The following is a 136,685-nucleotide window of genomic DNA, read 5'->3' on the forward strand; positions in this document are numbered from 1 at the left end:
GACTTTCCGGGGCAACGGACGCCCGTGGTCACATTTCTCATTCTCACAATTGCCAGGTCAGGGACCGTGGCCCAACCATTTCCTCTCCAGGTCAGTGCAGAATCATAGCGTCTCTGTGGTTCCCATTTCTGGTCATTACGCTTCCAGGCTCTGTGATTGCTGAACTCCCATTGAATTTTATCAGAGCATGTTGAAATCAGCACTTCTCTCCCAGAGGCTGCTCAAGACAGTTTTCCAGCTTAGAGGCCTAGGGTGGCAGATTCTGCCCAGTCACTCCAACATCGTAAAGGAAAGGGCGGCAGTGCCAAATTCCAGTGAGTGGCAGTGTGGTATTGCATAACTGGGGGGCAGCCAGGCTAAATTTACAACTTTAGGCAGCTGTTCAGCAGTCTGCCTCCGTAGACAGCTGCCTATATTGCATGTACCTAGAGCAGCCTCTGCAAACACCTCACCTGATAGGGTCCTGTACTATTCCTGGACACACTAGATAGGATGGTAGGTGGGGTTAGCAGAAGGCTTCATGGCCAGAAAAATGTCAGTTTCTCACCAATAACTGGAGTCAGAATCACTCTTCCAACTGGAAGCTTGTCGCATTTGCATCTTGATCCCACAACGGCAAATGAACACTTAGATTCTTATCTAGATTCATAGATTCTAGGACTGGAAGGGACCTCGAGAGGTCATCGAGTCCAGTCCCCTGCCCGCATGGCAGGACCAAATACTGTCTAGACCGTCCCGGATAGACATTTATCTAACCTACTCTTAAATATCTCCAGAGATGGAGATTCCACAACCTCCCTGGGCAGTTTATTCCAGTGTTTAACCACCCTGACAGTTAGGAACTTCTTCTTAATGTCCAATCTAAACCTCCCTTGCTGCAGGTTAAGCCCATTGCTTCTTGTTCTATCCTTAGAGGCTAAGGTGAACAAGTTTTCTCCCTCCTACTTAGGACACCCTTTTAGATACCTGAAAACTGCTATCATGTCCCCTCTCAGTCTTCTCTTTTCCAAACGAAACAAACCCAATTCTTTCAGCCTTCCTTCATAGGTCATGTTCTCAAGACCTTTAATCATTCTTGTTGCTCTTCTCTGGACCCTTTCCAATTTCTCCACTTGAAGAACTAAGGGGACATTCTACACCAACCTGGACACCCCAGGGTCTGCTGGATCTGATAATCTCCTGTGGACTTCTCAGGGTATGTGGTAACATGTGCTAGCGACTGCAGGGCAGTGGAGCTCGCTACACCAGCTGTAACCCTGCCAGGGGTTCGTCCACACCAGCTAGTTAAGAGTTTAGTAGCAGTGTTCACTCGCTAAACACCGCTTGTCCAGCTGAAGGAAACCAGAGACTGTCCCATGGGTGGAACCAATACCAAGGTACTCTGCTGATGGGCAATTTGAGTGGGCAGGCAGGCTAGCCGTGCAGGGGGATGAAGCCAGAATCCCTTCCTCCCACGTGCAATTCTGAAAGGAGAAGCCCTTGGGTGAAGGATGTGCAATAAGAGCAGAATCCAAAAGCAGGCGTTGCCTCGCAGTGACTCCATGGAGACAGGAGCTCAGCATTTTGCTGATAACTCTACATGCTCATGCTTACGCAGGCACAAAATCCACTAGGTCAGCGATTACATGATCCCAAGGATGGTCATGAGTTTCGCCCTACCAAATTCACGGCCATGAAAAACATGTCACAGACCATGACATCTGGCTATTGCAGAGGGATTGCAGGATTGCCACCCTTACTTCCACACCGCTGCCACCAGCAGCTTCCTCCAGCCAGGGGAGGTTCCTGGAGGTGGGAGCTAGCCCTCAGCTAGGGTGCCCTAAGCCCTGCCCCTCCCTGGCTCCAGGCCGAGCTCTTGGGTTAAAGGGGTTACAGAGACCCTGGCCTGGTTGTGTGTGTGTGTGTGTCAGGTGGCCATGGCACCCCCAGACCACAGCATCCTGGGTGGACACACACCCATACGGACATCCCTCCCCTGCCAAAAAAGTTATGACCCCACCCATACCATGTCACCCTCACTTCAGCAATGCTGTTGGTGGCAACGCTGCCTTCAGAGTTGGGCTCCCAGCCAGCAGCCGACACTCTCCAGCCACCCAGCTCTGAAGGCAATGCCGCCTCCAGCAGCAGTGCAGAAGTAATGGTGGCAATATCACGACCCCCGTACAATAGCCTTGCAATCCCCCAGAAACCCCTTTTAGCTCAGGACCCCCACCGTTTCAACACTGTGAAATTTACACTTTTTGAAATCCTATCACCTTGAAATTGACCAAAACAGACCGAAAATTTGGTAAGGCCCTAGTCATGAGATTTTTGGCAAGTAACAATTCTGAGGCCAATTGTATTTTTTTTTAAAAAAAAATCACCCTGAAGGTTATGTTGGAGGCAAGACAGTGGGGTCTAGTGGCAGCAGGGTTGGACTGGGGGTCAGGAGATGTGGGTTCCAGTCCTGGCTCTGTTGCAGGGTAACCCTCTGGGCATTTGTGTCCCCATCAATAAAATGGATATAATGACATAGACCTACTTTATGAAGCATTTTGAGATCTGCTCATGAAGACCAGGGGACATTATATATATTTGACCTCATTGACTTGAACCACTATCACCACTTCCGTGGAAGGTGTAAGGAGCCCCTAGGTGGACAAGTCTATAACATCACTGATTGGCTATTGGATACATTTGAGGAGGCGGCCATCAGTGGTGTTGAGCTGAACACCATTCTGCTTTGAGATCCTGAATATGCCAATGACATTGTCTTGTTGGCCCAGTTCAGTGAATCGATGCAGCTGAAGGTGAGCTGGTCAGGTGAGAAGCCACATGGATCGTTCTGGCTATTAACCCAGATAAAATGAAGTCCCTGGCCATTAGCATCTAACAGACTCCAGCTCCAAATTAGAAAGAGCTCAATGTTCACCTGTCTGGACTGTTAAATATTTGGGCAGCATCATAGACAGTCCTGGAAGATGCTTCAAAGATGTGAGTGCCCATAGCTCGTATAGCAGCAGCAGCTGCCACATTTCAGATCCTTCAGGAGTCTCTGTGGGACCATCATGACATCAGGCTTGCTATGAAGCTGTGGACATATAGAACCACAGTTACACTGACTGTAATCTGGAAGGACTGGTTTGAGATCAGCAGCTTTCCTGGTAGGGAAGTATTATAAGATTGAAAGACCAACAAATTCCAAAGCATGTGTAAAAAGAAATGCTGCTAAACAGCCCACAATCATCTGGCAGTCAAAAGCTTATGATTGGTAGTAATGGACATAAAAGGAGTTTGCAATCAGACCACCCTAAGTATCTTGCCAGAGATTAACCTGGGTGGCGCTCACTTTGCAGGGGCCATGTCCCTTTGGGATTAGACATTAATTCAAATCAAATAGAATTAAGATGGACAATTCTGAAATATGGGGACATTTCTGACTCCTGCAATTAGTGATTCATTTGTGCCCTGAAGCAGAAGGGCGCAGGGGTAGAGCACTTATGTTAATTTTTTTTATCCTATCTAATGTAACTGGTTCTTTTTATGCTTAATATAAATACGGCCTGATTCTTAGGTACACAATGGTCCCATTATATCTGTGCAAAGGGCCCTGTTTGGAAATCAAAATCAGGCCCTTCACCCTCGGCCCCACTGACATCCAGCGGCAGTGAGTTCCCATGGTTAATTCTCTGATGAGTAAATTTTGGAGACATGTTTGTGGCAGTGCCTGCAATGTACCGGGTGCTTTCCAAAGGGACATACCTTGCCCTGAGGAACTCACAGGCTCAGGATGTACAGAGAGACAGGGAGGGGCCAGGGAAGGGGAACAGCCAAACAGCCAAATGCCGATCAGATAGATTCACTAGAGACAGCCCAGCAGAGAGGGACTGAATTGCACACAGGGTTGGAGCCTGTGGGATTGGCTGTGGAAGGTCGTACCATGCATAGGCGCCTGCCTGGAGGAGGGCACAGTGGTGGGTGTACCAACTGCAGACAAAGCTGGGACAGGGGCCAAGCAGGAGGCCTGGGGCAATTGTACAAGGGGCAGATAAGACTGAGGACATGGGTGGGGTGGGGATTGCAGAAAACTGTACGAAGGGGAGATTAGGCTGGTACATAGAAGGAGGGGCGGAGTTATTGGACAAGGGCAGACAAGGCCGGGGATGTGGGTGGCGTGAGAGGCACGGATGACTGTACCAGGGCAAACAAAACCAGGAGCATGGACAGCGCAGGGGCTGTGGCAACTGGGGGTTATGAAGCTCAGCCGGGGATAAGCAGGGAGCCTCACTGTGCCTGGGTGTCTGGGCTTTGCCTCCTGTGGGGCTCCATGGTTTGGTTCCAGCCGCCTCTGCACAGAGTTTCCTCCATTTCAACATTAGGGTCATTTCTGATGAGCTTCCTCATTCTAGTTAATTTCCCTCTTCCTAGTCCCAGAGCTAGTTCTGGGCACAGTTCCATTCTTCAGGGTGTAGAATTTTATTACATAGGGCCAGATCCTTAGCTGGTGTAAATGGGTGTATTGACCCCAATGGAGTGATGCTGATTTTCACAGCTGGGGATCTGGCCCCATTGACTCCAATGGAAAGATGCTGTTTTACATCAGTGGGAGCTCTGGCCCCCTTTTGGTCACTCTTAGGCTTTTTCTACGTTATACTGGTATCAACTAAACTGTGAATTTAACTTGACTTTCTTATCCTAGGTTAACCCCTCCTGTGGATTCTCTTTGTCCAGCATAAGAATGACCTTTATTCAATTCATTTCATGTCACTTTAGAAGGGGTTTAGGCTAAACAGAATAAATTTGTCACCATATAGGCTTAGATGGGGATAACAAGACTTGTATTGCTGCATTGGCATAAGTGGTAACACTTTCCCATATAGAGAAGTCAGGGGCTCATCTACAGTTACTTCTTCAACCAACTCCCATCCTGGGTTTTGCTCCCCACAAATGTCTTTGTTTGGGTGGAGTGTTCTGCTGTGCCCTGCAAGGGGTGTTTTGCATGACTGAGTTCAGTGCCAGGGGAGGGGAGGGATACTTACATGTCTATATATCTTGAGGCTGAAGGGCCAGAAACTTTCCTGGTATAAAGCAGTGTAACTCCATATACTTTCATGGTGCTTCATGGACTTACAGCAGCTGAATACCACACCGATGATTTTTACAGGCTATCAGAATATATGGGTCAGGGAATAAGTGTATTACAACACTGATAACTTGCGATCATGAACCTAACCCTCTTCGACCGTCATGACATTTATTCAGAACAGCTCATGCAGGGACTGGGGAGTTTACGCTTCTCTCCAAGCAGCCACTCAAATGAGGAAGATCTGTATCCAATATAGTATAAAGAGAACAAAGACTTTGTTGACCCCCCTCTGATTAATGCCACCCACATACACAACGCCAGCATCACTCCACCGGCTCCTGGCAAACTGAAAGTCAAAGAAATGTGTGTAGCCACTGGGAATGTGTTGTTCATTTGCTTTATTTCCTCCTTTGGCACCTCTTGAACAATTCCCCACCGCTCACCACAATCCAGATGGAACAGCCACCAGGAAACACCTGAGAAAGGGGAATTCGCTGAAAAAAAATTGACTTTATATGGCGGAAGCCCATGAGTGTGTGCATTGTTTTCTGAATACAAGATGGATGCATGACGTGCCAGGTCGTGAATGTGGAAACTTTGGAAGATACCTCACAAGCGAATGGACAGATATACAGAACATTTTTGAATGGCAGTTTGGCGTATGGAGGCCTCTTGTCTGGTTTCACACCAGATAGTCCTCTTATTGTCTGGTTTGTCTCCCATCCGGTAGTGGTAAAAACTGGGGGTGTTTTTTCCCATATCAGACGGAAGATCCCATTTTGGAGAGTGCACTTCTCTGCCCTGCCAGTATGACTTTTGTACACCTGCTACATACATTGTCAGGCCAGTGGGAGCAGGTCGCTCTCAAAAATGGCATCCCTCATGCAGTGTGACCTTGGACACACCATGTGGACTAAGTTACGCTGGCAAGGGGTAGGTAATGCAGGCATGGGTGGGCGCATGCCATTCCGAGAAGTGCCATGATGTTTGGTATTCCAGGAACGTGTGAGTAGCCACCGTTGCTTGGCCCAACCTGTAAGAAAATGAAGCTTGGCTGCACAGAGTTCTCCAACTGTCCAAGGAAGACAGATGATCATTGCTGGAGATTCAATACTCCAAAGAATCGAAAGAACATTCTGCAAGGGATAGGAGGACAACAGGACTGTCCCCGGCCCTCCCAGAGCCAAGACACAAGATATCACACTAAGACTGGACAGGCTTCAGAAGTCAAAATGCAAGGATCTATTGGTGATGGTTCATATTGGCATTAATGTAACCGCACTGTGGGATATCTCACGGATAGTAGATGACTTCTGGAGAAGAATGTCCAAGCCACCTTCGAAAAAATCCCTTCTATCCTACAAGTAAAGGAAGACAGAACGCAGAACATTATGGAAGTGAACTGCTGGCTAAGTGAGTGATGGAGGGTTGTGGTTTTGTAGAACAACGGTCCACTTTCTGTGGGGAGAGGGGGCTGTATAGTGTGTATGGCCTCCACCTCAGTAGAAAGGGGACCACTCTTTTGGGGGATAGGCTGGATAAAGTTGGTTTGAGACGGGGTATATTTGGCCGGCTGGGGGCCCTGTAGTCCTTCTACAACCTACTGCCCCCCAGCCCCAAGAAATAGGGGGCTGAGAGGAGAGGAGCAGTGAAGGTGAGTCCTCCAAGCTTGTCTAGATAGGAGTCTCTGGAGCAGCCATTTTGGAAACCACAAAGACCTAGTCCTCCAAGGTCTAGAAGGATGAGCAACACCCAGTCAGGGACCTGCTGGCCCAGATAAAAGGAGTTCCTGACCTTAGCTGTTCAGATAAAGCACAAGCTGGGGTATTAGTTGGTGTCTGCTACAGACCATCAGATAACAGTAGGGAACAGGATGACAGTCTCCTTATGCACTTATCTGTAATGAGTAGGAAAAAATGCTGTGTGGTCATGGGGAACTTCAGTTTGAGCAACACATGGGAGAAGTCTCATGATGCCCCTGCAGCTGGTGCCGCTGGCTCCACCCACTCAAAGCAGCAGTCCCGGGGGAGGCGAGAGCAGCTCGGCCCAGCCCCCCACCCGAGAAGCAGTGGCCCCCTGGGGTGTCCCACCCACCAGTGCCCCCCATCCCCAAGATTTAATCAGGGGTATAAGACAAACAACCAAACTCTGCCCTCGGAGACAGACAAGCAATTCCACTGCCTTCAATGGGAGCCGAGTGCGTGGTCTAATGGCAGAACAGCGCCCTAAAGATGCAGATAGGTGACTTGGGAGAATTTACAGGAGCAGCTATCGGCCCCATCTGAGATCACAGCCCCATTGTGCCGGGTGTGGCGCTGACACATAATGAGACACGCCCTGCCCCACAGGGCTCACAGGCTCAATAGACAAGAGAGACACGGGAAGGGTTATTATCTCCATTTTAAAGAGAAGGAAACTGAGGCCCAGACAGGTGAAGGAGTCAGTGGCAGAGCTGGAACTGAACCCAGGTCCCAGTCCTGTGCCTTACACATCAGATCATCCTTCCTCTCAGCGGAGACACCCGGGAGCAGAGTGAGGAGCAATGGGATGAAATTACGAAAAGGACGTTTGAGGGCGAATGGCCCCGATTCTGATCTCACTCACATCGATGTCAGTTCGGGGTGAGTCCCCTGAAGCCAGTACAGCCGCTGCATTTACAGCAGCGCAGCTGAGATCAGACTCTGGCCCAGTGTCAGGAAGAACAGCCTGGCAATGAGATCGACCAGGCTGGGGAATTGCAACCTCTTGGGGGAAGGGCGGGAGCCACATTTAATGCTAGAGCCCTGAGGGGAACAACCCCGCCCTGGGCCCCTGTATGGGAGGGAAACGGATTAGACGGTCCAATGCCAGTCACCTTCTCCACCTCTGCTTTCCATGATCCTGTCCCATAGCTCCACTCGCTGCAATAGCCGCCCAGCATGTAGAGCAGTGATACTCGGACCTCAGCATTTCAGGAGTCAAATTAGCCATCACCGTTACGCAAAAGAGCCACAGTAGGGTGAATTCATTGTTTCATTGACTATAGTACTATTCATATTTTAACAGTGTGATGGGAAATATGTAGTTTTATATCTATATCTCTTATTCTCACAGCAAATAAGTTAGTAGCTTAGTGCAGGCTGATAACTTAATGGGTTAATAACATAGTAAAAGCATCCAGATTGGTTAATAACTCAGATTGGTTAATAATTAAACCACAGTGTTTTAATAGCATGAACTGCAAAGAGCTGCATGAGAGACATTAAAAAGCCTCTTGCAGCTCACGAGCGGCAGTCTGAGAATCACTGATTCAGAGAGATGAAAGCTCCGGAGCAGTCCCACGTGGGGCAGGCTGTGTGAGACCTCCCCTCCCTGCTGTGGATTCAGGGACTGAGCTAGCACTGCCGTTCATTCGCAGATCCAGTTCTCAGTGAAGGAGCAGATGGCATCGTTCCACTTCCCGTCAAAGCGGAGGCTGCCACAGTCCTCCCCTTGCTGCCCAACATTGTTGGGTTCTCCGGGCCCCCAGAACCTGAGAAGGAAACCAAAGCCCCATGGTATTAGAGGTGGGTATGGAAGTTCTAAAAGGGAGGTGCGGGAACCAATAACTTTGGATGGAAGGACCCTGGTGGATGCCAGCTGCTTCACACAGCTCTAGCTGCCTTTAAATGTCACCATCCAAACAGCAGGGGTTGGCAGGCCAGGTGGTGCAGTAGGTGGGTAAGAGGAAGATGGATGGATGGAAGAAGGCAGAGGATGTGTGGCTGCTCATCACAGCACAGAGGGCAGTCAGGGCACAAAGAGACCTATGCTTGACTGTGCCTGCACTGCAGAAACATGATTTGAATGGCTGTGATCCTAGAGCAACTCCCACTTGTAGTTGCTGTGTATCCCAGCACCCCTGCAAATGCTCCACTTGCTCCTGGCTTCCACAGGCTGCCCCTCCTGAAAATCATCTCCCATCCCATCCCCAGTGTGGCTGTGGGTCTTAGTAACAGAACAGAGTCCACATGCGTACAGCGTCTCTGGTTCGAAAACCTCCTCCATGCAGGTGCTGTGAAATGTGCCAGCTCCTAGGGGACAGGTCTCCATGTCACTGACGCCAATGGGCCCTGACTGGTCTGATAGTTTTAGCAGAGATAGTCAAGGTGGGCATGGACTGATCTGCCTACTCACTCCTTGAGGTGGTGCCTGGAGATCAGGGCCATGGCAGATTGATGCTAGCCACTGAATAGGGGAAGCTGGCTCAGCCACTGCTCAAGCCAGAGCTGTTCTCATCTTGGAGGACATCAGTTTCCAGTGCATTTTACGGGTGAGGAAACTGAGGCATAGAGCAGGGAGAGACGTGCCTCACAGTCTGCCACCTGAGGATACTTATGGGGCTGGGACTAGAATCCATGAGTGCTGTCTCCTTCTTCATGGCCCTGTCCACTAGGCCATGTTGCTGTTCTCCCCAGCACCGTTCCTTAGCAGGACATTCAGAATGCCCCATGGTAAAGCAGCTTTCTGCTCCCCAGGAACATCCCAGGTTCAGTCCCTGCTCTGTGCTGACCCTGGATGACATTAGCATGGAGGCAGTAGCAGACTCATAACCTTCTTTACATGCTTTAGCCACTAAAGGGGACCAGAGACCCTTCTAGTATCAATTGCTTTGGTATCAATGCGGGACAGGAGATAAAGCATAAACAGCTGATTGTAAGGGACAGTTCTTTCTCCAAAGAGGCCGAACAAAGAGGGACTTGCCTGACAGACAGGGGGCTGCCATCCAGCCAGCGCCACTCCCCTTCCTTCGCTGAGTCGCTGAGGCCGAGCCAGTACACGTGGGGCTCAGTGATGTGGTTTGACAAAAATGTCTATGTGGGAAAACAGGTGAAGAAGACAATCATGATCCCAAGCAGGAGGTGAGGAGGTTTCAGGGGGCCTGTGTTTGGGGCCAGCAGAGTTTGTAGCTGTAGATTCTCACTCCTTCCCCTGTTTTTCCAACCCTTTACATTAAGTGTGCCACCCTACATTTCCCATGATGCACCAGGCACTCCCATGATGCATCACTTCCTCTCTTCAAGAGGAATGAGTGTTGTACATCATGGGAGATGTAGACTGAGTGGGTAGCTCGACCTCTAAAGAATGGGGGCCTGAAGCATCCAAACTACAGCTCCCATGAGGCACTGCAGCAGCATTTCCAAATTGAAATGTTTCAGATTTCAGTTGAAAATTTGCAGTATATATATTTTTAGCTCAAATAAATGAAATTTTCCACACAAAAAAGCTCATTTTCTGACCAGCTGTACTTCAAATGCCTCATCTCTGCCCTTTGCCCTGCAAATCTCCCCTTCAGAATGGGAGGGGAACACTGGCCTGTAAGGTGTTTGGGGCTGGGACTGGCTTTTTGTGACGTGTGCACAGCACCTAGCACAATGGGGCTCTGATTGGTACTTCTACGTGCTCTCACAATACCGATAATTGACAATAATAAGGCTAAATATTACACTGCTGTTCCCTGAGGACTGCACGTAATTTTCAATCCTCCTACAGCTGCTGAAGGCCTGCTTTTGGGGCTTGTCAATCCCATGGCCATAGGTCCCCTCCATGAAGAGGGACCAAGGAACCATCTTGCAGTCCCTGTTGAGTCCCATGCTGCAACCTTGTTACTGTGGGTGCCTTAAATCCTGGCCCAAGGACAGGATAGCGAAATACACATGCTATGAGCTGTACTGCTCATGAGTCAGATTTTGGTTCTGGTGACTCCAGATTCACACCAGTACCTTGCCCACCTCTGTACTACATGGGCATCCTCCCAGCACCAACTAGTCTCCCAAATCCTGTTCCCAGCAGGCTCCGGGCTCAATTTAAAACTTAAGGTGGATCCTCCGTCAGGGCAGGATTCCTTCTGCAAAGTCCCGATGAGGAATCTGGAGTGGGGTCTTCCATAGAATATCAAAAAGCCTTTCGTAGTGTAGTAGTGAGCTGCTCTGAAAAGCATTTCACCTATGGGTCAGCAGCTGAATTCCTGCCCAGGTCGGTAGCAATCAAATATTATTTTTAGGTCCCTATGGGACTCTGTGATTTGTATTCACAGGGGATTAGAACTGCCCCCCCCCCCACAGATGAATTTTGATTCATATCGAATCATCCACATCTGACACTGAGATTTCTTTTTACAAAGCTCACTCGACAATTGGTGTCATAAGGAGGAGGGAGAAAACTTGTTCACCTTAGCCTCTAAGGATAGAACAAGAAGCAATGGGCTTAAACTGCAGCAAGGGAGGTCTAGGTTGGACATTAGGAAAAAGTTCCTAACTGTCAGGGTGGTTAAACACTGGAATAAATTGCCTAGGGAGGTTGTGGAATCTCCATCTCTGGAGATATTTAAGAGTAGGTTAGATAAATGTCTATCAGGGATGGTCTAGACAGTATTTGGTCCTGCCATGCGGGCAGGGGACTGGACTCGATGACCTCTCGAGGTCCCTTCCAGTCCTAGAATCTATGAATCTATGAATTTTCAAATGACTCTATGTATCCAGGTTCCCTCAATTCTTCTTGAACAGAAAGTTACATCCAAAGATATTGCTAAATTCCTGGAAAACTTGGGCCAGTCTGTGATCTCAGTTACGCTAGGGTAAATCTAGAGTAACTCCATATTCACCCTGGTGTAGCAGAACAGAATCTGGTCCCTTGTGCTTAATCCCTTCCATTCTGCGTGATCCACAATAGGAATCTGAGTGGATGGCTTACCTGTTCCTTTTTGGTGTTAACAATAACCAGGTGAGACCCTTCATTGGTACAGAACTGCTTAGCGTCCAACCAGGATTTAGTCGATGTTGAAAAGAAGTAGCAACTTTTCTCTAAATTCTGCCAGCCAGGTGGACATTTTGTGCAGATGACTTCTGTGAGAAGTAAAATTATGGGACAAGCCTGCATCAGAGAGTCAAATGCAGTCTAACTGAAGTGTAAAAACATCCGTGTCCCCATACTTATTTACTTCTGACATTCTCACTGGCTTCAAGCAAATAATTTGCAGTGAATTTGCGTACTCCCGGAAATTGGATTCTTTTTCCTTCCACCAGGTGCTCATTCATCCTCTGTGGGATGGTTTTATAAGTTACATGGCATTGTCACCCCTCTGATATGTGGTAGCAGATGGCAGGGCCTGCTAGATCGGTTTCCCATTGAAAAATGAATCACTGAGTTAATATTTTCCTAATATAACTTGTTGATTTCTGCTGGGTGCACTTTTCCTGGAAAAGAGACGCCCATAAATAAAATGCAGGCCAATCTCTGATCTCAGCCCAGACACCGATGCCCAGTTTCCTGGGCACAACTCTGCCCCAAGAACTGAGCCTATTTAGAGAGTCAGGCAGGGAGCAAACTCCCTTGCTAATTGCAACAGCTCCCCTCCAAAAAAAACACAGCCTGAAACCAACAACACAGCATGTCTTCGAAGACTGAATACCGCTGACATGCTTGGAAAGAGAACTTGCAAGCTGATGTACAACAGCACCATCTGGTGGCTTCTGCCATACAGTATTGTATCCATCCCATGTTAGGCTTCATTATCTATTTAGCCAAATTATCAGCTGTGTCCATTTCCATTGCACGTAGATGTGGTCAGTTTCAGTGCAGAGGGAACTGCGCAGGCCATAGGCCTATTGGGAACCTGAAAGTCAAATGCCCTGTTCCCTGTTGGCTTTCACTGACGCTGGGCATTTGTGGTTAACTCTGTCACTGGTTTCAAGCCCTGTCTGGTGCCCCCTTACCTGTGATGTTCCGTAACTCCTCCTGCACCCTGCTCAAGACCTCCTGGAGTCTGTCATGGTCCCTTCTCACCTCAGCCAGCTCCTTCGACATACTGTGCGTTAGGTTCCTTATCTCTGTCAGGGGAGGCAGGGGGTAGAAAAATGCCACCGGAATCAACAGGTTGTTATTTCTGGGCTGGCTCAGACCTTCCTTTACAGCAGCTGGAAATGTGTCCATCTATCTGCAAATACACTGTCTGTCCCCTTTCACAGCCTTCGACCTATCTATGCTCTGATACTGCAGTCCACCATTGTATTATCAAAGCACCTGTGCTATCCTGGGCTGATTGATTTTCCTTCAAGCTAACTGTTGGATTCAGTAAGGGAATTTTTACCTCAGTAGGCTCACAATAAGGTAGCCCAGGCTCCACGTCTGTATCATGGGCCTCTTCTATGGAAGTCTAAATCCCTAGTCACAGCCCTGACACCAGCATAACTAAGATCAGAACCCGGCTCATGTTTTTACTGGATGGGCCTGAAACAACACGGGATGAGCATTCCCAAATTCCTTCTGCAGGCCATGGGAGCTGTGAGCTCTCAGCAGCACTGAGCGAACCAGAGCACCTCACCACCACCACCACCACTCCCACGTATCTACAGGGTACTGAGACCACAATGCAGCAAAGCACTTAAACACAAAGCCAGTGATTTTCAACGTATTTTCATTTTTGGACCCCTGAACTTTAGAATGGAGGTGAGGACCCCTTTGGAAATCTTAGGCATAGTCTGCGGACCTCCACGGGTCTATGGACCACAGGCAGAAAACCACTGCTCTGAGATGTGTTACACCACAAAGTAATCACGAGGGTAGAGTTGTTTGACAGCCGCTATTGTGGGTAACAACTTGGGGATTGAACTGGGGCCCTCCAGGGCTAAAAGCAGGAACTACTTCAGCGTGAGATAAAGCTGCCGAACCATCTCCTAGAGCAGCACAGAGGCGTTACCTGTCACACTGCTCACCAGTGGGTTACACATGCCTAAGTGCCTTTGCTGGATCAGGGTCTGAGTTCCAAAGTTCTGCTGCAGCATGAACGGGGCTCAGGATAAAACCTGGGGTGGCCCTTGGGAGCAGGATGCAGCTGATTCCAAACCAAAATGGGATTATCCATGTAGGGCTCCCTGCTCCAGCCTCACACTCCCCCTTTCTCATCCTCCTTCTCTACTTCCATTTCAGCTTGCCCTCCACACGGGAAGATCAGACCCAGGAGTCCCTCTACAAGGAAGTAGCAGTGATCAGGCATTGGAAGGAAAAGGATGTTTCTCACCTATGGCGTCCTGGAGATGTGATGGGTCTTTCACGTGATCAGCTTGGATCTCCTCGATCCCCAGCCTAACCCCAGCCAGCTCCTTGGACACTGCAAACAGCAGAGGGCAGAAAAGAACTGCTGTACATGGGCGTGTCGAAGGGAGATACCCCACCCATGTGCAACCCCTATGATTTTATTGCACCCCTTGTGACAAGGGAACTGTTTATGCCCAACCTCTTGAGAAACATCAGCAGAACATACCATTAAGAAGTCGACTATTAAACACGTTGAATTCTTTAAAAATAACAGGAGTACTTGTGGCACCTTAGAGACTAACAAATTTATTAGAGCATAAGCTTTCGTGGGCTACAACCCACTTCTTCGGATGCATATAGAGTGAACCATATATATATGGTTCACTCTATATGCATCCGAAGAAGTGGGTTGTAGCCCACGAAAGCTTATGCTCTAATAAATTTGTTAGTCTCTAAGGTGCCACAAGTACTCCTGTTATTTTTGCGGATACAGACTAACACGGCTGCTACTCTGAAACCTGTTGAATTCTTTGGACATCTTCAACTCTAAAAGGAAAATGAGAGAATGGGGAGTTTCCATTTTAAATAACAACACAGAACCTCATGCTGCCCCACGCACAAGCTCGACCACTGAGGAGCGCTGGATAAGTACCATTCATCCAGGAGTCTGTGAAATTTATGGAGCAAGCACAGCCATTTGCAAGGATGTAAATGGGTTTCACTTATAGCTATTACTGATTTAAATTACCGTGCTACCTACAAGCCCCACCTGAGATTAGGGCCCCTTTGTGCCAGGTGCTGCACAAACCGGAACTGAGATTGGGTACCCTTGCTCTGGCACTGCATAGACACTGAGCGAGAGAGTTCCAATACAAATAGACAAGAAATGTTACCCATTTCAAAGATAGTGAAACTGAGGCACGGAGAAATGAAGGGCCATTTGCTGGGTGTTTGGGGACACACTATCACACTCTGCTGGGCAGACTGTGGCGTCCACTGACCCATATTCCTGCTTCCTTTTTTCAGATGGTCAGGGGAGTGTCCTGGACAAGACGGGTCTCAGTTCCCACTCACCCAAGCAGTAGTTGTCTTTATGGGGGCCCCAGGCATGTGCCTACTCCTGGTACAGACAAATTCCACTCATGCCCATGGCTTCCCCAGCAGGATAACACTCTCAGCCAATGAGACACTGGTAGAAACGTGACCTCATCACAACAAAATTTCATTGGATAATCAGTGACCCTAGGAACAGGACAATGTTGTCCAACAACTTCTAAGAGCTGCTTCCACCTCCTATGTTTCTCCCACACCCCACAATAATCTGGAGTCCTGTCTGAGCTGGGGTCAGATCCCCAGCTGATGTATGTCTGCTCAGCTCCATTGTAGTCCAAGGAGCTACATCAACTTCACCAGCCCTGCACCTGACCCCGTGGGCCCAACTCTCCCCTCCCTTGAGGTGTAAGGACCTAAAAAGTTCTGCAAAGTCCAACAAGGAATAAAAACATTTCCTTTATCCTCTCACCTAGATAGTCCTGGTGATGTGTCAGATTTCTCTTGGCATCTCTTCTTATAGTATCTCGATCCTCCTGGGCTTCAGCAAGACCCTTGGACACTGTAGACATGACACTTTTGATAGCAGAGTAAAATTTATCAGCAGGGGAAACCCATATCTTTGGGGACATCCGTGCTGCTGTAAAATGCACTTTCCTCCCAGTTACTACCCAAGACTTCTGATGTCCATTCCCTCATGTTAGCTGTGATCCTCCACTACAGGCGCACTGTGCTCAACACCAGGATTCATTATTCTGGACACCAGCTCGGTCCTCGGTACAATGTAGAGCTGCGTTGGGGCTGCTCTATGTTACACTGAGCTGCCAGTGGCACCAGGGTGTGCGGTGCAGCTGCTACTGCTACACACAGGTGAGGAATGTGGCTGGACAGCTCAAAGGGGCATAGCAAAGCTGAGAGTGAAAAGGCTCAGCCTTCCCAGAGCAATGCAGGGCTCTCACTGCTGTGCAGAGCAGAAATCTGCTTGCTGCCACAAGGAGCCTGTCTCGGTTTGTGTGTGATTAGCTGGTTGCAAAGTTAAAAAGGGAAGGAATGCATTTGTCGGGCCCAAGCTCTCCTTGTGTTAATGTGGAAGAGGCAATTGTGGCAGCGCACTGTGCCATGCCCCCGTTACATTGTTGTCACTCCCAGACATTCCCTCTCCGCTAGCATGATCGGCCGACAGCCCTTTGCACTGGCCACAGAACACGATTGAAAAAAGAACATTTTTGTATGAATATTTCACAACCTTCAAAATGTCACCACAAACATGGCCGGTTACTGATTTAGGGTGGGATTTTTCTGAGATTTACGAGCACAAGTCCCCTGGAAAGCTAGCGGGAGTTATGCTAAGGACAAATCCCACCCCTTTGAAAATCCGGTCACCTTAACTCAGAGGTGAGTGAAAGTTACCTAGCAATGGCAACTGCTCCATAATTAAGGTCACAACTGAGCCTCCAGTCTCAACCCAATTTTGTGCCCCACTGCTAAAATCCACCCCAAACTAGTCAGAGTAGCCTCATTCTTGGCAGGTGAGATGTGAGGGCGAGGTAGAAACGAACAGGAGACTTACATTTCCCAAGGTTCACTACGATGAGAGCTGTGGCCACTGCAATTGAAATCACCAGCAGGACATACAGGATCGCATTGGCCTTCCCTTGGGTGGAGTTGGAAAGGCAAAGAGCTGTGGGGAGCAGCACTGGTTAGATCTCTCAATGCAGGATCAACCCCACCTAACATTTACTTTGGGGAGAGACTCCAGGCACTGAACATGGTTTCCTACAGGAGATGATAACTGGACAAGGGGAAGGGAGGGATTCACCATAGGGTAAATACCTTGAGATAGTTCTCAATCTTCCCTGTGTTCCATTTTCCATGTTGGGAATCGCTCTCTCTTTTGGCAATATGGGGAGGGCAGGGTGAGTGTTACCTCCAGATTGAGAAGCCCCTGCCTTAAAGGCAAAATGAGAACCCCCTCAGGCTCTAGTGGGAAGATATGGGCAGGCTCACAGGACCAGTTTTGTCCCTGGAATAGTAACACTGAAAGCACTGGAGTGACCCAGGGATGAGTTTGCCCCATGATAAAAAATGATTTTATGTGGATGATGGGAATATCCAGACTCAATCCAGACACTAATTTGGGGGAGAGAGAAACTATCCTGATTGTGGGCACCGGCCAAACTCAAATAAGCAAAGCCAGGAATCGGACACAGGCCTCCTGACTCCCAGGGTAGCTCCTTAATCACAAGACCACCCTTCCTCAGGCCAGCTCACCTTTACCACCTCTCCCAGGTGCGCGGCTTCCTCCCTGCACTGCCAGTTCCACCTGCTCTGAGCTGTCCCATTTGTGGTAGGAGCTGTCCGGGTGCATGGCTGCGGATGTCTATGTTCTGCTCCTGGCCGTCGGTGCAGTTTATATTGATAGGAGCCGTCATCATGCCTTTCCAGGGGAACGGACGCCTGTGGTCACACGGGTCAGGGACTCTGACCCAACCATTTCCTCTCCAGGTCAGTGCAGAATCATAGCGTCTCTGTGGTTCCAGTTTCTGGTCCTTAGACTTCCAGGCTCTGAGATTGCTCAACTCCCATTGACTTTTATCAGAATATGTTGAAATCAGCACTTCTCTCCCAGAGGCTGCTCAAGTCAATCTGCCGCCCTAGGCAAAACTTCAGTGTACCATCCCCCTCCTCAGAAGCCTAGGGTGGGAGATTTGGCTCAGTCACTCCTATATCATGAAGGAAAGGGCGGCAGTGCCAAATTCCAGTGAGTGGCAGTGTGGTCTTGCATGACATGGGGGCAGCCAGGCTAAATTTAGCAAAGAGTTCTGTTGCCCCTTATAGACTAACAGATGTATTGGAGCATGAGCTTTCGTGGGTGAATACCCACTTCGTCGGATGCATGTAGTGGAAATTTCCAAGGCAGGTATAAATATGCAAGCAAGAGTGAGTCAGGCTAGAGATAACGAGGTTAGTTCAATCAGGGAGGATGAGGCCCTCTTCTAGCAGTTGAGGTGTGAACACCAAGGGAGGAGAAACTGCTTTTGTAGTTGGCTGATATGCCTACCTTCATGCCTCCAGCTTCCATCCCGGACACACCACACGATCCATTGTCTACAGCCAAGCACTGAGGTACAACCGCATCTGCTCCAACCCCTCAGACAGAGACCAACACCTACAAAATCTTCACCAAGCATTCTCAAAACTACGATACCCGCACGAGGAAATAAGGAAACAGATCAACAGAGCCAGACGTGTACCCAGAAGCCTCCTGTTGCAAGACAAGCCCAGGGAACAAACCAACAGAACTCCACTGACCATCACATACAGTCCCCAGCTAAAACCTCTCCAACGCATCATCAGTGATCTACAATCCATCCTGGACAACGATCCCTCACTTTCACAGGCCTTGGGTGGCAGGCCAGTCCTCACCCACAGACAACCCACCAACCTAAAGCATATTCTCACCAGTAACTACACACCGCACCATAGTAACTCTAACTCAGGAACCAATCCATGCAACAAACCTTGATGCCAACTCTGCCCACATATCTACACCAGCGACACCATCACAGGACCTGACCAGATCAGCCACACCATCACCGGTTCATTCACCTGCACGTCCACCCATGTAATATACGCCATCATGTGCCAGCAATGCCCCTCTGCTATGTACATCAGCCAAACTGGACAGTCCCTACGTAAAAGGATAAATGGACACAAATCAGATATTAGGAATGGCAATATACAAAAACCTGTAGGAGAACACTTCAATCTCCCTGGACACACAATAGCAGATTTAAAGGTAGCCATCCTGCAGCAAAAAAACTTCAGGACGACTTCAAAGAGCAACTTCTGAGCTTCAGTTCATCTGCAAATTTGACACCATCAGCTCAGGATTAAACAAAGACTGTGTATGGCTAGCCAACTACAAAAGCAGTTTCAGATCCAGACTAACACGGCTACCCCTCTGATACTTGACAGGCTAAATTTGCCACTGTAGGCAACTGTTCAGAAGTCTGACACCATAGACAGCTGCCTACATTGCATGTACATAGAGCAGCCTCTGCCAGCACCTCAACTGATGGGGTCCTGTACTATTCCTTGAGACACACTAGACAAGATAGCAGGTGTCATTAGCAGAAGGTTTCATGATCAGAAAAATGTCAGTTTCTCACCAATAACTGGAGTTACAATCACTCTTCCAACTGGAAGCTTGTTGCATTTGCATCTTGATCCACAAAGGCAAATGAACACTTGAAAAACTAAGGGGACATTCTACACCAACCTGGACACCCCAAGGTCTGCTGGATCAGATAATCTCCTGTGGACTTCTCAGGGTATGTGGGAACATGTGCTAGCGACTGCAGGGCAGTGGAGTTCGCTACACCAGCTGTAACCCTGCCAGGGGCTCGTTCACACCAGCTAGTTAAGAGTTTAGTGGCAGTGTTCACTCTCTGAGCACCGCTTGTCCAGCTGAAGGAAGTCAGAGACTGTCCCATGGGTGGAACCAATGCCAAGGTATTCTGCTGATTGGCAATTTGAGTGGGCAGGCAGGCTAGCCGTGCAGGGGGATGTAGCCAGAATCCCTTCCTTCCACTTGTAATCCAAGAGCGGCCGTTGCCTTGTAGTGACTCCATGGGGACAGCAGCTCAGCATTTCACTGATAACTCTACACGCTCTCGCTCACGCCAGCACAAAATCCACTAGGTCAGTGATTACACGATCCCAAGGATGATCATGAGTACGGCCCTTCCAAATTCATGGCCAGGAAAAACATGTCACGGACCATGACATCTGGCTATTGCAGAGGGGTTGCAGGATTGCCACCCTTACGTCTGCACCACCACCAGCCACCAGCAGCTTCCTCCAGCCAGGGGAGGTTCCTGGAGGTGGGAGCGAGCCCTCAACTGGGGTGCCCTAAGCCCGGCCCCTCCCTGGCTCCAGGCCGAACGCTTGGGTTGAAGGGGGATAAAGAGGCCTTGGGTGGCTGTGGGTGGGCTTGCGGGGGGTGACCATGGCACCCCTTGGACAACAGCATCCTGGGTGGTCACCCCCCCATAATGCCGGCCCTGATCCCCCCAATAAAGTTATGACCCCACCCATGTCACCCTCACTTCTGCACTGCTGCTAGTGGCAACGCTGCCTTCAGAGTTGGGATTCCAGCCAGCAGCCGCCACTCTCCAGCCACCCAGCTTTGAAGGCAATGCCACCGCCAGCAGCAGTGCAGAAGTAATGGTGGCAATATCACGACCCCCGTACAGTAGCCTTTCAATCCCCCACCACCCATTTTTGGGTCAGGACACCCACAGTTTCAACACCATGAAATTTCAGATTTAAATAACTGAAACTGCAAAATTTACACTTTTTGAAATCCTTTGACTGTAAAATTGATCAAAACAGACCATGAATTTGGTAAGGCCCCAATCATGAGATTTTTTGGCAAGTAACAATTCTGAGGCTAACTGTATTTTTTTTTAAAGCACCTTGAAGGTTACGTTGGAGGCAAGACAGTGGGGTCTGGTGGCAGTGGGGTTGGACTGAGGGTCAGAAGATCTGGGTTCCTGTCCCGGCTCTGTTGCAGGGTAACCCTCTGGGCATTTGTGTCCCCATCAGTAAAATGGGTATAATGACATTGACCTCCTTTATGAAGCATTTTGAGATCTGCTGATGAAGACCAGGGTACATTATATATATTAGACCTCACTGACTTGAACCACTATCACCACTTGAGTGGAAGGTGTAAGGAGCCCCTAGGTGGACACGCCTATGCCAGCACTGATTGGCTATTGGATATATTTGAGGAGGTGGCTATCAGTGGCGTTAAGCTGAACACTATTCTACTTTGAGATCCTGAATATGCCAATGACATTGTCCTGTTGGCCCAGTTCCATGAATCGATGCAGCTGATGGTGAGCTGGTCAGGTGAGAAGCCGCATGCATTGGTCTGGCTATTAACCCAGATAAAATGAAGTCCCTGGCCATTAGCATCTAACAGACTTCAGCTCCAAATTAGAAAGAGCTCAATGTTCACCTGTCTGGACTGTTAAATATTTGGGCAGCATCATAGACAGTCCTGGAAGATGCTTGAAAGATGTGGGTGCCCGTAGCTCGTATAGCAGCAGCAGCTGCCGCATTTCAGGTCCTTCAGGAGTCTCTGTGGGATTATCATGACATCAGGCTTGCTATGAAACTGTGGACATATAGAACCACAGTTATACTGACTGTGTAATCTGGAAGTGAAATGTGTGTGGTGCGGAAGGACACCGGACTGATGCTGTCGATTCTCCTGATGTCGTCGTCGTTTCCATCAGCTGTTTCATATCAAACAGCAGGACAAGATCAGAAATGAGGGTATTAGAAACTGACCTCAGCAATCGCCTCCATCAGGACTGGTTTGAGATCAGCAGCTTTCCTGGTAGGGAAGTATTATAAGATCGAAAGACCAACGAATTCCAAAGCATATGTAAAAAGAAATGCTGCTAAACCACCAGCAATTATGTGGGAGCCAAAAGCTTATGATTGCCAGTGATGGACATAAAAGGAGTGAGCAGTCAGACCCCTCGAAGTATCTTGCCAGAGATTGACCTGGGTGGCGCTCACTTTGCAGGGGCCATGTCCCTTTGGGATTAGCCATTAATTCAAATCAAATAGAATTAAGGTGGACACTTCTGCAATATGGGGACATTTCTGACTCCAGGCAATTAGTGATTGGTTTGTGCCATGAAGCAGAAGGGCACAGGGGTAGAGCCCTTATATTTATTTGTTTATCCTGTCTAATGTAACTGGCTCTTTTTATGCTTAATATAAAGATGGCCTGATTCTTAGGTCCCTTTATATCAGTGCAAAGGGCCCTGTTTGGAAATCAGAATCAGGCCCGTCACCCTCGGCCTCACTGACATCCAGCGGCAGTGAGTTCCCCTGGCTAATTCTCTGCTGTGTAAATTTTGGTGACATGTTTATGGCCGTGCCTGCAATGTGCCCAGTGCTTTCCAGAGACGCAAGAAGGGACCGTCCTTGCCCTGAGGAACTCACAGGCTAAGGATGGACATAGAGACAGGGAGGGGCCAGGAAAGGGGAACAGCCAAATAAGCAAATGCCGATCAGCAGATTCACTAGAGACAGCCCAGGAGACAGGGACTGAAGTGTGCACAGGGTTGGAGACTGTGGGATTGGCTGTGGGAGGTCGTACCATGCATAGGCGCCTGCCTGGAGGGGGGCACAGCAGTGTCTATACTACCTGCAGACAAAGCTGGGACATGGGCCGAAAAGGAGGCCTGGGGCAATTGTATAAGGGGCAGATAAGACTGATGACATGGGTGGGGTGGTGGGTGCAGATGACTGCCCCACTCCTGCAGAACAAGGGTAAAAGCTTCCCTAGAGAGGGCTGCAGCTGGGAAAGGCTAGGCTGATTTGGGAAGCAGCCACAGCTGTGGCCATCTTAATCAGGTTCCAGCTGGCCCTTATAGGAGGGCAGTGGGCCTGAAGCTGAAGACAGAGTCTCTCTCTAGCAGTGGAGAGAGAAGGGCCTGGCTTCCTGGGAGCTGAGTGGGGTACCTAGAGTGGAGCAGGGCTGGGGGAAGGCCAGAGGAGCTGGGGAGCTCCGGCCTGGAAAACCCCCAGGCTGCAGGCCTTGCTAAAGTCCGGGAAGGGTACTGGGGTTGCAGAGGTGCCGACAAAGGCAGCAGGTCCAACCCCCCCTTGCCAGTGATGAGTGGTTTACAGACCGCTGTCCGCCCCAGTGAGCGGGGGCTAGATGGTGATTGGCAGTAGCCACTGAGGCAAGGTGGGGATAGAGGGTTGGGGGTTCCCTGGGGGAGGGGAGACCCAAAGTGTGGGGATACTGCCAGAGGGCAGCACCCCAAGGCAAAGGGGCACCTGGGTTCGGGATGGACCCAAGGCCAGCGGCAGGCGAGGCCATCCAGCTGGCAGAGGGCACTCCGGAGCTGGAAAAGAGCTAATTCCCTGGACAACCAGGAGGAGGTGCCGTTCTGGTGAGTCATCACCCCACCACAGGGAGATTAGGCTGGGACATAGAAGGAGGGGCAGAGTATTGGACAAGGGCAGACAAGGCCGGGGACGTGGGCGGGGTGAGGGGCACGGATGACTGTACCAGGGCAAACAAAACCAGGAGCATGGACGGCGCAGGGGCTGTGGCAACCGGGGTTTATGAAGCTCAGCCGGAGATAAGCAGGGAGCCTCACTGTGCCTGGGTGTCTGGGCTTTGCCTCCTGTGGGGCTCCATGGTTTGGTTCCAGCAGCCTCTGCACAGAGTTTCCTCCATTTAAACATTAGGGTCATTTCTGATGCGCTTCCTCATTCTAGTTAATTTCCCTCTTCCTAGTCCCAGAGCTAGTTCTGGGCACAGTTCCATTCTTCAGTGTGTGGAAGCTTATTACATAGGGTCAGATCCTTAGCTGGCATAAATGGGTGTATTGACATCAATGGAGTGATGCCAATTTTCACAGCTGGGATCTGGCCCCGTTGATTCCAATGGAAAGATGCTGTTTTATATCAGTGGGAGATCTGGCCCCCCTGTGGTCACTCTTAGGCCTTTTCTACATTATACTGGTATCAACTAAACTGTGAATTTAAATTGACTTTCTTATCCTAGGTTAAACACCCCTCCTGTGGATTCTCTTTGTCCAGCATAAGAATGACCTTTATTCAGTTTATTTATGTCACTTTAGAAGGGGGTTTAGGCTAAACAGAATGAATTTGTCCACATATTGGGTTAGAAGGGGATAACAAGACCTGTAATGCGGCATGAGCATGAGTGGTAACACTTTCCCATATAGAGAAGCCCTTAGTCAGTGGTTCATCTACAGTTACTACTTAAACCAACTCCCAGCCTGGATTATGCTCCCCACAGATGTCTTTGTTTGGGTGGAGTGTTCTGCTGTGCCCTGCAGGGGGTGTTTTGCATTTCTGGGGGCAGTGCTGGGGGAAGGGAAGGATACACACTCGTCTATATATCTTGAGGCTGAAGGGCCAGAAACGTAGCGGGTATAAAACTGTGTAACTCCGTTTACTTTCATGGAGCTCCATGGACTCATAGCAGCTGAGGACCAAGCCAATGATTTTTACTGGCTATCGGAACATATGGGGAAGGGAATATTGTATTACAACACTGATAACTTAGGTTCATGATCACAATGCCCTTGGACCTTCATGACCTCTATTCTGAACAGTTCTGAGGGCTCTTACTTAGGCAGGGACTGGGGAGTTTACACTTGTCTCCAAGCAGCCACTCAAATGAGGATGTCCTATAGGAAGAGGGGAAGAATCAATGGAGATAACACCAAATATGAGCCCCAGGAGAATACGGGATGGGTTTCACAGGATTGCAAGGGAGAATAGGAATTGAGAGGACTTTCAGCCAGAGGGAACGGGAGATAGACCGGAGAATCGTACCATCACCAGGAAAAGGCAGGTCTACGTGATTGGGGACTCCTTACTGAGAAGAATAGACAGGCCTGTAACCAGAGCTGATCCAGAGAACAAAAGGGTGTGCTGTCTGCCGGGTGCTAAGATACAGGAGGTGGACTTGAGGCTGAAGAGGATCCTAATTTTTTATTGGGGGGAGGGCAGGTATCAGGGAATGGGTTATGGTTCCCTTAGTCTCTGGCTGGTTCTATACCAACTCTGGTGCCCAAGGCATAGAACCAATGAGAGAACCGGGGCCAGACAGGAGGGTGACATAGGAGACATCTGTGTTGGCTCTACAGCCTCTGAGGACTCTCAGCTGGGGAGATGTGGCCAGTTTCAGTCCAGGGGGAGCTGCGCAGGCCATAGGCCTATTGGGAACATGACAGTCGAACACGCTGGTCCCTGTTGGCTTTCACTGACTCTGGGACTTTGAGATTAACGCTGTCACTGGTTTAGAGCCCTGTCTGGTGCCTTCTTACCTGTGATGTTCCGGAACACGTCCTGCACCCTGCTCAAGACCTGCTGGAGTCTATCATGGTCCCTTCTCACCTCAGCCAGCTTCTTCGACATACTGTGCGTTAGGTTCCTTATCTCTGTCAGGGGAGGCAGGGGGTAGAAAAATGCCACCGGAATCAACAGGTTGATATTTCTGGGCTGGCTCAGAACTTCCTTTACAACAGCTGGAAATTTCTCTGTGTCCATCGATCCGCAAACACACTCTCTGTCCCCATTCACAGCCTTCGACCTACCTATGCTCTGATACCGGAGTCGCCCATTGTATTACCTGAGCACCTCTGCTATCCTGGGCTCCTTGATTTTCCTTCAAGCCAACTGTTGTATTCAGTGAGTGAATTTTTACCTCAGTAGGCTCACAATCACATAGCCCACACTCCACTTCTGCATCACAGGCCTCTTCTATGGAAGTCTAATTCCACAGTCACGGCACTGACACCAGCATAACTAAACTAAAATGGGATTATCCATACAGGGTTACCTGCTCCATCCTCATACTTCCCCTTTCTCATCCTCCTTTTCTCCTTCCATTTCAGCTTGCCCTCCACACGGGAAGATCACACCCTGGAGTCCCTCTACAAGGAAGTAGCAGTGATCAGGCGTTGGAACGAAAAGGATGTTTCTTACCTATGGCGTCCTGGAGATGTGATGGGTCTTTCACGTAATCAGCTTGGATCTCCTCGATCCCCAGCCTAATCCCAGCCAGCTCCTTGGACACTGCAAAGAACAGGGGCAGAAATCAACTTCTCCATTGAAGGGAGAGACCCCACCCATGTGCAACCCGCACAATTCTATTTCATCTGTTTCTTCAAGTCCCAGCTCCTGGATTTATGCAGTTAGGAGAGAGTCTCTACTTTCATTAAAAAAATTAATTTCTACTCTTCATGGTAGCAGAGAACCGCTTAATAAAGTGATGCAGGCGTGACCCTAAAGGCTCAGAAACCAGAACAGAAATAAATCAAGCCCAACATTTATTGTATTTCAAAAAATTTAATGATTTTTAAGCCAGTCTCATGGGCTTCACTCATGATTTTTGAATGCTGGGGTTGGCAGTACAATGGAACTGTTTATGCCCAACCTCTTGAGAAACATCAGCAGAACATACCATTAAAAAGTCGACTGTTAAATACATTGAATTCTTTGGACATTTTGAACTCTAAAAGGAAGATGAGCGTTTCCATTTTAAATAACAACACAGGACCTCATGCTGCCCCACCCACACACTCCACCCCTGAGGAGTGCTGGATAAGGACCATTCATCCTGGAGTGTGTGAAATTTATGGAGCAAGGGCAGTCGTTTGCAAGGATGTAAATGGGTTTCACTTATAGCTATTACTGATTTATATTACAGTGCTGCCTACAAGCCCCACCTGAGATTAGGGCCCCTTTGTGCCAGGTGCTGCACAAACCCAAACTGAGATTGAGTACTGTTGCTCTGGGCACTGCATAGACACAGAGCAAGAGACGGTTACAATACAAATAGACAAGAAATGTTACCCATTTCACAGATAGTGAAACTGAGGAACAAAGGAATGAAGTGACTCTGTCAAGGTCACACAGGGAGTCAGTGGCAAAACTGGGCACTGAAGCCAGATCTTGTGAGTTCCAGCCCATGCCTTAGCCACAACAGCAGCCAACCTCTGCTCAGCTGGGGCTCAGACCCCTTTTGGAGCAGCGGGGTCTGAGCACTAACCCACTGTAACTGTGATGTTCTCAGTGCCCGTGACGTGCTCCATAGTGACACCCATCCTGTCCAGATGGGTGCAGGCTCGTTACAGTTGTGGAAGCAGAACAAGGCCTGACAGGGATTGGAAGGGAATTTCAAATGCAAACAGTCTTTGTTAGCAAGAGTCAGGCTAACTGTAACCCTAATAACGCGAGACTTTTAGAAGCGAGGATTGTGTGAGGCGAGTGGGAAAGAACTGTGTGAGAAGTTGTTGCGACCTTGTGTAGATCATGTGTAGATAAGATGGAATGTAGACTAGAGTCTAAATAAGTGAGAAAAATAAGATATCAGGATGACCTATGTATAAACAAAATGCAGCTGTTGCTTATTGTTGTCTGTAACAAAAGGTATAAATGCTTGCTGTAATTGTTTACCTGTAGAGAGACCTGCCTAGGAGGGGGAAACCATGTGTCCTAGTGCACTCTCTCCCTCCACGCAATTGCTTGAGATAATAAAGTATCTGACTTTGCTGCACCCAAAAAAGAGAGTGAGAACTGTGTTTTTCTCCGACACAGTGTTTAGTGTCCCAGAGGAAAATTAGGAAATCAATGTCCTGCGTAGGGGGACTGTGGTAGAAAGAACAGGTCAGACCCAGGACTGCATTGAGGTAATCCGGGGGCATCAGGGACACCCAGCATGGTCATTCCCATTGGCCCTGTCCCTGTAGAATGGTTTCAACTGTAGGTGGGTTGGCAGGGACCATCTGCTGGATGATTGGGGACCCACCACCACTCTTCTCCCCCATCCAGATTACTGCTTCCTTACTTCATTTAAACTGCGATCTGTCCTGGAGGACACAGGTCTCTGTTCCCACTCACCCAAGCAGTGGCTGTTTATGGGAGCCCCAGGCACATGTCTACTCCTGGAACAGACCAATTTCATCTATGCCAAGGCTTCCCCAGCAGGATAACACTCTCAGCCAATGAGACACTGGTAGAAATGTGACTTCATCAGAACAAAATCTCACTGAACAATCAGTGATCCTAGGAGCAGGACAATGTTGTCCAACAACTTCTAAGAGCTGCTTCCACTTCCTGTGGTTGTCCCACTCCTCACAATAATCTACAGTCCTGTTTTAGTGATGGTCAGATCCCCAGCTGATGTATGTCTGCTCAGCTCCACTGAAGTCCAAGGAGCTACATCAACTTTCACCAGCCCAATTCTCCCCTCCCTTGAGGCATAAAACCAAAAAAGAACAGTGAAGTCAGACGAGGAATAGAAACATTTCCTTTATCCTTTTGCCTAGATTGTCATGGCAATCAGATTTCTCTTGGAATCTCTTCTTATCATATCTTGATCCAGCTGGGTTTCGGCGAGACCCCGGGACATCGTAGACATGAGAGTTTTGATTGCAGAGTAAAATTTGTCAGGAGGGGAAACCCATATCTGTGGGGACAGCCGTGCTGCTGTAAAATGCACTTTCCTCCCCGTTACTACCCCAGACTTCTGATGTCCAAATCCCACCACTTTGAAAATCCTGTCACCTTAATTCAGAGGTGACTGAATGTTACCTAGCAACGGCAACTGCTCCATAATTAACATCGCAGCTGAGCCTCCAGTCTCTGCCCAATTTTGTGCCCCACTGCTAAAATCCACCAAAACTAGTCAGAACAGCCTCACTCTTGGCAGGTGAGATCTGAGGCCGAGGTAGAAACGAACAGGAGACTTTCATTTCCCAAGGTTCACTGTGATGAGAGCTGTGGCCACTGCAATGCAAATCGCCAGCAGGAGATACAGGATCACAATGGCCTTCCCTTGGGCGGAGTTGGAGAGGCAAAGAGCTGTAGGAAGCAACACTGGTTAGATCTCTCAATGCAGGATCAACCCCACCTAACATTTACTTTGGGGGGAGACTCCAGGCACTGAACATGGTTTCCTACAGGAGATGATAACTGGACAAGGGGAAGGGAGGGATTCACCATAGGGTAAATATCTTGAGATAGTTCTCAATCTTCCCTGTGTTCCATTTTCCATGTTGGGAATCGCTCTCTCTTTTGGCAATATGGGGAGGGCAGGGTGAGTGTTACCTCCATACTGAGAAGGCCCTGCCTTAAAGGCAAAATGAGAACCCCCTCAGGCTCTAGCGGGAAGATATGGGCAGGCTCACAGGACCAGTTTTGTCCCTGGAATAGTAACACTGAAAGCACTGGAGTGACCCAGGGATGAGTTTGCCCCATGATAAAAAATGATTTTATGTGGATGATGGGACTATCCAGACTCAATCCAGACACTAATTTGGGGGAGAGAGAAACTATCCTGATTGTGGGCACTGGCCAAACTCAAATTAGCAAAGCCAGGAATCGGACACAGGCCTCCTGACTCCCAGGGTAGCTCCTTAATCACAAGCCCACCCTTCCTCGGGCCAGCTCACCTTTACCACCTCTCCCAGGTACGCTGCTCGCTTCCTGCACTGTCAGTTCCACCTGCTCTGAGCTGTCCCATTTGTGGTAGGAGCTGTCCAGGTGCATGGCTGCGGATGTCTATGTTCTGCTCCTGGCCGTCGGTGCAGTTTATATTGATAGGAGCCGTCATCATGCCTTTCCGGGGGAACGGATGCCTGTGGTCACACTTCCCATTGTCACAATTGTCAGGTCAGGGACCTTGGCCCAACCATTTCCTCTCCAGGTCAGTACAGAATCATAGTGTTGTTGGGATATGTATCATTGAGGCCTGGTATGAATGACGCAACTGAAGCACAGACTTAGGTCAAGGACTATTAGAACTCTTTGTGCAAAAACAGTCTTATGTTCCAAGAAAAATATAGAAAATCATCAGACAAGGAAATAACACCAGCTGGACTGATATAAAATTGTATAAGAATTGCAGGAAATGGCATGCCTTGGGTCATGGAGGCCCGCCCAGGATTATTTCTCTGGAATTTTGCGAGTAGAAGGCCTAGTAAACAAAGGCAAAGAACCCATGACGCGACTGAATGGACCATAAATGGATGCCTGTGATTTCTGCAAGTCGGAGTTGTTTATTGATCCAGAGTCCCGTGTGGATATAGATGTGGCTTTGCCGGCTCCCCGCATCTTATGATCTTATCCTGATGGAAGGAAACTAGACTGGCAATTGGGACCATTCTCACCTTTGGACTCTGGTATAGTATGTTTTGGGTGTGAATGTGAAGTGAGCAAGGTTTGTTTTGTAATCCATAAAGAGTATTTAGAGTATTATTCCAACACTGTGTCCAGTATCTGCTTGCTCCCCATCTCGTAGGGAGACCTCTATTGCGAGTCTAACAAGTGGTGGAGAATGCGGAGCGGGGGGATTTATTAAGTAGTGCTGGATTTCGAGATGGGGTCTTACAGTGTTGGGGGAGTCCTTATTTAAGACTAATAAGGGTGACTCCTTTTTGTGAAATTTGTAAGAAATTTGTGAGGGGAAAAAAATGTGTGGGGAGATACCACATGCTGTTAGTGTAATGATGTTTAAAACATTGTTTAAGAAATGAAGTAAAGGGGGGGAAGAGGAAACCCAGTGGACTAAAGTTAAAGTCCCTTCTCTGTTAGAGAAGGAGATTAATGCATCTGGGACATGCACTTGGATGCAAGGTGCAGTGGAACCAGATGTAACATTTGATACCTTAGAAAACAGATTTGAGAAAGATGTACAGATGTACAACCCGAATGCCAGTAAAAAGCAAACTGCCGTAGTATGGCTGTTGTGGCAAGCTGTAAAAAGGCAATTGCATGTAAGGGGGGAATACTTGCAGAGTTACAAACATTACAAGAGAATTTTAACACTTGCCAGGAAAATTTGGAGTGGGAAGTGAGGCAGGCACAGATAATGCAAACTCACTTAGAACAAATGGGGAAACAAAATAGGGAATTGGAGAAAAGAATGATGGATTGGGAAAAGATTAAAGCAGACAAAGATAAATTAGATCATCAAGTGATAGGAATGAAACAGTTATTTTGAGATTTGACTAATGGAAAGGAAGAGGAGATCACAAGCATTTCTCACAGTTGGTGCCAGAAAACTATAGCAGCACTGAAAAATCAAGTGAAAATACAGGAACTGCAAGTTGTGGCTGTGTGTCAAAAAGAGAGAGATTTGGATTCGGATTTGGATTCTAATGATATTTGGTATGCAGAGGATCTGCGAGGGGGTTAAGAGAAAAGGGAATTTGACCAACCTCGAGAGGGGCTTTATACTAAATTGAGGTAAAAGATTAGAGAGGCAGCAGATCAAATGAAAAATGTTTTGGACAGGCAGCCAGAAGCACACCAACTGATACCACGATTTATTATGCTGTTAGGGAAAGATAAAGGTCAAAGACCCATGAAGGTGTTATCCAGTGCAGATCACATGCAGCCTGGAGATTCAGCCAGGGATTACCTGTTAAGGAGAATAACATTGAGATTCTTGGCTGGAGAAATACAACCAGTGACTAATCCCAGGGTGGAGGTCACCAGACATGTCACACCTGATTTTTTGATGGCAGTTGATTTGACTCAGAGGGTCCTTGCTGGAGCTGGAGGAGAGTGGATGGTGCTGGGACTCCACCAGGACAAGGTCCTGAGATGATCAAGCTTGTCCGGTGGCATTGCATGCGCCTCTTCTCCTTGGTCGACTGTGCCACACACCCAGTAAGGAGAAAGAGGCCTGTAGGGGCAGTGTGCTGAGCCCCGAGCCCTGATTAGGGGGCGGAGCCTGGCTGATTAGGGGACCTATAAAAGAGGCCTCCCAGCCAGGCAGCGAGCAGCTAGCAGCGAGCAGCGGTCGGCAAACAGGGCGGCTAACAGGGGAGTTTAAGTGGGAGTGAGTCTCATTGGAGGAGAAGGTACCTGTACTTGCGTCTGTCTTTGTGGTGCTTGTGTGTGTAGAGGCCTGTAGGGGCAGTGTGCTGAGCCCCGAGCCCTGATTAGGGGGCGGAGCCTGGCTGATTAGGGGACCTATAAAAGAGGCCTCCCAGCCAGGCAGCGAGCAGCTAGCAGCTAGCAGCGGTCGGCAAACAGGGCGGCTAACAGGGGAGTTTAAGTGGGAGTTTACAGGGGGAGGTGGAAGGGGAGGCAGGGGGGCGCGGCAGTCGGTGTGCTTTGTTCCCTCAGAGGCTGCAGGCAGAGACCATAGCGGCCATGAGCCAAGCAGCAGGGGACACAATGCAGATGAAAGCATGTAGCAGCTGCGGTATGTATATAGTCCTAGCAGGTGCAACGGATCAGAGGTATGTTTGTATGAAATGCCGCCTACTTGCTCTGTTAGAAGAAAAGGTTCGGGGGTTGGAGATGCAGGTAGAGACCCTGGCAGAGTTTAGAAGGGGGTTTGAACAGCTAATGGAGCAAAGGCAAGGGGTAATTGAAGGGGAATGCTCGGGGGTGCAGGTGGAAGCGGGGGCTATGGTCTGTGAGGGGGGAACGTCAGGAGGACAACAAGAGCAGTGGAAGCATGTGACCGTGAGAAGCAGGCCAAGGAAAAGGAGGGCTAGTGAGGGGGAAATAGAACTCAGGAACAGGTTTGGGTGTTTGGCTAACGAGGAGGGGACGCAGCAGCTGGTAACTGATGGTGGGAGGCACAGGAAGAAAAGAAGGGCAGCTAGTCCAATAGACAGGGGGGAGGAGTTGATGGAGACAGCACCAATACTCGGCCCCGGGAGGATACAGGGTGGCAACAGGGGGACTATAAGGGTAAATGGAGACAGACAGGACTTACGGCCGCAGGGAACAGGGGATAGACTGGTAGATTGCGCTGCCCCTAGGCAAAGGCAGGTGTATGTGATTGGGGACTCCTTACTGAGGAGGTTAGACAGGCCTGTGACCAGGGCGGACCCGGAAAACAGAAGGGTGTGCTGTCTGCCGGGCGCTAAGATACGGGATGTGGACCTGCGGTTGAAAAGGATCCTAAAGGGAGCGGGTAAGAACCCCTTGATCGTCCTTCACGTAGGAACGAATGACACGGCTAGGTTCTCGCTAGAGAGAATCAAGGGAGATTATGCAAGGCTGGGGAGGACACTTAAGGAAGTTGAGGCTCAGATTATCTTCAGTGGGATTCTGCCTGTTCCTAGAGAAGGACAGCAAAGGGCAGACAGAATTGTGAGGATAAATAGCTGGCTGAGGGAGTGGTGCTATAAGGAGGGCTTTGGGATGTATGGCCACTGGGAGGCTTTCGGGGACAGACAGCTGTTCTCGCGGGATGGACTTCACCTGAGTAGGGAAGGAAATAGACTTCTGGGAGGGAGGCTGGCTCATCTCATCAAAAGGGCTTTAAACTAGGAACTTGGGGGAGACGGTTGGGAGATGTCCAGTTAATCTCCACGCCAGATTCCAACACTGAAAATGAGGGCAAAGAGATAAGCGCAAATATAGATAGGGGTAGGGAATTGGACACTAGAAGGAGGGGGCGGATGGACACTAGGGGGTCCGTACCAAAATGCATAACTAAGGAGAAAAAGGACAGACAGCATACGGTAAGATGTTTATACACCAATGCGAGAAGCCTAGGTAACAAAATGGAGGAACTGGAGCTCCTGGTCCAAGAAATGAAACCTGATATCATAGGAATAACCGAAACATGGTGGAACGGTAGTCATGACTGGAGCACAGGTATCGAAGGGTATGTGCTGTTTAGGAATGACCGGAAAAAAGGTAAAGGTGGGGGTGTGGCACTGTATGTGAATAATGAACTAAAATGTAAAGAAATAATAACTGATGGAATGGATAAGACAGAGTCTGTCTGGGCAATGATTACACTGGGTAAAAGAACTACTAGAGCCTCCCCTGAGATACTGCTTGGGGTGTGCTATAGACCGCCGGGATCTAGCCTGGATGCGGACAGAGAACTATTTAATGTTTTTAAGGAAGTAAAAACTAATAAGAGCTGTGTGATCATGGGGGACTTTAACTTCCCAGACATAGATTGGGGAACAAATGCTAGCAACAATAATAGGGCTCAGATGTTCCTAGACGTGCTAGCAGATGAATTCCTTCAGCAAGCAGTAGCTGAACCGACAAGGGGGGATGCCATTTTAGATTTGGTGCTGGTGAGTAGTGAGGACCTAGTTGAGGAAATGATAGTAGGGGACAACCTTGGCTCGAGTGACCATGAGCTAATTCGGTTTAAACTAAATGGAAGGATTAACAGAAATAAAACTGTGACTATGGTCTACGATTTCAAAAAGGCCAACTTTAATAAATTAAGGCAACTACTTAGGGAAATAGATTGGGCTAACATACTTAGAGAGCTAAAGGCAGATGAGGCCTGGGCTTATTTCAAGCTGAAGTTGCACGCGCTGTCCGAGGCCTGTATCCCGAGAAAGGGGAAACGGTTAGTGGGCAGGAGAATTAGACCTAGCTGGATGAGCGGGCGTCTCAAAGGGGCGATTAAGAAAAAACAGAAAGCGTACAAAGAATGGAAGAGGGGGCTGATCGGTAAGGAAACCTACCTTATTGAGGTCAGAGCATGTAGGGATGCGGTGAGAAAGGCCAAAAGCCGTGTAGAGTTGGACCTCGCGAGGGGAATTAAATCCAATAGTAAGAGGTTTTATAGCCATATAAATAGGAAGAAAACAAAGAAAGAGGAAGTGGGACCGCTGAAGCATGTAAATGGAGTGGAGATTAAGGATACTCTAGGCATGGCACAATATCTAAATGAATATTTTGCGTCGGTATTTAATAAGGCTAATGAAGGGCTTAGGAATAGAGGGAGCGGGATAGAGGGGAATAAAGGAGGGGCGATTGACATTACAGTATCAGAGGTGGAAACCAAACTTGACCAGCTAAATGGGACTAAATCAGGGGGACCAGATGATCTCCATCCTAGAATATTGAAGGAGCTGGCGCGAGAAATTGCAAGCCCATTGGCGATAATTTTTAATAAATCTGTAAACTCGGGGGTGGTACCGATGGACTGGAAAATAGCTAATGTGGTTCCTATTTTTAAGAAGGGGAAAAAAAGTGACCCGGGTAACTACAGACCTGTTAGTTTAACTTCTGTAGTATGCAAGGTCTTGGAAAAAATTTTGAAGGAAAAAGTAGTTAAGGACCTTGAGGTGAATGGCAATTGGGACAAATTACAACATGGGTTTACGAAAGGCAGATCGTGCCAGACCAACTTGATCTCCTTCTTTGAGAAAGTAACAGACCTTCTAGATAAAGGAAATGCGGTGGATCTAATTTACCTTGATTTTAGTAAAGCGTTTGATACTGTCCCACACGAGGAATTATTGGTTAAATTGGAAAAGATGGGGATCGATATTAAATTCCAGAGGTGGATAGAAAACTGGTTAAAGGGGAGACTGCAGCGGGTAGTACTGAAAGGGGAACTGTCGGGTTGGACGGAGGTCACCAGTGGGGTTCCTCAAGGTTCGGTTTTGGGTCCGATTTTATTCAATCTATTCGTTACTGACCTCGGAACCGAATGTAGGAGTGGGCTGATAAAGTTTGCGGATGACACGAAGTTGGGAGGTATTGCCAATTCGGAGAAGGATAGGGATATTCTGCAGGGAGACTTGGATGACCTTGTAAATTGGAGTAAAAATAATAGGATGAGATTTAATAGTGAGAAGTGTAAGGTGATGCATTTAGGGATGACTAATAAGAATTTTAGTTATAAGTTAGGGACGCATAGGTTGGAAGTGACGGAGGAGGAGAAGGACCTCGGAGTCCTGGTTGATCGTAGGATGACTATGAGTCGGCAATGCGACGTGGCTGTGAAAAAAGCTAATGCAATTTTGGGATGCGTTAGGCGAGGTATTTCTAGTAGGGACAGGGAGGTGCTGCTTCCGTTATACAAGGCGCTGGTGAGACCTCATTTGGAGTACTGTGTGCAGTTCTGGTCTCCTATGTTTAAAAAGGATGAACTGAAACTGGAACTGGTACAGAGAAGGGCCACTAGGATGATCCGAGGAATGGAAAACCTTTCCTATGAAAGGAGACTCGAGGAGCTCGGTTTGTTTAGCCTAACCAAAAGAAGGCTGAGGGGGGATATGATTGCTCTCTTTAAATATATCAAAGGGATTAATACCAAGGAGGGAGAGGAATTATTTCAGCTGAGTAGTAATGTGGACACGAGAACGAATGGATATAAACTGGCCGTGGGGAAGTTTAGGCTTGAAATTAGAAGAAGGTTTCTAACCGTCAGAGAGGTGAAATTTTGGAACAGCCTTCCGAGGGAAACGGTGGGGGCGAAAGACCTTTCTGGCTTCAAGATTAGGCTTGATAAGTTTATGGAGGGAATGGTTTGAAGGGATTATGTGATTTTAGTCAATTAGTCATTAACGTGCCATCGCGGGTAAAATGAGGGTCCGGCTGTAGACTCTTGCCTGTATGCTCGGGGTACTGCTGATCGCCATATTTGGGGTCGGGAAGGAATTTTCCTCCAGGGTAGATTGGCAGAGGCCCTGGAGGTTTTTCGCCTTCCTCCGCAGCATAGGGCAGGAGTCGCAGGCTGGAAGATTCTGTTGTGGGTGGGTCAGCTTTTGTGGCCTGCATCATGCGGGAGGTCAGACTAGATGACCATATTGGTCCCTTCTGACCTTAAAGTCTATGAGTCTATGAGTCTATGAGTCTATAATTATGGAATGATATGTTTGAAGGATTGGACAGAAATTTATTAGCGATGTCTACTAATTTGGTGAACCAAGCAGCCCAGGATGAGGGGTTAACTGTTAAGGATGCATTGGAGCATTGGATAGTATGCCAACAATTGATGAAAGGTGGAAGCCAGGTCGAAGGATTGAAACCCAGAGTACCTTTTGTTGAAGCAATAACATATTTAGATGAGAGTGTTTATAGATCAAGATACCATGAGAGAGGAAAAGGCCGTGGTAGAGGACAAAACACCCCACCCCAAGAAGGTAGAGGGTGGAATAATTAAATGAGCCCCAGAAGGGAGTAGATGTGATTCAGAATATCGCTTGGAGGTATTGAAATTGAGGGGAGTAGATATGGATAAGTGGGATGGGAGACGTGCTGATGAATTGATGAAAGAAATGCAAAGGATGGAAGAAGAAATGTTTGAGGAGCAGAAAAAGGTTGCAGCTATGCAAACTGAGGGTTCAGAGAACCCTGGTCTATAGGGAAGCCCTGATGATGGGTCCTCAGGAGTGGGAGATGGTAACTAGATTAAGATGGGATTCAAATGGAAGGCCTAGGACAACTGTCATTGTGGAGATAATGGACCCAACGATGCCCTATTGGATCATAGAATCATAGAATATCAGGGTTGGAAGGGACCTCAGGAGGTCATCTAGTCCAACCCCCTGCTCAAAGCAGGACCAATTCCCAATTAAATCATCCCAGCCAGGGCTTTGTCAAGCCTGACCTTAAAAACCTCTAAGGAAGGAGATTCCACCACCTCCCTAGGTAACCCATTCCAGTGCTTCACCACCCTCCTAGTGAAAATTTTTCCCCCTAATATCCAGTAGTGGATAGTGGGGCATGTGTAAATATTGTAAATATAAGTTGTGATTTGACTCAATATGTGTCAGAGATGATTACAGCAGCCTCCTTTATTGGGGAAGGAGTGACAGGAACAATGTATCATTCAGCAGAAATAGCTATACCCAGAGAGAGAGTGGGGGATTTTTGTTGTAAAGAACAAATGCTTCAGACAGATCAGGCAGCTGACCCAGTAGTATTGGGGACTCCTTTTTTGGTTAGTTTTGGATTTAACTAATGGAGTTCTGTGGCGTGTGCCCGGCTGGACGGAAAGTGTCCTGAGAGCAGGATACATTCCAAGAATATGTGCTGCAGAAGCAGTGGAGGAGATTATACTGGATCAACAGGATGTGGGTAAAGGAGTTTCCCAATGTATGGATTAAGAATAAAGCAGAATGTGGTAAAATCGAAGCATGTGTTAAAATCGTGGGGCACAAAGTGCCACCACAGAAACAATATAAATATCCTGTGCAAAGCAACAGAGGGTCCTGTGGCACCTTTAAGACTAACAGAAGTATTGGGAGCATAAGCTTTCGTGGGTAAGAACCTCACTTCTTCAGATGCAAGTAATGGAAATCTCCAGAGGCAGGTATAAATCAGTATGGAGATAACGAGGTTAGTTCAATCAGGGAGGGTGAGATGCTCTGCTATCAGTAGAGGTGTGAACACCAAGGGAGGAGAAACTGCTTCTGTAGTTGGATAGCCATTCACAGTCTTTGTTTAATCCTGATCTGATGGTGTCAAATTTGCAAATGAACTGGAGCTCAGCAGTTTCTCTTTGGAGTCTGGTCCTGAAGTTTTTTTGCTGTAAGATGGCTACCTTAACATCTGCTATTGTGTGGCCAGGGAGGTTAAAGTGTTCTCCTACAGGTTTTTGTATATTGCCATTCCTGATATCTGACTTGTGTCCATTTATCCTCTTGCGTGGTGACTGTCCAGTTTGGCCAATGTACATAGCAGAGGGGCATTGCTGGCATATGATGGCATATATAACATTGGTGGACGTGCAGGTGAATGAGCCGGTGATGTTGTAGCTGATCTGGTTAGGTCCTGTGATAGTGCTGCTGGTGTAGATATGTGGGCAGAGTTGGCATCGAGGTTTGTTGCATGGGTTGGTTCCTGAGTTAGAGTTGTTATGGTGCGGTGCGTGGTTGCTGGTGAGAATATGCTTAAGGTTGGCGGGTTGTCTGTGGGCGAGGACTGGCCTGCCTCCCAAGGTCTGTGAAAGTGAGGGATCATTGTCCAGGATGGGTTGTAGATCACTGATGATGCGTTGGAGAGGTTTAAGCTGAGGGCTGTAGGTGATGGCCAGTGGAGTTCTGTTGGTTTCTTTTTTGGGCCTGTCTTGTAGCAGGAGGCTTCTGGGTACACGTCTGGCTCTGTTGATTTGTTCCTTTATTTCCTTGTGTGGGTATCGTAGTTTTGAGAATGCTTGGTGAAGATCTTGTAGGTGTTGGTCTCTGTCTGAGGGGTTGGAGCAGATGCGGTTGTACCTCAGTGCTTGGCTGTAGACGATGGAATACAAGCTGTCAGGAACAGTATCCCTGATGATGACACAGCACAACTTATTGCTGAGCTCTGAGACTTTATCCTAACGCACAATTATTTCAAATTTGGTGACAATATATACCTCCAGACCAGTGGCACCGCTATGGGCACCTGCATGGCCCCACAATATGCCAACATCTTTATGACTGACCTGGAACAACGCTTCCTCAGCTCTCGTCCACTCACGCCCCTTCTCTACCTACGCTACATTGATGACATCTTCATCATCTGGACCCATGGGAAGGAGACCCTGGAAGAATTCCACCATGATTTCAACAGCTTCCACCCCACCATCAACCTCAGCCTGGACCAATCTACACGGGAGGTCCACTTCCTGGACACCACAGTACAAATAAGCAATGGCCACGTTAACACCACCCTATACCGAAAACCCACCGACCGCTATGCCTACCTTCATGCCTCCAGCTTCCACCCCGGACACACCACACGATCCATCGTCTACATTCATACCCCATTGCTCACCACAATCCAGACAGGACAGAGCTAACGATCAGGAAACACCTGACAAAGGGGAATTCACTGAGCAGAAACTGACTTTATATGGGTAAAACCCACATGTGTGTGCAGTGTTTTTTCTCAGTGGAAGGTTGATCTATTTGGAAGAAGCATGTTTTTGATTGGACCAGAGCTGTTCCTCTAGGAGGGGGCCACAAGGAAAAGGGATGTGGTAAGACCCACACATGAGAGTGATCATAGGAGGCGGAGCTTGAGTATATTTCTTTTCCTCTATTCACCTTGAGCTTATGGACACCTGGATAGGAGGACTAGAGAGCCCCAAGTCCTGAGGAGTCACTCTGTTGAAGACATGGCCATATGCGACCATCGACAAGGACCATCTGTCAGGAATAAGGGCCTGCAGCAGAACCAATCTCCAGGTAACCTGTTCTTGGCTGCCAGATCCTGCTCTGACCAGTAGACCCAACACCCACGTCCCGCTCTCTAACTCTCTAACAACGTCAAGCATGGATAGTCATTAGTTGCCTCTTTCATCTTCTTCCTGTGTTAACCCTGTTACTACGGCACCACCTGGAACAGGACTGATGTTCTGTCTGCATCTCCAAGATGACAGCTGCAGACAAGAGCTATGATCACAGCTGAGACTTGGACAACAGCATCTCACACACAAGGAGCCACACTGTGATCTGGATGACGATCTGTTCTTCTGTTTGGTTTTTGTTAAGAAGAGCGACTGCTCAGAAAGTGACTTCGGCATTACAGCTGCACCACCTTAGATGACTACTTACAGCAAGACTCATGAACAACCCCAGGACACTGACATCTCTGGCCATTATGTTAGCAACCAACCACTCAGTATGGGCACCTCTCAAGTTTTACTGAATGCAGGATTAAAAAAGTTAGTTGTCACCAGATACTTCACATCAGTTAATTTTAACGAGAAGGAAGGAACACTGGCCAGAATATGGAAATAACAGAAAAGTTAACAGATGAAGAATATTTAGCTAAGTTAGATCTCAGCAACTCGACAGGGCCTGATGAAATTCACCCTAGAGTATGTAAGAAACTAGCTGAAGCAATCTCTGAAGCATTAACAATTATCTTCCAGAACTCATGGAGGATGGATGAGGTTCGTAACAAGGGCAAACTTCAAAAAAAGGTAAAAAGGAACTCTTAGGGAAGTATAGACCACACAGCCTAACTTCAATACCCAGAAAGATACTGGAACAAATGATTAAACTACCAACTTATTAAAACCTAGAGGATAATAGGTGATAAGTAATAACCAACATGGATTTGTCAAAAACAAGTCATGAGAAACAAACATAATTTCCTTCTTTGATTGGGTACCCAGTCTAGTGGATGTGGGGAAGAGGTGGACGTGATGTATCTTGAATTTAGTGAGTCTTTCGACAGAGTCCCACATGACATTTTCCTACTCAAACTAAGGAAATATGGACTAGATGAAACTACCACAAGGAGGATGCAAAGATAGGTGGAAGTTCTTACTCACAGGGGAGGGATGGGGACTCACTGTTTTGGCAGCAGCACTGCAGAAAAGGGTGTGAGGTTTCTGATGGACCACAAATGGAATGTGAGTCTGCAATGTGTTGCTCTTGAAAAAAGGAAAATGTCATTCTGGGATGTATTAACAGGAGTGGGGTGGGTCAGAGATGGGAGGTGACTGTTCTCCTCTACTCAGAGCGGGAGAGCTGTGTCCAGGTTTGGGTGCTGCACTTCAAGAAGGATGAAGACAAATTTTACAGGGTCCAGAGGAGACCAACAGAAAAGATCAGAGGTTTAGAAAACATGACCTGTGAGGAAAGGTTGAAAGAATTGGGTCTGGTTTTGTCCAGACAAGAGATGGCTGAGAGGGGACATAACAATCTGCAAATATGTAAAAGGTTGTTATAAAGAGGACTGTGATTAATTGGTGACCATGTCCACAAGGATAGGACAATATGGAATGGGCTTAGTTAGCAGGAAGGGAGATTTAGGTTAGATATTAATAAAAACTTTCTAACTCTAAGGACAGTTCAGCACAGGAACAGGTGACCTAGGGAGGCTGTGGAATCCCTGTTATTGGGGGTTTTAAGGACAGGTTGGAAAAACAACTGCCAGGGATGGTCTAGGTGCACTTGGACCTGCCTCAGCGCATGGGGATGGATTGTTTGACCTCCTGAGGTCCCTTCAACTCCACATTTCTGTGATTCTGTGAAGTGATGCTAGGCCCTCTGCCCTGTGGTCAGTTTCCCCCATAGGTACTCAGCAAAGTAAATGCGTATGGGGCTGGGAGAAGTGGTAGGGCAGAAGGAAGGAGAGCAGGGCATGCTAAGAAAGGGGTGCTTCTCTGTGTGCAGTACTGTTGGTTGATATGATATAATGCAACAGAACATGAGTCGACTTGGCTTCCTGTCTCATTTCTCCAAGATAAGGAGGCTGCAAAGCTCAGAATCCTCAGAACTCGACCTGCCCTGATAGCGTCTGAGCCACCACGGGAACCCGAGGAGACGTGTATCCATTGGGTGAGTGGAACCAAGTCCATGGGCTGAACTCAGGTGGGGTAAGGAGAGTCCAGAGGGACCCATGGGTCTGTCTGCACTGGGGCTGGAAGGTGAATGTTCCAGCTCGAGAAGATATAGTCGCGTTAGCTCTCATCTAGCTAGAAACAGAAGTGTTGCCATGGGGGAGGAGGGGTTGGCCATCCTGAGTGCGTACCTGTGGTCTTGGATGGGATCGTTGTTGAGGCAGGTAGCCTCTCCTGTTACTTGCCCAAATGCAGCCACGCTTCTACTTTTAGCATGCCAGCTGGGTCAGAGCAAGCCCGGGTATGTCTCTTTGAGCTAGAATTTACACCTAGGCCCACGCTACATTGGTGTCACGTGCAATTTCCTCTGCTCCCTCCAATGCTCACGTTGCACCAACTGAGACTCCCTCCAGACTCACAGAAATGCCCTTAGGTTTACTGGGCCAGATTCCTGGGCTGGCTGAGATGGGCTCACTATGAGACCAGAGCGTGGAGGGGTCCCAGATGGCTTTCCACCTCTTTCACAGCTACTGAATCCCAGGGGATAACTGCGGATCAGTCTGGTCCCTGGAAGCAGAGCAGCCCAAAGCCTTCCCTGATTCATCCTCAACTGTCCGTAGCCCCAAGGGACCAGTCCAGCAGCTGGCAATAGCCAGAGTGGAGGAGTACATTGGCCATACCCCTCACCTCTGGGAATGCCCACTGTGCCTGGGGGTTGTAACATACAGCCATTACACCAGGGGAATTTCCAGGTAGCTGGTTGAGCCAGCTTTCTGTAGGGATACAAAGCTGGGGTTCCGAAATATTACTACAGTAATAATAGTTCCTAATTAAAGAATTGACTTCATTGGATTTACACCAGAATCACAGTGGGGTAAATAAGAAAAATTTGGTCCATAGATGGGACTAGTAGACATCTCTCTCTCTCTCTCTCTCTCTCTCTCTCTTTCTCTGTTGCTCATTTCTGTGTATAACATTAAAATACGTATTTAGTTTTTATTTCTCTCAAGTATTTCTCCTCCTTGTCCTGTTCCCCCCTCTACCACCAGGGAGCACTCAAGTGTCAACTGTGAAGTTCCCAGGCTGGCAGAACATAATGCTGTATGTGCCACGTTTGTGCCCATCATGGGAATCCCACACAGAATGTGTCTCTGCCATGAAGCTGACCCAGGCTTGGCAGCTCTCAAAGGGGTTATTGGCACTGTAATGAGGGGTGGGGTCATTGGATCTTGGTCATTAGGACTAGCTGAATTGTTTAGGTGGGGGTTACATCTATTTCTGAAGTGTTCAGCAATATATGCCGGTCTAATATAATATATCACATGATCAATAGGTATGATTCACATTACATATATTAATATGGATAATATGTGCTTAATGCATATAACATTATATTTTATATACACTTCTAGCAGTTACATGGCCTGGAATGGTGGCCTGTGTCTTCCTAGAGTCTTATTCACCTATGCTAAGTATCCAATAACACCTTGCATTAGCCAGGAAAACTGTCAGGATCAGCACATGGCAAAAAACTCTCCTTTTTATCATGTTCTTTCTTCCGTCTTGGCTTTGCCCCCCCGCCCTCTTCAGAGTCAGGTGAGCATTAACTCATTGCAGTCCCAAACTGACCAAAGAAAGGGGGGTGACTCACTCTAGAGTCCAACAGATCCTTTATTTCTGCCTAGGCCAGTGTCCTTTGTTCCTGTGAGGCTGGGCTGCGTTTGTCCCATACATGCCCTGATGAGGTGTGAACTACCCCTCCACTTCTGGAGACTTTTTGCCTGGGCTTGCTTTAAGCCATGAGGACACATTTTCAGCCTCATAACTATATACATGAAATTACAACATATAACATTACTATAACATTAGAATAACAACAATGCTCAGTACATCATGAGCCTTCCGAAGACACCCGACATGACAAACTGTGCACTGGATACCACACCATCATATTATAAGGATGAACATGGGGGTGCTGGGTGTTCCCCCGAGCTACAGAACATCACAGGGGTACAGTATAGTACCAGAAAAACAAGGTAGAAAGAAGGTAGGTTAGCCTCAGAGGATACATACAGTACCTCTTTCCTTGTGTACAGGTTGGGTATAAAAAGGACAGTTTTAGGGGTGTGACTTTGGACACAAGCCTTCTTTGTAAGGTGAATTCAGCACTGCTGCAGGAGACGGGTTCCCGGAAATTGGAGTTGTATTGAACCTTTGTTCCTGTAATATGCTGTTACTAAGGCTAGGTTTTAGTCACAGGTATTTTTAGTAAAAGTCATAGATAGGTCAAGGGCAGTACACAAAAATTCACGGCCCGTGACCTGTCCATGACTTGTACTATATACCCTTAACTAACACTTGGGCTGAGGGACCATGAGTGCTCTAGGGGGTGGCCAGGAGGGTGCTGTGGGTGCTGGGGGAAAGGCGGCCTTGGGGGCACCACGGGCCCAGGGGAGACAGCCGGGAGGGCTGTCGCAGGTGCTGGGGGTGGTGGCGTCACATGGCCCAGGACCCCTGCTGGTGCTGGCGGGGGAGGGTTGGCAGGGCTGGCTGGAGGTGTCCCTTCAGCTCCTAGGGGGAGGGAAGGACAGGTGGGCTCCGTGCGCTGCCCCTGCCATGAGCATCGGCTCCACAGCTTCTCTTGCCTGGGGTACAGCACCACAGTGCCAGCGTAGACACCCTGGTTGATTACAGTGCTGTGATTGGCCTCCAGGAGGTGTCCCACAATGCCTGTTCTCGCCTCTCTGATCATTGGTTTGAACTCTACTGCCCTGCCCTCAGGTGACCAACCGTCATCCCCACCCCATAAATTCCTTTGGAATTTTGAAAGTCCCTGTCTGGTTTGTGACGCGTGCAGTGGTCTCAGCGCATCTTTTCAGGTGGCCATGCCTGCTCCATGCACCAGGCGATCTCCCGCTTGGAGCAATGCCGAGCTTCTGGCCCTCATAAATATTTGGGGAGAGGAGGCAGTCCAGTCCCAGCTGCGCTCCATCCATAGGAATTATGACATCTACGGACAGATTTCATGATGCATGACAGAAAGGGGCCATGACCAGGACACATTATGGTGCAGGGTCAAAGTGAAGGAGCTGCAGAACGCCTACCACAAGGTGGAGGAGACAAACCGCTGCTCTGGTGCTGCCCCCACGAGCTGCTGGTTCTACAAAGAGTTGGACGCGATACTCGACGGCGACCCCACCTCCACTGCAAAGACCACTGTGGACACTTTGGTGGCTCACATGGCATCAGAAAGTGGACTGAGCCAGGAGGAGGAAATCTTGGATGAAGATGTGGAGGCGGAGTGGGAGCCAGAGGCAGAGGATGACTCAGAGGTCAGAGATGCATACAGCCAGGAGCTCTTTTCTACCCAGGAAGAGGCTAGCCAGTCATAGGAGTCTGATGCTGGCAAAGCGCAAACAGGAGAGGAGGCCCCGGTAAGTTGATTTGATTTTGGGAATCGCTGAAGTGAGTTCTTGGGGAAAGGAGGGTTGCAGAAACAGGCTTATCTCCCACTGCATGCCTAGTCTGAGTGGCGGAACAGGCTGTTGATTGACGCCCTCACTTCATGGGAATCTCCCTCAGAGATCTCCAGGAAACTCTCGTGGAGAGACTGGGCAATCCGCTGCCACAGGTTCTTCGGCAGAGCTGCTTTGTTTCTTGCCCCATTAACGGTAACTTTCCCACGCCCTTGTGCTGTCATGGTGGTGGGGGGACCATTGTTGCACACAGGCGAGCTGCATAGGGGCCAGGGCAAAAGCTGCAGTCTTGGAGAAGACCCTCCCTTGATTCCCTGCTGACCCTCAGCAGCGAGATATCTTCCATAATGATCACATCCTGTGGAAAGTGTGGGGACAGGAATGATTATCAGCCCCCCGCCCCCGTGCTGGCTCTCCCCAAGAGCCACGTGCCCAGTGTACAACAGGGTCCGAGAAGAGTGATTTACCCTGCCTCTGTGGCTAGTCACCATTTTGGGGGTCTTGTGGCTCACGTGAGCTTGCCTGGGGTCAGCCAGTTAGTGCCAGGTGTGTGAGTACTGGCTGTGTTTTAAAGCACTGAATCAGTGCTCTCTGTGTTGCAAACAATCCTGCTTCTGTAAAACGTTGCGTTTAAACTTCACAGAGATGACCTTGGGACCCCAGCCTCCCTCTTTGTTGTCAGCAGCTGATCAGCTGTGCAGAATTAGAAAGCAGCTAAGAAGCACTAAGGAGGACTTTCTCTGTGATGTTATGATGCACTCTGCTGCTGATACACTCTTATCAACCTCTTGGCTCCAGTCTATACCTGCGGCATTCCACTCCTCCCCCCTCACAGTCCAGCACTGGGGACTCTCACTATGCCCTGCACTCAGCACCCATCCCTCTGCAGTTTGGCCCTGCTGAAGTACAGCACCCGCTGCATGGTACTCCAAGTTGAAGGTTAGATTTGATTCCTGGACATGAACAAATCTTTAGTCCTCCCAGGACCCCTCCTCCTCCTGGGACCCTCCCTTCCCCCACCCCCATCACTGCTGATGTTCTTTGTTTGACTCTCTCCTCTGGTTGTTGTTGTTTTTTTAAATAAAAAAATTGTGTTGGTTTGAAAGCAATCTTTATTCTATTAATTGAAAGCAAAAAGAGCCCTGCAAAGCAACATAGAATTATGTTAAACCCACATATTGCATCGTCTGCACCAGTCGCCTCCTAGCATTACAAGCACTGCACTCCTGAGCATAACAACAAATATTAGCGGTTTTCAGCTTCAAATTGCTGCCTCAAGGCATCCCTGAGCCTTATGGCTCCACGTTGCGCCCCTCTAATAGCCCTGGTCTCTGGCTGTTCAAGCGAAGCCTCCAGGCACTGAGCCTCTGCTATCCATCCCTAAGTGAAGCTTTCACCCTTCCCTTCACAAATATTACGGAACATACAGCGTGTGGCTATAAGCATAGGAATATTGTCATGGGGCAGGTCCAGCTTCCTATAGAGGCAGCACCAGCGGGCTTTTAAATGGCCAAAAGGAATTCTACACTTGCTTAGCCTGTTGTTGAACCACTCCTTGCTGCTGTCAAGTTGCCCTGTGTATGTCTTCATAAGCCACAGCATTAAGGGGTAGGTAGGGTCTCCCAGGATCACAATGGGCATTGCAACTTCCCCTATGGTGATCTTCTGGTCTGGTAAGAAAGTCCCTGCTTGCAGCTTCGTGAACAGGCCAGTGTTCCGAAAGATGCGTGTGTCATGCACCTTTCCAGACCAGCCTGTGTCTGTGAAATGCCCATGGTGATCCACAAGCACCTGGAGAACCATTGAGAAATACCCCTTGTGATTAATGTACTCAGTGGCTAGGTAGTCCGGTGCCAGAATTGGAATGTGCGTGCCGTCTATCGCCCCTCCATAGTTAGGGAAGCCCATTTGTGCAAAGCCATCCACAATGTCATGCACGTTGCCCAGAGTCATGGTCTTTTGGAGCAGGATGCAATTAATGGCCCTGCCGACTTCCATCAACACGAGTCCAGCGGTCGACTTTCCCACTCCGAACTGGTTAGCGACCGAACGGTAGCAGTCTGGAGTAGCGAGCTTCCACAGTGCAATCACCACATGCTTCTCCAATGGAAGGGCAGGTTTCATTCTTGTTCCTTGCGCCGCAGGGCTGAAGTGAGCTCATCACACAGTCCCATGACTCTGGCTTTCCTCATCTGAAAGTTCTGCAGTCACTGCTCATCATCCCAGATGTGCATCATGATATGATCCCAACATTCAGTGCTTGTTTCCTGAGCCCCAAAGTGGCATTCCACTGTAGTCAGCACCTCCGTGAATGCCAGAAGCAATCTCGTATCGTAGCTACTCCGCGTGGCGAGATCAATGTCGCACTCCTCTTGCCTTTGTAGTTTAAGGAATAACTCCACTGCCACTTGTGACGTGTGGTCAGAGCGAGCAGCATACTGGTCAACAGTTCAGGATCCATTCCTGCAGCCCGAAGAAGCAGGGTGCACAAAACACAAACCATTGAAAGATGGCGCCAAATGCGGACGAAAGCACAGGGATTGCTGGGATGTGAAGCAATCCATCATGGGGTACTGGGACAGAATCCAGGATGCCCCATGACCCCCTCCACCTTCCCACAACTCTTAGCGGCATAAGAAAAAGAGGTGCTCTGTGGGATACCTGCCCAGAGTGCACCACTCCGAATACCGCTGCAAGTGCCACAAGTATGAACACGCTATTGCGCAGGCAGCTGACAGTGTGAACACACAACAGCAGTTTCCATCACGTGGAGTCGAACAGACGGGCTGTCCTCTCTCGAGCTCTGCACTAGCTCCATCCCCAGCTATGGGCTGGATGCACTAATCCCTCAGTCATTCTTTAGCCCATGCAGTGCGAGAGGCCGGATCAGACTGCTCCCTTCCTGGCCTTAGTATCTCTGAATTAATGGCTCGGCCTTCGCTCCCAGGGGAACTGTGATGCTGTCATCTCCCCAGCTCCCTCGTCCTCCATAGAGTCTCCCCGGGGGAGATCGACCGGAGCTGAATTTCAAAGAAGCGCCCCCTTTCTAGCTCCCTGATGAGGAAAGCAGAATGGGGTTCCACAGCCCGCTGTGCTTCTCCTTTTCACATCACTTCGGGCACTCGGCCCATGGGTCCTTTATCATCTGGTTCTTCGCACTGGTGTAATGCCTCTGGGCTGATACCTGAGTGAAAATCACATCAAAAGCAGCCTGTGTTGTCTTTTTCTGTTGTCATTGCATAGACACACTGGCTGACCTTGGTAAGTCATTACCCCTCCCTGTGCCTCAGTTTCCCCATTTGTAAAGTGGAGAGAATGCTCCTCCCTTTGCCTATTGCCATGAGCCTTTTGGGTCACAGACTGGCTCACTGTGTGTCTGTGCAGCACCGAGCGTGATGTGGCCCTGATCTCAGTTGGCTCTGGGCAGCACCCGGCATGACAAGGCCCTGATCTCAGTCGGCTCTGTGCAGCACCTGGCACAATGGGGGCCCTGATCTTGGTGGGCTCTGGGTGCCACTAGCACAATGGGCAGGACTGGATTTCCAATTACGCACATGCCTACGGACACCGGCATTCTATGGGGCACCTAAAAATTTTGCCACTCTCAGGTTCCTGCAGGGCGCATGGCTGACTGAAGGGGAGACGGCCCCACAGAGCCCTGCTGCTGGAGCGCTCCTCGCTCCGCTCGGCAGACAGCGTCACCTCCCGGGGGGCCAGTGAGGTTGGGCCATGGGGCAGGGCTTGAGAGAGTGGGTCTTTGCGGGAGTTCATGGGGCAGCTCTGGGCAGAGGGGGTGGGGGACACTGGGCAGTGGGGTGCTGGGCAGCAGGGCACCTAAAAGTTAAAAGTGGTGGGTTTACCCCACAACCCATGGTGGTTAAGAGCTTCCGGGGTACACTGCCGCTCCCCGCTGCCTCCAGGCAGTGGGATCCCCAGAGCTCCAAGCTGGACGGGGGGACAACTGCTGAGCCCCTGTGCCTAGGGGTGCCCAAAGTGTAAATCTGGCATTGACAACGGGGGCTCCTGGGCTTTGTTGCTAATACACACAATAAAAGACCCAGTTGTTCTGGCCAAACATCCAGTTCCCAACTGGAATCAGTTTAAAATATTAACAGGGATCCCAGCTGGGGCTGGTTTCCCAGAGCACCAGGTTTCTGCATTTTTAATTCCACCATCATCAGGGCACTGACTGGCCCATTGGCCCAGGACTGGCAGGACTGGGGCGGCTGGGGGTGGGTGCAGCTGAGTGGCGGTTATCATCTGCCCATGGTGCCTTACCCTGTCTCTGCCTTCCAGGGCTCTGCATCGCCCTGTGCCTGGGGGGCACCGTGGCCCAGAATCATGGCGTACAAGGTAAGTCTGACTCCTCCTGGCTAACCTTCCCCAGCGCTCCCGGCTGCCTGGGGTCGCTGGCCTCCGCCCCCTCCAGTCCCTTTCCCTGGTGGGAGGAGAGCAGAGTCAGGGTCTGGCGAGCCGGGAGCAGCCCCTTGGCGTGGGCATCTTGGGGTGGGTTTATAGAGTACGGTGGGTGCGTGCAGGGGAGAGGAGAAGTGGGGGGCGTTTGGGATCTGGACTCTGTACCCTGAGCCCAGCTCTGCTGCAAATCCCAAGGGGGGGGGATGAAATAATTTATAAAACGAAAAAATCCCGTTTCTGGTTCGAAGGGAGTTTTTGGTTTGAAATTGACACTAATCAGAGTAATGACGACAGCAACAAAAAGGAGAAAAATTGATTGAGATCGAAAACATTTCATTTGAACCGACGCCCGGCTCCGGCAGCTCTGCCTGTCTGTGTTGGGGGCTCCCCAGGGAGCCAAGACCTTGTGTGCAGCCGAGGGCAGCTTGTTGCCAGGCGGTGGATGGCGTCGGAGCTGTTTGCCAGGCGCCCAAGGACGAGAATCAGTGAATGGGGCGTGTGAAAGGAGTCGATCCCACTGTGTGTGTGGGGGGGGGGGGGGGAGGAAGGGAGCCGCTCTGCACTGGCTGACCCTGCCCAGCTGTTCCCGCCCCTGCAGGTACCACTGAGGACTGCAACAGCCATGTGCTATGCCCAGCAAACGCCACGTGTGTGAACAACACCCACTGCACCTGCCTGGATGGATACCAGCCACATGGGAATCGCTTCTTCACCGACCCAACGGAAACCTGTGATGGTAACGGGGGGTCCCACGTTGGCCTGGGGGGGAAGGGCTGGGACAGAGCAGGGAATTAAGGGCCAGAGCAGCCAACTCCACTGACTCCAGGGCCTGTTGGGGGTGCTCAGCCCGGCTGGGGAATGAGGGGGGCAGCAGCACGGGTGAGGGCCGCCCTCCTGGGGATCGAACCAGGGGGCTCCAGAGTGAGCGGCAGGAGCGGCTGCAGCAGGAGCCAGGAGCGTTGGGCTCTGTGGATTGGGCACAGGGTGGGGGGGCCCATCACACTGACCCGTCTGAATCCCAGCCTGGGTCCTAATCAGCCCCTGGGTGCCCAGAGGAGCAGAATGGGGCAGCCCTGGCTATACTTCCCCCCTCCACCCCACAGGGATCCAAAGAGGGAGGGGGCAGAGGAAAGGCAGCTTGTCATCCCCCCAACACACAGGGAGCCTGGAGCCCCAGGGGGACGTCTCCCCACCCCCCCCTCACATGGGGGATCTGGGTGTTTTGGGGGCTGAACCCCCCCGTACCTGGGACAGGAGGCTCGGGGGGCTGTTTACGACATTCCAGCAGCAGAAATGGGTAACTGAGGCTCAGGGCCTTAATCACTAACAGCTCAGGGCCCCGGTCGCCTGGGTCCCGTCACCCAGCTCAGTGCGGGGGGTTGGGGGGTGGGGGGCATGATACGGGGAACGTCTTCCTGCCAGGACTGTACAGAGCGTCCCCTCTTGCATTACAGATATTAACGAGTGTCTGGGGCCGAGCCTGCCAGACTGTGGACGCTACACAAACTGCAACAACGCGCCTGGGAGTTACTACTGCACCTGCATCGATGGCTACGAGCCCAGCTCTGGGAAAGCCAACTTCAGGAACGCGAGTGAGAACACCTGCCAGGGTGAGCTCTCCCCTGCCCCCCACCTGCTGAGATCCCCCCTCGCACACACAAATGCTCGTTCCAGGCCTGGCGCTGCACCGCGGCTGCTGCTGGCTTTGGCAGTGGCCCGAGGCCGTCAGCGAGGCTGTGATGAGACGTGATCCTCCCTCACCCCTGTGCCCGGCGCTTGGACAGCGAATAAACCCTCGGGGTTAGAAACAGACCCACGGAGCAAACTCCTCGTGCTGCAGAGATGCACTGGGGAGAGGGGAGGGGCCCCTCGCTGGCCCCACACGCAGCATCTGAGCTGCTAGTGCCCCACTGAGCCTGGGAAGGGGCCCCGGGAATGACTCTGGGAATTGGGCTAAAGTGTTCCTGAATTCGCCCCCAGTCCCCTATTGCTTGAGCTTCTGCTGGGGGCAGGCAGCCATGCTTTCCTCTGGCCTCTAGGGGGCGCAGCTGCTAGTTTGAGGGACCCTCCGTCTGCCCCAAGCTCCCTGCGTGGGCAGTACTATGAGGGGGCATGTGCTGTGACTGGCATTGCCAGCCCAGCCCCAGGCTTCCCTGAGGCACCCCCAGTTCCAGCAGTCTGGTGCGGGGACATGGGGTTGGCGTTCATCGGCTCCATGTGTTGTCCCGGCTGTGGGCGGGTCGCCAGCCCGGCAGACCTCCATCGCAGTGCCCAGACAGCCCACAGAGTCGGATCAGTGGCGAAGGCGCTCGGCTGGGTTTATCTCCAATGAAGCCCGGTGCCAGTCCCCATAGATGCCACACAGACACTGCCACATGTCTGCCTCTGACAATAGACCCCGACAGTTACAGACTGAGACAAACCATCCGGGATAAACAACCTACGTACCAGCTTGCGTGTTTCACAACATGCTTGTTACCCCCCTTGTGCCTTTCTCCTGCTGCTTCAGACAAAACATCCCTTATTCACCCCCTGGCTTTGTACTTTACTCCTGATGCTTCAGACAAAACATTCCCCATCCGTCAAACCATCTTATCGTGCGCTAGGCAGGGGAATCTCGTGCTGGGATGTGGTTACACAGTCACTGTGTTTTAGCAATGCCGGCAATATCGGTGCCGAGTTCGTGCACCAGACGGTGAACTTGCAGACAACCCTCTGCTTTGTGACAGGATGTGACTGTTGGTGCCTGGGGGGGGCCACACTGAGATTGCTCCATCAGAGCAAATTGCAGAGTGGGGCCGACAATCCCCCAAACGGCTGGTTAGTTCTGAAACTTCGATTCACCAAACCAACAACAAAAGAGCTGCTCTGATACCATGCTGCTTACCCAGAATCCAGAAACACAGCTCCCGGCTCCTTTTCTAGTATGGCTTTAAACAGGGACGGCTCTGGCTTTCTGGCCACCCCAAGCAAAAAAAAAAAAAAAAAAAACCGCGGCGGCCAGAACAGCAAAGCAAAAAAAAAACCTGCGGCGCGGTCGGAGTGCGAGTGCAGGCGGACTCCCTGCCCTGCAGATGTGCCCCGGCTAGCGGGGAGACGGGGAGGGAGCGGGGGGAAAGAGAGAAGGGGGGCAGCCAGGGCTTCAGCGGAGCACTGCCACGCGGCCCCTCCCGCCGTGCCCCCTGCCGGGAGGGCTCCGCACCCCTCTGGTCGGCTGGGAGGGAAGGATGCGGGCTGCCCTGCCGGGCTTGCTGCAGGGCGCTCCCGTCTTCCACGCCGCTGCCCCCTACAGGGCAGCCGGAGCGGAACAACAACAAAAAAAGCGGCCGTGCCGCCCTAGGATTGGGCGGAATGCCGCCTCCTACAAGCTGCTGCCCCAAGCACCAGCTTGCTCGGCTGGTGCCTGGAGCCGGCCCTGGCTTTAAAGGCAGAATTTGGGTCATTTAGCCGGCAAGTTGCTTAACCCTTTCTGGCTCAGTGTCCCACAGGGCCGGACTTTTGCTCAGAGCGTCACTTTTGCTGATTTTGGTTCTGGCTTGTACCAGGACCCTGCTCCAGGCTCTCTCTGCTCCAGCTCCATGTCGGTCCCCCAGGGCAGCGCTGGGAGGGGGCATGTGCTGTGACTGGCATTGCCAACCCAGCCTTCCCTCAGACACCCTGGCTTCCAGCGGCATGGCGCAGGGACACACGGGCCGGCCAGCTCCGCGTCGCTCCCCAGGGCAGGGAGTTTGCCCAGGACACAGACCGAGAGGTCTCTCTGGGCTCGCAGTCCAGTGATTCGGGGACCCCTTTGTGCTGGTGAAGCTGGCGCATGCACCAATGCCAGTCCCCTGGCAGGGGATACCCACATGCTGGTGTCTCCACTGGGGCACGCTGGAAGCTGCCAGCTGCTAAATCGCTTTGTGCTGGTCCCTGTCTGTGCTCCCTGAGCCCCCCGAGTCAGCAAAGCACATGCTTAGCTCCAGCCCTGCCCAGCTACGCACTTAACTCGGCTCCAGTGGGTCTCAAGTGCATGGCTGAGCTCGTGACGACAATCCCAGGCATTAAAAAAAATCAGATTCGCTTAGAAAATCAAGAGCTTTAGAAAGACCAGTGAGCAAGGGACAGTCTGGACTGAACTGAATTGAAAAGGGGCAAATTCAAAGCAGATACAAGGAAATACTCCTCCACATGGGGCAGCAGTAGCCTCTGGAACTCACTGCTACCGCGGCATGGAGGCTATGAATGTGTTGAGTTTTATAGAGGCACTGGTTGTTTCTATGGGGAACGACAATGCCTGGAGTTAATGGACAATAATTCTGGGAGGGAGGGAAAAGCTCCCACTTCAGGGCTTCAGCCGAACTCCGACTATTAGAGACCAGGAGGAGACCTTCACGGGGGCAGATTATCCCCCGGCTGCTGCTGTGGGACTCTTACACCTTCCTCTGTAGCACCCGTCGCAGACGGGATACCGGGGTAGATGGGCCTTGGGGCTGACCCAGGCTGGCAATGCCTATGTGTTCCTCTGTGATTGGAACCTGAGGGGGATTTCTGCCAAGTCCCAGTGTTCCTACCCCTTGGGCAACTCAGCTTCACACATGGACTCCTAAATCTCCCCAAATCTTGGCCCCATTGGGGCTTGGCCCATAGAGGCCACAGTGGCTGTTCTGGGGTCTGAAGTTCCACTTCCCTCTGTTATGTTCATGGCACACACACACAGTTAGATACAAACATCACATCCTCTCACTGGCAGGCTGCAGCTCAACACAGGGTTATTCTTAGAATCCAGAACCCCAGCACACGAGGACCCCGAACAGAGAGAGACAAAGCAGGCTGCTCCTGAAGGCAGACAGGCACAACTAACCCCACTTTGCTCTAGGCTAGCTGTTTGGCAGACACACGGCTGAAAACCCCGGATCACATGCTTGTCACTCGAGCCACCTAGCCTGCAAGCAGGTCCAGGAAAGGCCCATTCAGATGTCAAGTTTGAACTTGTGATGCTAACACAGTTTTCAATACATTATATTCTCGAGTGGCCGTTCCTCTGCCAGAGCTGCCTGAGCGAAGCTGAGAATCAGGCCTGTGGTTGTTAAGCTCCCAGGGGCCTGGTCGCCTGGTTCCCACCACCCAGCTCAGTGCGGGTGGGTGATACAGGAACGCCTCCCAGGCAGAACTGTACAGAACATCCCCTCTTGTGTTGCAGATATTGACGAGTGTCAGGGCCCGAGCCCGGCAGACTGCGGACCCCACGCAAACTGCTCCAATGTGCCTGGGAATTACTCCTGCAGCTGCATCAATGGCTACAATCTCAGCACTGGGAAAGCCAACTTCACGCACGCGAGGGAGAACACCTGCCAGGGTGAGCTCTCCCCTGGCCCCCACCAGCTGAGACATGCACCCCACATACTCATTCCCAGCAAGGAGCCGCACCGGGGCTGCTGCCAGCTTTGGCAGTGGCCTGAGGCCATCGGCGAGGCTGTGATGAGACGTGACCCTCGCCTGCTCCTGGAGACCATGGGGCCGGGCTCACCCCTGTGCCCGGCGCTTGGATGGGGAATAAACAGACCCACGCAGCAAACTCCTTGTGCTGCAGTGATGCGCTGGGGAGAGGGGAGGAGACCCTCGCTGGCCCCACACGCAGCATCTGGGCTGCTAGTGCCCCCCTGAGCTGGGAAGGGACCTCGTGTCTGGGCCATGGAAATAGCACAGTGCACTCTGCCCCCTATGGGCCCTGGGGAGGAGAGAATAGCCACAGCACAGTGTGCCCCAGCCCCACCCCCGATCCTCCCCCATGGGCCCTGGGGGGCAGGGAATAGCTGCAGTGCTGGGCACTCCGGCCTCGGCCCCTACATCAGGGGCTGGGAGCAGGGCGGGTGCAGGACCCCGACAGCAGCTCCCCACCAGCTGGGGTGGCCCCTTTTGCAGGGTGGGGGATTCTCGAGTGGCCGTTCCACTGCCAGAGCAGCCTAGTGCCGCCTGAGCGCAGCTGAGAATCAGGCCTGTGATTGTTAAGCTGCCAGGGGCCCGGTCTCCTTGGTCCCATCACCTAGCTCAGTACGGGGGCTGGGCTGGGTGATATGGAGTATGTCTCCCTGGCCGGACTGTACAGAGCATCCCCTCTTGTGTTGCAGATATTGACGAGTGTCAGGGCCCGAGCCCTGAACACTGCGGACCCCACGCAAACTGCACCAACTTGCCTGGGAATTACTCCTGCAGCTGCATCGATGGCTACGAGTCCAGATCTGGGAAAGTCAACTTCACACACGCGAGTGAGAACACCTGCCAGGGTGAGCTCTCCCCTGGCCCCACCTGCTGAGACCCCCCCCCACTCGCACACAGAAATGGTCGTTCCTGGCCTGATGCTGCACCGGGGCTGCTTGTGTCTTTGGCAGTGGTCTGAGGCCATCGGCGAGGCTGTGATGAGATGTGACCCTCACCTGCTCCCGCAGAGCATGGGGCCGGGCTCACCCCTGTGCCCGGCGCTTGGATGGGGAATAAACAGACCCACGGAGCAAACTCCTTGTGCTGCAGAGATGCGCTGGGGAGAGGGGAGGGGACCCTCGCTGGCCCCACACGCAGCATCTGAGGTGCTAGTGTCCCCCTGAGCTGGGAAGGGGCCTCGTGTCTGGGCCATGGAAATAGCACAGTGCGCTCTGCCCCCTACGGGCCCTGGTGAGGAGAGAATAGCCACAGCACATTGTGCCCCAGCCACATCCCCAATCTTCCCCCGTGGGTCCTGGAGAGCAGGGAATAGCTGCAGTGCTGGGCAGCCCAGCCTCGGCCCCTACATCAAGGGCTAGGAGCAAGGTGGGTGCAGGACGCCTACAGCATCTTCACACCAGTTGGGGTGGCCCCTTTTTACAGGGTGGGGGATTCTCAAGTGGCCGTTCCGCTACCAGAGCAGCCTAGTGCCGCCTGAGCGCAGCTGGGAATCAGGCCTGTCACTGTTAAGCTGCTAATGGCCCAGCCGCTTGGGTCCCGTTACCTAGTTCAGTGCGGGGGCTGAGGGGGGTGATATGGGGAACGTCTCCCTGCCAGGACCGTACAGAGCATCCTCTCTTGTGCTGCAGATATTGACGAGTGTCTGGGGCTCGCTGGAGTAAACTGCGGACCCCACGCAAACTGCACCAACATGGCTGGGAGTTACTACTGCACCTGCATCGATGGCTACGAGCCCAACTCTGGGAAAGCCAACTTCACGCACGCGAGTGAGAACACCTGCCAGGGTGAGCTCTCCCCTGTCCCCCACCTGCTGAGACCCCCCCCCAACTCGCACACAGAAATGGTCGTTCCTGGCCTGATGCTGCACTAGGGCTGCTTGTGTCTTTGGCAGTGGCCCGAGGCCATCGGCGAGGCTGTTATGAGACGTGACCCTCGCCTGCTCCCGCAGAGCCTGGGGCCGGGCTCACCCCTGTGCCCGGCGCTTGGACAGCGAATAAACCCTCGGGGTTAGAAACAGACCCACGGAGCAAACTCCTCATGCTGCAGAGATGCGCTGGGGAGAGGGGAGGGGCCCCTCGCTGGCCCCACACGCAGCATCTGAGCTGCTAGTGCCCCCCTGAGCTGGGAAGGGGCCTCGTGTCTGGGCCATGGAAATAGCACAGTGCGCTCTGCCCCCTATGGGCCCTGGGGAGGAGGGAAAAGCCACTGCACAGTGTGCCCCAGCCACGCCCCCCGATTTTCCTGTGGGTCCTGGGGGGCAGGGAATAGCCACTGCACAGTGTACCCCTGACACGTCCAGATCCTCTCCCATGGTCCCTGGGAGGCAGGGAATAGCTGCAGTGCTGGGCACTCCGGCCTCGGCCCCTGCATCCATGGTTAGGAGAATCGGGTCTGTGATTGTTAAGCTACTAGGGGACCGGTCGCCTGGAGCCTATCACTCTGTTCAGTGCGGGGGCTGGGAGGTGATAGGGGGAACGTCTCCCTGCCAGGCCTGTACAGAGCATCCCCTCTTGTGCTGCAGATATTGACGAGTGTCAGGGCCCGAGCCCATCAGACTGTGGACCCCACGCAAACTGCAGCAACATGGCTGGGAGTTACTACTGCACCTGTACTGATGGATACAAGTCCAGCTCTGGGAAAGCCAACTTCACACACACGAGTGAGAACACCTGCCAGGGTGAGCTCTCCCTTGCTCCCCACCTGCTAAGACTCCCCCCCTCGGACACACAAATGGTCGTTCTAGGCCTGGCGATGCACCCGGGCTGCTGCTCACTTTGGCAGTGGCCAGAGGCCGTCAGCGAAGCTGTGATGAGACATGACCCTTGCCTGCTCCCGCAGAGCATGGGGCCAGGCTTACCCCTCTGTCCGGCGCTTGGATGGGAAATAAACAGACCCACGGAGCAAATGCCTTGTGCTGCAGTGATCAGCTGCAGAGAGGGGAGGGGACCCTCACTTGCCCCAGCACACAGCATCTGGGCTGCTAGTGTTCTCCTGAGCCTGGGCAGGGGCCTCGTGTCTGGGCCATGGAAATAGCTCAGTGCTCTCTGCCCCCTATGGGCCCTGGGGAGGAGAGAATAGCCACAGCACAGTGTGCCCCAGACACCCCCCCGATCCTCCCCATGGGTCCTGGGGGGCAGGGAATAGCTGCACTGTTGGGCAACTCAGCCTCGGTCCAGGAAGCTCCGTTCCCATCCCGCATGGACTCTGGTAGATACGCTGGATGGTAGGGATAGGGGTAGGGATCGGATACAGAGGGACCTACACAAACTATAGGATTGGGCCAAAAGAAATCTGATGAGGTTCAACAAGGACAAGTGCAGAGTCCATGAAAGAATCCCATGCACTGCTACAGACTAGGGACCGAGTGGCTAGGAAGTAGTTCTGCAGGAAAGGACCTAGGGGTTAAAGTGGATGAGAAGCTGGATATGAGTCAACAGTGTGCCCTTGTTGCCAAGAAGGCTAACAGCATTTTGGACTGTGTAAGTAGGCACATTGCCAGCAGATCGAGAGACGTGATCATTCCCCTATATTCGGCGTTGCTTAGTCCTCATCTGGAGTACTGTGTCCAGTTTGGGGCCCCACACTACAAGAAGGATGTGGGAAAATTGGACAGAGTCCAGCGGAGGGCAACAAAAATGATTAGGGGGGTGCAGCACATGACTTAGGAGGAGAGGCTGAGGGAACTGGGATTGTTTAGTCTGCAGTAGAGAAGAATGAGGGGGGATTTGATAGCTGCTTTTATTTACCTGAAAGGGGGTTCCAAAGAAGATGGATCTAGACTGGTCTTAGTGGTACCAGATGACAAAACAAGGAGTAATGGTCTCAAGCTGCAGTGGGGGAGGTTTAGGTTGGATATTAGGAAAAACTTTTTCACTAGGAGGGTGGTGAAGCACTGGAATGGGTTACCTGCGAAGGTGGTGGAATCTCCTTCCTTAGAGGTTTTTAAGGTCAGGCTTGACAAAGCCCTGGCTGGGATGATTTAGTTGGGGATTGGTCCTGCTTTGAGCAGGGGGTTGGACTAGATGACCTCCTGAGGTCCCTTCCAACCCTGATATTCTATGATTCTATGATTCTTACAGGGTTCAGTCTGCCCCGGGAGCAGCTCAGCCTCTGAAGAGGCAAAACCGTGGCCCTGGCCAGGCTGAGACACAAGTAACGCTGGCACTTGCACAGTACAGACGGGATCAGAGCTGGGGCCCATCTAGCCTGGTATCCCGGCTCCAACGGGCCAGAGCCAGATGCTGCAGAGGACGGTGGAAGAGCCCTGCAGTGGCAGCCGGGGGATAATCTGCCCTCACTTAGTAGTCTCTAATACTCAGATGGGCTGAAGCCCCACAGCAGGAGGTTTTCTCTCTCTTCCCAAACGTTTGTGCCCTTTAACTATGATCACTTTGGCTGTTCTCATCATCCATATGAATGTCCAGTCGTTCCTTGAATCTTGCTAACTTCTTGGCCTCAGTGACTCCTGTGGTGGGGAGTTCCACAGGCTAATCGCACATTGCATGAAACAGCCTTTCCTTGGCTCAGTTTCGAATTTCTCCTCTTCTAACTTCCCTGACTGGCCCTTGCTCTTGTGTTACGAGATGGGGAGAACAGAAGCTCCACATCTCCCTTCTCTATCCCCGTCAGTCATTTATAGACTCTTAACACGGCCCCTCTTACGTTCACTCTAAGGTGCCAGTCCCAGTCTTTTCAATCTCTCTCCATAGAGGGTTTTTCCAGGCCCCTGATCATTCTCATTGCCTGTCTCTGAACCCCTCTGGTTCTGCACTGTCCTCTGTGCAAGGGGGTGCCCAGGGCAGCTCATGGGTTGCAGAGGAGGTCACCCCATTGACTGATATCCAGGCATTAGACTAGCCCTCATGTTATTCTCTATCCCCTTCCTCCAAAGCAGCTCCCCATTTGTCCCTTCCAGGGGCAGACGGCTCATTCAGGCATTGCCGTCTGCACTGATATTGCGGCACTGGGCATCGCCAGATCCGCTTGGAAGCTTTAGCAAGCAGCCGGCGCGTGTCCTGGCAGGGCTGCTTTTCCCTTCCCAGCTGGAGCGGCTCATTCTGGACAATAGCCAACTTGCTCCCATTCGCTGACCCAGTAACTGAACTCCTGGCTCTAACCAGCCCCGTTCCCCAGAGCACGGTGCATGTTGGACGCCTGGATTATCCCCCAGCAGCGTCACCCCAGTGTCCAAGGTACAGTTCCTCGATCAGCCTGACCTAGCGCTTTCTCTCTCCTTGCAGACATTGACGAGTGCCAGCGAAACGCCACAATCTGTGAGCCCCAGTGGAACTGCATCAACATGTGTCAGGGTTCCCTCCCCACTCTGAACTCTGGGGTACAGATGTGGGGACCCGCATGAAAGACCCCCTAAGCTTCTTTCTACGAGCTTAGGTTAAAACTTCCCCAAGGCACAAATTCTTTCTTTGTCCTTGGACGGTATTGCTGCCACCACCAAGGGATTTAGACAAACATCCAGGGAAAAGGGCCACTTGGAGTCCGTGTTTATCCCAAATATTCCCCCAAACCCCTTCACCCCCTTTCCTGGGGAGGCTTGAGAATAATATCCAAACCAATTGCCTTTAATAAAAGTGCAGAGCAGACCCTTTATCTTTAGGACACTAACATCAATCTGGTTCTTAAAAGGAGAACTTTACTATAAAGAAAAAGGTAAAAGAAGCACCTCTGTAAAATCAGGATGGAAGGTAATTTTACAGGGTAATAAAAGATTTAAAACACAGAGGATTCCCCTCTAGGCTCAACTTCAAAGTTCCAAAAACAGGAATAAACCTCCCTCTTAGCATAGGGAAAATTCACAAGCTAAAACCAAAAAATAATCTAACACATTTCCTTGCTTTACTTACAATTTTTGTAATCTTAGATGCTTATTTCAGGTAAGGTTTTAGGAGATGATTGTTTCCTGCCTGGTCCCTCTCTCTGTCCTGAGAGAGCACAAGGAAGAGCGCACCAACAAAACCTCCCCCCTCCCAGATTTGAAAGTATCTTCTTTTCTTATTGGTCCTTTTGGTCAGGTGCCAACCAGGTTATTTGAGTTTCTTAACCCCTTACAGGTAAAGGAGGGATTTTATGCTACCCTTAGCTGTATGTTTATGACAACATGCCAGGGAGTTACATGTGTAAATGCAGTTTGGGATTTGGGAAGAGTCAAAAGGATACATCTAAGATCTACGCAGCTACAATGGGAGCTGGAAACAGTCGTGACAAAGGCATGATGCTTCTGGCTTTTCTGCAGTGTTGCTAACGTGTGTCATTGCCTTAAAGCCCCACCGCCTGGAGTCACATGATTCCACTTTTGGCTAAAATCAAAATTAGGGCCAGGTCCACATGGTGGAGGGAAAACTGCCAAACATTACGCTGGGGTGACCAACAGCTCCCAAACCAGTATCAACCAAAACAAAGCCAAACTAGATTTTCAAACAAAAATCTTGTGATTTTTAACCAATCTCGTGACTTTTTTGCAGCCTGGCTCAGTTTGGGGCTTTTATTGATTGCTTGGCGTTGGTGACGCTGTTAATTCACGGTCACTGAGCTGACCCAGGATCTCTGACACTAACCCGCATGCCTGGAGGGTGAAACTAACCGGGTTGTCCTGAGTTCTCGCTCTTTCTCTGGGCCACACCCGGGCAAAGTGTCTGTTCTGACTCTCAGCCTGTCTTACAAAATGGAAACTGAGCCCGGGGACTGAACGTCGCCATTTCTCTTGCCATGCCGCTTAATTCCACCGAGGCACGAGCGTAGGGCATTGGGGACGTCGTTAGAAGCTGAAACATCCCCCCAAACCTCCAACTGCAATTATAGCCCAAGATGCTGTTTCATAGAACAGCTTTGAGGTGGGGGAAGGTCAGGTCTTTGCAAAGCAAACTGGGCTGAGACGGAGCCGAGGACTTTGTGTTGAACAACCTTTAATACAGCTTGGGCTCAAAAAGCTCACAGGTTTCTGGAACCCATTAACCTAACCTTCAGCAGCTGCTAAGGCTGGGGAAGGAGCAGGCATCACAAAGGAACCAGTTTGGGTCATTATCAGAAATCAAACCCAGGACTTGCTCGCTGAAAACACACATCTCGGCTGCCGGAGCTAAGGGAGTAATTCCACTAACTAGTCATTCTAGCAGACTGTTATCTACTTATGGGAACCAGCCACTAGACCAGGACAAACTCGCTCTCTCCTTGTTCTGAGGCACAGCATCATCATCAAGAGGTTGGCACATACGAGCCCCCTCACAGGCATGGCTTAGGCCTGTTGCTTTCCAAGAGGTTTTACAATGGAGCAAAAGTTACATTTTCTGCCAAAGGAACAAGGGATTTTTTCCAACCCTGATGTACTCCCAGCCGGGAGCCATGGAGACACAAAGCTCCTCCCAGTGAGGGGGAGCAGAAGATAAAATCTGCATGGTGAGGCAGGGGAGACCCATTCTTGGCCTTCTATGGCGGACACAAGCTGAAAGGGACAGGTCTAGTGGGTAGGGTATGAGAACTGGGTTCCAGTCCCAGCTCTGTCACTGCTGGGTGTCCTTAGGCAATTCCGTACCTCAGTTTTCTCTCCCACCTCTTGTCCATTTAGACTAGAAGCTCTTTATGGCAGTGTGTGTGCAGCGCTCTGGGTGCTGCCTTTATGCAAATAATGACCGAGGGGAAGGGACGTAGTGGGAAATAGCAAAACGCTGTCACGGGAAAGAGAGAGAAGGGGAGTCTGAGAAAAAGCTGCTGGAGCACGGCCCAAGGGAAGGATCCGTGAGCGCTCTTGACTCTCCCCGCTGATTGACTTGTTTGCTGACGTCCAGGCGAAGGGGATTTTAGCCACAAGGATTTCTGTGAGAAGCAGAAGCGTTGCGGATAAATATCGGGGAGAGCTTAGCTTTCTTCTGTGGCCCTACCCCTACTTCCTCAGGAAGGATCACCACCAAATAGCAGGGAACAAAGCAGAATTGAATGGCTGAGGGGTTAGATGGAGCAGACAGACTGACCGACAGACCAAGCCCCCTAAAATCAGGGGCTCTATGGTCATTCACCCCCATGCGCCCCCAGCCGTGCTGTGTGTGACACCCCCCCTTTCCCCTCTCAGACATCGATGAGTGCCGCAAGACCCCAGATATCTGCGGCCCCAAGGCCACGTGTATCAACACCAATGGGACCTACCGGTGTGAGTGCCAGGCCGGCTACATCCCCTCCAACGTGAACACAACCATGTGCAAAGGTGGGTCCTGCCACTGGGGACATGGAGGGGGCATCTGGGGGGCTGAGCAGGGTCTGGGGCTGCACAGGAAGAGGCCTTGCCTGAGGGGGCAGCAAGCTGGGAACTGGTCTTGGGCACCCACCTTCCCCCAGCCCAGCCTGTCCATCCACTGGGGTGTTTCCGGTTGTCTCAGAGCCACAGCCACCAGCGTGCCCACGTCTGGCTTGGGGAGCAGAGTAGGGGCCGCATCAGGGGCAGGCCAGGATGAGACTGATCTATGCTGGAGCTAGGCCCGGGAGTGGGTGAGCAGGGCCGCCAGGGGCTGGGCGTCTCTTCCCTAGGGTTGCCAACTGTCTAATCACACAAATCAAAACACCCTTGTCCTTCCCTTTCTCCAAGGCCCCGCCCCGCCCACTACATCCCTCTCCCTCCCTCCCTCTCTCCCACAGTCACTTTCACCAGGCTGGGGCAGGGGTTTGGGGTGTGGGAGGGGGTGCAGCCTCTGGGCTGAGCCTGGGGAAGGGGGTCAGGTGAAGGTGGGGGTGAGGGGTGCAGGCTCTGGGAGGGAGTTTGGGTGAGGGAGGGGGCTCAGGGCTGGGGTAAGGGGTTGGAGTGTGGTAAGGGGTGTGGGATCTGGGAGGCGTCTCACGGCTAGGGCAGGGGGTTGGGGTGCGAGGGGGCTCAGGGCTGGGGCAGGGGGAGGGGTGTGAGAGTGAGTAAAGGGGGTGGGGTCCAGCCAGGTGGTGCTTACCTCGGTGGCTCCCGATTGACAGCAAAACAGGGCTAAGGCAGGCTTTCTGCCTACCCTGGCCCTGCGCTGCTCCCGGAAGTAGCCAGCAGGTCCTTGCAGATCGTGGGGGGTGGGGCAGGAGGCTCCGCACACTGCCACCACCTGCAGGCAACGCCTCCGCAGCTCCCATTGGCCACAGTTCCAGAGTATCTCCAGATTTACCCCAGTGTGAGAGTGGAATCTGAAACCCACCAGGAGGGGGCCTAGGCTGTGGTGGGCCCTTGTGTGTGAACTTAAGCCATCAACAAAAGTTTTCTCTCAAGTGGGATCCCCTCCTGGCTATCAGATGTGCTGGACGTTCCCAGCCCCCAGTGATTTCGGTGCCCAGCACCTGTGACCGTCAGGCCAGGCCCGTTAGGCTCTGGTGGCTCCCCTCTCCTCCCATGTGAACTCAGAGCGGGCCCAGCTCCTGCTCATGGACTGTGGGAGGTCTGCAGAGGCAGGGGCTGGCTGGCAGGGAGCAGAGAGGACGCTGGCCAAGCCCTCTGGGTGGGAATCTCCATGTCACCAACCCCAGGAGTGCAGAGATCACGAGTCAGACCCCCAAAATCAGCAGATTGGCCCCAAAACTGTGCGTTTTTTTTTCCTTTGAAAAAGATGATCTCATCGTGTTGGGTCTGTATTTTGACGTATGAAGCCACCACCACCCGTGTGCTGGTGGCCGTTCCTGCGCTGCCCGCTCTTCCCTGGGTAGGATACAGTGGTTCTGTCCACACAGCAGGAGCTCTCTGGTTCCTGATGACGCAGAGCCTCCAGCTTCTCTACCAACTCCCACACAGTCTGGTTAATTAATTCTGTGCCCCTCACCCAGCTCAGCAATCAGTTCTGCTCCCTGCAGGCCACACATCTGCCTCTAAACCCACCCCCGGGCACCTCAGCTCCTCCTGCAGCCTGAGGGGTTCTTCACCCCCCTTCCAGGCCTGCTGCTTCAGGGATGGAGTTGTGGGGCGGGATAGAGAGAGCCCAGTGCAACAACAACGATGGGAGTTACAAGTCTGCCTGCCCAGCTGGCCAAATCCCTTCCACTGGGAGCTGAGTCCAGAGTAGCAGGAGGGAGAGGCAAAGCGGAGAGTAAATGGAGGGGAGAGAGAGACAGAGTGAGATGTGGAGGAAGGGAGGGAGTTTTGTAGCAGCCGCATGTTAAACTATTGGCAGCACGGGACTGGCATGTAGACAGAAAGCAGCCATAGGGACTGGGAAGAGAAGGGGATTTCCCCCCAGGCAGGAGTGAGTTGATATGAAAATCTGATATGAAAGCTCTAACATCTGTTCCTCTCTTCCCATCGCTCCAAGTCCCCAGCATTAACTCCAGCGTTCAGTTCCAGGCCATCAAAGAGACGTTCAGGAATTTCTCTCTGCAGGTACGTTTGAACCCATCATTCATTTGTTGGGGATTTTGCCCTGTGTTTTTTACCACCTGTATGGAAATTCCCAGACAAAAACCTTTGCTGTTGGTATTACGGTGACCCATGTAAACCCCATCCAAGATCAGAGCAATACTGTGTTTGTTCCTTTCATCACTGGGACTCGATCCTCCTCATCCTTCTAGGCTGGTCCCATCTACATGCGATCAGCTATTCAAGTCCTTCTCCATTCCAGTTTGCCTTGAAGCAGTTCCTCGGAAACTCCACAGCTCCTCACATCCTTTTATATGACAGCCACCCATCCAGTCTGGAGTCTCCCAATCCTCTTATCATCTGTATCTAAGTTTAGCACCTTGTTTCCTGTTTGTTCTTCTGACCTTCTTGTCACACGCCCACACCATCTGAGCCTGGTTCCCTCAGCTTTTCTATCATTGGTCCTACTTTCATTCTTGCCCTAATTCGCTCTTTTCGAACATGGTCCGTCCTTGTAATCCGCCAAGCATCCATCTTAACATTTTCACTTCCTCTGTCTTCAAGAATAGCTTCTGGCTCTTCCTCAGTCCCCGGATTTTGGAACCATACAAAAGTGGAGGCCTGATCGCCATCTTCTAGATCTTACTTTTCTGTTTGACAGGTGTTCTCCTATCGCAGAGCACTCCCTCGCTTCTCTCCCTTTACTCCATGACTTTCCCAGTCTGCTTATAAGTTTTTTGTCGAGTTCATTGTTTTCCGGTACTATCATAGAATTGTAGGAATGGAAGGGACCTTGGGAGACCATCTAGCCCAGATCTCTGGAGTGATGGCAGGAATAAGTATTATCTAGACCATCCCTGACAGGTGTTTGTCCAACCTGCTCTTAAAAATCTCCAGTGATGGAGATTCCACAATCGCCCTAGGAAATTTATTCCAGTTCTTAATTATCCTGACAGGAAACTTTTCCTAGTGTCCAAATTAAAATGTCCTTGCTGCATTTTAAGCCCATTGCTTCTTGTCCTATCGTCAGAGGTTAAGGAGAACAATTCTTCTCCCTCCTCCTTGTAAAAACCCTTCATCTATTTGAAAACTGTTATCATGACCCTTCTCAATCTTCTTTTTTCCAGAGTAAACAAACCCAATTTTTTCAATCTTCCCTCATAGGTCATGTTTTCTAGACCATTAATCATTTTTCTTGCTCTTCTCTGGACTTTCTGCAGCTTGTCCACATCCTTCCTGAAATGTGGTGCCAGAACTGGACACAATACTCCAGTTGAGGCCTAATCAGAGTGGAGTAGAGCGGTAGAATTACTTCTCATGTCTTGCTTACAACACTCCTGCTAATACATCCCAGAATGAGATTTGCTTTTTTTTCAACAGCTTTACACTGTTGACTCATATTTAGCTTGTGGTCCACTATGACCCATAGATCCCTTTCCGCAGTACTCCTTCCTAGGCATTCATTTCCCATTTTGTATGTGTGCAACTGATTCTTCCTTCCTATATGGAGTACTTTGCATTTGTCCTTGTTGAATTTCATCCTATTTACTTGAGACCATTTCTCCTGTTTGTCCAGATAATTTTGAATTTTAATCTGATCTTCCAAACCACTTGCAACCCCTCCCAGCTTGGTATCATCCACAAACTTTATAAGGGTACTCTGTATGCCATTATCTAAATCATTCATGAAGATATTGAACAGAACCAGACCCCGATCTGATCCCTGCAGACCCCGATCTGATCCCTGCAGACCCCACTCAATATGCCCTTCCAGCTTGATTATGAACCACTGATAACTACTCTCTGGGGACGCTTTTCCAAGTAGTTATTCACCCACCTTAGAGTGGCTCCATATAGGTTGTATTTCCCTTGTTTGTTTATGAGGTTACGTGAGACAGAGTCAAAAGCCTCACTAACGTCAAGATATACCACGTCTGCTGCTTCCCACCTATCCACAAGGCTTGTTACCCTGCCAAAGAAAGCTATCAGGTTGATTTGACAGGATTTGTTCTTGACAAATCCATGCTGACTGTTACTTATCAACTTGTCAAGTATCAGAGGGGTAGCCGTGTTAGTCTGGATCTGTAAAAAGTGACAGAGTCCTATGGCACATTATAGACTAACTGACGTATTGGAGCATAAGCTTTTGTGGGTGAATGCCCACTTTGTCAGATGCATGTATCATATTGACCTTAGTAAGGCTTTTGACACTGTCTCATGAAACCTCATAAACAAACTTATCACCTTATTATATTCTAGGGGTTTGCAAATTGATATTGAACCTTCTAAAACTTCTGTAGCTTTGCTAGTGGCTGGCCTCCAGACTTACACGCCCATTGTCTTCCTGCAGGAGAGCACTGAATCTACAGACCATATACTCTGATTTCTTCTGCTCATTTTCATGCCGTTTCTTTCCAATATGCACCTCCATGTCTCCCTGCATCTTCCTTCATTTCCTCTTTCCTCTCCCCCACGAGCACTACGTCATCTGCAAAAGGCATGTGCTAGGGGGCCACTCTCTGGCTGCTTTCTGTCAATGCATCCAGCACCGACGTGAACAAAAAGGGGTTTAGTCCCAAGCCTTGATGTATTCCAGCTGTTACTAGAAACTGTTCCCTTTCTCCACATGAACCTCGCGCTGTGGCAACAGCACCATCGTACATGTCCTGGATACGTCTGGTATAAAAGCTTTATTCACTCCATGAGGGGTGTCAGGATCAGGCATTAGGCAAACACCAATGTTGGTCGCCATTCAGTGCCTGCAGAACTCACCCTCTGCCCTGGGTCTCTCTGCAGGGAAAGCGGAGTGGCGAAAGCAGCAGTTTTTCCTCTTTCTTTAATTCGACCTTAAACATTTTGATGTCCATGTTTGGAGACGGGAGTGCGGCGTTATCACTGGAGGTGAGAGGCTTTGCCCCTTGAATGTGCCCTGCAGACTAGTGCCCCTGTGTGTGCCCCAGAGCCCTGCCTGCTGCTGTGCTGGGTTAGGAGTCTCACTGGGTTGCAGGAGAGGGAGACATGTAGATGCTCTTCAGAAAAGATCTGTGCCCTCCACTGCTGTGGGGAGGGGGGTGCACCCTCTAGTGGTGTTTGTCTGTATCTGCGCGCACATGCCCTGTAGTGGTGTGAGTGCACGTTTGTGTTTGTCCACCCACATTGGCCCTCTAGTGTTCAGAACTGTTGTTGTTCATCAGAAGTGCTATACTGCTAACAGTTAATGGGGATTCTCCTCAGCTCATCTGTCAGTGACCTGAGTTTTCCAGGCAGCAGGATCTGGGCTCTATCCCTGCCCTGCCGGACATTTCTGAGCAGCTGCCGGATGCAGCATAGAGACAGCCTAGGAAGCCGTGGGCTTGTGACAATGTTGTTCGCTGGCATCTGTTATGGAGGGATGGGGAAGCAGGAGCAGAGAAGATAGGACAAAGGGTTTCAGCCCCAGGTGGCTTCAGGTCCCATTGGAGCCCCGAGTCAGCCTCAGTGGACCCCCTTTGTAATGGGCTCCCCCTCTGAGAGCACTGCAGCCCCCTCAACTGGGAGAGGCTGTGATGCCCAATGCCCGCTGGGAACACACAGGACGTGGCACCTGAACCCCCAGACTCCTCACTCCCAGGGCTTTTCCTTTCCTGTCCCCAGAATGCGAGTGACTCTTTCAACTCCGTCCTGAACAGCACCTCCCTCTGGGATGATGGAGGCGAGGGGGAGGTTGTGTCGGCTGTAACGTTCGTCCTGGAGACAATGGAACTGTCCACGCTGGCCATTGCGCTCCAGTCTCCGGAGAAGACAACACAGAACATGATGACACCATCTATGGGTGAGGGGGGACGTGTGGCTCTCAGGGCCACCTGCTGGCCCCATGAGATATGGGGTTATACACTGTGCCCCAAATCCACTGGAAATTAGAGTCTATATACCATTGTGGATGTGAGCCTGTGTTCAGTACAGACACAGACCAGCACTGCCCCTGCACCAGGAAATATAACCCAGCCCCGCCAGTGCCCCCAGGAACAACAGCACTGCCCGAAAATGTAATATTTGGCATTCCACCACTAGGGGCTGCGATACTGAGCCAGACACTCCCCAGAACGGGGGAGGGAATATGGGGGGCTGATCAATGGAACTCGGGGTGGGGGAGCTCCAAACTTCCCCCTCCCAGAGTGAGGAAGAGCCCTGAAGCCCCCCGGCTCCAAGTGGAGTGGGAGGGGGGTGGATCTGGGCCAGAATGGACAGATTCCCAGGGAAGCGGTTTCACAGCGAGGGGCTCTGCCATTCCTCACCCCCACCCCCCACAGCTATCCAGACACGACTCATCACAGGGAACTGCAGGCACCAGAGCGAAGACTTCACGCTGACCGCTCACGAGGAGACGATGGACGTGCACTGTGATACAGTCACCGGGGCAGCCACACAAGGTACCATCCTGGGGATGGAGACACCGGGGGCCCAAACCATGGCACAGAGCGGTTCTCAGGCAGCGAACCTGAGTCTGGGTTCCCCGTTCCTCCCTCCCTCCCCATGGATTGCCAGGCCGGGCCCTGGGCTCTGTCTCTCGCTCTGGAGGGCTCCTTGCTGGCTGAGCCAGTGGTTCTCGGGCTGTGGGCCATGGAGCTGACACCTTCGTTCCTGGCTGTCCCACAGCTTGAGCCCCGAGCATTGAGGAGTTGGGGGCGCAGAGGGGAGACGGCTCATGAGAGGGTCTCTGGTATGAAGTGGGCTCAGAGAACGGAAAGGGCAGGGACGGCCTAGTCTAGCCAGACCCCCAAATGGAGATGTGGGGAACCAGGGTAACATGTACCTCAGCTGCCATATTCAGGGCCCCGAATCCTCCAGCACCAGGGGAAGCTCATCCCTGGCCAGCTCCTCTCCTGGTCTCACTGAGAAAAAGTGAATCTTCATCTCTGCATCCTGCAGCTCGACGTTTCCAGACAGACGCATCTGGGGGTTCCAAAGGAGGAAGTAGCACGGTCCAGTGGCTAAATCTTAAGAGTTGTGGCCAGGATCCTGGGTTCCATTCCCAGATCTGCCACAGACTCACTGTGACCCCTGGGCACCCGGCTGGCTCATTCTTTGCCATAGCGACCCCATCTCCCTAACTAGGGATCATCTCCTCTCCCAGCAGGTTTGGGGGCTGCTGCTTTTATTTCCTACTCCACCCTGGACTCCATCATCAGTGCGAGACGTCTCAGCGAGGGAAATCTACCAGCTGGTGGGAAGCTGGAGAAGGGTCATCTCAACTCCAGGGTGGTGAGTGGGGCCATCGGAGACGGGAGACCCATTAACCTCTCCAGACCTGCAAACTTCACCCTGCGCCACAGACAGGTGCGTGGAGGGAGATCCCCTCGCTTTGCTCCATATCTGGGGCTCCAGAGGGGCCTATAGAAGGCACCATCTCCTGCCCGGCATTTGGACCGTGCTGCCTTTCTGGCTCCCGATGGTCCTGAGAAGAGGAGGCCTCCTTATTCCTGATGCGCTGGGGCTGTTTTATTGGAGGAGGTTACCGGGGGGTCACGCCACGACACATGGCTGTGTAAAGTGCTCTAGGGTAACAGCTTCGCTTAGCTCACCCTGAGCTGGAATATCTGGAAAGCCGCTTTCTATAGATATTGGGGTTCAGGGAATCAGCATGAAACATAAGAACATAAGAATGGCCATACTGGGTCAGACCAAAGGTCAATCAAGCCCAGTATCCTGTCCTCTGACAGTGGCCAATGGCAGGTGCCCCAAAGGGAATGGACAGACAGGTTATCATCAAGCGATCCATTCCCTGTCACCCAATCCCAGCTTCTGTCAAAAAGAGGCTAGGGACACCATTCCTGCCCATCCTGGTTAAAAGCCATTGATGGACCTATCTGGCTCCCTTTTGAACTCTGTTATAGTCTTGGCCTTCGCAACACCCTCTGGCAAGGAGTTCCAGAGTTTAACAGTGCGTTGCATGAAAAAATGCTTTCTTGTGTTTGTTTTAAACCTGCTACCTATTAATTTCATTTGGTGCCCCCTTGTTCTTGTATTATGAGAAGGAGTAAATAACACTTCCTTGTTTACTTTCACTATACCACTCATGATTTTATAGACCTCTATCATATCCGTTTAATTGCCTCTTTTCCAAGCTGAAAAGTCCCAGTCTTATTAATCTCTCCTCACACAGAAGCCGTTCTATACCTCTAATCATTTTTGTTGCCCTTTTCTGAACCTTTTCCAATTACAATATATCTTTTCTGAGATGGGGTGACCACATCTGCATGCAGTGTTCAGGATGTGGGCGTACCATAGATTTATATAGAGGCAATATGATATTTTTTGTCTTTATTATCTATCCCTTTCTTGATGATTCCCAACATTCTGTTTGCTTTTTTGACTGCCACTGCACATTGAGTGAATGATTTCAGAGAGCGATCCACAATGACTCCAAGATCTCTTTTTTGAGTGGTAACAGCTAATTTAGACCCCATCATTTTATATGTATAGTTAGGATTATGTTTTCCAATGTGCATTACTTTGCATTTATCAACTTTAAATTTCATCTGCCTTTTTTGTTGCCCAGTCACCCAGTTTTGTGAGATCCTTTTGTAGCTCTTCACAGTCTGCCTGGGACTTAACTATCTTGAGTAGTTTTGTATCATCTGCAAATTTTGCCACCTCACTGTTTATCCCTTTTTCCAGATCATTTATGAATATGTTAAATAGCACTGGGCCCAGTACAGATCCCTGAGGGACACCACTATTTACCTCTCTCCATTCTGAAAACTGACCATTTATTCCTGCTATTTGTTGCCTATCATTTAAACAGTTACCAATCCATGAGAGAACCTTCCCTCTTATCCCATGACTACTTACGAGCTTTTGCTTAAGAGCTTTTGGTGAGGGACCTTATCAAAGGCTTTCTGAAAATCTAAATACACTAGATCCACTGGATCTCCTTTGTCTGCATGCTTGTTGACCCCCTCAAAGAATTCAAGTAGATTGGTGAAGCATGATTTCCCTTTACAAAAACCACGTTGACTATTTCCCAACAAATTATGTTCATCTACGTGTCTGACAATTTTGTTCTTTACGATAGTTTCAACCGATTTTCCCAGCACTGAAATGAGGCTTACTGGCCTGTAGTTGCCAGGGTCGCCTCTGGAGCCGTTTTTAAAAATTGGCGTCACATTAGCTATCCTCCAGTCATTTGGTACAGAAGCTGATTTAATTGATAGGTTACAGATGACAGTTAGTAGTCCTGCAATTTCACAGTTGAGTTCCTTCAGAACTCTTGGGTGAATCCCATCAGGTCCCTGGAGACTTATTACTGTTTAGTTTATCAATTTGTTCCAAAACCTCCTCTAATGATACCTCAATTTGGGGCAGCTCCTCAGATCTTTCACCGCAAAAGAATAGCTCAGGTTTGGGAATTACCCTCACATCCTCATCAGTGAAGACTGATTCAAAGAATTCATTTAGTTTCTCCACAATGGCCTCATTGTCTTTGAGTGCTCCTTTAGCATCTTGATCGTCCAGTGGCCCCACTGGTTGTTTAGCAGGATTTCTGCTTCTGATGTATTTAAAACATTTTTTGCTCTTACTTTTGGAGTCTTGAGTCTGCTGTTCTTCAAATTCTTTTTTGGTCTTTCTAATTATTTTTTTAGTCTTCATTTGACAGAGTTTATGCTCTTTTCTATTTGCCTCATAAGAATTTATCTTCCACTATTTAAAGGATGCCTTTTTGCCTCTCACTCCTTCTTTTACTTTGTTGTTTAACCACGGAGGATCTTTTTTGGTTCTCTTACTATGTTTTTTTTAATTGGGGCATACATTTAAGTTGAGCCTCTATTATGGTGTCTTTAAAACGTTTCCACGAAGCTTGCAGGGATTTTAGTTTTGGTACTGTACCTTTTTAATTTCTGTTTCACTAACCTCCTAATTTTTGTGTAGATCCCCTTTCTGAAATGAAATGCTACAGTGTTGGGCTGCTGTGGAGTTTTCCCCAATACAGGGATGTTAAATTTTATTATATTATGGTCACTATTACCAAGTGGTACAGTTATATTCACCTCTCGGACCTGATCCTGTGCTCCACTTAGGACTAAATTAAGAATTGCCTCTCGTCTTGTGGATTCCAGGACATTTAAGGTGTCAAGAAACTTTATCTCAGCATCCCTTCCTGAGGTGATATGTATCTTAGTCAATATGGGATACGGTAATGAAACACTTGGATACGGTAATGAAGTGGTTAGTGTGCATATTTGTATGTGTGCACACAGCACTGCCCTCTGCAGCATGAAATCAGAACTGCTCAGCCACGTGCCACAATCCTTATGGTGCTAAAAGCTAGCAAGGATTTATTTCCCTTTTGCTCCAATAGCAGGGTCTGTGCTTTTGGAGCCGCAGGATCTGCGTTCTCTCTCCGCTGTAACCTGGATGGCCCCAGTGGGCACTGGGGGCTGCGTGGGGAGAGCTGTGGAGATGTAGGTGGCCTTGAGTTTGCTATAGACATGCGATAACAGAAACGACGTTCTGTGGTCCTGTGAGAATGAGAACGATTCTGTTGTGTTTCCAGGCCAAAAAGGAGGACGAAGAGGCTCACTGTGTCTACTGGAAAGTAGAGGCCGAGAGCGGCAGCTGGTCTCGAGACGGCTGCACCACCGTGCACACGAACAGCACTCACACCACCTGCAGCTGTGACCATCTCTCCAGCTTCGCCGTCCTAATGGCTCCCACCACAGTGACGGTATCTCACCGTGAGACTCGATCGTGGGGCTGGACCCTGAGCTCCGCACTCAGCCGTGGGCAAAGCTCTCCCTGGAGTGATTGGAAGATTTGCTGGGGAAAAGGCTGAGTCGGAACCCAGGGGGCTGGGCTGGGCTCACTGGTGATTGTCCCTTTGCTGTGTTACAGGAGAGTTACCCACTGACCATCATCACCTATGTGGGACTGACCCTCTCCCTGCCGTGCCTCTTCCTCGCCATCCTCACCTTCCTCCTGTGCCGCTCCATCCGCAGCGTCAGCACCTCCCTCCACCTGCAGCTCTGCCTCTGCCTCTTCCTGGCCGACCTGCTCTTCCTCACCGTGGTTACCCGCACCCGCAGTAAGGTACGGCCTGATTCTCCCCTGCTCTGTTCCTCCACTCGCAGCAGGGATGGGGTGTGTGGATATGAACCCCTTTGTGCTCCCTGGATTCTGGGCTGTGCACGACACAGGGGGGATTCCCAGGGGGATGTTTCCACCCCCTGTTAGGCCCCTTCACACTGGGCACAGGGTCTGAGTGTCCCCAACCCCTGGAGTTCAGCCAGTTCTATCCCTATGTCACAGTCTCCCTGAGCCTCAATTCCTCTCCTACGAGACTTGCCCATGGTTACCCAGGGACTCTGTGGCACGTCTGGGAACAGAACCTGGATCCCGTGAACCCTGCTCCCCTGCTCTAACCACTAATCTCTGCTCCCTTCCGGCGTCAGCAATGTGCACCTGCAGGACCCTCCGTAGACCGAGGAACCTGCCGTCCCTGGGTCACGGAGCGCTATAACTGGAGAGCTGTGCTAACAAGAATCCCGGTGTGACCCCCCCCCCCCCCCCCCCGGCAGGTCTCCCCCATACTCAGCATTTCCCTTCCCCACCGCAGTGTCTCTCTGTCTCCCCCAGGTGGCGTGTGCTGTCATTGCTGGGCTCCTACACTACCTCTTCCTGGCCTGCTTCACCTGGATGTTCCTGGAGGGGCTGCACCTCTTCCTCACCATCAGGAACCTGAAGGTCGTGAATTACCCCAGCGCCAGCCGGTTCAAGAAGAGATTCATGTACCCGTTCGGCTACGGCTTCCCAGCCCTGGTGGTGACTATTTCTGCAGCGGTGAATCCTGATGGCTACGGAACTTCCACACAGTACGTGCAGCACCCATCCCGAAGGGGAGCTGGGATGTGGCTTCCATGCCGTTGTCCAGCTCACCCCAGGTCTGACTTGAACCTGGATGTCCCTGCTCACCCTGCCTGGGAGCTGAATGTCCCCCTGGGACCCTTCCCATCCCCAATCACACTAAGCTGCCCCGAGCGCTGTAGTTGAGATTCCCACCGGTCAGACATCTACACTCCTCACCCCACTGATGATGTGGAAGAACAAGCCAGAAAGATCCCAGCTTGACTCTTAGCTCCCAGGCTGGGTTTGTGGGGCTGGTGGGTAGGAAACAAATGCACCTTCTTCCTGTGTGCAGATCCCTGAGGATCCCCTCTCTAAAGTGAGTGACTCCACCAAAACAGGGCGTAGCGTGTTCTAGACACCCCAGGCTAGATCCTCAGCTGGTGTAAATCAGGGCAGCTCCACTTCCTTCAGTGCAGCGAGGCCAATGTCCATCCACTGCATGTCTGGCCCTCCAGCAATACTGCGCCCATCCACCAGAAAGGGTCATTTGAGGAGCTGGAAGAGGAAGTGGTGGCTGAAAGCAGGAGATGCTGAGGTACATGGGAAGGGCTGTTTGCCTGCTGCCCGCAAGGGAGTTGGCCATGTCACAGGCAGGCTGAGATCCATCTCGCTTTTGAGAGCCAGCTGCCCTGTGACACCCCCTCTCTGCCCCCGGGGCTGAAAAAGGGCAGTAATCCCATTAACGTCACCTTCTTCTTCCTCCCTCCCTCTAGCTGCTGGCTCAGCCTGGAGAGCGGCTTTCATTGGAGCTTCCTGGGTCCAGTCTGTGCCATAATCCTGGTGGGTACCTCACAGAACCACAGGGCCCCATTCTCCTCTCACCTCTGCGACCCCATTGATTTCAGTGAAGCAGGGAGGAGAACGTGGCCCATGAAACACAGGGGAAGAACCAGTTAGGTCCCACCTGGCTCATCTGCTGTGGTCAGTCCCGGGATTAGTCCCTGTGCTGTATCCCCAGGCCTACAGCCTTTACTCGGGCACAGCTCCCATGGATGTCAGTAGGAGTTTTGCCAAGTGAAGACAGAAGAGTTTGGTCTAGTCTAGTTAATGACCCAAGGAACGAGGAAGGGAGAGGGCTGCACTCTGCAGTGGTTTTTGTAGGGGGGGAAACAATGTCCCTACATATTCCTCCCTACCCCTGGGGAATTTGGGGATGGGAGGGGGAATTTGTTACAGCCTGAAAGTGGCAGGAAGTATTCTAGAGGCAGGACCTGGAATCCCTGAGCCAGATCCTGCTCTCAGTTACACCAGTGTAAACCCAAAATAACTACTAACTCCAATGTAGAGGCTCCATATTTAACTGTGAGCAGCATCTGGCCTCTGTGATCCCATTGATCCATCTCAGCCCTGGCTGTGCTGTCAACTCCATGCATGGGGAGGGACCGAGAGCTGCCAGGGGATATTACAGGAGAGGGGATGATTCCCACCAGAAATGAGCAGTCCCTGGTTCTGCAGTGTTCGGATCAGTCTCCTGGGATCGTTCTCTGCCTCTGCTGGAGTCACCGGCCCCGGATGGGATGTTTTACAGGAAATATTTCCCACTGTTCCCACAGATAAATATAACATTCTTTGCCCTGACCCTGTGGATCCTCAGAAACAGACTTTCCTCCCTCAATGCAGATGTGTCCACCCTCAAATACCACAGGTGAGAAGGCAACAAAACAATCCTGGAGGGTCAGATGTCTTGGTTTGGAGGGTCCTTGGCACTGGAGGGTGGGAGGGATTGCAGGAGGGGAACAGCATACATAGGATCCATGGGAATGAATTCCCAGTGTGTTTGCATTGACAGTAACCCTGTCCCACACCGGGAAGCTGGGGATGGTAGCTCCACCCAACTTTGCCCAGACCCTCCTGACCCAATTGCTCTCCATAGGCTTATTGTAACGGGATCTCTCCATCTGCCTTTATCCAGGTTACTGACCTTTAAAGCCATCGCCCAGCTCTTCGTTCTGGGCTGCACATGGAGTCTTGGTCTCCTCCAAATCGGCCCAGCAGCCACGTTCATGGCGTATTTATTCACCATCGTCAACAGCCTACAGGGAGCCTTCATCTTCCTGGTGCACTGTCTCCTCAATCGCCAGGTAACGCCCGTGCTTGTCATCAACCCCCCAGCACCTTCACCGGCCTCATGGTGGCCATGTCTGATCTTCTCAATGTTAGTTACATAGTGCAGTGACTGTTTCCTTCACTCTCCAGGTGAGAGAGGAGTACAGGAGATGGATCAGGGGTTTCCGAACATCCAGCACAAAATCTCAGATGTCTGATTTATCCATGTCTCCTATCCCTACCACCAGCACCAAGATGGTAAGAGGTCCTCTGGTCTGTACCAATACCAGCCAGTGACACAGTCATCTCTACTGGGTCTCATTACTGCTGTAAAGGTGCTTTTCTCCCCGAATGACGCAGGATTGGTTATGAGTCAGCTGGGAACATCACTGAAAGTGTTAGTGAGAGTCGGTCACTATCGAGGAGTACCCTAGATGTCTTAGGCACCAGAACAGAATGCCCTGTCCTGGCACCTCCACTTTCCCTTCCCTTGGCTCTCCTGGGAGCTCGAGGGGTCACTCACTGTGGACTAGGCAGGCATTAGCTCTTGCAGTGTAATGATCTGAATAGGTCAGATTGTCCCCTGGAATTGAAACCTTGTCAGTGCAGACCGATCATCCCCAATGAGCAGTCAGCACTGTGAAGAATTTCCCTTGGGTCCATTATGCCTATGGGTCAGGATCCAGGGGCTTTGTGTGTCGCCTCCCAGAGACAACCCACCAGTTGGCACATTACGCTCTCAGTGGCCTTGGAACCTATTGTCATTTTTCTGCTTTTCTTGCCAGGACTAACCCTCCTGCCAGGTGGAGTTGGCAGCAACCAGGGCCGGGTTCAATACGTAGGGGTTCCAATACAAAACAGAACCGGCTGGAGCCCCCTGTGACGTTGCGCTTCATATGCTTTATGGAAATATGCTTATGAATATGATATAACAGGAATATACTTTAGTCTAAATACCCCTTATGTGCTGTTTTTAGAAAGCTTGTATTCTACTAAGTGTGTTCATCATATTTCTTTGCATATATTATTTCTATATCTGTAATTAAGAGAATAATGTATAAACTTGTATCACTGATGTAAACATATTAAGTGGAGGCCTTAAGGGTGCTCCAGAAATAATTGTAAACGGCCTTAGTTACTTGATAGCCTTCCTGTGTACGTATGGGCCATCCCATGGGGAATGGAGACTGGGGGTCTTACAGTGACATGTGACTATGTCACCTGATAATGAATTCCATCTTAAATCTGGTGCTTTTCCATTTAGAAGGAGGAGTGGGGACCCAGAGAGAGAAAAGATTCCTGCCTTGTGCCAAAGCTATAAAAGGGGGTGGAGCAGGAAAAGGGGCTGCCAGTCATGAGAAAACCACTGCTTACCACCTGAGATGTCTGCTGGATCTAACAAAGACTGTACCTGGGGAAAGGATTGGGCCTGGACTAGGAAGGAGTCTAGTCTGTGAAAGAAGCTTATTGGAACATCTTTGAGGGTGAAATATTACCTGCAATCAGTTTCTTAATGTATTTGGCTTAGACTTGCGTGTTTTGTTTTATTTTGCTTTGTGACTTACTTTGTTCTGGCTCTTATTACTTGAAAGCACTTAAATCTTACTTTTTATACTTAATAAATCACTTTTGTTTATTAATAAACCCAGAGTAAGTGATTAATACCTGGGGGAGCAAATAGCTGTGCATATCTCTCCATCAGTGATAGAGAGGGCGAACAATTTACGAATTTACCCTGTATAAGCTTTATACAGAGTAAAATGGATGTATTTGAGGTTTGGATCTCATTGGGAGCTGGGTGTTTGGGTGCTGGAGACAGGTAACCTGCTGAGCTGTTTTTAGTTAAAGTCTGCAACTTTGGGGGCGTGGCCAAGACCCTGGGTGTGTGTTTCAGCACACTAGCATGTCTGGCTCAACAAGGCAGGGTTCTGGAGACCCAAGCTGGCAGTGAAGACTGGCTCTGAGGTAATTTCAGCACATCAGGTGACAGTCCCAAGAGGATCTCTGTGACTGAGCCTGTCACACTCCCACCCAGTAATGTGGGAAAACTTCAGACCACCCCAGGTGCTTCTAAGAGGCAATACGTCCCCTCTCACAAGCACTGAGTCTGTGTATAACAAAGAGAACTTTTAATAAAAAGGGGAAAGGAACCTGACAGTAATCTAGGAAACCCCACAACCACAATTCTAACCATGATTAAGGCTAAGATATTTTTAGCAAAAATCATTGACTGGTCAGGGGCAATAAACAAAACTTCACGGAAGCCTGTGACCTGTCCTGACTTCCACTAAAAATATCCTGACAAAATGGGGAGGCGGGTTCAGCTCAGCGCCCACTGCTGCTGGACCTACGGGGTCTCGCACGCCACTGCGGTGAGTGGGAGCTTCGAAGTCCCCCGATCCCCATGGCAGCTGAGCAGTTGTGGGGGATACCTCCGCCTGCAGCAGCAGGGAGCTCCCGTTCCCTGCCACCTGCGACAAGTGGGAGGTCGAGGGTCCCCCACTGCCCACGGGGATGGGCTGCTGCAGGGTTCTCTTACCCCCCACACACAGCGACTGAGAGCTCCAGAGGGTCCCCCCTCTTCCCGCCGTGGCTGGGCAACTGCAGAAGGTCCCGTGCCACCCACCATGTCCCACGCCACACCCTTCAACGGTGTCAAGAAGATCAGAATCGCGGCCGATTCTCTCGGGGAGGAGACTGGCACAGGGAGTGGGGCCTCACCAGGTAGGGCCCAGGGCAGTTGGTGAGGGGGGAGGTGCCTGGTAGCCTTTCTCCCCCATCAGGCTAGGGAGCTCCCTGCCCCCAATAAGTTCTGGGGTGGGGATTATTGGGGGGCAGAGCTAATTGGAGGGGAAAAGCCTCATGTCCATGACCTCCATGATATAATCGTAGCCTTAGCCGTGAGCAAACTCCTACCCCAGAATATATTGGGCAGTGCCCTTTGCCTCAGTTTCTCCCTTTGCGGTGTGAAAGTTCAACAAATTCTTCTTTAACCTGTCTTTGCCCTTTCCCTCCCCTGCACCCGACTGATAGCTACTGTCTTTGGTCGGTAAAGGCCCAGAGTACAGAGCATTCATGTGAATTCAACGCGTGCTGGAGGGATGGGAGGTGGGGAGATGGCGTCGAGAAATGCCTCGGCTGCAGCTGCCACCACCACATATACAACCGAGGACTGGTCTGAACTACAGACCTATCCTGGTGTAACTACGTCACTCAGGGGGGTGAAAAATACCCTCACCCCTGCCCTCTGTGCCACATAGTTATGCTAACCTGACCCCCTGTGTAGACACCACTGTGTTGGCAGGAGAGCTTTTCCCATCGACACAGCTACCACATCTTGGCGAGGTGGATTAACTACAGCGATGGGAGAAGCTCTCTCCCCCCAGTTTAGAGCATCTCCATTAAAGCACCACAGTGGCACAGTTGCCTCAGTGCCTTAAGGCTCTGCAGCTAGACCTGGTTCTCAGTGATTTCAGCTCTAGCAATCACTTAAAACAAAGACTCTCCAGTGTGTCTAATCAGCTCTGCCTTTAAACACCTGTTCCGACCCTCTTTCTCTCTCACTCTCACAGGGATTTGGCATCCCCACCCCATGCTTAGCCTGTGAGTGTCAATCAGAGCAGGCTAAGCACAATTCTGCTGCCCTTTCATAGAATCATAGAATATCAGGGTTGGAAGGGACCTCAGGAGGTAATCTAGTCCAACCCCCTGCTCAAAGCAGGACCAATCCCCAACTAAATCATCCCAGCCAGGGCTTTGTCAAGCCTGACCTTAAAAACCTCTAAGGAAGGCGATTCCAGCACCTCCCTAGGTAACCCATTCCAGTGCTTCACCACCCTCCTAGTGAAAAAGTTTTTCCTAATATCCAACCTAAATCTCACCCACTGCAACTTGTGACCTTTACTCCTTATTCTGTCATCTGGTACCACTGAGAACAGTCTAGATCCATCCTCTTTGGAACCCCCTTTCAGGTAGTGGAAAGCAGCTATCAAATCCCCCATCATTCTTCTCTTCTGCAGACTAAACAATCCCAGTTCCCTCAGCCTCTCCTCATAAGTCATGTGCTCCAGCCCCCTAATCATTTTTGTTGCCCTCCGCTGGACTCTTTCCAATTTTTCCACATCCTTCTTGTAGTGTGGGGCCCAAAACTAGACACAGTACTCCAGATGAGGCCTCACCAATGTCGAATAGAGGGGAATGATCACGTCCCTCCATCTGCTGGCAATGCCCCTACTTATACAGCCCAAAATGCCGTTAGGCTTCTTGGCAACAAGGACACACTGTTTACTCATATCCAGCTTCTCGTCCACTGTAACCCCTAGGTCCTTTTCTGCAGAACTGCTGCCTAGCCATTCGGTCCCTAGTCTGTAGCAGTGCATGGGATTCTTTTGTCCTGCATGCAGGACTCTGCACTTGTCCTTGTTGAACCACATCAGATTTCTTTTGGCCCAATCCTCTAATTTGTCTAGGTCTCTGTTTATCCTATCCCTACCCTCCAGCGTATCTACCTCTCCTCCCAGTTTAGTGTCATCTGCAAACTTGCTGAGGGTGCAGTCCACGCCATCCTCCAGATCATTAATGAAGATACTGAACAAAACCGGCCCCAGGACCGACCCTTGGGGCACTCCACTTGATATCTGCTGCCAGCTAGACATGGAGCCTTTGATCACTAATCATTGAGCCCGACCATCTAGCCAGCTTTCTATCCACCTTATAGTCCATTCATCCAGCCCATACTTCTTTAACTTGCTGGCAAGAATACTGTGGGAGACCATATCAAAAGCCTTGCTAAAGTCAAGGAATAACATGTCCACTGCTTTCCCCTCATCCACAGAGCCAGTTATCTCATCATAGAAGGCAATTAGGTTAGTCAGGCATGACTTGCCCTTGGTGAATCCATGTTGACTGTTCCTGATCACTTTCCTCTCCTCTAAGTTCTTCAGAATTGATTCCTTGAGGACCTGCTCTTTGATTTTTCCAGGGACTGAGGTGTGGCTGACTGGCCTATAGTTCCCTGGATCCTCCTCCTTCCCTTTTTTAAAGATGGGCACTACATTAGCCTTTTTCAAGTCATCCAGGACCTCCCCCGATCGCCAAGAGTTTTCAACGATAATGGCCAATGGCTCTGCAATGACATCCGCTGACTCCTTTAGCACCCTCCGATGCAGTGCATCTGGCCCCATGGACTTGCGCTCATCCAGTTTTTCTAAATAGTCCTGAACCACTTCTTTCTCCCCAGAGGGCTGGTCACCTCCTCCCCATACTGTGCTGCCAAGTTCAGTAGTCTTGGAGCTGACCATGTTTGTGAAGACAGAGGCGGAAAAAGCATTGAGTACATTAGCTTTTTCCATATCCTCTGTCACTAGAACAACAAGGAGTCTGGTGGCACCTTAAAGACTAACAGATTTATTTGGGCATAAGCTTTCATGGGTAAAAACCTCACTTCTTTGGATGCAACATCCGAAGAAGTGAGGTTTTTACCCACGAAAGCTTATGCCCAAATAAATCTGTTAGTCTTTAAGGTGCCACCAGACTCCTTGTTGTTTTTGTAGATACAGACTAACACGGCTACCCCCTGATACTTGATATCTGTCACTAGGTTACCTCCCTCATTCAGTAAGGGGCCAACACTTTCCCTGCCCTTCTTATTGTTGCTAACATACCTAAAGAAACCCTTCTTGTTACTCTTAACATCCCCTGCTAGCTGCAACTCCAATTGTGATTTGGCTTTCCTGATTTCACTCCTGCATGCCTGAGCAATATTTTTATACTCCTCCCTGGTCATTTATCCAATCTTCCACTTCTTGTAAGCTTCTTTTTTGTGTTTAAGATCAGCAAGTATTTCCTGAACCATTTATATCCATCCATGACAGTACTCCAGTCATGTGAGTTATCCCACCAAGTCTCTGTTATTCAAATCACATCATAATTCTTTGACTGTACAACTACTTCCACTTCTCCCTGCTTGTTTCCCAAGCTTCCTGCATTTGTGTATAGGCACTTAAGATAACTCATTGATCATCCTGTTTTCTCAGTATGAGGCAGGAGTCCTCCCCTCTTCCGCTCTCCTACTCGTGCTTCCTCCTGGTATCCCACTTCCCCACTTACTTCAGGGCTTTGGTCTCCTTCTCCCGGTGAATCTAGTTTAAAGCCCTCCTGTCAGGGTTCCCTCCACACTCTGAACTCTGGGGTACAGATGTGGGGACCTGCATGAAAGATCCCCTAACCTTATATTCCAGCAGCTTAGGTTAAAAACTTCCCCAAGGCACAAATTCCTTTCCTTGTCCTTGGATGGTATTGCTGCCACCACCAAGTGATTTAAACAAACATTCAGGGAGGGGCCACTTGGAGCCTCTTTCCTTGGGGAGCTTGAGAATAATAAACCAACTGATAGGTTAACAAAGTGAGCACAGACCAGATCTTTGGGTTTTTAGGACACTAAAAACCAATCAGGTTCTTAAAAGAAGAACTTTATTATAAAAAAAAGTAAAAGAAGCACCTCTGTAAAATCAGGATGGACGGTAATTTTACAGGGTAATAAAAAGATTTAAAACACAGAGGATTCCCCTCTAGGCTCAACTTCAAAGTTACAGAAACAGGAATAAACCTCCCTCTTAGCATAGGGAAAATTCACAAGGTAAAACAAAAGATAAGCTAACACATTTCCTTGCTATTACTTACAATTTCTGTAATTTTAGATGTATCATTTCAGGATCTTTTTAGGAAATGATTTTTCCTGCCCTGGTCCCTCTCTCACAAAACAAATAGCACAAACAAAACCTTCCTCCCCTCCCCCCCCCCCCCCCGATTTGAAAGTATCTTCTTTCCCCATTGGTCCTTCTGGTCAGGTGCCAATTAGGTTAATTGAACTGATTAACCCCTTACAGGTAAGGGGTTACCTCTGGCCAGGAGTGATTTGATGTTACTGTATACATAAAGGTTGTTACCCTTCCCTTTATATTTATGACACCTCCTCACTAGATTAATTAGCTTGCTTGAGAAGATGCTCCTCCCTTTCTTCGTTAGGTGGAGCCTGTCTCTGCCTAGCAATCCTCCTCCTTGGAACACCACCTCATTGTCAAAGAATCAAAAGCCTTCTCTCCGACACCACCTGCATAGCCATTCGCTGACTTCCAGGATTTGACAGTCTCTACCCGGGCATTTTCCTTCCACAGGGAGGATGGATGAGAACACAACTTGCCCCTCAAACTCCTTTATCCTTCTTCACAGATCCACGTAGTCTGCAGTGATCTGCTCAAGGTCATTCTTGGCAGTATCATTGGTGCCCACGTGGAGAAGAAGGAAGGGGTAGCGATCCGAGGGCTTGATGAGTCTCAGCAGTCTCTCTGTCACATCGTGAATCCTAGCTCCTGGCAAACAGCACACTTCTCGGTTTTCCCGGTGGGGATGGCAGATAGATGACTCAGTCCCCCTGAGGAGGGAGTCCCAGACCACCACCGCCTGCCTCCTTCTTTTGGGAGTTGTAGTCGTGGAACCCCCATCCCTAGGACAATGCATCTCATGCCTTCCAATCGGTGGAGTCTCCTTCTGTTCCCTTCTCTATCATCTAGTCCACTCTCCACATTAGTACCTGTGGAGAGAACATGAAAATGGTTGCTCACCTGTATCTGCATTGCTGGTACATGGAAGCTCATCTTTCTTCTTCTGGAGGTCACATGCTGCCAATTTTCTTCACCATCCTTCTGTCCCCGCTGCGCAACCTGCTCCGATTCTTCAGAACGTTGTGCCTGTAGAAGCATATCCTGACGTCTGTTCGGGAAATCTTCATTTTCTCTATGCAATGCAGGGTTGATACTTGTTTCTCCAGATCTTGAACCTTCTCTTCCAATATGGAGACCAGCTTGCACTTTGTACAGACAAAGTTGCTTCTGTCCTGTGGAAGAAAGACAAACATGGCACATCCTGTATAGGTCACAACAGCTGATCGCTCACCATCCATATTACCTTCCTTCTAAGAGCTTCCTCAGCTGTTGCAGTAACTACTCAGAAAAGCCTGCAAGATGAAAGTCTCAGTGGGCTTTCCCCAGTCAAACTCCCTCTGTTAGCCTCTCTGCTGTTCGCCGCTCAACTGGTTTGCAACTGGCTGCCTTTTTATAACAGTCAGGCCCACCTGGAACAAAGCACCCCCAATTCACACTTTTCAAACAATCAAGCACACAGTCAAACTGGCCCCGCAACAGACACTCAGATACTCACACAATTAGGGTGACAAAACATGCCATTCCCCTGCACTCCGTACTAAATTCATCTGTAACCCAACACCCGCCAAAAGGGGTCACTTTGGCAAAGCAGTTCCCTCTGCTGAGTTCCTAGGCACAGTAGGGTGCTTCCGGAAACACAGTCTGTTCCTGGAGTCTATTCCCCCAGCTCATCTCTCCATGTCAGAGGGGAGCTCAGTCCAACCCCACTTACACAGCAATGAAGAACATGGAGGAAAAGTCTCCAATCTTAAGGGTGGATTCTCAGGAGAAGGAATAACCGACACCCTGGTCAGGAACCCAATGGGGGATCGTCCCTAGGACATGACAAGGCCTTGTGGCTGAGGAGATACCAAGGGACTTTCACCTCCAGAGCAGCAGCTGAGCCCTTGTTGAGAAGAGGGGCCAGACCAGCCTGTGCTGGACCTGCACCCTAAGACTACCCACCTCTTCTGTAACTCATTTCCACAGAAGGTCTCAATGTCCTTTACAAAGGAGGCCATTATCAGTGTCTCCATATTACATAAGGTTCCTGGGAAGCAGTGGCAAGTTTTGGAACTGAAGGGCTGGGAAGCGCAGTCCCTGGGGATTGTTAGATAGTGTTGGCAGACTCTCCGCACCCAAGTCGGGTGACATGGAGCTGAGCTGCATCCACACTACAAAACGTTTGGGCTCTGACTTGCATCACAGTGGGACTTCGGCTCTGACCCCACCCCCTAGCAGGCTCTGCAAGCCTAAGTCAAACTAACTTCTGTGTGGACAGAAGTGGGGCTTGGTCTTAAACCTGAGTCAGAGTCCTGGCTTAGGATGCTGTGTAGACATACCATAGGGGGTCTATAGGCATTGGAGGCAAATGTCTAGGGATGCCAGGCATTCTAGGGGCACTTTACCTCTCTAAAACTGTGTGCAACATGAAGGTCAGTTGTAGGTGGGGGGCGCTGAAGATGCTGTGCCTAGGGCCGCATAAGGTGTAAATCCGTCCCTGCCCTCTGGGGCTTGAGATGCTGCCATTTTAAAGGTACAAACTGCTGTGGAAACACCTCTCAGGCTCCCGAGTCACTGTGATTGGCCCTGCATTTTAAGTGCAAAGCTTGAACGTTTTTTCACTGCTGCCTCCATTGCTGTTACTCAGTCTGTTGCTTTGGGCCAGGTTACGTGTACAGTGTTGGAGACCAGAAAGCAGGGACCGGTAGAGAGACAGTGGCCAGCAGGAGGCGCTGCAGCAGTGAGTAACCGCCGCTCTACACTCCTACTTCCTGGGAATGCAACAAACTCCTGAAGAGGGAGTAGGTTTTATTTAAGCAGGCACTGAGAAATATCACTCTGTTTGTCTTTGATTTAGAATCTCATTTGCAAGGAAATCACTGGCTCCGGCTTTCCATAGATTAATGCCGATCCTCACTTTCTACAGGAAACTTCCATTTCCCCATAACTCGCCAGTCTTACGTTTTTCCCCATCACCAATGTTGTAAAGTGACTGCTCAGTGCAACCAAAATAAGTGCTGAAGAGTGCCCTCTGGGAACTCACTGCTTCACTGAAATGCATCCTCACAGAATGTGTGTACAGGCACTGGAAGCCCCATGGATCAGCGCCTCCCCCTCCCTCCCAGCGCCTCCCCCCCACTGTGATCAACTGTTCAGCAGCATGCAGGAGGCGCGGGGGGGGGGGGGGGAGGAAAGGAAGGGAGGAGGGGGTGCGGTGGGGACAGGGTGAGGCAGGTTGCCGTGATCATTATGAGACATCTGTGTGGAAAATAAGACAAGAGGTATGTACAGATCCTGGCAATTATCGTCTCCAGGTCTGTGAGTTAAGGCAGGTCACCAAACGATAATCCACGCACTCCGGGTACGGAATGAGGGGAGAGATAATTATCTCACTTGGGTTTGTCATGTGGGAATGAAGGACTGGATGGTTCACAAAGGGCGCCCAAGTGCAGTCTGAGCGCAATGCTAGTCGTTAGCCTGCAGAGAATATAAGAACATAAGAACGGCCAGACTGGATCAGACCAAAGATCCATCTAGCCCAGTGTCCTGTCTTCCAACAGTGGCCAATGCCAGGTGCCCCAGAGGGAATGAACAGAACAGGTAATGATCAAATGATCCATGCCCTGTCGCCCATTCCTACCTTCTCAGGTTGCAGGAAATACCAAAGTCAAAGGAGTTATCCTGTTTAGGAGTCAGAGAATGAATGTTTGGAGCTATATCTGGGGTGTGGATGAACCCCCAGTGATTCCTTCAATCTGTGTGGACAAGTCACCAGCAGGCTTGATCTTATGAGAAAAGATCTCTGCCTGACTGGTTGAAAGTGCCAGGAAAAGCCCTCGGGCTAAGCTATCTTGCAGGAGCCAGGGGAATGGCTTGGTAGTTAAGCTTAGGCTCTAGAAAGTGTGCTAGGATTTTGTTCTCTGTGTGTGACTGTGACGCTGGCAAACTAGATGGCAGCTCTGCCAGGCTTTAGGCCTCAGCCGAGCACTGACAAATTCACTGCTAACAACCAGTCCCACTTACCTGTGTGTTAGCATGGTTCTAGATGGGTACTGGACTTATGACAATGTGTTTAGTGTTTAGACTTTATGAAATGCCTGTAATTGCTGCATGGATTAATCCTATTTCTGTCCCTATGCCATGCTACAAGGTAATGTTCTGAATAACTCACCAACCAGGGAAAAAGCTTCACCTAATGTAAAATGCTGAATCCTTACAGAAGGTGTTATCTCCTGCCCATCAGGAGGGACAATTGAATCCAAATGGGCCATTGTGGGACATCAAAACACATCCCATGGAGAGGCTCCATGCAAAAGGGCTCCACCCATCAGCTTGAATTGTGGAAAAAGGAAATAAAACAAGATGACAAAAAACTTTTTCATCTCTCTCTCTCTCTCTCTGCTGTTTGGACTCTCACAGGGCTGGAGCTAGGGAACAGGAGCTGAGATCCCCTGGGTCAACCTGGGTTAGCCCTAAAAGACATTCAGTGCTGACAGGTTGCTACAACTCTGTCACCTTTTAGAACCACAGAGTGTAACTCATTTGCATATGTAGCTGCCTGCTTTAACTCTTATTTCATTTGCCTAGTTAATAAACCTTTAGTTAGTTTATTACAGGATTGGCTACAAGCGTTGTCTTTGGTGCCTGGCAAGATAGACTGGAATGCCCACAGGGACTGTGACTCCGCGGTAAGACTGTTATAGCGCTTCAGGAATTCACTCTTCTTACTGGGTTAGTGAAAGCTAATCAGAGACCATAGCACCAGTTTGGAGTCTCTGCCCCGAGGTTGGCACTCAGGGTTGTGGGCCGCTCCAGACAGCCTGACAGTGACCATTTGTCTCCAATATTCTCACTCTCGATTATGGGAATCTCTGTTTGATGATAAACTTATTCTTGTTTTCACTACAGTAGAACCTCAGAGCGGTTAACCACACACCTCATTTGGAACCAGAAGTACACAATCAGGCAGCAACAGAGACCATTCCTTGGCTAATGGTTGTGAGATTGCTTCAGCAGCTAGTTTCTTAAGTAGGACGAATTGCATTGGGCCCTGGCATCTTGAATACATCTAACTTATCGAACTATTCCTTAACCTGGTCATTCCCTAGTTTGGCTTGTGTTCCTTCCCCCTGATTGTTAATATGAATTGTGCTGAGTATCTGGTCTCCATTAACTGAAGACTGAAGCAAAATAGGCACTGAGTCACTGTTGGGGGAGGGGAGCTGCACCCCCTCACATTTTTCCAGGAACACTGATGTACGAAGGTTCCCAGCCGCTGGGGGAGATGTGACAGGGACACAGATCTCTGCAGTTCTGAAGAGAGGAAGGGTGACTGGGTGCACGTGTTTCCTTTTCAAGGAAAGCTGCTCGGAGGCTCAGCGGCTATAAAACCCAGCGGCGCAGAGCTGGGAGAGGGAGAAGCTCAGAGCGATGGCTTTAGACAGCATTTACCAGAAGTGTGAAGAGTCCGACCGAGTGCAGCTCAAGGAACAAGAGGCAGAAATGGTGTCTGGAAGATCAGGTAACACCCGGGCTGCAATCGTGGGAGATCCCACCATCGCTTCCTCCCAATCAGCTGACTCCTTAATAACAGGCCCCGATCCCACAGACCTCACACACCACTGAAGCCGAGGGCTGGGCAGTTTGAGTGAGCTCTGTGGAATTGGGCCCCTGTTCTCTGGAAGGGGATGGGGTGGGAACTGAGCAGGTTTCTACTCTGGCATGTGGCTTTTCAGACATCGCAGCTGGAGGGCGCTGGACAGAACCAGGCTGAGACTTCCAAACTTGGTTCAACAGCATTTTGTCACGTGTTTGGTGTTTGGGTAGTACAGCAATGAGGGATCTAAAAGTAGATAGATAGATAGATAGATAGATAGATAGATAGATAGATAGATAGATAGATAGTCTTGTAAAGGTATTGGTCCCAAGATGTGTGAGAGACAAGGCAGGTGAGGTAATATCTTCTCTTGGACCAACTTCTCTTGGTGCAAGGGACAAACCTTTGAGCTTCACTGGGCTCGTCTTCAGGTCTGGGGAAGGTAAACAGAGTGTCCAAGAGCTCAATCTAAGCACCATCCAGTCCGGCTGTCTGGCTGCAGGTGTTGGCTGGGGTGGGCACAGCTACAGGTGTTGGGGGAGTTGTTTTTCAGGATCATCCTCCTCCTCTCTCAGCCTGATTCATTCCTTTTTCCCCTCAGCACGCTTTCGCCTCCTCATTTCTCTCTCTCTCTCTCGCTGATTCATTCCTTTCTTTTCCTAACATGCTTCCCTCACCCCAATTCCATGGGGCACTGAAATCCCCCCCCCCAAAATTACAGGGACTTGTGTGATTTAATTTTAATGAAAAGAAAATAAATAGGTAGAGAGATGGGGTGTGTTGGAAGGAGAGGGAAGGTGACTGGGGATGGCTAAGGAGAGAGAGAAGATTTGGCACCCACCCTGCACTCAGCACTACTGCTGCTGATGCACAAGTTGCCGGGCAATGGAGCCCGTTATACACACTAGAGCCCTGCAGAGGGGCTGGGATCCCACAGGAACCGCTGCCATAACAGCAGGAGCGGGTAATGTACTGTGTTGCGGGCGGGATTGGGTGGGCAAAAAAACCAGCCTGCGGGAATTTGCAGGAAAACACGAAATCTCTCGTCGGTTTGCAATGAATAGAATGTCAGCAATGGAAAGCAAGTTGGGTTTTTTAACTAAAGGTTTTAATAGTGAAATTTAAGCGAGGGCTAGAAATAACAGGCGTTAAAGTATTTTTACATGGTTTAAGCCAGGTTTGTTTGATTCTTTTAGTGCTAAAATTGTATCTGAACTTCATTTATATATATATATATATTACCTGACTGTTGTTTTTCAGTTTTTATTTTTAGTAGCGTTGGGGGATCTGTGTCTCTTGCGGGATTTGCGGGATCTAAGGTTTTTACGGGTGGGAGTGGGATAAAAACACAAGTAACAATATGGGAGCGGGTGGGCCTGCGTATTGCAGAGCAGGACTCGAGCGGGATAAAAAAAATAGTCCCATGCAGGGCTCTCATACACATCCCAGGTCGTGCCATCAGTAGCCTTGTCCCCAGTGGCTTTCCTAGGCCCAGAGATACATGTCCTGTCCGATGAGTTTCAGCTCCGGAGTCCTGCTGACCAGGCATCATGACCCTGGGTTGTGCAATGGGAAGGCGTCGCGTGCTTCCTGGGTACAAACAATTCTGCATTTACAGCGGATTTTCAGTTTTTTTCTTCCTCTTTTTTATTTTCATTCCTGGGAAGCGAAGGGGGGGTGATGTGTGGGATGGGGCTGATGTGGGGGTTGGGGACACAACTGCTTCCGTCCCCTCCCCAGCCCCCCGCTGACAGGAGCACAGTGGGCTGAGGCTGAGGGGTGGCTGGGGTGCACAGGGCACTGTGCAGAGAACAACCTTCTGAGCCAATGACTGGTCCCTGCCTGTAGGAGCTTACAGCAGAGGGGACAGCACAGAGCTGGGGGCCGCCTCCCTGGCTGGGGGTCTTCATGGCGCATGAGTTTTTGGCACGATGTTGAGGATTCTTGGGGGACAGTGTCGGGGAAGCTCAGGGCACTGGGAGAGGAGGCCAGGGCTGGGGTACAGGCCGCCATCAAGAGGGGATCACAGGTCGAGCAGGCGATGGGGCGGGGGGAGATGTACGCAGAGACCTGAGCCATGGAACTGGATCCTGATGGTGGAAGCTAGTCAAAGGGGACAGAGGAGAAAGGGGCAGGGGCGGAGAGTGAAACACCTGGGAATCCTCACAGCATCTCACATGCTCCGCCCAGCCCGGTTCCCCGAAGGATCCTTGGGAAAACACAGGGGACTCCCAGGAAATGGGGTTCTCTTACTGCTAGGGCAACAGGAGTGATGGAAGCCCGAGACAGTGGATGGGCTCTAGATATCCTGGAGACAGAGAGATTAGATAGAACGGGGATGGCTGGATGGAAATACACAAAATCATGTTCCAATTCCTACTTGATGTCCCTCCCGAGCTCTCGGTGTCAATTGCACTTCGGTGCCCAGAGGTGCCTGACCCCAGAGGCGCGTCCATCACTCTGAGTTAGTGAAGGCTAATAACAGTGACTGCTGATTTCCCTAATGCCTTCCCCATGGGGCAGGGATTCGTGCTCTAACCACCCCATCTCTGCTGCTCCCTTCCAGGGAGTGCCTGGCTGCAGTTTCCTAGGGGCCCAAAGGGGGCGGCAAAGTCCATATTAACCCTTTACGCCCTGCATGCTGTGTCATTCGTGCTATGGGCCGTGCTCCTCGCCGTGGCGATTGCGAAGTGTAAGTATCCCGGAGAGTGTTTAGGCCCATGACAGAGGAACCGGCCCAGAGGAAAAGTCCAGGGGTGCAATCCTGGCTCCATTAAGTCAATGGTCAAACTCTCATTGGCTTCAAAGAGGCCAAGATATCACCCCACATGTCCCTCCGAGCCCGAGCCGTGTCTCTGTCAATGGCCAGCGTGGGATGTTGCAGGGGTTGGGGTATAATCCCCCATAATGCACTTCACTGTGCCCTAGTACTGCTAATTGTAAGACAAGGCTCATTAAGTCAGGCCACCTGACCTCCAGCTCACAGCAGTGGGGCCGATAGGCACCGACTCCGTGGGTGCTCTGGGGCTGGAGCGCCCATGGAAAAAAAATAGTGGGTGCTCAGCACCCACCAGCAGTCCCGCCAATCAGCTTCTCCCCATCCCTCCCAGCGCCTCCTGCCTGCCATGATCAGCTGTTCAGCAACCTGCAAGAGGCACTGGGGGGAGGGGGAGGAGTGGGGGCTGGAAGACGTGGGGCGCAGCCTTGGTGAAAGGGGTGGAGTGAGGGTGGGGCCTGGGTCCGGGAGGAGGTCCAGCAGCCCCAGGGAAATCACAGCGCCTCTGGCGGGACCCCTTCCCAGGACCCGCAATCTGAGCAGGAACATACTGGGGTGTGATGCTTGAATGTATCCCCATGTTCGACAAGCTAGTACAGTGCGTGTTGGGACCCCCTCTGGCAGCTGCTCCACATTGGATGACAGCCCAACTACTGCTGCCGGCTAACAGAGTTACTCCTTTAGCTCAAGTGGTTAGAGGTCTTTGCTGCAGGGGTCAGATATTCAAAGCTTGCTGATGACCCCTGGTGGGAGATTACACACAGCTTCAGTGTTGAAAACTCTAGGTGGTTGAATTAAAGCCCCAGCTCCTGGAGTCATGTGATTAGGTGACACTCTCAGCTTTCATTTAAAAAATCGAGACAGTTTCTAGTTGCAGAGAAAAGCCTGAGAAAGTGACATAACAGCTCAGGAACCAGAAGGCAAAGAAAAGGATCCAAAATTTATTATTTTTTACAAACCTCATGATTTTTAACCCAATATCATGGGTTTTTTAACATTTGCGGTTGGCCAGACTGCTCCAGAGAGGTGGCTCAGAGAGGACTGGGAGATTGTCTCCCCCAGACACAAGTGAGCAGTTGGAAGCTGGGAAATAGAAATGCAACATTCCTCCCTGGGCCATGACTCCAAACTGAAAACCTATCCCTACTCTGAGTCCCCCAAACCATATAAACAACAGCTGATGTCTGTCCCTCTTTCTAGACGCAGAGATGTCCAAGGAGCTGGAACAGATGCGGACTGATCAATCTGTGCTCAGAGCCAACGGTAAGAATTCAGCTTACTCCCAGGCGTCCGTTTGTTGGTATTTTGGCCCAAGACAAAATCTGAGGCCTTGCCAGGTTTCTTCCCATTAGGGGGAGAAAACACTGCTCCCAGGCAGGTTTGTTCTCATTGTGACTTTGTTTAGTTACCCGGGGTCCTGTTCCACTGAGCAGGACAGGAACTAACACAAGCAGCTAGGTTCCTTGCTCAGAAATCCCCACAGCTGCCCCTCCAGCGAGCTCTGTGCCCAAGGAGCTCTGTCTCCACTTCCTCCCAGGGTCCCACTCACAGCTCCTTCGGCCTTCCACCCATGCGGCTGGCAGCCGGTTTCCTAGCACCTGGGGCTGCAACCAGTGACACCCTCAGGCCGGCCCACCTCAGCTCTGCCCTGTCAGGCAGCCTGGTGCTTTGGGCAGTCACATCCACTGTCTGCATCTATTTCACGGCATACAGGGGCTTGATTTCTTCTCCCGCACTTGACACCCGTTGGCTTTAACGAGGTCTGTCATTGTCTGTGGATCCCACATGAGGGCAGTCAATAGTACCCTCCAGCATAACCCTATTAGGTGTATTACAGTAGCAGCTAGGAGCCCCAATCACAGCCCAGACCCCCATTGTGCTGGGCGCTGCACAAATACAGATCAAATCTACAGTCTCTGCCCCAAAGAGCTTCCGACCTAAGTATTAGACCAGGGACAAGAGGTGGAGGCAGGCAAACAGATGGGGGAGCACAAGGGAACAGGATGTACCAAGCCTCTTATTGTTTTGGTTGCACTCCAATTCACTGATTAATGATCTGAGCCTGTTGAGCCTGAGGGAAAGACTCCCATGATCTTGAATGGCATTTGGATCAGGCTTTATTTAGCTAAGAGCCCGTCTGCAGCAGGGAAATGTACACCTGGTAGCTCACAAACCCGTGAATGTTATGGCCAGAAGAGACTGTTTGGAGCATCTGTTCTGACCTCCTGCAGAACCCAGGCCAGAGGAGGCCACCCAGCGATTCCATATTGGGTGGTTGAGTATAGCGGTGCTTTACGGGAGAGAGGCCCAATCTGTTAAAGGCTCCGAGTGACGGAAAATCCGCCCCGTCGCTGGAGACTTTGTCCCGATGGTTAAAAGGTGATGCAAACCCATTCATGTAGACGTGCTTCATTGGTGCAAAGCAGGACTCACTCCAGTGGGTCTCACACTGGCGAATTACAAAAGGGAATGGCATTCTGCAAGCCCCGTGCCATGTGTCAACACTAGAGATTTGCACCAGGGTATGGAGACACTAGTGCAAATGTCCCTAGGCTAGAGGGCTGGTCAGTTCTCTTGCTGTTGCTTGGACAGCATAGAGGTGACTGAAGGCATTCTGGGCCTCCGTGATGTTCTGCCCTGAGCCAAAGCTGCACTTTACGAGGTAGGATGCCGGTGAGGGACGGGTCTCTGTCACCGTCCAGCTGTCGTGTTTTAGGTCTCCCATCCAGCTTTCCTCGAGTCACAGAGAGTCTCTCAGGGAAGTTGGCAGGACTTCGGAGCAGATGACCATGGTACCTGAGAGAGGATTGGGCGACGGTCTAGTAGAGCAGGACCTGATTCGTTACAAAGCAGATCCCTTCATTCGACTTGCATCCTGGGCATTTGATGCTTTCGATCATTTGAAGACGCTTCATCTGAATGGTGTCCAATTTCTTGCCAATCTTGATGGTGCGGGGCCACATTTCAGTCCCAGTGGCCCGGATACTGAGCACCGCAGCTCTGTAGAGTCTCAGCTTCGTCTCTCGACTTTTCAGGGCGTTCCGTTTGCAAAGGACGTTCTTGACGAGGTGCCCCATTACTCACTAGTCTAGGGGGGACCCTAACTAATCCCACTAGCTGACTCGCCCCTAGGCAGGGCTGTCCGACAGCCGTGGGTCTGGGGGAATGAGCACAGGGCAGGGAGTCAGGGGGCCCTGGGTTCTAACCTTGCCTCACTGCCTGGCCTGGGGCAATTCACTCCCATCTGGAGCCTTAATGACCATCAGGGCAAATCCACCCACATGCAACCTCCTCCAGGGAAGGAAACCAGTCTGGGCGGCCCTCATAGACCCGCTCTGCTGGGGAACACGGTCCTTCCCCACGAGACAAGTGTGGGGGAGACAGATGGTTCCCAGCTCACCAGGCTCTGTCTCTTCCAGGCTCCGAGATGTCGAAGCAACTGGGGATGCTTCATTTCAATCAATCCACCATGCGCAGCACTGGTACGTACCCGAGTCCTCACGATCCACAGCCCGACGTCCCCTCTATGACTCCCCTGCACCTCTCATCTCACCCCTTTGGCCTTCCTCCCTCCTCCTCACAAGCCCCTCCCTACCCCATTCCCCATTTCCTGACCAATCTCCACCCCTCCCCGCTCCCGCTCAGCCCTGGTCCCTGAGATTCCCCAGGAGTGTGATGGGCTCTGTTTCTGTCTCTCAGGGGAGGAGCTGGCCAAGGAGCTGGAGAGGCTGCAGTCAGACCAGGCCATGCTGAGAGCAGAAGGTGAGGGCAGGCGGGGGTGTGGAGCAGGGCTCAGGCGGAGGAAGGGGGGGTGGGAAACAGCAGCGGGAAGCTGAGATGGGGATGGAGAATCCCAGCCCTGGGTGGCCATGGCAATCTGGGATCCCCCCCACACTGGATCCAGCCTGAGCGAGTGACATTTGTGATTCGTTCCCTGAGATGGAGGCACCAAGGCAGGAAACCCAGGGCCAAGCCCCACCCTTGTGGACCCCAGCGGGGATGCAGCCAATACCCCCGGAGCCTGCGCTCTGGGCTCTGTGTGCACCAGGGCCCCATTCTAAATGGGGGGGGGGGGAAGCCGATTAACCCTTTAGTGCCGGGGATTCTCACCCCAGTGTGTTCCCAGTCTGGCCTTCAGGGAACAGTCTGGGCTGTTTCTTGCTCCCCAAAATCATTTGGGGAAAAGCTGGGAGGAGATGGGGGACAGGGACCCATTAGGGGCCAAGGGGAGGCAGGTAGATTCAAGGGCATGGCAGAAAGAGGAGACCCTGGTGTAATAAGCTCGGGGTGTTGGGGAGCCAGGGGTAGGGAACTGGGGGGCAGGGCAGTGGGGGGAGGGGCAGGGCTTCTGCTGGGGTTTAGGGAGAGAGGGGGGCAGGTTTGAGCTGAATAAATTTGACCCCGGTGAAAGGTTGGGGTCCTGCTGGAGTGTTCGGCCGGGTCTCCAGTCCCTAATGACTGTATTGGACCGACTGTAACAAGCTCGGTACCTCCCGCTGCTGAGAAAGGGGCCCTGTTTCAGTGTCACAGCCAGGCCCCAAATCCCGGTGTTTACGGTCTGTACACAGACACGCCAGGCCGAGTTGCACACAGCTCTGGCCCTGGCTAACTTCTGGCGGCTCTGGACACACAGAACATGGTGAGCGCCACTCGAGGCTCCCAAACTATTTAAAGGGATGGGACCCCGTTCCCATACACGACGGCGTGTTGTGTTTCCAGTGTCCAGGGATCTGGCCAAAGCGAAACATGACAGAGATGACATCAGGGCCGAGACCTACAAGATCCTGGATGCTGCACAGAAAGGGAATGGTGAGATACACGCCAGCCTCGGCTCGCTCTTTCCGGCAGGGGGACCGTTTTCTGTTCTGCGTCTGTACAGCGCCTGGCACAACGGGGCCAGATTGGGGGGGGCTATGGCAATACAGATAATAACACTGAGTAACACTAAGCCCTTCGCGAACATTGGGGGCCTTCATATTCATCGAAGCCATAGGGAGGGGAGTCTGTAGGGGGCACTCTTCCCTCACAGTCAGTGCTGACCGCAATCCCCCAGCGTGATCCTAAGGGGCGCTCTTCCCTCAGAGTTATATGAAGGATTGTGCTGTAAGAGTCCGTTTAATGTTTCCAGCTGCGTATTAAGCAAAGTCTCTATCGTATCTACCCATCCATCTCTCTCTTCTCATTAGCTAAGTGTTTAAAAACCTGCTGGCAAGCTCAGAGTAAATAGTGATTTGTTCCATTGGGAAATGACTCCGAATTTCCTCCACATTTAGAGGAAGCATAAAGTGGGTGAATAACATTCTCCCAGTGACCTTTCAGCTGAGCACTTGCTGAAATGCTTTCCAGGGACAGGGCCTGCTTGAAGGAAGCTCCCGCGGTACCTGGCAGCTGCTGAAGGCATTCGCTGGGTTTATCCAGGGTGGGGAGCCCCTCCTGCCCATACCTCCCTAGTCACACGCTGGCTCTGCTGTGTTCTTTCTGACAGGCGCTTCCCGGTGCCAGCCTGGCTGGGAGCAGTACCGAGGGAGATGCTACTTTTTCTCCACGGCTGCCCAGCGCTGGCAGGCGGCCAGAAGCTCCTGTTTGAGCCAGACTGCCGACCTGGTGGTGATCAACGATCAAATGGAGCAGGTACGACCCCCCGACTCCCCCCATTCGGTAAAATGCACCCATGCAGAGGGCCGCCATAAGGCCTAGCTTATGCTCCAGTTCTAATCACCCAATCCTCTGTGTCATCCGCTCTAGAATTACTTGGCCAATAAAGCTGATTCTGTTCGTCATTGGCTCGGCTTCACAGACCAAGGGACTGAAGGCGTCTGGCACTGGGTGGACAACACTCCTGCGGCATTTACGTAAGCATGGGGCGATCCTCTGCTCTCCCCTTCCTGCCCCGGCCTTCCCCAGCTGCCCCTGTTTCCACCTCAGTAGCTCCGAGGCTGAGGCCTGGGACAGCACCACATTTCATGCCCTGACAACTGACCGACTCGAGCCTTTATCAGTCCCCCGCAGGTCCCTGGTTTGAATCTGGCCCAGGTCTGTAGCAACTACATGGCGTTGCTGCTGGGTGCCCTCGGTATGAAACAACCTTGGTGGGTCTCAGCCCAGTTCCCAGTGGGAAAAGCATCCACATATTGCACTGGGGGCTTGTCGGCCATCACAGCCGAGGGGTCGAGGACTGAATGGGCCAAGGAGATGGAGCGCCCTTCTCAGCCTACAGAGGGGTCTCTCCAAGGCAGGGCAGGTCTGAAACACCATGGCAAGGAGAAGTTTGTGCTGCCATAGCCCGTGTAGGTGGCAGCTTCTACCACTGATAACATGACATCCTCCACTGCATCGATGTGAACTGAGGGCCTGTAACAAATAACCTCCTGGCCCAGTGGTTAGAGCCCTGCTGGCTCCCATTCCCGACAGTCGTGCTGGCCTGCTGGGTGGCCTTGGGCAAGTCACTGCTCCGCTCTGGGACTCAGTTTCCCCTTCTGCATAATGGCCAAATGATGCTTTGTAACGTGCTTTTCTCTCCCCTGATGAAAGGTACTATCTACACGCTAGGCGTTATTGAGCCAAAGGAGCTGCTCCATTAACTGGTAGTAGGTTGTGGCCCAGTAACGAGGCCTGCTCTGCTAGCAGGTGACACTTTCCCCAGCCCTGTGTTGATTTGGATAATTCAAAATAAAAACATCTGTCTGTTTGTGGGGGGATATAATAAACCCTTGGGTTTTGGGGTGAAAATGCCACAAACCCCCTTTCAGGGAGAGGGCAGCCTGCCTTCCTTGGAGGCCATGTTGTTCACTCCTTTTCCTGAGGCCCCTTCATGCAGCTCCGGTCCCATCAAGGGGCCATAAAGGGAACGTAATCTCCCACACGCACACTTGCCCAGGCTCAAGGGCCTGGAGAAGAGCAGAAAAGCCCCATACGTAGGGGTGGGGCTGGAGCAGGGCTGGGCTTTGGCTATTTTTGGCTGCCCACAACGCCGCAGGGGCCTGAGCGTAAGTTAGACCAACCCTGAGGCTGCTCTAGGTTATGCTGAGGGGGGACCCGGTTACCAGGCAGCACATAGATGGGAGCATCTCAGCCGGAACCGGTGGCCCAGTGGCTTGAGGGCTCTTCTCTTCCTTCCCTTTCAGGTTTTGGGCCACAGGGGAGCCCAATAACATGTACAGTTTTCACGTCAGAGATGAGGACTGCGCCCACCTGCACGAGGGCGGCCGGTGGAACGACGAACCCTGCCACTTGCACTACAGATGGATCTGCGAAAAAGCTGCTTCTGTCTAAATAGCCGGAGTCCCGCCCTTGCTCTGAGCACCGGCTGAAATGTACCCGGCCCACGAGGCCTGTGAACCGTTCCAGCCCCACACCGGTCCATCAGGGCTGCCAGCTTTCTAACAGCACAAACTGAACACCCTTGCCCTGCCCCAGCCCTGAGGCCCCGCTCACACAATCCCCCCTCCCTCCGCTGCTCGCTCTCCCCCACCCTCACTCGCTTTCACCGGGCTGGGGCAGGGGGCTGGGGTGCGGGAGGGGGTGAGGGCTCTGGCCGAGGGTGCGGGCTCCAGGCTGGGGCAGGGGGCTGGGGTGCGGAGGGGGTGAGGGCTCTGGCTGAGGGTGCAGGCTCCAGGCTGGGGCCGAGGTATTCAGAATGCAGGAGGGGGCTCAGGGCTGGAGCAGGGGGTTGGAGTGCAGAAGGGGGTGCAGGCTCTGGGTGGGGGTGGGAGCTCCAGGCTGTGGCCGAGGGGGTTGGGGTGTGGGAGTGGGTGGAGGCTTCGGTTGGAGGTGCGGGCTCTGGGGTGGGGCCGGGGATGAGTGATTTGGGGTGCAGGAGGGGGATCAGGGCTAGGACAGGGAGCTGGGGTGCAGGAAGTGGTGCGGGCTCTGGGAGGAAGTTTGGGGTGCGAGCTTCAGCCAAGCAGTGCTTGCCTCAGGCAGCTTCCAGAAGTGGCCGGCATGTCTGGTCCCTAGGCAAAGGGGCTCAGCGCACTGCCTGCACATGTGGGCACCACCCTCGCAGCTCCCATTGGCCACAGTTCCTGGCAAATGGGACCTGTGGAGCTGGTGCTCGGGACGGGGCAGTGCCCCTACGCCTAGGAGCCGGATATGCCGGCCGCTTCCAGGAGCCACGTGGAGCCAGGGAGCCTGCCTTTGCCCTACTGTGCCACAGACTGGACTTTTAGTGGCCCGGTCAGTGGTGCTGACTGGAGCCGCCAGGGTCTCTTTTCGACCGTGCGTTCCAGTCGAAAACCGGACACGTGGCAACCCTACAGCCCAGAGGGCTCGTGTGCTCCCTCTCCACATGGGGCGAATTTCTCCCACAGAGACCACCCACCGGAGATGCTCCACGCTCTGTCTCTGCCACCCTGCCCCCCCTTCACCACTGCTTCACATTTACAAACTTGCTGTTCGCAGTACAAGCGCCTTCTCCCTTGCGATCCCCGCCACCTGCATCAGGTCCCCGTGTCTCCCACCCGCTCTGAACCCCTTTCGCTGTGTGAACCCAGCGGTGCCGGTTTTGGTGCCCTATGGGGGAGGAGGCAGCGGGGGGCAGTGGTTAAAACAGGGGGCTGGGAGTCAGGTCTCAGCTCCGGGTGACGCTGCTCCCCGCTGTGCTCTGCCGACCGTGCTGTGAAATGGGGCTGAGAATGCCTCCTCCAGCCGTCGGCCGGGTGGCCTGGTGAATGGAGGCTTTAGATGCACCTTGAGATGCTTGTGTGGTTGTGGCCGTGTAAGTGGAGAGGGCCCTCAGTGCTACACGGGATGTGGAGGGCGACCTTGTGTGGAATACAGCTGCCTTGGACTCAGAACGTGTGTCGGTGTAAACGGACTCATTTCTTTGTGTAATTCTGGGTGTGCACTGACCAGAGGGCTGAGGTGTGCATACACACACACGCACAGATGAGCTGTGCTGGGACCACAGGCTGGTGGCGACCCCATGATCTGCTGGGGGGCCACTGGGGCTCACACTGGGCTGAAGTGGAATAAAAATGGTGCCTAGCTCTCATGCTGGGCCCTGCCCAGGGGTGAGAAGGGATAACGGTCTAAATCCCTCCACCCCGACATGATTCCAGGAGCTGAGGCCCTAGGCAGGGGCTTGTAGCACCTAGGCCTTCATCCTGCCATGGGCCTCATATAGGGGGAGGATTAGGAGGAACAGGCCAACAGCCACTCTGGGCTAGACCAATGGTCCACCTAGCCCAGTGTCATGTCTCTGACAGTGGTCAGTGTCCGATGCTTCTGGCAGGTGGAGGTTTAGGGACACCCGGAGCATGGGGTTGCGTCCCCGAGCATCTTGGCTAATAGCCATTGCTGGACCTATCTTCCAGGAACTTATCTCATTCTTTTTTGAACCCTGTTATGCTTTGGGCCTTCACAATTCCCTTTGTGAGTTTTAAACCTGCTGCTTAATAATTTCCTTGGATCACCCCTGGTTCTTGCAGTGTGTGAAGGGGTAAATAACACTTCCCTAGTCACTTTCCCATGATGTCACAGCCCTCTATCATAGCCCCCCTAAGTGTCTCTTTTCCAAGCGGAACAGTCCAAGTCTTTGTAATCTGTCCTCATATGGAAGCTGTTCCAGCTCCCTAATCATTTTCATTGCCCTTCTCTGCATCTTTTCCAATTCTAATATATCCTTTTAGAGATTGGGCACCCAGAATTGCATGCCGTATTCAAGGTGCGGCCATACCCTGGCTCTATAGAGAGGCATAATGATATTTTCTGTTTCATTATCTCGCCCTTTCCTAGTGGTTTCTAACACGCTATTGGCTTTTTCGACAGCCGCTGCACATTGAGCGGATGTTTTCAGAGAACTCTCCACGATGACTCCAAAATCCCTTTCTTGCATAGTAACAGCTAGCTTAGACCCCACCAGTTTGTGTGTGTAGTTGGGATTATGTTTGCCAATGTGCATTACTCTGCACTTGTCACCACTGAATGTCATCTGCCATCTTGTTGCCCAGTCACCCAGTTTCCTGAGATCCTTTTGTATCTCTTTGCAGTCAGCTTTGGCCTTAACTATCTTGAGTAGTTTTGTATTGTCTTCAAATTTTGCCACCTCACTGTTCACCCCCTATTCGCACACCAGGAAATACTCTGTGATGCTGCCAGCTGGGAGTCACTTCCCTCGGGGCAAACTGGGAGCTGCATGGCTAGGGACATTGGCCTAACCCCTGTGGCCAGACCCTGTCTCCCTGCAGTGGTGGGACCCCAGAGAGATGTTTATGAGCCTGCTACTGGAGTGGTTCTTTTAGCTCAGGTGGTAGCAGCTCATCCCAGAAGTCCAGGGTTCAATCCTTGATCCCGACAACCGACCCGGTTATGCTATATTTAAAACTAGCCTGGGGAGAACAGTCCTGCTCTGGGACAATGGACCAGAGGGGACCTAGCGGAGCTGTTCCCTCTTTGACATTGTGACTCACTCAGGGTCACCACTGCCCGGCGCAGGAGGCAGGGTAATGGGGCAGTGCCCTGACATTGCCCACACAGGCTGCACCATGGGAACACCCGAGTCACCGTGTGTATAAGACACCCCCTTATGGGGCAGGAAGCCCAGCGGGCGCTAACAGCAGCGCACACGGGGCACCCACCCAGCCCGCTACCCTTGGCCCCACAGAGGAAGATGCCTGCACGATTGAGAAATCCGAGGGGACCCAGAGCAGATGCCCAACCCGCCTGGAGAACCTCAGCGGGACGGGGAGGATCCAGGAACTCGGGCTGGGGTCTGTCCACTCCCTGCGGCGCGACAAGCCAGCTCCTTTGCTGGCTGATGAGGAACCTGCTGCTCCGTGTGGTGCTCACTCTCTGGGGGTGGCAGTCGGGTTCCTTCCCTTTTTGCTCCTTCGTGGTGCTGGGGGAAAGCTCAAAAAGCAGTTTGGTTTTTCCTCTTTTCAAAAACGGATCAGAAATGGGGGTCTCACCTACCCTGCCATCCCTGGAAGCCTGGGGGTGACTGGGGAGCTGGCAGGACTGACAGCATCACACCCTGTGCAGGGGAAACCTCACTGCCTGGCAGGGGACATGATTATTTGCCGACAAAGTTTTTGAACCTATTTGATCCAATATCTGCTCCCAGTTACACCCGTGTAAATCCTGAGTCACACTATTGCCTTCACTCTAGATTTACACGGGTGTAACTGGGAGCAGAGTTTGGCCCTTTAGCTTCATCCTTTTCATTTTTGCGGATGCCCATTTAACTCAAATGCCTGAGACACAGTGGGGAGAAAAGCTCTTTTAGCTAAAGCTGCTACACACCGATCCCTGCCCCTTTAATTATTGTCAGGCTTGATCCAAAGTCATCCCGCTCAGTGCTGGGGGGTTGGGGTTAAGAGCCAGGGTGTAACCAGGACAGGGTTATCAGAGCCATTTCCCCCCTTTCCAGATCCCCCCTGCTCATGAACTGGCCACCTGTGAGCCTCACCCTGGTCATCATGGCCACCAAATTGCGTCCAACAGTCCTGGGCCTCCTCGTCCGTGAGGGTCCAGCATGAGCCAGGATCTCGAGATGTTCTGGCGAAGGGTGGGAACTTCATGAGACCAGGCCGCCTTTGCAACGTGAACTGAAGAGCTAGAGATTATTATGGGGTGCAGGGATCTGAGGTGACATCCCCTCCTCCCCAAATCCTGTTCTTTCCTGCCCCAAAGAGGCAAGAGCCCCCCCCTTGTCTAGAGACCAGATGGGCCATGGAGAGCCCCCCCCCCCCCCCACACACACACAATGGGATTCCCGCCCCAATCCCAACTACAGCAACAACAATAATGGACCAAACCGAGGTGCTGCTTGTCGAAGCGTGTCACATCAGCAGTGACATCCCCGAGGCTGACACTGGGGGTCTGCTCAGTTACACCGGTGGTCCCCAGCCCCACACCCGAGAGGAGCCTAATGGATAAGATCAGGGTCGGGCAGTATCCTAAATTGCATTTTGGTATTGTACCTAAACATTGCATTTCAATGGGGGATTCAACTTCCTTTATAGGAACAGACTCCTGAAACTCTCACCAGTCCACATTAGTGGTCAATACCAGCCCAGCCGAGACTGTTCCCTGAAGGCCAGACTGGGAACACACTGGGGTGAGAATCCCCGGCACTAAAGGGTTAATCGGCTTCCCCCCATTCAGAATGGGGCCCCTGGTACACACAGAGCCTTGAACGCAGGCTCTGGGGGTATTGGCTGCATCCCCGCTGGGGTCCGCAAGGGTGGGGCTTGGCCCTGGGTTTCCTGCCTTGGTGCCTCCATCTCAGGGAACGAATCACAAATGCCGCTCACTCAGGCTGGATCCGGTGCGGGGTGGGATCCCAGATTGCCATGGCCACCCAGGGCTGGGATTCTCCAGCCCCATCTCAACTTCCCGCTGCTGTTCTCCTCCCCCCCCCCCCCCCCCCGTCCTCCGCCAGAGCCCTGCTCCACACCCCCGCCTGCCCTCACTTCTGAAGGAGCTGTGAGTGGGACCCTGGGAGGAAGCGGAGACAGAGCTCCCCGGGCACAGAGCTCGCTGGAGGGGCAGCTGTGGGGATTTCTGAGCAAGGAACCTAGCTGCTGCTGTTAGTTCCTGCCCTGCTCAGTGGAACAGGACCCTGGGTAACTAAACAAGATCACAGCGAGAACAGACCTGCCTGGGAGCAGCGTTTGCTCCCCCTAATGGGAACAAACCCGGCAAGCCCTCAGATTTTGCCTTGGGCCAAAAGGGTAACAACAGTAATACCAACAAACAGATGCCTGGGAGTAAGCTGAATTGTTACCATTGGCTCTGAGCACGAATTGATCAGTCCACATCTGCTGCAGCTCCTCGGACATCTCTGCATCTAGAAAGAGGGGCTGACGTCAGCTGTTGTTTATATGGTTTGGGGGACTCAGAGTAGGGATGGGTTTTCAGTTTGGAGTCACGGCCCAGGGAGGAATGCTGCATTTCTATTTCCCAGCTTCCCACTGCTCACGTGTGTTTGGGGGAGACAATCTCCCAGTCCTCTCTGAGCCACCCCCACCCTGGAGCAGTCTGGCCAACCCCAAATGTTTAAAAAAAACCCATGATATTGGGTTAAAAATCATGAGCTTTGTAAAAAATGATAAATTTTGGATCCTTTTCTTTGCCTTCTGGTTCCTGAGCTGTCACATCACTTTCTCAGGCTTTTCTTTGCAACTAGAAACTGTCTCGATTTTTTAAATGAAAGCTGAGAGTCTCAACTAATCACATGACTCCAGGAGCTGGGGCTTTAATCCAACCACCTAGAGTTGGCAACGCTGCAGCTGTGTGTAATCTCCCACCAGGTGTCATCAGCAGCATTTGAATAGCTGACCCCTGCAGCATAGACCTCTAACCACTTGAGCTAAAGGAGTAACTCTTTAGCTGGCAGCAGTAGTTGGGCTGTCATCCTATGTGGAGCAGCTGCCAGAGGAGGTCCCAACACACACTGTACTAGCTTGTCGCACATGGGGATACATTCAAGCATCAAACCTCAGCGTGTCCCTGCTCAAAGTGTGGGCCTCACTCCACCCCTTTCACCAAGGCCCTGCCTCGCCTCTAGGGAAGGCACTAGGGAAATCAGCAGTCACTGTTATTAGCCTTCACTAACTCAGAGTGATGGACACACCTCTGGGGTCAGGCACCTCTGGGCACCACAGGGCAATTCACACCCAGAGGTTGGGAGGGACATCAAGTAGGAATTGGAACATGATTTTGTGTATTTCCATCCAGCCATCCCCGTTCTATCTAATCTCTCTGTCTCCAGGATATCTAGAGTCCATCCACTGTCTCGGGCTTCCATCACTCCTGTTGCCCTAGCAGGAAGAGAACCCCATTTCCTGGGAGTCCCCTGTGGTTTCCCAAGGATCCTTCGGGGAACCGGGCTGGGCGGAGCATGTGAGATGCTGTGAGGATTCCCAGGTGTTTCACTCTCTGCCCCTGCCCCTTTCTCCTCTGTCCCCTTTGACTAGCTTCCACCATCAGGATCCAGTTCCATGGCTCAGGTCTCTGTGTACATCTCCCCCCGCCCCATCGCCTGCTCGACCTGTGATCCCCTCTTGATGGCTGCCTGTACCCCAGCCCTGGCCTCCTCTCCCAGTGCCCTGAGCTTCCCCAGCAATGTCCCCCAAGAGTCCTCCCCATCGTGCCAAAGACTCATGCACCATGAAGACCCCCCCCCCCGCCAGGGAGCCTGCCCCCAGCTCTGTGCTCTGCTGTAGCCTCCTACAGGCAGGGACCAGTCATTGGCTCAGAAGGTTGTTCTCTGCACAGTGCCCTGTGCACCCCAGCCACCCCCCAGCCTCAGCCCACTGTGCTCCTGTCAGCGGGGGGCTGGGGAGGGGAAGGAAGCAGCTGTGTCCCCAACCCCGACATCAGCCCCATCCCACACATCACACCCCCCCCCCCTTCACTTCCCAGGAATGAAAATAAAAAAGAGGAAGAACTGAAAATCCGCTGTAAATGCAGAATTGTTTGTACCCAGGAAGCACGTGACATCTTCCCATTGCACACCCAGGGGTATGCTGCTTGATCAGCAGGACTCCGGAGCTGAAACACGTCAGGCAGGACATGTACCTCTGGGCCTAGGAAAGTCATTGGGGACAAGGCTGCTGATGGCACGACCTGGGATGTGTATGGGAGCCCTGCATGGGACTATTATTTTAATCCCACTCTAGTCCTGCTCTGCAATACGCAGGCCCACCCACTCCCGTATTGTTTCTTGTGGTTTTATCCCACTCCCACCCGTAAAAACCTTAGTTCCCAAAAATCCCACAAGAGACACAGAACCCCCCATGCTTATAAAAATACAAACAAAAAAATAACAGTCAGGTTATATATATATATATATATTCTAAGGAAGGGTAGAAGGGAGAACAGCAAAATAGAGACAATGGATTTCAGGAAGGCGGATTTTAGTAAGCTCAGAGAGCTGATAGGGAAGGTCCCATGGGAATCAAGACTGAGGGGAAAAACAACTGAGGAGAGTTGGCAGTTTTTCAAAGGGACACTATTAAGGGCCCAAAAGCAAGCTATTCCGCTGGTTAGGAAAGATAGAAAATGTGGCAAAAGACCACCTTGGCTTAACCACGAGATCTTGCATGATCTAAAAAATAAAAAGGAGTCATACAAAAAATGGAAACTAGGACAGATTACAAAGGATGAATATAGGCAAACAACACAGGAATGCAGGGGCAAGATTAGAAAGGCAAAGGCACAAAATGAGCTCAAACTAGCTACGGGAATAAAGGGGAACAAGAAGACTTTTTATCAATACATTAGAAGCAAGAGGAAGACCAAAGACAGGGTAGGCCCACTGCTTAGTGAAGAAGGAGAAACAGTAACAGGAAACTTGGAAATGGCAGAGATGCTTAATGACTTCTTTGTTTCGGTCTTCACCGAGAAGTCTGAAGGAATGCCTAACATAGTGAATGCTAATGGGACGGGGGTAGGTTTAGCAGATAAAATAAAAAAAGAACAAGTTAAAAATCACTTAGAAAAGTTAGATGCCTGCAAGTCACCAGGGCCTGATGAAATGCATCCTAGAATACTCAAGGAGCTAATAGAGGAGGTATCTGAGCCTCTAGCTATTATCTTTGGAAAATCATGGGAGATGGGAGAGATTCCAGAAGACTGGAAAAGGGCAAATATAGTGCCCATCTATAAAAAGGGAAATAAAAACAACCCAGGAAACTACAGACCAGTTAGTTTAACTTCTGTGCCAGGGAAGATAATGGAGCAAGTAATTAAGGAAATCATCTGCAAACACTTGGAAGGTGGTAAGGTGATAGGGAACAGCCAGCATGGATTTGTAAAGAACAAATCATGTCAAACCAATCTGATAGCTTTCTTTGATAGGATAACGAGTCTTGTGGATAAGGGAGAAGCTGTGGATGTGGTATACCTAGACTTTAGTAAGGCATTTGATACGGTCTCGCATGATATTCTTATCGACAAACTAGGCAAATACAATTTAGATGGGGCTACTATAAGGTGGGTGCATAACTGGCTGGATAACCGTACTCAGAGAGTTGTTATTAATGGTTCCCAATCCTGCTGGAAAGGCATAACGAGTGGGGTTCCGCAGGGGTCTGTTTGGGACCGGCTCTGTTCAATATCTTCATTAACGACTTAGATATTGGCATAGAAAGTACGCTTATTAAGTTTGCGGATGATACCAAACTGGGAGGGATTGCAACTGCTTTGGAGGACAGGGTCATAATTCAAAATGATCTGGACAAATTGGAGAAATGGTCTGAGTTAAACAGGATGAAGTTTAACAAAGACAAATCCAAAGTGCTCCACTTAGGAAGAAAAAATCAGTTTCACACATACAGAATGGGAAGAGACTGTCTAGGAAGGAGTACGGCAGAAAGGGATCTAGGGCTTATAGTGGATCACAAGCTAAATATGAGTCAACAGTGTGATGCTGTTGCAAAAAAAGCAAACATGATTCTGGGATGTATTAACAGGTGTGTTGTGAGCAAGACACGAGAAGTCATTCTTCCGCTCTACTCTGCGCTGGTTAGGCCTCAACTGGAGTATTGTGTCCAGTTCTGGGCACCGCATTTCAAGAAAGATGTGGAGAAATTGGAAAGGGTCCAGAGAAGAGCAACAAGAATGATTAAAGGTCTTGAGAACATGACCTATGAAGGAAGGCTGAAAGAATTGGGTTTGTTTAGTTTGGAAAAGAGAAGACTGAGAGGGGACATGATAGCAGTTTTCAGGTATCTAAAAGGGTGTCATAAGGAGGAGGGAGAAAACTTGTTCACCTTAGCCTCTGAGGATAGAACAAGAAGCAATGGGCTTAAACTGCAGCAAGGGATGTCTAGGTTGGACATTAGGAAAAAGTTCCTAACTGTCAGGGTGGTTATAGACTGGAATAAATTGCCTAGGGAGGTTGTGGAATCTCCATCTCTGGAGATATTTAAGAGTAGGTTAGATAAATGTCTATCAGGGATGGTCTAGACAGTATTTGGTCCTGCCATGCGGGCAGGGGACTGGACTCGATGACCTCTCGAGGTCCCTTCCAGTCCTAGAATCTATGAATCTATGAATATATGAAGTTCAGGGCTTGGCTACACTTGCGAGTTAGAGTGCATTAAAGCAGCCCCGGGCGCACTAGCTCACTACCCGTCCACACTGGCAAGGCACGTAGAGCGCTCTGACTCCGCAGCTGGAGCACTCCTCATACTCCACCTCGGTGAGTGGAATAACGTTTGCTGCGCCTTGACTACAACACCCGGGCGTCATTGTGAACGAGGTGTTGCATTACTGCGCTCTGATCGGCCTCTGGAAACGTCCCATAATCCCCTTAAGTCAAGTGGCCACTTTTGGCATTGTTTTTGAATCGCTGCAGGAATGCGGATATGCCCTTTCAAAGCTCCGTTTCTGACAGCCGGCTGCTTATCTGCTCCGAGACAAAGCAACCATTACTGTGGAATGCTGTGTGTGAGAGAGAGAGGTGGGGGGAAAGTGGGGTCTGCTGCTGTCTGAACTTACAAGACAGCATGCTGACATGCTCTCAGCCCCCCCCAAAACCCACTCTCTTTCCCCCCACATACACACAACACACTCCCTGTCACACTCCACCCCACCCCCACCCCCCGTTTGAAAAGCACGTTGCAGTCACTTGCATGCTGGGATAGCTGCCGATAATGCACCGCTCCCAATGCCGCTGCAAGTGCCGCAAATGTGGCCACGCCAGTGCGCAAGCAGCTGTCAGTGTGGACAGACTGCAGTGCTTTCCCTACTGCACTCTCTGAAGGCGGGTTTAACTCAAAGCGCTCTACATCTGCAAGTGTAGCCATGCCCTGAGATACACTTTTTAGCACTAAAAGAATAAAACAAATCTTGCTTAAACCGTGTAAAAAATATTTTAACTCCTGTTAGAACAGGCATCAAATCTCTTTCTAGCCCTTGCTTAAATATCACTTTAAAACCTTCAGTTAAAAAACCCAACTTGCTTTCCATTGCTGACATTCTATTCATTGCAAACCGACGAGAGAGTTCGTGTTTTCCCACAAATTCCCGCAGGCTGGTTTTTTCGCCCACCCAATCCCGCCCGCAACACAGTACATTACCCGCTCCTGCTATTATGGCAGCGGTTCCTGTGGTTATGGCAGCGGTTCCGCCCCTCTGCAGGGCTCTAATGTGTATAACGGGCTCCATTGCCCAGCAACTTGTGCATCAGCAGCAGTAGTGCTGAGTGCAGGGTGGGTGCCAAATCTTCTCTCTCTCCTTAGCCATCCCCAGTCACCTTCCCTCTCCTTCCAACACACCCCGTATCTCTACCTAATTTTTTTTCTTTTCATTAAATTAAATCACACAAGCCCTTGTAATTTTCGGGTGGGAGATTCAGTGCCCCATGGAATTGGCGGGGGGGTGGGGCGGGAAGCATGTTAGGAAAAGAAAGGAATGAGTCAGCGAGAGAGAGAGAAATGAAGAGGTGACAGTGTGCTGGGGGAAAAAAGAAAGGAATGAATCAGGCTGAGAGAGGAGGAGGAGGACCCTGAAAAACAGCTCCCCCCGACACCTGTAGCTGTGCCCACCCCAGCCCACACCTGCAGCCAGACAGCCAAACTGGATGGTGATTAGACTGAACTCTTGGACACTCTGTTTACCTTCCCCAGACCTGAAGACGAGCCCAGTGAAGCTCAAAAGCTTGTCCCTTGCACCAAGAGAAGTTGGTCCAAGAAAAGGGTTAGGGTTAGTGTTGTCACCCGCCTTGTCTCTCACACATCCTCGGACCAATACAGATACAGGACTATCTATCTATCTATCGATCTACTTTTAGATCCCTTGTTGCTATACTATCCAAGCACCAAACACAATGTTGCGGCACCAAGTTGGGAAGTCTCAGCCTGGTTCTGTCCAGCGCCCTCTGGCTGCAATGTCTGAAAAGCCACATGCCAGAGTAGAAACCTGCTCAGTTCCCACCCCATCCCCTTCCAGAGAACAGGAGCCCCTTCGCGGGTGAGCACCGCACAGCTCTGTATCTCGGGCCCAATTCCGCAGAGCTCGCTCAAACCACCTAGCCCTCGGCTTCAGTGGTGTGTGAGGTCTGCGGGATCGGGGCCTGTTATTAAGGAGTCAGCTGATTGGGAGGAAGTGATAGTGGGATAGCTCACTATTGCAGCCCGGGTGTTACCTGCTCTTCCAGACACTATTTCTCCCTCTTGTTCCTTGAGCGCCACTCGGTCGGACTCTTCACACTTCTAAAACCACTCGGTCTAAAGCCATCACTCTGAGCTTCTCCTGTGACAGATTTTCATTACCAATCTGCCTGGGCCCACAGTTGATCAGGCTGGTACCACAGGATCTTTTTGGGGAGGAGATGACGAGGCACACCAAGTGTCTGAATTTTAAAGCTTTATTAATAAAAATAATAAAATAACAGCAGAGAGTGCTGGGGCCGTTCCCACATCACTCAGGGGAAGAAAGAAAGCGTTAGTGCCCCAAGCCCTAACCCACGTTCATAGTCACACACGCACGACCCAAGACTGGCCAGGCCTGGGTGTAATGTCAGAAGAAGAGGGGGGAAGGATGGACAGGAGTGCTGTCCTGGGCCCAGGATGCCCAAGGATCTGCTGTGCTCTCCAAATTGCTCCAGCTATCAGGAGGGTTTTAAGTCTTGGGCTCCTTTGGGGGTGTCCCATTCCATGACCTCTGTTCCTTGTGCTCTTTGTGCCAGTCCAAACCGCTTTCTGTGGTTTCTTTCCCTTTCCCAAAACATCCCAGCTTCAGAGACGCCTGCCTTGGCTTCCCCTAATGTCGTCTCGTCTGTGTTTTCAGACTCTGCAGCCTTGGGCTTTGTTATCTTCTCCGCTGGCCTCACTATCCTGCAGGTGCAGGTCTGTGTAGTTGGATTTTTTGCTCACGGCCGCTCAGGCAACTTTCAAGCGCCCATCTTTCTCGGCTGACAGCCAGTGCCGGCTGTGAGCTCTGGCCTTGGGTGGGGGCCGGCGTCTTATCTTCAACCTGAGACTGAGCAAGCTGAAATATTGAGTTAACCCATTCTTTGCTCTCTTCTTCTTCTCCCTCCCCCCAGCCTCTCGTACCTGCAAAGGAAACTTCCACTCCCCACTCACACACCTTTGACCCTCCCCAAAATGCTTTGCAATGCTTGCAACAGCGTTAGCAATATACAGTCCTGATCTGCCTTCCCAGGGGACTCCCTGAGGGAGAGGGCAATTGGGTTGTGACACTCCGTCTCCCGACTCTGCGCCAGTGGGTTTTATATCTGCTGAGCCTCCGAGCAGCTTTCCTTGAAAAGGAAACACGTGCACCCAGTCACCCTTCCTCTCTTCAGAACTGCAGAGAACCATGTCCCTGTCACGTCTCCCCCAGCAGCAGGGAACGTTCATGCAATCACCATTCCTGGAAAAATGTGAGGGGGTACAGCCCTCTTCCCCCAAACATTGACTCAGTGCCTATTTTACTTCAGTATTCAGGTTAATGGTTAACAGAGACCAGGTACTCAGCAGAATTAATATTAACAACCAGGGGGAAGGAACACAAGCCAAACTAGGGAATGACCAGGTTAAGGAATAGTTCGATAAGTTAGATGTATTCAAGATGGCAGGGCCCAATGCAATTCGTCCTACTTAAGGAACTAGCTGCTGAAGCAATCTCACAACCATTAGCAAAGGCATGAACTCTGTTGCTTCCTGATTGCGTACTTCTGCTTCCAAATGAGGTGTGTGGTTAACCGCTCTGAGGTTCTGCTGAAAACAAGAATAAGTTTATCATCAAACAGAGATTCCCATAATCAAGAGTGAGAATATTGGAAAGAAATGCTTACTGTCACTCTGTCTGGAGCTGCCCACAACTCTGAGTGCCAACCTAAAGGCAGAGACCCCAAACTGGTGCTATGTTGCTCTATGATTAGCTTTCACTAACCCAATAATAAGAGTGAATTCCTGAAGCATTATAACAGTCTTACCGCGGAGTCACAGTCCCTGTGGGCATTCCAGTCTATCTTGCCAGGCAAGCTGGACCTTAGATCACACACCAAAGACAACGCTTGTAGCCAATCCTGTAATAAACTAACTAAAGGTTTATTAACTAGGCAAATGAAATTAGAGAGTTAAAGCAGGCAGCATGCATATGCAAATGAGTTACACTCTGTGGTTCCGAAAGGTGACAGAGTTGTAGTAACCTGTCAGCACTGAATGTTTTTAGGACTAACCCAGCTTGACCCTGGGGATCTCAGCTCCTGTTCCCTAGCTCCAGCCCTGTGAGAGTCCAAACAGCAGAGAGAGAGAGAGATGAAAAAGTTTCTTGTCATCTAGTTTTATTTCCTTCTTCCACAATTCAAGCTGATGGGTCAAAACCTTTTGCATGGAGCCCCTCCATGGGTGCGATGGGGTCATTAACAAAGCCTTTGTGTTGTGATGTCCCAAAATGGCCCATTTGGATTCAATTGTCCTTCCTGATGGGCAGGAGATAACACCTTTTGTAAGGATTCAGCATTTTACATTAGGTGAAGTTTTTCCCCTGGTTGGTGAGTTATTCAGAACAAACATTTTATAGTTACGGAGCAAACATGTAATATGACCTTGTAGCATGGCATAGGGACATAAATAGGATTAATCACGTGGCATGCTTCAATATATTAGTATGTCCAAGAGGATCCATGTAACCCCGGCGTGCCCCTGTGCCCTCGACCAGTTGGCATCAGCAGGGACTTGGGTCACAGTTAGATTTCTGGTTTATGTGGCAACCTGCCAGGAAGATTTTTGTTTCCTTTCCCTATTGCTCTGTGCATAGTCTGTGAGCAGAACACCCTGTGCAGGGGCAAGGAGCCCTCAGTCCCATGCTGGGCCCTAAGCAGGACGGAGGGGGTCAGTGGGGGGGTTGTCCTGGGTCCTGTCTGGTGTCACAGATCAGGGAGGGGCTTAAGTTGGCAGCCTTGGGCTTGACCACCCTGCCCGGAGGGGGGGAAGGGCTTGTCCTTGTGGTGGGCTCAGGGAGGGAGGGGGAGGCGCTTGGTCTCGTGGTGGGCCCTGCCCGGGTGGGAGAGAACCGGGGGGGAGGGGATCGTAGTGGGCCCTGCCCGGGGATGAGGGTGCTCTGGCCTGTGCCAGACATTATTGACATTGGTGCGTGTGGCAGCCACGCTTCGTCCAGGCTGTGAGACAATCGCTCAGAGAGGGGAGAGCTGCACTGTGCCTCTCACTGGGGCATTAACTCTGAGCCCTGCAGCAGGGGCTCTGCCAGCCCTCCCCGGCAGGGGGCAGGAGGGTAAGAGCTCAGCCCCAGAGACACCCAGGCTGCTGAGGTAAATATGGGGAGGGCCCTACTGCCAGCTCTGTGGGAGAAAAGGGACATTGTTGCTGCTGCTCCTGGAGGCGGGAAAGAGGGGCCTACGACTCTGCCCCATCTATCTGGGACAGGAGGAGGGGGGTGTAGTAAAGTGGTCTTGGCAGAGTTGCCCAGAATATTATGGGATATAACCTTGCCCTAATCTGCCTTGAATTGCTAGATCACAGCCTGTGCTATCCTGTGCCACTTACTTCCTGTTTTAGTCAGGGGGAACCCCCACACACGCACACAATACAACACTACACCCCCCATTGGAATTCACACACACACAGGTGACAACTTCCTCAGTTCCTGGAGGGGTGCTCAACCCCCACTCCACCCTTTCCTCCAAACCCCCACCCCCTCCTCTTCCCAGCCCAGCTCTGCCCCAGGACCTGCGCCCACTCCACCTGTTTCCCCAAGCACGCACCCCTGCCCCGACTCTTCCTGCACCCACCCCACCCCCTCCCACCCCTTCCCTCCCCACTGCACCCCCTCCCCACCAGCGCCTCCTGCATGCTGCTGAAGAGCTGATTACCGCAGGCAGGAAGCACTGGGAGGGTGGGGGAGGCACCCCCACCATGGGGCTTCCAGTGCCTGTGCACACACATTCTGTGAGGATGCATTTAAAGGAAGCCGCAAGTTCCCAGCAGGCACTCTTCAGCACTTATTTTCATTGCACTGAGCAGTCACTTTACAACATTGGTGATGTCGTGGAAAAATTGACCACACCGTTGATTTTGGGTCAGACACACTGATGCACCTTTATTAGGTTACACAATACAATTATGCATAAAGGGAAGGTCGGCGTGTCCCCATGCAAGGGGGTCAGCCGCCTTATTTGGTATATCTATTAACAAACCAATCAGAGCCCTTCTGGGGCCGCGACTTGGACCCAATTCCATTTAGGGTTTTTCCTGTTATTGCTAGAGGCTTTTGCACGGCCCCCCTCTTGCATTACCTTCTCTTGCATTACTTTATTGAGCATTAAGTTACCTAATGCGTATATTTTGCCAATAGAGTTGTACAACAAGCCCCTTTCTTAATTGTGTGCCCACCTACTTGCGGTTTTACTGTACAAGACTCTTCTGCTTTGTTAATTTTCCATAGCTAACTACTGTTATTTTAGGTCAGGTTACCCAACTACCAGTAGGCGTTGGTTCCCCTTTTTCTCCTGTTGGCCTTTTGATTGAGCCATTCAGGTCCTGCATTGCGTCACACAAGCTTATAACTTAAAGCATATACCTTTAATATTAAGCAGGCCTGCCACGGCCTACTGTTGCTAGCTTTAGCAATAGGTTATAATTTAGAGTAAGGCATATGGGGTTCCCCGAAAATCCTCCACAACTCCCTCCTCTTGATGCTATTCAACAGCATCAACTTCCTCGATATGAATGTTCATTAAAGCTTGGACCTTAGGTCTTTCTTCCAGGGGCGTTTTATATTCGTTACAGTAGGGTATTTTCAGTGAGTTATATACTGGATCTTTTGGTTTCAACACAGAAGTCCGTAAAGGGGCGAGGGGCAAGGGGTAAGGGCGTGGTGGAGGGCAAATCACAGGCTGGGTTTGGGGTGATCACAAGCTAGGGTGTTGGGGTTGGGGTCAGTCCTCTCACCCCCCTCCCTACCCTCTGACCTAATTTCCGAGGAGTGGGTGTTTGTTTGGGTAGAAGGGCGCTTGGTGGTTTCCGCAGGGGTGGTACTCGGCCCTAGTTTTGGTACATTTCTTAAGACTTGGACTATGTCATTTTCCGGGGGATTTCAGCAAAGGCTTAAGGGGGGGCTAGTTTACAGATAGCTGGAATTACGGAATAGGTCATAGATCATGCAAGGGAGAAATTGCATGAGTCAGTTTGCATTTAGCTAAAGTTACCTATTGCTTCACACAAGCGGTTATTATATTTTATTAGCCATGAACATATTTTACCAGTGCTGCTGGGGGGTCATTCCCTCCTCTGTTGGTACTTTTGACTGGGCATAGCCTCACAAACTGATTTTTGGTTCAGGCTTTTAGGCCTACCCCATTACCCACGAAAGTCCTCAGTATGGCAGATTTCTAGGGAAGATGTTTCAGGGTTTTCAGGTAGGCATTACTATTCTTATTTAGAATGGAGGTCATTGGGCAATACTTAGCACACAAGTTTATACTAAGGTGGTTAACAGTTGGGTCTGAAAGATTATTAACATCAATGGAAAAGAACAGGGCCCTGAGGGGTGGTTGTGGCTGAGGCTGGGATATAGGACAAACTTTACATAAACAACACAAAAAGACAATTAACAATTTACAACTAGCAGCTAAAATAATACCAAGCAAAATTTTTTTTTACAACTATAAAAGTGAAAAGGCTGGGTACAAGCTGAGCCAATTCTTTAGTAAGAGGGATGGCTGGGTTGAGGGACACATAGATTTGGGGCATACCAGGCCAGGTAATAAACGGCTGCCTTGTGCAGTGGTTAAGTTAAGACTGTATGGAATGGGGATTTGGGGCTGAGATGGCAGGGCACACCCATTTTTTTTTTTTTTTGCTAAACAATAATTTTCCCTCTGGGTCCCTTTTAATTGCTTCTTCTTCCCAACAGGCCATATCCAATACATTGATTATTTTTCCAGGATACAATTTGCGGAGGCAAAATAGCTGTGGGGGTTCCAAGGGCCATAATGACCACAAGGTTCCGATACCCACCCAGATATGATGAGCAGCGAAATCATAGGGAGTGGTGATGAAATGGCTAGGTTCATGGGGTGGTTTGACTTCCCATACCTGCCGGTGGATAACTCAGTCCCATAGACAATTCGCCCAGGGTTTTGGCACAAGTAAGTGTACTGGAGCCCAGGTGCCATTTACCGGTTCCAAAGCTTGGAAGGTACATACAACAGATGTTTTATTTATTGTCCAAATAGCGGCTACTCTAGTTAGGCCATGCAAAGCTCCTTCCACCAAACCTCTTCTTCCTTGATAAAAACTTTCCCACTGCACAAGCTGGGCCAGTTGAATGGCCGCTCTCTGTAAACAATCAGGGTACTAGGTAGTTATTTGGAAAGCAGAGAGGGAAATGAGAAAGTGGTGGTTCTTACAGTAGCATTTAGCACAATTTACCACTGTAAACAACAATTCCATCGGTAGGATGTGCTATACCACATTCGTTGTTCCGAGACTTGAATTTCCCTGAGGCTATGGCCAAACAGATTTGTATGGGAATTGGAGAAGATACAAGGGGGAGTAGCTGGGGAGCGGGGACTACAACAATGGGCAACCATATAGAGCCGGAATACACTGCAATACGACACAGGCTAAACCGGAGGCTACTGATTGGCCAAGATTTAGAAAAACAAAAACAAAACAAAAAAATTACTTTTTCCCTCCCCACCCCAAGTTCGTTAAGGAGGAGAGGCTGAAGAATATTAAAAGTTTCATCTTCAGGTAGTTTTGGCTAGCTTCCGCAAGCTATTCTTCAAGATTTCGTAGTCTCAGTTCACTTAGCTGTCCGGCAATGAGGCTGCAAGGGAGGGGTTACCAGCACAATCACCTTGCTTGGTTGGAGGCTTTATTATGGCCTCAGGTGGAGAAGCTGTTTTCTTAGCAAGGTCCGAAGGCTTAATGGATTGGTCAGCGGACAAGAGTTCCTTAGCATGGGGCCAGGGCAGTTCTTTGCTGATGGACCCCTATGCAGACCCAGTCTCTGGTTTCCGTGAGTGGCAGGACTGCTGTATATAAAAAGACCTAACACATTTCGTTAGTGCCTGACTATTGTGTAATTTATTAAATGACTGTTCATTTGAGCTAGGCTAGCAGGGCACTGTTGGTAGTTGCATTGGGTGCCCTGGTAAAAATTTTCATGAGGGCTAAATTTGGTCCTTTGATTAAGAGTGGCCTTCAAAGGGTATTTGGCCATACTGGATCTGTGAAGCTGCACACATACTGGATCTGTGAAGCTGCACATAGCTCTTTTATAATTAGTTTAGATATGCCAGATTGTGATACAAAATTCTTAAACAAAAGCTTCACAACAGCCCCCGCATGACATATTCTACCAATGCAAAACTGTTGTAAAACCTTCATCCAAGATCCTGCATTTGCCCTCTCTGCAAGAAAATACACCACCAAAACTAACACACACTTATAATTATAACTTTTAAACATTTGAACAAATTAATTTAAATATCCAAAACAGATTTAAAATTTTTCATTTTAAAACAATTTAAACTTTGCAAAGCACTAAATTACTTTAAAGATTAAATGCTAAATACCAAAACTAAACAACACCAGTTTATTTTGTTTGGCAAAAATATTTTCCTTGGTTCCATAACCCCAAAACAACATTAACTTATCTTAAACTTATAAACAATAATTATACACACCAGGAGTGTTTCTTAACAAATTTAACTAACCTTTTCTTATAGTCAAATGATTTTACCTTAGAAAAGGTTAGTTAAATTTGTTAAGAAACACTCCTGGTGTGTATAATTATTGTTTATAAGTTTAAGATAAGTTAATGTTGTTTTGGGGTTATGGAACCAAGGAAAATATTTTTGCCAAACAAAATAAACTGGTGTTGTTTAGTTTTGGTATTTAGCATTTAATCTTTAAAGTAATTTAGTGCTTTGCAAAGTTTAAATTGTTTTAAAATGAAAAATTTTAAATCTGTTTTGGATATTTAAATTAATTTGTTCAAATGTTTAAAAGTTATAATTATAAGTGTGTGTTAGTTTTGGTGGTGTATTTTCTTGCAGAGAGGGCAAATGCAGGATCTTGGATGAAGGTTTTACAACAGTTTTGCATTGGTAGAATATGTCATGCGGGGGCTGTTGTGAAGCTTTTGTTTAAGAATTTTGTATCACAATCTGGCATATCTAAACTAATTATAAAAGAGCTATGTGCAGCTTCACAGATCCAGTATGTGTGCAGCTTCACAGATCCAGTATGGCCAAATACCCTTTGAAGGCCACTCTTAATCAAAGGACCAAATTTAGCCCTCATGAAAATTTTTACCAGGGCACCCAATGCAACTACCAACAGTGCCCTGCTAGCCTAGCTCAAATGAACAGTCATTTAATAAATTACACAATAGTCAGGCACTAACGAAATGTGTTAGGTCTTTTTATATACAGCAGTCCTGCCACTCACGGAAACCAGAGACTGGGTCTGCATAGGGGTCCATCAGCAAAGAACTGCCCTGGCCCCATGCTAAGGAACTCTTGTCCGCTGACCAATCCATTAAGCCTTCGGACCTTGCTAAGAAAACAGCTTCTCCACCTGAGGCCATAATAAAGCCTCCAACCAAGCAAGGTGATTGTGCTGGTAACCCCTCCCTTGCAGCCTCATTGCCGGACAGCTAAGTGAACTGAGACTACGAAATCTTGAAGAATAGCTTGCGGAAGCTAGCCAAAACTACCTGAAGATGAAACTTTTAATATTCTTCAGCCTCTCCTCCTTAACGAACTTGGGGTGGGGAGGGAAAAAGTAATTTTTTTTTTTTTTTTTTTTTTTGGGGTAGGATGCCCAATTGCCCCAGGTTTTGGCAAACGATTTCCAGGGGCTCCCCTTCACACACAGCAAGGGGAGGGAGCTCACTCCACAGTGATCCAACCCACACGCGAGTTCTTGCTCCAGAAGAAGATAAGATTCGGGGAAGGGTTTTTTTTGGTCGTAGGTCAATCACACGAAAAATTAGGAAAGCCTTGGTCACCGTACTCTCCTCCCCCAGTAGAGAGCACCGGCCCGTCTTCAAGAGTACGGGATGGGATACTCTACTACCTAGGAGTACTAGGACGGATTCCTTAGGGGCCCCCCCGCTCTCCGAGCAAGGAGGTGGTCGCCGTACACTCCTCCCCCAGCAGGGAGCACCGGCCCGTCTTCAAGAGAACGGGATGGGTTGCACCACTGCCTAGGAGTACTTGGACGGTTTCCCGGGGCCATCTCTCTCTCCGAGTGAGAAGGGACACAATGGTCACTTAAATGGGTAGAAAAGGGTGGGGACCTACTACTCTATTCACACAAACGGGGGTCTCCGCTACTTCACTTTACGGTCCCTTACCCCGCCCGTAGCAAGTCCCAGAACCACCTTACGACCTACAATCACACCACACTTAAACTGGGATTTTTGCTATAACAGTCCTTTCCAGCCCCCAGCCTATTGCTAGTGGGAGTCCTGTCAATCCCCGGACCGCAGGTCTCATCAGTTCACACAGCCTATTGCTAGTGTGGTCCACCAGCCTATTGCTAGTGGGAGCTACTCCGGCCCCTTCGGCTGCTCTGGGATTCCCTGTACCTAGCCCTACATGCGCAATGGGGTCTCCACAGTTAAGGGTCCCTTACCCCACCCACAGTAGGTTCCAGGGTGCCCTCTCCTAGCCCCACCGCTGTCACTCTAGGCGGGGGTCTCCGCTCCTCGGTCCCTTACCCCGCCTGTAGTGGGCTCCAGGGAGTGGCTCCAGTCCCCTACTCACTATGGGGTCCACTTTCCCGGGGTGCTCCTGCAGCCTGATTTTCACCTCCCTCTGAGATCACCACTGCCCAGAGGGATATGGCCACAAAGCTAAGCAAGCAACAATATAGAAAGCCGAAAAGGCAAGGCATAGGAGTTTGGCGTACTTCTTGTTCTTATCAAGATTAGAAACCCTTTCAGTTGTTTACCTCTAGTCCTCGGGCCACTCAGTTCTTGAGTCAGTGGTGGTTTCCTTTATGTCCCAGAGAGATCACCCAGCCTATTCAGCCTCTGTTCCTGCCTGAATAATCTCCTGTCATCCAAAACTTGTTTTTATTCTGGGCTGGCACTCTAAAAGTGTTTAACTGCCAGACCGATGTCCCAGTAATTTCACCGAGGCTGTTCCAAAGAAACCGTTGGGTCTAAGACCTCGTGTACACACCACAAAACAGACAATCCCTACGCCCTCCCCCCTAGCTTATAGCCTAAGAGAGCGCAGCATGATGCAAGAATTTAAACAGACAAGTTACAGAACAGACACACACAAAACGAACAGGCGTCAGGCAAATGAGTCTTACCTCAAAAGGTTCGGATCACAGCGCGCCCTTACCTGAACCCAGAGCCTATGGGCAGCTCCCCACCGAAGCCCAAATAGAGACAAGGGTCTCTTACCTGGCGCCTGGGATCGGTGTGGAAGCGGTCCACGGTCCTCCGGTCCGGTGGGACCCCACGCAGTTATTTTAGTTCACAGACTCATAGCCTGAGGCCAGTTTATTGACATACAAACCAGTGCGCACTGGGGTGTGGTCCGGAGACCAACACACCAGCAACAGCTTACCAGCTTCTTTTATTCCATTAAACCACAAACAGGGTACAAACAATACGTCATGAGTTAAGAAATTGGGGACCAATTATAAACCCTGGGCATTACCGGGCGAATACCCTCCTCCGCCTGTCTGGATAATGGATATTGGCGGATCCTGGGGAGGGGCTTTGCTGGGTTTACACGGATTTTAACCGGTTGGGCAGAACCAATGCGCCCAACCTGGTTGGCATGTTTTGCCCATAACGTGGGTGAGACCTTTGCCAGCAATTCCTGTTGCAACAAGGAAGGGCTGGACTGGGTGTCCCCCATCGGAGCCTGCTCTTCCTGCAGCAGAGCTAAAACTGTATTCTGTGCAGGATCGGGCACCTTCAGAAACACCCCGTCTGGGGTACAAACAATTGTACAATTCAGTTTACACAGCAAATCCTTTCCCATCTTATTGTACCACATAAAATACGCATCAAACTGACCCTGGGGCACCGTGTTGGCAAGAAGGGCTTCTCTAAGGTGCACCATCCTGTCAAGATCAAAGCTACCCTCCAGGGGAAACTGCAGTTTCGGATTATCTTTAGTGTACCAGTTCCACTTATCTAAATATTTACACGTCGACGATCCACAATGTACGTACATATAAGCAGCAGGCGTGCCTTTGGGTGGGACCGGCAGGATTTTTGATCCTTTGGCCCCCATTCTTTCCACAGCTCACTTTTACTCAAGCCAATCACACCAGGATGCTAACTCGGGGGTTACCACAGTTCTACACTAATGGCCCAACTTAGGCCTGCCCTTGTTTCATGGCAGGAACACAAGGGAGCAGGTTCCCAGGTATTTCTCTTCTGGTGAACCTACAGGAAGGCGGACAAGGGGGGCGGGCTGACTGGACAACCCGTGGTCCCCGTACGTCCCTCTCCAGCCCTGGGCACCAGCCCTCAAGCCAACGGTGCTGCAGTAGCTTTTGAGCCGACGGTACGGTTTCCTGGGGCTTCCCTCCTCTCCGAGGAAGGGAAGGGAGCTTATGGCTCCGGGGGGAACAAAAAGGGACCCCGTGGCCTTTTACAAGGCAGTGCTCAAAGAGCGGTCACTGGGTCATGGGGAAGTGGAGGGGTAAGGGGTAACGGGATGGGGAACACACAAGCACCCTGGCTGGTTAGCCACTTACCAAGGCCTGCCAGTCGGGGAAGCTTTTCAATCTTTCTTTAAGCGGGTCATGGAGCTTGCTTTCAGAACACCCCCGGTCACGAGCAATTACTTGCTTCGCAGGGGGTCTGGGGCGTCTTTCCACGACCAATACACTCCGGCCGCCTGGCCTTATACACACACACACAGGCCGCTCGGCCTCACACACACAGGCACATTTCCTGGCACAGCCGCCAGGGCGAAACTGCCCCTTGTCCCTCCCAACCTGGTCGGCTCCGGGACCCCGAACGCCCAGCTCTAATAGGCGATCAGGATACTTCGGACCAAAGGAGCGTGGTCCGAGGGGGCGGCCGGCACTTCCTGAGACTGGGGCGCGTAACCCAGCCCAACTTGAGACTGTAACACAGCCTAACTTGAGACTTGAGACTGTAACACAGCCTAACTTGAAACTTGAGACTGTAACACAGCCTAACTTGAAACTTGAGACTGTAACACAGCCTAACTTGACCGGAGACTGAGACTGAAACTGACACAAACCCGGAGACTGAGACCCGCCCAGTCTAAAACACCTTAGAAAACTAACACACTCCCGAATAAAGGCGCCAAGCAGCGTGTCTGACTTTGTTCCAAGGTTGGATCCAGCTTGTGACTTACCCCAGCCGGAGCCTACGGACCAGTCCTCTCCCAGGCCCCTAACAGCAGAGATTTCAAAAGGTCTCTTACCTCTCAGATGGGCCCCGGGGTTGGAAGAGAACTGCCCGCGGTCCTCCGATCCAGGGATGTCCTCTGTGGATCCCGGACGAGCCCCCAAATTGTCGTGGAAAAATTGACCACACCGTTGATTTTGGGTCAGACACACTGATGCACCTTTATTAGGTTACACAATACAATTATGCATAAAGGGAAGGTCGGCGTGTCCCCATGCAAGGGGGTCAGCCGCCTTATTTGGTATATCTATTAACAAACCAATCAGAGCCCTTCTGGGGCCGCGACTTGGACCCAATTCCATTTAGGGTTTTTCCTGTTATTGCTAGAGGCTTTTGCACGGCCCCCCTCTTGCATTACCTTCTCTTGCATTACTTTATTGAGCATTAAGTTACCTAATGCGTATATTTTGCCAATAGAGTTGTACAACAAGCCCCTTTCTTAATTGTGTGCCCACCTACTTGCGGTTTTACTGTACAAGACTCTTCTGCTTTGTTAATTTTCCATAGCTAACTACTGTTATTTTAGGTCAGGTTACCCAACTACCAGTAGGCGTTGGTTCCCCTTTTTCTCCTGTTGGCCTTTTGATTGAGCCATTCAGGTCCTGCATTGCGTCACACAAGCTTATAACTTAAAGCATATACCTTTAATATTAAGCAGGCCTGCCACGGCCTACTGTTGCTAGCTTTAGCAATAGGTTATAATTTAGAGTAAGGCATATGGGGTTCCCCGAAAATCCTCCACAGTGATGAGGAAAAACATAAGACTGGTGATTTATGGGAAAATTGAAGTTTCCTGTAGAAAGTGAGGATCGGCATTAATCTATGGAAAGCCGGAGCCACTAATTTCCTTGCAAATGAGATTCTAAATAAAAGACAAATGGAGGGATATTCCTCAGCGGCTGCTTAAATAAAACCTACTCTCTCTTCAGGCGTTTGTTGCGCTCCCAGGAAGCAGGAGATAAAACTTCAGAAGATCTGCAAGAGCTCTGAACAGAGCAATCACAGACACCTCAGCCAAGCGTTACCGTAGAACATTGCAAGTGTCATGGCAGAGTGAGGAGGTGAAACCGCAGCTGTGTATGCAGAAGAGCTAAAACTATTCGCTGACTAGCGCTCGGTTGGAAATGTCCTATGTGCTGCAGGGCGGATTAGTAACACCACAAACCAATGTAGGAATTCAAAGACGATTGCTGGCAGAAGGGGACGTAACTTGGCCCAAAGCAACAGACTGAGCAACAGCAATGGAGGCAGCAGTGGAAAAAAACTTACAAGCTTTGCACTTAAAATGCAGGGCCAATCACAGTGACTCGGGAGCCTGAGATGTGTTTCCACATCTGTTTGTAACTTTAAAATGGCGGATCTCAAGCCCCAGAGGGCAGGGCCGGATTTACACCTTATGTGCCCCTAGGCACAGCATCTTCAGTGCCCCCTCCCCCCACCTACAACTGACCTTCATGTTGCACACAGTTGTAGAGAGGTAAAGTGCCCCTAGAGCGCCCGGTGCCCCTAGACATGTGCCTACTATGCCTCTTTGGAAATCCGGCCCTGCTGGAGGGTAGACCCCAGTGGTATATCTACAGCATACTAAGCCGGAGCTCTGACTCAGGCTTAAGACCAAGCCCCACTTCTGTCCACACGGAAGTTAGTTTGATTCAGGCTTGCACAGCCTGTTAGGGGATGGGGTCAGAGCCGAAGCCCCACTGTGATGCAAGTCAGAGCCCAAACGCTTTGTAGTGTGGATGCAGCTCAGCTCCATGTCACCAGACTCGGGTGTGGAGAGTCTGCCAACACTATCTAACAATCCCCAGGGACTGCGCTTCCCGGCCCTTCAATTCCAAAACTTGCCACTTGCTTCCCAGGAACCTTATGTAACATGGGGATACTGATAATGGTCTCCTTTGGAAAGGCCATTGAGACCTTCTGAGGAATTGAGCTACAGAAGAGGTAGGTGGTCTTAGGGTGCAGGTCCAACACAGGCTGGTCTGACCCCTCTTCACAACAAGGGGTCAGCTGCTGCTCTGGAGGTGAAAAGCTCTTGGTATCTCCTCAACCACCAGGCCTTGTAATGTCCTAGGGACGATGCCCCTCTGGGTTCCTGACCAGGACGTTGGTTATTCTTTCTCCTGAGAATCCATCCTTAAGATTGGAGACTGGCCACTTCCCAGGGCTTTGGGAGATGAGTCAGAGCTGCGGGACACCAGTGTGGTGCTGAGATGGGCCAGCTACTGCTCTCATTTACCCGGGTGCAGGGCAGGAGTAACTCTACTGAACTCAATGGGGTTACGCCTGATTTTTCTGTGGAATATTCCAGCTGCTGGGGGTGGTTCTAACAGGGATCCCAGGCCTATGAAAGAGAGAGCCTGCTCCCTTCCCCCACCTCGAGGAGCAGCAATCAGCTGTTTGTAATGAACCAGCAGCTTCCTCCCCCATGCCAAGGCTGCAATGTCTGGTGATGGGCGGGAGCAGGGAGGTGTTTCAGACATGCTCCCCTTTTCCTCCACGTTCTTCATTGCTGTGTAAGTGGGGTTGGACTGAGCTCCCCTCTGACGTGGAGTGATGAGCTGGAGAAACAGACTTCAGGAACAGACTCTGTTTGCCTAAGCACCCTACTGTGCCTAGGAACTCAGCGGAGGGAACTGCTTTGCCAAAGTGACCCCTTTTGGCAGGTGTTGGGTTACCAATCACTTTAGTAGGGAGTGCAGGGGAATGGCATGTTGTCACCCTGATTGTGTGAGGAAAGGGCAGCAGAACTGTGCTTAGACTGTCCTAATTGACGCTCACTCACTAAGCAGGGGGGTGGGGATGTCAAATCCCTGTGAGAGTGAGAGAGAAAGAGGGTGGGGACAGGTGTCTGTAACCAGGGGTGTGGGTTCTGCCTAAAGAGTCCTAGATGCCATTTCACCCTCTCCCTCTCCACTGTGTAAAGGCAGAGCTCATTAGACACACTGGAGAGTCTTTGTTTTGTTAAGTGATCAATAGAGCTGAAATCACTGATAACCAGGTCTAGCCGCTGAGCCTTAGGGCACATCTACGCTTAACAAGCACAGCTGCACTGAGGCAACTGTGCCGCTGTGGCGCTTTAATGGAGACACTCTAAGCTGATGGGAGAGAGCTTCTCCCATCGGTGTAGTTAATCCACCTGCGCGAAAGGCGGTAGCTCTGTTTATGGGGGAAGCTCTCCTGCCAACACATGGTGTCTACACAGGGGGTCAGGTTGGTATAACTACATCACATGGGGGGCAGAGGTGTGTGGATTTTTCACCCCCCTGAGCGACGTAGTTATACATATACAGGTCTGTAGTTCAGACCAGACCTCAGTTGTGTACGTGGTGGCGGTAGCCGCAGCCAAGGCATTTCTCGACCCCATCTCCCACCCCTCTGGTGGGAGTTGAACTTACACGAAGGCTCTGAACTCTGGGTCTTCACCAGCCAAGGACAGCAACTGTGAGTGGGGTGCAGGAGAGGGCAAGGGCAAAGGCAGATTAAAGGAGCATATGTTATACTTTCACACCACAAGGGGATAAACTGAAGCAAAGGACACTGCCCAATATATTCTGGGATGGGAGTTTGCTCACTGCTAAGGCTACGATTATGTCACAGAGGTCATGGACAGGAGGAGACAGTGCACCAGGAAGATGAAGGCTCCCTGCAGGCTGTTGACGATGGTGAATAAATACTCCATGACCGTGGCTGCTGGGCCGATTTGGAGGAGACCAAGGCTCCATGTGCAGCCCAGAACGAAGAGCTGGGCGATGGCTTTAAAGGTCAGTAACCTGGATAAAGGCAGATGGAGAGATCCTGTTACGATAACCCTATGGAGAGCAATTGGGTCAGGAGGATCCGGGCAGAGTGGGATGGAGCTACCAGCCCTGGCTTTCCTATGTGGGACACGGTTCCTGTCAATGCAAACACACTGTGAATTCATTCCCATGGATCCTAGATATGCTGTTCCCCTCCTGCAATCCCTCACACGCTCCCGGTGCCAAGGACCCTCCAAACCAAGGCATCTGACCCTCCAGTATTGTTTTGTTGCCTTCTCACCTGTGGTCTCTGAGGGTGGACACATCTGCATTGAGGGAGGAGAGTCTGTTTCTCAGGATCCACAGGGTCAGCGCAAAAAACGTTATATTTATCTGTGGGAACAGTGGGAAATATTTCCTGTAAAACATCCCATCTGGGGCCGGTGACTCCAGCTGAGGCAGAGAACGATCCCAGAGAACCGAGCCGAACACTGCAGAACCGGGGACTGCTCATTTCCCGTGGGAATCATCCCCTCTCCTGTAATATCCCCTGGCAGCTCTCGGTCCCTCCCCATGCGTGGAGCTGACAGCACAGCCAGGGCTGAGATGGATCGATGGGATCACAAAGGCCAGATGCTGCTCCGAGTTAAATATGGAGCCTCTCCAGTGGAGTCAGTAGTTATTTTGGGTTTACACTGGTGTAACTGAGAGCAGGATCTGGCTCAGAGATTCCAGATCCTGCCTCTAGAATACTTCCTGCCACTTTTAGGCTGTTAGAAATTCCTCACCCCCCTCAACTTCCCCAGGGGGTAGGGAGGAACATGTAGGGACATTTGTTTCCCTCCCTACAAAAAACACTGCAGAGTGCAGCCCTCTCCCTTCCTCGTTCCTTCAGTCATTAACTCTTGCTGTCTTCACTTGGCAAAACTCCTACTGACGTCCATGGGAGCCGTGCCCGAGTAAAGGCTGTAGGCCTGGGGATACAGCACAGGGACTAATCCCGGGACTGACCACAGCAGATGAGCCAGGTGGGACCTAACTGGGTCTTTCCTTGTGTTTCATGGGCCACGTTCTCCTCCCTGCTTCACTGAAATCAATGGGGTCGCAGAGGTGAGAGGAGAATGGGGCCCTGTGGTTCTGTGAGGTACCCACCAGGATTATGGCACAGACTGGAGCCAGGAAGTTCCAATGAAAGCCTCTCTCCAGGCTTAGCCAGCAGCTACAGGGAGGGAGGAAAAAGGAGGTGACTTTAATGTAATATGGCTCAGGGGCTACATACGCTGGCTCCACCCTCCTGGGGCCTCCCCTCCCTTGGGGACGTGCAGTCAATGTCTGTACAAAGGGAGCTGAGTGGGTCAGAGGCTCAGACCAGCAGGGCATATTGCAAACATCATGGTAGCTATTCCCTGTTCACTCTCACTAGCTGTAACAGGAACTGTGCACGGAAACCTTATGGATGGAGGCCAGGCGTGCACAAACGTCACTGGGTGATTGGACGCTGGGTGCTCAAAACCTGATTGATGGGGGAAGCGGGTCCACCCAAGCCTGATTGTGGGGATGGGGATGGGAGCATATAAAATCTGTTCGGGGCTTTTCTGCCAGAGTGTCTCCTTTAGGAGAGAAGAACTCATGCAGCTGCTGGATCAAGCATTCTCCATCAACAGCTGTTCTTCTCCCCCTCCCCCCACTGCAACCTCCAGTGAAACATGAAAAACACTTTGAAAATGAAACGCACAAAAGAAAGGAAATAAAAAGTTCAACCAGCTACCAGCACATGCCCTCAACTTCTCCACTCCAGGCAGGCTGCACTGTTACCCTAGCTACTGCGCCACACACTGCAAACTTAGCGCTGCCCCCCCAGGAACACCAGCCTTTCCTCAGCCGTGTGCACTCAGCCCTTCGCCAAGTGACTCTGCCAACAGAACCAGCTACTGCCCCAAACAGCCACAGCCACTAGAGGTGGGGAAGAATTGAGCTGGCGAGAGGAGCAGAATTCAGGTCGCAGTCTGTGGCGTATGGGGATGTGTAACTCAGCCAGGGGTAAGCAGGGAGCCTCACTAGCTCTTGGTGTCTGGGATTTGCCTCCGTCCTTGGCTTGGTAGTCTGGTTCCAGCAGCCTCTGTACTGAGTCTGAGCTCAGTTTCCTCAGTGTAGATGTAGGGTCGTTTCTGACGAGCTTCCTCATTCTCGATAAACTCCCCATTTCTAATCCCTGGGCTAGTTTTGAGCACAACTCCACTCCTGAGTAGGTGGCAGTTCATAATATAAGGCCAGATCCTCAGTTGGTGTAAATGGGTGTGTGGACGCCTTTGGACCAATGCCGATTTACACCAGTTGGGGATCTGGGAATATCTGTAGTTCTACACTGGTAACTTGTGTTTGTGAATCTAACACTTAAGGGCGCCTGCTCAGAACAGCTTTGCTCACTCTCAGGCAGGGACAGCTGAGTTTACGCTTGTCTTCAGGAAGGCACTCAAATAAGGAAGCTTTGGAGAACGAAGTCTTCGTTGGCACGACAATATAATGGGGCCCCAATTAATGACCCCAGCATGCATGCCATCAGAGAGAAGGCTTTGGATTCTTTGACCATGGGATGGTGTTCCAAGAAGGAGGAGTGCTAGGCAGAGACGGGCTCCACCTAACAAAGAGAGGGAAGAGCATCTTCGCAAGCAGGCTGGCTAACCTAGTGAGGAGGGCTTTAAACTAGGTTCACCAGGGGAAGGAGACCAACGCCCAGAGGTAAGTGGGGAAATGCGATACTGGGAGGAAGCACGAGCAGGAGAGCGCAAGAGGGGAGGACTCCTGTCTCATACTGAGAAAGCAGAACGATCAGCGAGTTATCTTAAATGCCTATACACAAACGCAAGAAGCCTGGGAAAGAAGCAGGGAGAACTGGAAGTCCTGGCACAGTCAAGGAATTATGATGTGACTGGAATAACAGAGACTTGGTGGGATAACTCACATAAGTGGGGTACTGTCATGGATGGATATAAACTGTTCAGGAAGGACAGGCAGGGCAGAAAAGGTGGGGGAGTTGCATTGTATGTAAGAAAGCAGTATGACTGCTCAGAGCTCCAGTATGAAACTGCAGAAAAACATGAGAGTCTCTGGATTAAGTTTAGAAGTGTGAGCAACATGGGGGATGTCGTAGTGGGAGTCTGCTATAGGTCACCAGACCAGGGGGATGAGGTCGACAAGGCTTTCTTCAGGCAACTAACAGAAGTTACTAGATCACTGGCCCTGGTTCTCATGGGGGACTTCAATCACCCCAATATCTGCTGGGAGAGCAATACAGCAGTGCACAGACAATCCAGGAAGTTTTTGGAAAGTGTAGGGGACAATTTCCTGGTGCAAGTGCTGGAGGAACCAACTAGGAACCAACCTGCTGCTCACAAACAGGGAAGAATTAGTAGGGGAAGCAAAAATGGATGGGAACCTGGGAGGCAGTGACCATGAGATGGTAGAGTTCAGGATCCTTACACAAGGAAGAAAGGAGAGCAGCAGAATACGGACCCTGGACTTCAGAAAAGCAGACTTTGACTCCCTCAGGGAATTGATGGGCAGGATCCCCTGGGAGAATAACATGAGGGGGAAAGGAGTCCAGGAGAGCTGGCTGTATTTTAAAGAATCCTTATTGAGGTTGCAGGAGCAAATCATCCCGACGTGCAGAAAGAATAGTAAATATGGCAGGTGACCAGCTTGGCTTAACAGTGAAATCCTTGCTGATCTTAAACACAAAAAAGAAGCTTACAAGAAGTGGAAGATTGGACCAATGACCAGGGAGGAGTATAAAAATATTGCTCAGGCATACAGGAGTGAAATCAGAAAAGCCAAATCACACTTGGAGTTGCAGCGAGCAAGGGATGTTGAGAATAACAAGAAGGGTTTCTTTAGGTATGTGTGATGGGGTTGGGACTCCTCACCGCGGCTCTTCCCGCTGGTCACTCCGGTAATTAGCTCAGTCCATGGGGAGCGCCCTCTCTTGGTGGTGTCCCGTCCATCTCTCGCCTTCTGTTGGTGCTAGGACCCGGATTGCTCCCTTCTGCTCGTGGCGTCCCCTTCAGGACACTGCCTCCGGCAGTGCCCCCTAGTCCGTTCTCACCCCCTTCCATGGGGGCGGGGGGGACTAACAGCAGTCTTTCACCTGCCGCAGTAGCCAGCCACTCCCAAAGTCTAACCCCTTCCCTCAGGGGTATGGTGCAGTCCAATATGGCCACTTCCCATGACCAGTTGCAATATAAGGGGGAAGGGGGGGACCCAGGCCCACCTGCTACTCGGGGTCCTGACCCAGGGACCCTCAAGTGCAGGGCTGGCGCTTCCACTAGGCGACCCTAGGCGGTCACCTAGGGCGGTAGGATTTGGGGGGTGACATTTTACCACCCTCAGTGCAAATTTGGTGGCGGGGGATCCTTCCGCTCCGGGTCTTTGGTGGAAATTCGGTGGCGGGTCCTTCACTTGCTCCAGGACCCACCACCGAAGTGCCCTGAAGACACAGGGGGGAGGGATAACTCAGTGGTTTGAGTATTGGCCTGCTAAACCCAGGGTTGTGAGTTCAATTCTTGAGGGAGCCACTTAGCGATCTGGGGCAAAACCAGTATTTGGTCCTGCTAGTGAAGGCAGGGGGCTGGACTCAATAACCGTTCATGGTCCTTTCCAGTTCTATGAGATAGGTATATCCCCATATATTATTTATTATACTCAGAGGAGGAGCGCTGCCACCTAGGGCGGCAAAAACCCTGGCGCCACTCCTGCTCAAGTGGCAGCCTCCCTGCCCTCCTCCTCTCCACTCTCCCTGGGTCACTTCCCCTCTGACCCTTTGCACCCCTTAGGCCCTTCCCTCAGGGCCTGCAGCCTGGCAGGTAGCAGGCTGGAGTTCCCTTTGGCTCCCCTGAGCCTACGCAGCACTGCGCTGTCCCAGGTGCTAGTCTCCTAGCTCAGGAGACAGACCTTCCCTGTTGGAGGTCTGGGAGAGACTGACTGATCCTCTCATGGGCAGCCTTTATATAGGGCTGAGCCTGGCCCTGATTGGCTGCCTCCTGCCCAGCCCTGGTTGGCTCTCTAACAGGCCCTCTCCGATTGGCTGCTGCTTTGGGCAGCCTCTCTGGCCTGTCTTAGTCCACTTTCACAGGGGGGTGGGGCACTTGCCCCACCACAGTATGTTAGCAACAAGAAAAAGGTCAAGGAAAGTGTGGCCCCCTTACTGAATGGAGGAGGCAACCTAGTGACAGAGGATGTGGAAAAACCTAATGTATTCAATGCTTTTTTTTGCCTCTGTCTTCACAAACAAGGTCAGCTCCCAGACTGCTGCACTGGGCAGCACAGTATGGGGAGGAGGTGACCAGCCCTCTGTGGAGAAAGAAGTGGTTCAGGACTATTATGAAAAGCTGGATGAGCACAAGTCCATGCAGCCGGATGTGCTGCATCCGAGGGTGTTAAAGGAGTTGGCGGATGTGATTGCAGAGCCATTGGCCATTATCTTTGAAAACTCATAGCGATCAGGGGAGGTCCCGGATGACTGGAAAAAGGCTAATGTAGTGCCCATCTTTAAAAAAGGGAAGAAGGAGGATCCAGGGAACTAGAGGACAGTCAGCCTCACCTCAGTCCCTGGAACCTAATTGCCTTCTATGATGAGATAACTGCCTTGGTGGATGAGGGGAAAGCAGTGGATGTTTTATTCCTTGACTTTAGCAAACCTTTCAATACGGTCTCCCACAGTATTCTTGCCAGCAAGTTAAAGAAGTATGGGCTGGATGAATGGACTATAAGGTGGGTAGAAAGCTGGCTAGATCATCAGGCTCAACAGATAGTGATCAATGGCTCCATGTCTAGTTGGCAGCCGGTATCAAGCGGAGTGCCCTAAGGGTCGGTCCTGGGGCCGGTTTTGTTCAATATCTTCATTCATGGTCTGGAGGATGGCGTGGACTGCACCCTCAGCAAGTTTGCAGATGACGCTAAACTGGGAGGAGTGGTAGATAGGCTGTAGGGTAGGGATAGGATACAGAGGGACCTAGACAAATTAGAGGATTGGGCCAAAATAAATCTGATGAGGTTCAGTAAGGACAAATGCAGAGTCCTGCATTTAGGACAGAAGAATCCCATGCACAGCTACAGACTAGGGACCAATGGCTAGGCAGCAGTTCTGCAGAAAAGGAACTAGGGGTTACAGTGGACGAGAAGCTGGATATGAGTCAACAGTGTGCCCTTGTTACCAAGAAGGCTAACGGCATTTGGGGCTGTATAAGTAGGGGCATTGCCAGCAGATCGAGGGACGTGATCTTTCCCCTCTATTCAGCATTGGTGAGGCCTCATCTGGAGTACTGTCTCCAGTTTTGGACCCCACATTACAAGAAGGATGTGGAAAAATTGGAACGAGTCCAGCGGAGGGCAACAAAAATGATTAGGGGGCTGGAGCACATGACTTATGAGGAGAGGCTGAGGGAACTGGGATTGTTTAGTCTGCAGAAGAGAAGAATGAGGGGGGATTTGATAGCTGCTTTCAACTACCTGAAAGGGGGTTCCAAAGAGGATGGATCTCGACCATAGGCGCCGACTCCATGGGTGCTCCGGGGCTGGAGCACCCACGGGGAAAAATTGCTGGGTGCTCAGCACCCACCGGCAGCTCCCTGCCCTGAACACCTCCACTACCACCTCCTACCCTGAGCGTGCCGCGTGCCCACTTTTTCTCCCTAGGTCCAAGTGCTTGCGCCGCAAAACAGCTGTTTCACGGGGATGGGAGGAAGGGGGCAGGAGGAGGAACGCGGCGCGCTCGGCGAAGAGGAGGGGCTGGGTGGGGATTTGGGGAAGGGGTTGGAATGGGGGAGGGGCAGGTTTGGGAGTAGGGTGGGGTCAGGGCGGGGGGGACGCAAGCACCCACCGGCGCCGGGGAAAGTTGGCGCCTAAGATCTAGACTGTTCTCAGTGGTAGCGAGGAGTAATGGTCTCAAGTTGCAGGGCGGGGCGAGGTTTAGGTTGGATATTAGGAAAAACTTATTCACTAGGAGGGTGGTGAAGCACTGGAATGGGTTACCTAGGGAGGTGGTGGAATCTCCTTCCTTAGAGGTTTTTAAGGTCAGGCTTGACAAAGCCCTAGCTGGGATGAATTAGTTGGTGTTGGTCCTGCTTTGAGCAGAGGGTTGGACTAGATGACCTCCTGAGGTCCCTTCCAACCCTGATAATCTATGATTCTATGATAGACTCCTGGGGCTAATGGCAAAGAGGATAGCAAAGAAATTTCTTTAGCCACTGGGAATGTGTTGTTCTAAAGCAGACAGAGGAGGAAATAAGGCAGGTGAACCACACCCCACTGCTCATCGCAATCCAGACAGGACAGAGCGAACCACCAGGAAACATCTGAGAAAGGGGAATTCACTGAGGAGAAACTGACTTTATATGGGCAAAACCCACATGTGTGTGCAGTGGTTTTTTCTCAGCGGAAGGTTGATCTATTTGGAAGAAGCATGTTTGTGACACTGATTGGACCAGAGCTGTCCCTCTAGGAGGGGGCCAGAAGAAAAGGGGACCTGGTAAGACCCACACATGAGAGTGATCATAGGAGGAGGAGCCTGAGTGTATTTCTTTGCCTCTCTTCACCTCGAGTTTACAGACAACTGGATGGGAGGACTGGAGAGCCCCAAGTCCTGAGCAGTCACTCCCTTGAAGAACCTGCCATATGGGACCATTGACAAGGACCATCTGTCGGGAATCAGGGCTTGCAGCAGAGCCAGTCTCCAGGCAACCTCACAAGTGCAGCTGGCCTGTACCAAGCTGCCTGATTGGTGGGAAGGGTCAGCAGACAGGCTCTTAAGCCCAGCAGTAATAGTTCAGTAGCTGCTCAAAGCTTTTGCCCACAGCTATGATAGCTCCGACTTTGGTCCAGCCCGGCTCCTGCCTTGCCTCTCTCCAGGTAATCTGGTTCTGACCCTCAGCTCCGATTCCTCATCTCCAGCTTTGGCTCTGACCCCGATTCTGACCGTGAGTTCTGACTCCTGGCTCCTGCCCCTGGCTCTGACTCTTGGCGCTGGCATTTGACCCCTGGCTCTGATCCGCGGCTCCAGTTCTTGGCTGCCAGGTCCTGCTCTGACCACTAGACCTGACCGCCCACATCCTGCTCTCTGACACCATCAAGCATGGATTGTCATTAGCTGCCTCTTTCATCTTCTTCCTGTGTTAATCCTGTTATTACAGCACCACCTGGAACAGGACTGATGTTCTGTCTGCGTCTCCAAGACAACAGCTGCAGACAAGAGCTATGATCACAGCTGAGACTTGGACAGTACCATCTCACGCATAGGGAGCCACACTGTGATCTGGATAAAGATCTGTTCTTCTGTTTGTTTTCTGTTAAGAAGAGCTACTGCTCAGAAAATGACTTCGGCATTACAGCTGCACCACCTTAGATGACTGCTTACAGCAAGACTCATTAACAACCCCAGGACACTGACATCTCTGACCATTATGTTAGCAACCAACCACTCAGTATGGGCATCTCTTAAATTTTACTGAATGCAGGATTAAAAAGATTAGTTGGGACCAGATACTTCACACGAGTTAATTTTAACAAGAGGGAAGGAACACTCGCCATAATAGGGAAATAACAGATAAAGAATATTTAGCTAAGATAGATCTATACAACTCGGCAGGGCCTGATAACATTCACGCTAGAGTACTTAAGAAACTAGCTGAAGCAATCTCTGAACCATTAGTGATTATCTTCCAGAACTCATGGAGGATGGGTGAGGTTCATAACAAGGGCAAACTCCAAAAAAAGGTAAAAAGGAACTCTTAGGGAAGTATAGACCAGAGAACCTAACTTCAATACCCAGAAAGATACTGGAACAAATGATTAAACTACCAAATTTATTAAAACCTAGAGAATAATAGGTGATAAGTAATAACCAACATGGATTTGTCAAGAACAAGTCATGCCAAACAAACATAATTTCCTTCTTTGATTGGGTACCCAGTCTCGTGGATGGGGGGAAGAGGTGGATGTGATGTATCTTGAATTTAGTAAGTCTTTGGACACAGTCCCACATGACATTTTCCTACTCAAAAGAAGGAAATATGGAGTAGATGAAACTACCACAAGGTTGGTGCAAAGCTAGTTGGAAGTCCTTACTCACAGGGGAGGGATGGGGACTCACTGCTCGGCAGCAGCACTGCAGAAAAGGGTGTGAGGTTTCTGGTGGACCACAAATGGAGT

The 136,685-nt window shown here is 50.7% G+C and overlaps 3 protein-coding genes across 3 annotated transcripts; 2 read left to right on the plus strand and 1 right to left on the minus strand.

Annotated features, from left to right (window-relative positions):
- Positions 1–8,452: 8,452 nt before the first annotated feature.
- LOC135891621 (CD209 antigen-like protein C) lies at positions 8,453–17,537 on the minus strand. Its single transcript, XM_065419230.1, has 10 exons — positions 17,441–17,537; positions 16,740–16,850; positions 15,642–15,731; positions 14,630–14,665; positions 14,346–14,378; positions 14,103–14,192; positions 12,799–12,912; positions 11,777–11,928; positions 9,788–9,897; positions 8,453–8,576 (listed from the first exon to the last, which is right to left on the minus strand). The coding sequence occupies exons 1-10, from the start codon at positions 17,535–17,537 to the stop codon at positions 8,453–8,455; spliced, it is 957 nt and encodes a 318-aa protein (XP_065275302.1).
- Positions 17,538–39,584: 22,047 nt separating this feature from the next.
- On the plus strand, positions 39,585–86,773 carry LOC135891945 (adhesion G protein-coupled receptor E3-like). Its single transcript, XM_065419631.1, is given in 25 exon segments — positions 39,585–39,654; positions 41,725–41,760; positions 49,535–49,591; positions 50,253–50,390; positions 51,109–51,264; positions 54,837–54,899; positions 56,767–56,859; positions 57,597–57,752; positions 63,156–63,287; positions 65,350–65,417; positions 68,190–68,294; positions 69,027–69,204; positions 69,683–69,802; positions 70,507–70,709; positions 73,927–74,097; positions 74,265–74,459; positions 75,006–75,241; positions 75,989–76,055; positions 76,829–76,920; positions 77,188–77,356; positions 77,472–77,577; positions 79,692–79,830; positions 79,832–79,877; positions 79,880–80,045; positions 86,691–86,773. Coding segments are annotated over 25 exon segments (3,045 nt in total).
- A 2,682-nt stretch (positions 86,774–89,455) lies between these two features.
- LOC135891623 (C-type lectin domain family 17, member A-like) lies at positions 89,456–99,669 on the plus strand. Its single transcript, XM_065419233.1, has 9 exons — positions 89,456–89,546; positions 92,188–92,313; positions 93,598–93,660; positions 95,817–95,879; positions 96,097–96,159; positions 97,117–97,206; positions 97,883–98,028; positions 98,143–98,249; positions 99,522–99,669. Exons 1-9 carry the CDS (start codon positions 89,456–89,458, stop codon positions 99,667–99,669), a joined length of 897 nt encoding a protein of 298 aa, XP_065275305.1.
- The last annotated feature ends 37,016 nt before the right edge of the window (positions 99,670–136,685 follow it).

The sequence above is a fragment of the Emys orbicularis genome, chromosome 19, assembly GCF_028017835.1.
Source record: "Emys orbicularis isolate rEmyOrb1 chromosome 19, rEmyOrb1.hap1, whole genome shotgun sequence".
NCBI classification, from domain to species: domain Eukaryota; kingdom Metazoa; phylum Chordata; order Testudines; family Emydidae; genus Emys; species Emys orbicularis.

Coding starts and splice junctions, on each gene's coding strand:
- LOC135891621 (XM_065419230.1), bottom strand. CDS start 17,537: ATGCACCCGGACAGCTCCTACCACAAATGGGACAGCTCAGAGCAGGTG. Junction 14,666..15,641: donor ACATCACCAGGACTATCTAG/GTGAGAGGATAA, acceptor TTTTCCTTTTAG/AGTTGAAGATGTCCAAAGAA. Junction 14,193..14,345: donor TAATAGTCGACTTCTTAATG/GTATGTTCTGCT, acceptor TGCTGTTTGCAG/TGTCCAAGGAGCTGGCTGGG.
- LOC135891623 (XM_065419233.1), top strand. CDS start 89,456: ATGGCTTTAGACAGCATTTACCAGAAGTGTGAAGAGTCCGACCGAGTG. Junction 98,029..98,142: donor TCAACGATCAAATGGAGCAG/GTACGACCCCCC, acceptor CATCCGCTCTAG/AATTACTTGGCCAATAAAGC. Junction 98,250..99,521: donor AACACTCCTGCGGCATTTAC/GTAAGCATGGGG, acceptor CTTCCCTTTCAG/GTTTTGGGCCACAGGGGAGC.